Raw genomic sequence first — 123,911 nt, 5'->3', positions numbered from 1 at the left:
TCTGTCCCTGCTGTGTCCCCCCAGCTCCCCCCCGGGCCGTGAAGGGGGCAGGTGGGGTCACAGCACCTCTGGGGTCCGCCACAGGGCTGGCCCCCTCCCCACCCCACTGCCCCCCGCGGGACGGGGTGTCCTGGGCTGGGCACCGCCCCCGCCCCACGGAGCAGGGGCAGCTCCCGCCGCGGGGACTCGGCCCGCACACGTGTGGCGGGGGGACACACGCGAGGTCCCGGGGCGGGCAGCCGTGGGGCCCCGCCGTGGCAGCCCCCCGAGCGTGCCCCACGGCCCCGGGGCCGACGCAGGCCCGCCGCTCCGCCACGCTCACCCCCGGCACCGCCCCGGACGCCCCGGTCACCCGCACGGCGCCCACACCGAGCCCGGCCCCGCAGGCCACGGGCGCAGGGCCCTCGGTGCCCCCTCTCCCGGATCCTCCCGGGCCGGTCAGAACCCCCTTCCCGCCGCCGCTCCGTGTCCATCCGGGCCCCTCCGCGCCCCCCCGGCTCCTCCCGCCGCATCCCCGCGCCGCTCACCCGCCTCCCGCCCGGCCCGGCGGGGAGGGGACCGGGCTCTCCCCGCCCCGGCGCTCCCGGTGCTCCCGCTGCTCCCGGTGCCCCCGACGCCGCGCCCCCCCCTCACCCCCCCGCCACTGCGGGCGGAGCGGCCGGGCCGGGCCGGGCCGGGCCCCGCCCCCGGGCGCGGCGGCTGGCGGGGGCGCGGGAGGCGGCCTCGGTGGAGCGGCCCCGGGTCACCCGCGGGTCCGCCCAGGAGGGGCCGTCCCGGCACGGAGCCCTTCCCCGGTGCCGCCCCTACGCCCCCCGCGGGTTCCCCCCCTCGGCATCTCCAGGTGTGACACCTCACCTGGTGTCCCCAAGATGTGGCTCCTGCTGGCGCCAGCCTCGGGCCACCCTTGGATCATCCTTTTGGTCGCTCTTGGGCGGGTTTTCAGTGATGCTTGGGTCACCTCTTAGGCCATTCCTGCGCACCCCAGGACTACCCTTGAGCTACCCATGGGCCACTCCAGCCGTGCCATCCCAGAGTCATTCCCACGCCACCCTGCTGTGTTGTGCTGTGTCCCCCTGCCTGTCCCTGGGCCCCCACCCCCTGCCTTCGCCCCACCCAGGACACTCCTGTGCCTCCTGTCACCCTCCCCTTGGTCGCATTCTCTGCTCTGTCCCTCTGTCCATCCACCAGTGCTTGCAGCCACCTTGTCTGTCCCCAACTGTCCCCGCTGCTGCAGCCACTCATCTGCTCTGCCAGCTGCCCTTCTGTCTGTTCATCACCCGTCCATCTGTCCATCACCCATCCATCTGTCTGTCACCCATCCATCTGTCCATCATCTGTCACCTGTCCATCTGTCCCCCTCCAATCACAACTCTATCCATCCCATCCATCTGTCCCACAACCATCCAGTTGCCCGTTACCTGCCATTCCCTCCAGCTGTCCACCTGTCTGTCCTCTCTATCCTCCACCCATCCCTCCATTCGTCCACCCCATCTCCAGATGTTCTCCGTGCATCTGTCTGTCCATCTGTCCTTCTCCCCTTATGTCCACCAATCCATCCTCCGCCGTCCATCCCCTCCCTACCCATCCTGTCCCCAGCTCCCCGGGCGGGTGGGCACCAGCACCCACAGGCCCCCCCTCCCCCCAGGGTGGGCTCCCCCTCCCCTGGCCAGATCAGCGGTGTCCGGCCGGGGGTTCCGCGACCCGGCTGGGAGCACGGGCGGGGGGAGCGGATGGCGGCCCCTGAGTCAGCCCCGCGCCGCCCACGCCCCCTCCCACGGGTGCCGCCGCACCAGCTTGTGGCATTTCGCTCGCCGGAGACGGCGCCGCAAACACGCGCCGGTGCCAGCCGGTGCCGGTGCCGCCGCAGCCCGCGCGGCCACGCGTCCCCCCCCCACGCGCGGCACCGGCGTGGGGCCCGCGCGGGGCCGGTACGTCCCGCACCGCCGTCACCCGCACCGCCCCGGGCCGGGCAGAGGCGCGGCGGCACCACGGACAGCGCCGGGCCGGCACCACGAACAGCGCCGCGGTCCCGCGTGGGTGTGCGGACCGCGGCCCCCCGCGCCCTCCCGTCGGCTCGCTGGCTGCGGGACTCCCGGTCCCGCCGCACCCACCCCGGGGGAAGCCCCCCCCCGCCGTCCGTGGGGGCACCGAAGCCCGGCGCCGGTGCTGGGATATCGTAGGACAGAGGGAGGGACGGACGGACAGACGGGCGGACGGACGGACGGACGGACAGAGACCACCCTCCGTGTCCCGCGCTCACAGCTCCCCACGCGAGCCCCCCCGTCCTTTCCCCCCGGGGGGACCCCATCACATCCCCGTGTCCCCACTGGGCGTCCCTCTCGTGAATTCCCGCAGGGCGTGTCCCCCGTGGGCGCCCGCAGCACATCCCCCGCTGTCCCCGCTGTCCCCGTCGGGAGTCCCCGCGCCCACCCCTGTCCCGCCTGTGGCGGGCCGGCCCGGGAAGGGTTAAGCGGCGGGGCCGGCGCGGGGGGCGGAGCGGCCGCCCCGGGATAAGGCGCGGCGCGGGGAGGGCTCAGCCCCACGGAGCCGCGGGCAGCGCCGCGCCGAGCCCACCCGTGCCCGAGCCCGAGCCCACCCGTGCCATGCCCCGGGGCGGCGGCGGCTGCTGCTCCCGGCGGCGCGGCGGGGGCGAAGGGGGCGAGCAGCCCCCCCGGCACCGGCCATGACCCCGCGGGTGGGCAGCGCCTGAGCGGCCGCCCCGCCATGCGGCCCCCCACGGCTCGGGACCTGCCCCCAGGTAGGCGCGGGGTCGGGCGGGGTCCCACGGGTGTCGGGTGAACCCTGGGGTGCCACCCGGAGACCTCGGTCCCGGCTCGGGGTGCCCCGCGGCGCCCGGGGTGCGGCTGCCCCGGGGTGCGTGGGGAGCCCCGGGTGCGCGGGGACCCCGGGGCCGCCCCGGAAGGCGCAGCCCGGCGTGGGGGCGCAGTCTCGGGGCACCCCAGGTTGAGTCCCCCGCGGCCCCCGGCTGCCTGGCGCGGGGGTGCCCCCCGACCCACGAGGTGCCTGCTGCCAGCCCAGCCCGAAGTGCGGCTGTCTCATGACCCACGGGGCATCCGGTGCCACCCCGGGGACCCCCAGCCCAGCGTGGGGGTGCCCCACGACACGTGGGTACTCGGTGCCATCCCGGGCCCCCCAGGGCGGCGTGAGGGTGCCCCACGAACCCCGGCACACCCTGCGCAGCACCGGCGTGCATAGCCCGGCTTCTGGGTGCTCCACGATCCACGGGGTACCCGGTGCCGCCCCAAGACCCCCAGCCCGGAGTGTGGGTACCCCGCGATCCCCAGCGGGGTGTGCCCCACCACCCAGGGGGTACGCGGGGCCACCCCCGGACCCCCAGCCCGGCGTGGAGACGCCCCACAGTTCACAATGCGGGCACCGCCTGGGAACCGGGAGTGTCCGGGTCACCCCGCGGGTGGGTGCCGCGGGTCTGTGGGGTACCCGCAAGTACCGGCATGGGGGGGTTTGGCACCCGGTGGGGGGGAAGCTGAGAACCGGTGACTTCAGCTCCCAACTGAGTCAGCCCGCGGCGTGGGGGAGTGACAGATGGGACGCGGGTGGGGGGCGCACGCCGGCACGGGGCGCCGGGGGAGGGGGGCGGCGCTGAGCAGATGCGCCGGACGCCTCCGTGGGTGGCTGGGGGGTGGGTACCCCCCCAACTCGTGGAGCACCGGCAGAGGGGAAAGGGAGGGAAGGGGGCGGTGGGACCCCTCGGTGCATCTCCGGTGTGACCTCCGGTGCACCGGAGGGTCCCGCCGCCCCCCTCCTTCCTCTCCCCTCCCCCGGTAGCGGCGACTGGGCGCATCCACGCATCCCCGGGCGTGGATCCAGGCCGCCGGGCTGAATTATGGATGAAGCTCTCGGGTTGCAGCCTGAGGGGGGGATGGACACGGGTGGGGGGGGGGGGGAGGGAAGGGGGGGATGCTGAACACCCGGAGCGGCGGCGCGTGTCGTCAGCCCGCGCCCACGCGTGCCCCGCCCCACACGTGGCCGCGGCACGCGCGCACGTGGCACCGCCCCGTTTGGGGAGGGGGCACGGACCCCCCCCCCCCCCAGACTAGGGTGAGGGGGGTCCCAGGGGTCTTTGACCCTCTGGGGGGTTCTGGTGGACCGTGGAGTGGGCACGGTCCCATAGGAGCGTGGCCACGGCAGGGGGGGTCAGGGAGTTTTGGGGGTCCCTGGGGAGCATGGCCCCAGTAGCAGGAACAGCTCCAGGAGGTCAGAGATGGACAGCCACTTTTTGGGGTGCCCAGCCTCGGCGCTGTGCAGCAGCATACGCCTGGGGGGGGTCTCTGGGGTGCACAGTCCTATGGGCTGATGTGAGTCTGGGGGCTACAAGGGACACTTAGTGCTGTTGGGTGGTCATGACCTTGGAATTCTCTTAGGGGACTGTGGTCCTAGGGATCTCCTAGGGGTCCATGGCCATGTGGGTGGACATGGCCTCGGGGGGTCCCTGGGGAGGCATGGCCCTCAGGGGACTTCTGGGGGCCATGGCCCTGTGGGTGGGCACAGTCCCCCACCTGGGGGTTGTGATGACCTTGGCGTTTCTCCTGGGCAACCATGGCCCTGTGGAGCTGGTGTGGCTTTGGAGGGTTTCTAGGAGAGCCCAGCCCTATGGGGTTGTCATGACCTTGGTGTTCTCCTGGGGAGCCATGGCCCTAAGGGTGGGTACAGTCCTGGGGGCCTCCTTGGGGTGCCCAACCCTATGGAATGATCAGGACCTTGGGACTCTCCCAAAGAACCATGTCTCGATGGGGTGGGCACGGCCCTGAAGTCTCCAAGAGGCCTTCCTGGAGTGCCAGGGCCGGGCGGGTGGGCACGGCCCCGGGAGGCTGTGTGGGCTGCGCTTGCCGGGGGGCTGCGGGGGGCGGGCGGCGGCGGCGCGGGGGTCGGGGAGGCGGCGGTGCCCCGCGCTGACGCCCCGCTGTGCCCTCAGGCGGGCGCCCGGCGGCCCTGCTGCTGCTGGCGGCGCTGGTGTGGGTGCCCGGCGGGGCTCCCGCCTGCCCCGCGCTCTGCACCTGCTACGTCTCGCCGCCCACCGTCAGCTGCCAGGCCAACAACTTCTCCTCGGTGCCCGCGGGGCTCCCGCCCGGCGCCCGCCGCCTCTTCCTGCAGAACAACGTCATCGGGGCGCTGCGGGCGGGCACCTTCGGGCCCAGCACCGTCACCCTCTGGCTCTACTCCAACAACATCTCCTCCATCCAGCCGGGCACCTTCCGCCACCTGCCCGCCCTGGAGGAGCTCGACCTGGGTGACAACCCGCACCTCCGCGTCCTGGCCCCCGACACCTTCCACGGCCTCCACCGCCTCCAGGCCCTGCACCTGTACCGGTGCCGGCTGGCCAGCCTGCCCAGCGGCATCTTCCGCGGCCTCCGCAGCCTCCAGTACCTCTACCTGCAGGAGAACGGGCTGCTCTACCTCCAGGTGGGTGAGCTGGGCTGGTGGGCGATGTCTCCAGGGCACAAAGGTGGCACCGGGCAGGGTGATGGGTGACAACCCATGGAGACAGGATGTGGGGCAAGATGATGCTGGCGGGGACAGGAGATGCTGAGGGAGCAGAGTGATGGTGATGGGGCAGGACCATGGGTGACACCAGCGCGTCAGGGACGTGAGACAAGGTCTCGCATGACGCTCATGAAGCAGAGACACGGGAGAGGGTGCTGGGTGATGCTGGCAGGACTAGGACCCACGGCAGGGCTCTGTGGGGCCCACCCCGCTGGCTCTCCAGGCGATGCCCACCAGGCAGGGCCACGGAACAGCACCGCGGACCCCCACCCCACGCCCACCCCTCTCCCATTCCCCGCAGGACGACCTCTTTGCCGACCTGGCCAACCTGAGCCACCTCTTCCTGCACGGCAACCGGCTGCGGGCGCTGTCGGAGGGCGTCTTCCGGGGGCTGTCGAGCCTGGACCGCCTGCTGCTGCACGCCAACCGGCTGGCAGCCATCCACCGCCGCGCCTTCGGGGGGCTGGCGCGCCTCACCATCCTCTACCTGTTCAACAACAGCCTGGTGGCCCTGCCCGGGGACCCGCTGGCAGCCCTGCCCTCGCTTCAGTTCCTGCGCCTCAACGCCAACCCCTGGGCCTGCGACTGCCGTGCGCGCCCGCTGTGGGCCTGGTTCCGCCGCACGCGCGTCTCCAGCTCCCCGGTGCCCTGCGCCAGCCCTCCGCACCGCCGCGGCACCGACCTGCGCCACCTCCGCCCCCGCGACTTCGACGCCTGCCCCGACGACGACGAGGAGGAGGAGGTGGAAGACGGCAACGGCGGCGGCGGCGGCGGCAATGGGGTGATGGGCACCCCGGGGCGGGCGCTGGGTCGCCCCGGCACCCTGCCGGCCGCACCGCCCTCCGCCTTCTACCGCGACGGGCTGCCCCCCCACGACCTGCGGGGACCCCAGCCCCGGCCGCCGCCCCCGTCCCGTGACTCCCGCGGGCCCCCCGAGGACGCCAGCTGCCCCCACGACCCCTGTGCCCCCATGGCCGCTGCCGCGCCCCACCGGCCCCCCGTCCTCCTGCCCCTCCTGGCTCTGATCCTGCCCCGACTCTGAGCCCCCCTCGGCGCCCCAGGGGGGGTCCCGGCTCCTCGGGGTGCCCGTGCACCCCTTCTCCCCAGGGGTGGCCTCAAGAACTGTGGGGAACAGCCGGCGGGTGGGGGCCGGAGGATGCAGAAGGGGGTCCCCTCCCATCCTGAGCGGGAAGAACCCCCAACAGGAACCAAAAGGTGGGAAATTATTTATTAAAAATGGTCTTATTTTGGGAGAGCGGGGCCTGGCTGCTGTGGGTGGGCCACTGCCGTTCCAGGTCACCGCCTGCCGCTCCTGAAATATTGATGGGGAGCGGCGGGTGGCCGGGCAGCGAGGCGTGCAGGGCGCTGTGGGGGGGGACGGATGGACACCCCCCGACACGCGCCACACACCCGGTGCCACCGCGGGGCCGGTGACACGCAGGCTCCTGTGACGCCGACACCCCGCACCCCTCGGAGGGTGCTGGCGGGTGTCACGGGAGCCGCAGGGTGCGGAGCCACCCCCGCGCCGTCACCCGCGCCTTGCACAGCCTGACCCACTTCCCGCAGGCGCTAGCACACAGATGGAGCACACGCTGCCGGGCTGTGGGCGCAGGGACACGGCCCGCCCCCTACCTTCGCTCCCTCTGGGTGTGTGTCACCCCCGGGCTGCCCCTCGGCAGGTGTCCCTCACACAGCGTGGGGTGTCGCTCAGCGGGTGTAACTCCCTGGGTGTCCGTGTCCCCCGGGTCCCTTGTCCCCCCCAGCTGTCCCCGGGGGTGTGTGGGGGCGTCCGTCTGTGTGTGTGCAGACTGTCCCCACGTGGGTGTCCCCATGCCCCCTCCCCTGTGGTCTCTGGCTGTCCCCACGTGGTCTTTGCCCAGGCAGAGGTGTCCCTGGGTTGTCCCCACATGGTCCCATCTGTGTATCCTCAGCCGGGGCTGGGCATCCTGGGGGTGTCCCTGTGAGGGTGTTCCTGTGCCCTGCCCCTCCGGGGCTGTGTCCCTGTGCAGAGACCCCCCAGCTGTCCCCTCTGGTGACCCCCAGCACAGACAGACAGGGAGGGGCTGAGCCCTGTCCCACCCCACGGGGGATTACAAGGGGCTCAGCCCAGCTCTGCCTAATCCGGGGGATTACATGGGCTGGGCCCAGCGGGGGGGGGTGAGGGGCACCCCTGGGTGCCCCCCACAAGGACACCGCACGTGGCAGCTGGGGACAGCAAGGGGGGCTCCCAGCAGCAACCACGGGCACCACGTACCCCAACACACGGCCACAGGGTGGGTTTGGGGGGCGAGGGGAGCACAGCAGACGCCCCGGGTTTATTGGGGTGTGGGTGGGGGCTCAGGCGGTGCCGGTGCCTTGCTGCATTCGCTTGAGCAGCTCCTCGTCCTGCAGCGACAGCTCCGTCAGCTTCTTGCCCATCCGCTCGTGCACCTCCAGGTACTTGGCCACGCAGCGGTCCAGGCACACGCATTCCCCTTTGGACAGCTCCGACTCCTTGTAGTACGGGGGGACGCACTTGCGGTGGCACGCCTGGGTCATCCTGCACGGACCGCAGCGCGCCTGAGCCCCGCGCCACCCGGGACACGGCCCCGCACCCCGGCACACCCTGTACCCCGCCATCTCCACCCCCGGCACACCGACCCTGCACCCCAGTATCTCCTGTACCCCGCCATCACCACCCCCGGGTCCCAGCCCCGCACCTCAGCACGCCCCGTACCCCCCCGTCATCGCCATCCCCGGCACCCCCAGCCTTTGCACGCCAACACCTCCTGTACCCCAGCATCACCGACCGGGACCCCGGCCTCTGCACCCCAACAAGCCCAGTATCCCCCGACATCGCCACCCGGGCATCCCTAGGACCCCTCACCGTCCCCCCACCCTCAGGCACCTCCGGTTCCCCCACTCCCGTTTCCCGGGTGTCTCCTAGGACCCCCCGCACTCCCCTACAACCCTAGCACCCCAGCTTCTGACAGCCTCTAGTGTCCCCCAAGCCACGGACACCCCCCGGTACCCCAGCATCCCCAATGCCCTCTCCCGGCGGGCCGCACCGATTGTACATGTCGGCCATCATCTCAACCTCCAGTTCGGCCGCCAGCTGCTGAGCCCGCAGCGGATCCATGGCGGCCAGCACCGGCCCCGCTCGGCCCCGGTCCCGATCACGGTCCCTCCGGGCCCGACCCCGCTCGGATCCGCCCCGTCGGACCCTCACGGTCCCTCTAGGTTCGGGACCCGGCGGCGGCTCCTTGCAGGAACCACGTGGGCGCCGCTCTTCCGCCTACCCGCGCAGCGGCCCCGCCCCACTACCGGCGCAGACCAATCCCGTGCGCGTAAAGGCGGGACCAGAGGGGCATTTCTGTCGCTGATTGGTCGCAAAGAAGGGGCGTGGCGGCGGCGGCCCTGCGGCGGGAGGGGAGCGGCCGAGCGCGCGCTCTGCCCGGCCTTTGCCCCGCAGGGGGCGTGGTCATTGCGGTGGGGGCGTGGCCACCGCCGAGACCCGGGCATGGCCGGGGGGCTTCGGGTCCCTCCCTGTCGGCTCCCCCTCCGTGCCCCCTGTTCCTCGAATCCCTGGGTCCGCCTGTGTCCCGCCGCCCTGCCCGGGCTATCCCCGTGTGACCTCTGTCCCCACGCGTCTGTGTCCCCCATTCCCTCCCGGGAATCTGTTCCCCCCGTGCACCCCGCGTTCCTCACGTCCCCTGTGCGCCCGCGTCGCCTCCGTGTCCCCCGACCACCCCCGCGTGTCTGTGTTCCCCTGTGACCCCCAAGTCTCCCTGTCCCTGCCCAGGCTGCCCGTGTCCCCTGTGCCCCTCGGGTCGCACGGCACGGGTTCGGTCCGGCCCCCATGGGCTGCTTTGGGGTGTCGCCGCTGTCCGGGCGGGACTGTCGGGGTGTGCCCCCTCCCCAGCCATGCCCGGGTGTCCGGCCCGGCCCCACGCGTGCCCCGCGGGTGGGCGGTGAGTGAAGGCGGCACCTGCCCCCGCCGGGTAAAAATAGCACCGGGCGGGGGGGCTGGAGCGCAGCAGGGGCGGCGGAGCGGGAGCAGCCGGAGGGTACGGGGAGAGGGGCTCCGGGGGCTCCGGGGGGAACGGGGCTACGCGGGGCGGGGGGGCTACGGGGAGCGGTCGGGAGGGTGCGGGCTGGGGGGCACCGGGAGGAGAAGCGGGGGGCAGCAAGGGGGACTGGGAAGGGGTTATAGGGGACCGGCAGTGGGAACTGGAGAAGACACGTGGGGCCGGGAGAGGGACATGGCGGTGCCGGAATGGGATATGGGTGGTCGGGAGGGGACGTGGGGGGAGCAGGAAGGGGCACAGGGGTGCTGACATAAGGGCATGGGGGGGAGGGAAAGTGGGGCAGGACGGCAATGGGAGGGTTGGTTTCGGGCTTGGGGGCTGCAGGAAAACACGAAGGGAACGGGCTGTGCTGTTGTGGTGTCGGGATGGGGGCGTGGGGGAGCCGGGATGGGGCAACTGGGGTGCCCAACGTGAGAATGCCAGGCCTGGAGGAGGGCATGGGGACAGGGGCAGGCACGGGGTTAGCCGGGCTGGGGAGTTTTGGGGGGCATGGGCAAGCTCACGGCGTCATCGGGGGGTACCCCAATGACAGCCCTGTGCCCTTGCAGCAGTGACCGCAGCAACATGGAGGCCCCGGGAGCCACTGAAACCCCCACCTCGGACACCCCCACTTCGGAAACCCCCACCTCGGAAACCCCTACTCCTGGCAGCCCTACCTCGGACACCCCCACTTCGGAAACCCCTACTGCGAGCACCCCGACCCCCGGCACCCCCGCCTCGGACACCCCGACCCCCGGCACCCCCACCCCCGGCACCCCCACCCCGGACGCCCCCTCTGACCCCGCCGCGGGGTCGGGGGCGGGCAGCGGGGAGACGACGACTCCCCAGGACGGGGAGGAAGCTCGGGAAGCGGGGGGCGATGGGGGGGACACGGGGGGCGATGCGGGAGACACGAAGGGTGAAGGGAAGAACACGGCGGGTGAAGGGGAGGATACGGGGGGCTCAGGGGAGTGCGCGGGGGGAGACACTGCCGGAGACGGCGAGGCAGAAGCACCCAGGGGTGCCGGGGGCGATGCCAGGGAGGCCGGGGATGATGGTGGCGATGCGGAGGCAGGGACAGCCGGGGGCACCGGAGGGGGTACCGAGGAGGGTACCGGGGGAGAAGCGGCGCCGGCAGCAGCGGGCGGCACCCAGCGCCGACAGGTGAGGAAGGGGTTGGGGTTGGAAGGGAGGTGGCGGCACAGCCAAGGCAGGACGCGATGGGGAGGGCAGCTGCGGTACGGATGGGGCCAGGGGTGTCTTTACTGGAGCAGGGTGAGAGTGCCAGGGCCAGGACGACAGTGCCAGGGACATTGTGTGAGTGACACTGCCCGTGCTGGCAGTGCCACCCTGCCTGTTGCTTACAGGAACCCGCTTGGCTTCAGGACGAGGACGACGAGCTGTGGCCTGAGTTCCCTCCCTGCTCGTCTCCAGAGGGGGCCACGAGCCCCACGTCCCCCACATCTCCCACATCCCCCACATCTCCCACATCCCCTATGTCCCCCACATCACCCACGTCCCCTATGTCCCCCACGTCCCCGCCATCCCCCACAGGTAAGAGCCATTTGGGCGATGGCACCCAAGTGTCCTGGGGTCACTGGTGCCCCACAGTGTCCATCCTCCCCATGGGAAAGGACCTTGAGCCCCAGGGGTGCCTAGAGGGGGTGCGGGTGCCCTCTTGCACCCCTCTGACCCCTCCTCTCTCCTTGCAGCTGGCACCACTGAGGACGCAGGGGGCAGCAAGAGGTGTGTCCCCACGGGTGGCATCGCGGCACCCACTGCTGGCATGGCACCCCACAGCCCCCTGCTCATGGCTGTCCCACCCGTGTGTGCTTGCAGGGCTGCTCCAGCGGGGTCGGCACGGGACAAGGCAGCCCCGGGTTCGGCAGGACAGAGGCTGAGGCTGGAGGGGGCCGGGGGACGGCCACGAGTGGGGTCCCGGGCACAGGGGCGCTCCGCCATCCTGGAGAAATTTGGAGGGTGAGGGGGGCCTGGCCCCATGGGGGGCATGGGGGTGGGGGGCAGGAGGGGCATTGAGGGAATGGGGGACACGGGGGGACTGGGGGGCTATAGGACAACCAGGGATAGTGGGATGGGTGGGTCATGGAGCAGTGGTGGTGTTGGAAGGCCATGAGGCATTGGGAGGTACAGAGGGAATTGTGGAGCATGGCAGGGGCATGGGACAGTGGGGGTATTGGGGGCCACAGGGCAATGGGGTTATAGGGGAACTGGGGGATCTGTGAGGCAATGATGGAATAGGGGGGCATGGGACAATGAGGGAGGGTATGAGACAGAGGGGGTACTGGGGGGCATGGGGCAATGAGGGGTACAGGGAGGAATGGGGGGTCCACAGGGCAATGTGGGGGGGCTGTGTGACCGTGGGGCAGTGGGGCATTGGGGGCCCAGAGCCACAGGACAGTGGGGTCACGGAGGGGCTGGGGATCCCTATGAGGGACGGTGGGGTGTGGGGATCCCACAGCCCAGGTCCCCCCAGGGCTGCCAAGGGCCCAGCCCCACACCTGCGGCGCTCGGGGGGTGCCGCCACGGTCAAGACGATGCTGCTGGAGTGGTGCCGCGCCCGCACCCGTGGGTACGCGGTGAGTGCAGGTTTGGGGGGCGGCAGGAGCGTCCGGTGGGGGGTCTGGGGGTGGCCTGACCCCTGTGTCTGCACAGCACGTGGACGTGCAGAACTTCTCGGGGAGCTGGGGCAGCGGCCTGGCCTTCTGCGCCCTCCTGCACAGCTTCTTCCCCGATGCCTTCGACTTTGCCGCCCTGGAGCCCAACGCCCGCCGGGAGAACTTCGCCCTGGCCTTCGCCACTGCCGAGTGCGTGAGCGCAGCCCCGGCCCCTCGGTCCCCCCGGCCACCCCAGGCCCCGGTGACCGCTGTGTCCCTTCCCATAGGGAGCGGGCGGGCTGTGCGCCGCTGCTGGAGGTGGAGGACATGGTGCGGCTGCCGGTGCCTGATGCCAAGTGCGTGTACACGTACGTGCAGGAGCTGTACCGCTGCCTGGTGGCCAAGGGGCTCGTGAAGACCAAGAAGCGCTGAGAGGGTCCCCCACAGCCCCCCACCTGTGCCATCCCCCTCTTTGTCCCCTGCTCTGTCCCCCAGCAGTAAAGGCCATGGTGCCAGGCGGTGGTGACCTCGTCTCTGGAGGGAGGAACGCTGGCACCAAGCGAGTGTTTGGGCATTGTCACCAGGTTGGGGCCACAACCCTGGCTCTGCCACCAGGAGGTGACATCCCCCAGGGTTGGCACGTGGGGGGCAGCAACTCTTGGAGCCCCCCACCCTCCCAGTGAGGCACCCCGGAGCCAAAGCAGGTGATGGAGAGAATTTATTGCCTTATGTGTGGGGGTCGGGGCGCGGCTCGGCGTGGAGCCGGGTGTGCTCCTCTGCCCGGCGCCGGAACTCCTCGGGGCGCTCCTGCAGCTCCCGGGCCACGTCCGGCCGCATCAGCCGCTGGGGGTCTGGGCTGTCCAGCTGCAGCAGCAGGTCCTGGAGCACTGCGGGAGCAGGGGGATCAGAGGGGCACCCCCAGCACCGTGGCCCTGTCCCCGCGGTACCCACCTTGGACGGCGCGGGTGGTGGGCTCCCAGTGCGCGTGGGTGGTGAGGGGCTGGCAGAGGCGGCCCTCCAGGTCCACGCTGGGGTGGTAGATAGGGGTATGGAGGGTGGCACAGGGGGGCTCCAGCGGGTGGTGGGGGGAGAAGGTCAGCTCGAAGCGGAAGGCGCCCGTGTTGTATGGGGGGTTGTTCTGCCGGGATATGGGGGGCACCTCAGCCCCCTCTGCCACAGCGTCCATGGGGGAGGGGGCCCTGCCCAACCCTGATACACAGTGCCCCCCGTAGAGACTCCCCCGTGGCAGCCCGAGGCCCTCAGGAGGGGAACCTCCACCCAGTGTGCCCAGCCCAGGGCCCGCAGTGTCCTCGGAGGGACCCTCCCCAATTCTGTCCTGAGAGGGACCCTCACTCAATAAGACAGCCCCAGTCCCAAGGGTCACCCCCAGTCGCTCCCATGGCGCCAGGGGCACATCCTTCCTACAAACCCGCATGTCCCCCATGCGCAGGGGAGCCCCCCAGCCCCCGCTCCCCAGGGCTCCCCGCATCCCCCCGTGCCCCCACGTCCCCCCCGTGCCCTCTCCCCACGCACGGGCAGCAGGAGCCCCCCCCAGCGCCGCACGTTCCCGTCCAGCGGCCGCACGTCGCGGGCCCCCTCCCAGCGCCGCGCCTCCTCCAGCTCCTGCGGGGAAGGGGTGGGGCAGTGTGGGCGGGGCCGTTCGGGACCCGCCCTTTAGGGCGGAGGTGTGTCCCGAGCGACCCCTCCATAGGTTAATCCTCCAACTGGGACACGCCCCTGGGCGGGGTCACCTGCATGCCGCGCCTTAATGGGCAGGGTTTAATGACGGGGCACACCTTTATGGACGGGGCCGACATCCTCGGCACACCCCTGGGAGGGGCCGCCCCGCCGGGGAAATGAAACCGAAACGTGCAGGGGAATTTGTTATCCCCGCACCGGAGACCCTCCACCCGGTACTGCTTCCCTCGCACCCTGGCACCGGGACCCCCCTCACCGGGCACTGACACCCCCCAGCACTGCCTCTCCCCAGGACCGGGACCCCCTCACCGAGCACTGACATCCCCCAGCACCGCTTCTCCCGCACCCCGGCAGCGGAACTGACGCCCCCAGCACTGCCTCTCCCTGGTACCGGGACCCCCTCACCGGGCACTCACATGTCCCAGCACCGCCGCTACCGGTATCCCCGCACTGGTACTAACACTCCCCAGAACCCCCTTTGGCACCCCGGTACCGGGAGCCCCGCACCGCGAGCTCGCCTCCCCCCGGCCCCCGCTCCGGTGCGAGCACCAGGACCCCCGCGCCGGTACCGCAGCGGTGCCGGAGTCCTCGCCCTATCCCGGTGCCCCCGGTGCCCACCTTGGCGATCCGCCCGGCCATGGTGATCAGCGCCCGGTGCCGCGGGGATGGGCTCCGTGGGGTCACGCCTCCGGGCGGGCGGGACGAGGTTCTCCGGCCGCGCCCCCGGCGGGGATGGGTGCGGGCAGATGGGCCTGGGGCGGCCGGCGACCCCCGTCAGCCCGGGGGTCCCGGGGCGGTGGGTGACAGAAAGCCAGAACCCCGCGCAGACGGTGCCTGACGGGAGCAAACCTGACGCGGGGTCGCTTCCAGGCTGCCTCCGCACCCCCCTGCCCGTCCCCCACGGCTGCCCCCGCATCGCTGGCCGTGTCCCGGCTGATTTACGGGAACCTCCTTAATTTTTAACCAGGCACCGTCGGACCCGGCCAGATCCCCCGGCGCCCGCTGGACACGCAGGGACAGACCCGCTGGGCACCCAGGTGGGCCCGCGGTGCTGCCTCCTCCCACCCCTCACAGCCGGTCCCCCGGGGGGAACGGAGCGAGGGCACCCCGGGGTGGGGCTGCACGGGGTGGGGGTACGGGGGGTGCAGGGGTGGGGGTGCTGGGTGTCTTTCCTGCCCTTGACCTGTGCCCTCCCACCAGCATGCCCACCAAGACACTCTGGCTGCTTCTGGCGTGGCTAGTGGCCACAGCCACGGTCACTGTCACCCCGGTAAGTGTGGCCTAGGGACACGGGCTCCCTGTGCCGACACCCCTTTATACCCTCGCACCCGAGTCTCCACCCGGGTGCCCCATGCCCCGCTCATGCAAGTCCCTGTGCCCAGGTGCTCACTCTGGAAGCCTCTCCCAGCTGGATGACATCGCTCAGAGAGCCCCCGACACCACCTGTGCCCCCTGTCCGTACCCCCGCTCCCTCGCAGGACGTGGGGGGCCCCGTCCTGCCCTTGCCCACCCCCAGCGCCCACCCCGAGGGGCTGTCTGGCTGGGGTGTCACAGGTGCCCCCAGCCCCACAACGCCGGAGGGAACACCGGAGGAGCTGGACGCCGCAGCCAACGGGACCACGGCAGCGCCCACCGCTGGCACCAGCGCCCCGCCGTGCCCTGGGGATGAGGAGCCGACCGACACCTGCGGGGAGCCCACGGTGGAGCAGCGGGCTGCCGTGGCCGAGGCTCTGGTCACCTTTGCCCTCCGCTTCTACCAGCACATGGCAGAGGCTGCCCAGCCCGACGCCAACCTGCTCTTCTCCCCCATCAACGTCGCCGTGGGGCTCTCGCACCTGCTGCTGGGTGAGGGGCTGCCCGCGGGCACCGGCACCGCCGTGTCACCGCCGTCCCCGCCGGGGCACCTCGCTGAGCTTCCCCTGTGCCTGCAGGCGCCCGCGGAGAGACCCAGGAGCGACTGGCCGCCCTCCTGGCATACCCACAGGGGCTGGACTGCGTGCACGGCGCCCTGCAGCAGCTGGCCAGCGCGCCGGGCCTCTTCTCGGCCGCCCAGATCTTCTACCAGCCAGGTGAGGCGGGCACCGGTGGGGCGCGGCTGCCGGCCGAGCACCCGGCCTGACACCGGGACCGCGCCGCCCCGCAGATCTGCACCTCCGCCCGCGCTTCCTCAACGACTCCCTGCGCTTCTACGGCGCCCGCCCGTACGCCCTGAGCGGCAACGAGAGCCTGGACCTGCAGCGCATCAACGCCTGGGTGCGGGAGGCCAGCAAGGGGCTGCTGCCCTCGCTGCTCTCCGCGCTGCCCCCCGAGCCCAGCCTGCTGCTGCTCAGCGCCGTCCACCTGCGCGGTACGGCCCCGCCACCGGGCATCCACCGGGCATCCACCGGGCATGGGGTGTGGGGCTGAGGCCGCCCCGTGTGCCCTCCCCCGGTGCCCCCCGCCCCCCAGCCGCGGTGCCTGTCCCCACAGCCGCCTGGCGCACGCCGCTGGACCGTAAGAAGACGGTGCTGCTGCCGTTCCTGCGGCCCGGGCACCCCCCGCGCAAGGTGCCCACCATGACCAGCGCCAAGTACCCGGTGGCCTCCTTCAGTGACTCCCGCCTGCAGGTCCAGGTAGCCCTTGGCCGGGACCGGCCGCCAGGTGCTGGGGGTGTGGGGGGTTACCGCTGGGGGGATAATGGAGCGATGTCACCCCAGTGGCACTAAGGAGGAACGCCAGGCTGTGACATAACTCCTGCGGCACTCGGGGAGGATGACAGGCTGATCTCACTCCCCTGGCACTGAAAGGGGCACAGGCTGTGACCTCGCTCCCCTGGGACTTCGAGGGATGCCAGGCGGGCACCTCCCTGGCGGCGCTGTGGGGGTGCCGGTCCATGGGGTCCCCGCAGTGGTCCTTAGGTGGAGGTCTGCCCCACAGGTGGGGCGGCTGGAGCTGAATGGGGGGCTGAGCCTCGTGGTGCTGATGCCACGGGGGCCCCTGGAGCCTCTGGAGACCCTGGAGCGGGCGCTGGACCCCACCACCTTCCTGGCGCTGCTACGGCGGGCGGCCCGCACGCCGCCCCGGGCCACCGCGCTGTCCCTGCCCCGCCTGCGCCTCGACCTCGCCCTGGACGTGGTGGCTCTGGTCCACGACATGGGTAAGGACACCTCTGATGACGCCACAGGGGCTGGGTGGGCTGTGGGGTCACGTCAGTCCCTGTGCGGTGGCATTACTCCCTGCAGGACGTCACGGGCCCCTCCCCTGGGGTCACTTTCCCCAGGGTCCCCAAAGACAACGATGTCCTTGGTATCCCCTTACCTTTGGTTTCCCCTGAGTCCCCCCACACTCACGTGTCCCTGGTGTCCCCTATGTCCCCAGTGCCCCAGATGTGCCCTGCTCCCCCCAGCACCCCTAATGTCCGCTTACATCCCAGTGTTCCCAAATTACCCCTGCTGCCTCTCATGTCCCCAAGCGGCGCAAATGTCCCCTATCTCCCCGGTGTTCCCCGTGTCGCTGAGTGTCCCCTGGCGCCCCCTAGTGTCCTCGTTGTGTCCCGGTGTCTCCTCTATCCCCTGTCCCTTGCGTACCTGCGTCTCCATGTCCCTATCCCTCTGGTTTTCTCTGCATCCCTCGTGTCCCCGGGTCCCCTCGGTGTCCCCTCCGTCCCTGGTGTCCCCTGTGTCCCCGCTGCCCCGGTGTCCCCGTGTGCCGCGGCAGTGGCGCTGAGGCCGGGTGCCGCAGACTTCGGGCTGTTCCTGGACGCGGAGCTGTGCGGGCTGGCGCGGGGCCCGGCCGCGGTGGACACGGCGCAGCACCGGGCGGTGCTGGCACTGGACGAGGCCGGCGTGGAGGCGGCGGCGGCCATGGCCACCTCGGTGGCGCGCTCGGCCTTGGTGCTGGAGGCCCTGCGCCCCTTCCTCTTCGTCCTCTGGCACAACACCGGCGAGTTCCCCGTCTTCATGGGCCGTCTCAGCGATCCCCAGCCCTGACTCTGTCCCTCCTGTCCCTGTCCTCCCTCCTCCCATCCCTCCATCCTTCCCTCCCGCCTCCTCCTCTCCCTCCTCCCTCCATCCTTTCCTCCTCCTCTCTCTGCTTCCCTCCTTCCTTCTCTCCTTTACCGCTCCCTCCCTCCCTCCTCCTCTCTGCATCCCTTGTCCCTCCTTCCTCTCCTCTCCTCCCTCCCTGTTTCCTCCCTCTCTCCCTCCCATCTCCCTCCTTTTCCCTCCCATCTCCTCACCCTTCACACGCCCCAGCTCCCCAGGGCACCAGGGGGTGCCTGCTCCCCCCGTGCCTCAGTTTCCCCGCCAGCTCGGGGTCCCAATAAACGCATCAACCACCTCCCGCCTCCTGCATGTGAGGAGGGGAAGGCACAGGCTGGGGCCACCAGGGACCCGCACTCTGCACCAGGGTCAGCCAGGGGTGGTGGCAGCACAGGTGACAACCAGCACCTTCCTAAAAAAAAAAAAGCCTTTATTGCCCTAGAAAAGCCCCCCAACCCCCGCGGCTGGAGCCACCCAGGGGGTACCGGGGGGCACAGGGAAGCTGCCAAGGAGGGGGTCATCCAGCGCGCCCTCCACGTGCCCCCCAGTCCCAGCCGCGCCCCCGCGTCAGTCCCAGCCGTTCTCCTTCACCATGTGCGACATCTCGATGATGAACTTCCCCTCCTTGTACTTCTGGCTGCTCTCGAATGCCTGCTCCTGGGGGGGGACACAGTGTCAGCCCCCCCATGCAGCGCTGCCTTCCCCAGAGCTTGGGGGTGTCCGCAGCAAAGGTTTGGTGTGCCCAAGGGCAGGGATTGGGGTGCCAAGACATGCCCAGGGCAGGAGTTGGGGTGCCCAGGCAAGGGTTGGAGTGCCGGGGGATGCCCATGGATGGGGCTGGAATGCCCAGAGGGGTTGGGGCCCCCGGGCAGTGCCCGCAGCAGGTGGAGGGCACTCACGTATTTCCAGCCCAGGGTGGTCTTGCAGCTCTGGCAGAAGATGTCGGCCACCGAGTGCAGCCCCGTCAGCAGCAGCCGCTGCTCAGCCGGGCCGCACCCCACGTTCACCCTGCACCGAGAGTGGGGTGTCCCACAGGCTCGGCACGCCCAGCCCGGGGACCCCCGGGGCTCCCCCTCCCGACTGCCATCCCCGGTGCCCCCCAGTACTCACACGGAGTTGAACAGGTAGGCACGGCCGTGGCTGCCCTGGAAGGACTGTGGGGACACGGCGAGTGTCACTGGTGGGTCCCCCACGTCCCCCGGCACCCCTCCCTCCATGCCCTACTCCCATCCCACTGCACTGCCACCGTGCAGCACACCGCCCTGGGGACACCGCAGGGGGACACCTGCCAGCTCGGGGACACTGAGGGGGTGACGGTCACCTCCATGGGAGCGCCATACGGGTCACCTGCCACCCCCAGGACACCACGTCGCGGGGGAGGATGCTTCCTGCCTTGAGGCGATGCTGGCCACCGTGGGAACGTCCTCATCGCGGGACACCACAGCGGGAGCACTCACCCCCCTGGGGACACCACAGGGGGACACTTGGCGCGCCAGGGGCACCATGGGGAGAAACTCAACACTCTGGGGACACGGCGGAGGAACACACCCGTTGTCCCAGCCCGCCCTTGGGACAGAGCAAAGGAGACTCCCACTGTCCCAGCACGCGTGGGCCAGTCCCCACCCAGCCCGGGGGTGGCGGTGGCACCTTGGAGATGAGCTCCTCGTGGCGGGCCAGGTGCGCCCGGCAGTGGACGCAGCTGTAGGTGCGGTGGGAGCGCGGCAGGTAACTGCGGAAGGTGCGCGGGGGCAGGCGGGCGGCCGGGGGCAGGCGGCGGCGGGCCGGGGGCGGCATGGCCGGGGGCAGCGCCCCGGGGGGCACCGCGCAGCCCCCGCACAGCCGCTCGCAGGGGAAGCAGCGCAGCAGCGCGCCCAGAGCCGTCGTCCCGCCCGGCCGGGCTCGGGGGGCTCCGCCGGGGCCCCCCGGCAGAAGGAGGCCGAAAAGGGGGGCGGCCTGCGAAGGGGGAAGGGGAGCGGTGAGGGAAGACCCCCCTCCTCAGTGTCCCAAGTGTGGGCGCTCCACGTCCTGAGCCGGCTGAGACCGGGCGGTTCATCGCAGGAGTGACGGGCAGCGGGGACACCGGGAGAGCCGGAGGGACGGGAAGGGGGGGCCGAGAGACTGGGGGAGGCGGGGGGCGTCCCAAGCTGCGTCTGGGGTCACTTCCCGAAGCGTCTGGGAGTCCCCGGGGAGTGGGGGTCCCCGGGGAGATGATGGGGGGTCCTGAGGGGGAAAACTGCGGGTACCAAGCGGGCGGGAATAGGGAACCGGAGGAAGGATGACGGCAGTCCCGAGGGGGAGATGATGGGGGTCGTCACGGGGGGTTGATGAGGGTTCCAAGGTGCCACGGTGGGGTCCCAAGGGGGGTCCCAAGGGGGTCCCGGAAGGGATGACGGGGGTCCCCGGGAGGAGAGAGAGTGCTGGGGGGGATATTTGCGGTCGCAGTGAAGGAGGACAGGGGTATCGCCTGGGGGGGGGGGCAATGTCAAGAGCGCTGGGGGACACGACGCGGCTCCGTGGGGCTTTGGGGATCTCTGGGGGAAACGATGAGGGGGTACCGGGTTCCGTGTGTTCCCGGGGCCGCTCACCGCCCGCCGCTGCCGCCGCTGCCGCTGTCGCCGCTGTCCCCGGAGCGGGCGCGGGGGGGGCCCTGCGTGCCCGGGAGCCGCATCACGGCACCGTGACTCATCCCGCGGCCGTGACGTCACCGCCCGCCACCGCCGCCGTGACGTCACCGCCCGGCCCCCCGACGTCAGCCCGGCCGCCGGGGATGCGCTGCGGCCGCCGGGGCACCTCCGGTCCCTCATGTCCCCCCACGTCCCCCGTGGCCACTCCGGGCCCCGTGTCCCCGGTGAGCCCCCCGTGTCCCGCCATGTCCCCCCATGTCCCTCCATGTCCCCGTGTTCTGCCTTGTCCTCAGTGTCCCTCCGTGTGTCCCTGTCCCCCATTCCCCTCATGTCCCCCATGTCACCCCTGTGAGATGTAAACCAGGCGCGGGGGGCGGCGCGGGACTGCGTGTAGATGTCGTGCGAGCGTCATGCAAACGAGCCCGGGACTCATCCCGAGGGATCGGGGCGGGGGGAGAGGGGGAGCCCCACTGTAATGAAAGGAAAGCAGGAGGCGGGGCCGCGGGCGACATGCAAATTAGATGCAAACGAGCCGCAGGGACACGACAGGACACGCCCCCACGTGACGCAATTCCAACGTGACCAAGCCACTTCGCTCCGTCTCGCCGCTCTGACGTCACTTCCGTCGCGGCCGCGGCGGGCGGGGGGCACCGGGTCGGGGACCCCCGCGTCACCGCGATGGCGGACGATGGCGGCGAGGAGAAGAAGCAGGTGGCCAAGTTCGAGCTGGAGCGGGAGACGGAGCTGCGGTTCGAGGTGGAGGCGGCGCAGACGGTGCAGCTGGAGCTGCTGACCGGCATGGCCGAGGTGTTCGGCACCGAGCTCACCCGCAACAAGAAGTTCACGTTCGACGCGGGCGCCAAAGTGGCCGTGTTCACGTGGCACGGCTGCACCGTGCAGCTCAGCGGCCGCACCGAGGTGGCCTACGTGTCGCGGGACACGCCGATGCTGCTGTACCTGAACACGCACACGGCGCTGGAGCAGATGCGGCGCCAGGCCGAGCGGGAGGACGAACGCGGGCCCCGCGTCATGGTGGTGGGGCCCACCGACGTGGGCAAGACCACCGTGTGCCGCCTGCTGCTCAACTACGCCGTGCGCCTGGGCCGCCGGCCCACCTTCGTGGAGCTGGACGTGGGGCAGGGCTCGGTGTCCATCCCCGGCACCATGGGCGCGCTGTACATCGAGCGCCCGGCCGACGTGGAGGAGGGCTTCTCCCTGCAGGCCCCCCTTGTCTACCACTTCGGCTCCACCACGCCAGGCACCAACATCAAGCTCTACAACAAGGTGAGCGCGGGGAGCTCGCCCCGGCTTGGATCTGTGGCCCCGGAGTTCCCCAGGCTTCCCTCCCCACCGCGCGCCGCGGGGTCTCTGAATCCCCGGGGGGCTCCCGCTGCTGCCGTTTGGGGCCAGCACAACGCGTTTTAAAAACAACTGCAGCCTCGTGCACAGCCAGTCACCCCTTGCCAGCTATCGGATCAGGGCGGGAAGGGAGTGCAGGGGAGGACACGAGGCTGATTAAGGGAACTGGGAGAGGTGGGGCAGTTCAGGAAAGTTTGTGCACTGACCTCAGAGCAGCCTTTTCCATCCTGAGGGGCTACAGGGGAGCAGGAGAGGGATTCTTGTCAGGATCCGGAGTGATAGGATGGGGTGCAATGGGTTCACAGTTAGAGGAGAAATTTAGGCTGAATTTTGGGAAGAAACTCTTTTACTGTGAGGACAGTGAGGCCCTTCAGGGTTGCCTAGAGAGGCTGTGGATGCCCCATCCCTGGAAGTACCCAAGGCCAGGCTGGATGGGGGTTGGAGGAACCTGGGCTGGTGGAAGGAGTCCCTGGCAGAGGGAACTGGATGGGGTTTAAGGTCTGTTCCAACCCAGACCATTCCACAGTTCCACGATTTTGCCCAGAACCGAGGCCTTGAGGGTTCTGAAGGGGCTGGGGACGGCGTGTAGGGACACGGGTGCCCCTGTGTGACCCCTCCTCCCGCAGATCACCTCGTGCCTGGCCGACGTCTTCAACCAGCGCTGCGAGGTGAACCGGCGGGCATCGGTGAGCGGCTGCGTCATCAACACCTGCGGCTGGGTCAAGAGCTCGGGCTACCAGGCCCTGGTGCACGCCGCCTCCGCCTTCGAGGTGGACGTGGTGGTGGTGCTGGACCAGGAGCGCCTCTACAACGAGCTCAAGCGGGACCTGCCCCACTTTGTGCGCACCGTGCTGCTGCCCAAGTCCGGCGGCGTGGTGGAGCGCTCCAAGGACTTCCGCCGGGAATGCCGGGACGAGCGCATCCGTGAGTATTTCTACGGCTTCCGCGGCTGCTTCTACCCCCACGCCTTCGACGTCAAGTTCTCCGACGTCAAGATCTACAAGGTGGGCGCGCCCACCATCCCGGACTCGTGCCTGCCACTGGGCATGTCCCAGGAGGACAACCAGCTGAAGCTGGTGCCGGTGACACCGGGGCGGGACATGGTGCACCACCTGCTGAGCGTCAGCACCGCCGACAGCCCCGACGACAACATCTCCGAGACCAGCGTGGCCGGCTTCATCGTGGTCACCGGCGTGGACCTGGAGCGCCAGGTCTTCACCGTGCTGTCCCCGGCGCCGCGCCCCCTCCCTAAGAACTTCCTGCTCATCATGGACATTCGCTTCATGGACCTCAAGTAGGGGAAGGGCGGGATGTGCCCCCCGCCTCCTCCTCTTCCTCTCCCTCCCCGTGCCCCCTCCTCGTTCCCCCAGCGCGGTGTGACGCTGGCGCAGCACCCGTCCTTTGGTTTTATACTTTTTGTACAGTTTGATATTAAATCTGGAAGCCTTTGCCGCTGGTGAGCGTCTGCTGAGGGTGGGGGGTCCCCGAGAGGAGCGGGGGTTGCCGGCCCCGGGCTCCCCCCGCGCCCGGCGTGTGCGGCGCCCGTTCCCGGCCGCCCTCCATTCGCCCCCCTCCGGCCCCCGCTGTGGTACGTCCCGCGCACGCGCCGAACCTCCGCCTGTGGCCCCGCCCTCCGCGGCGCGAGGGCGCCCGCCCGCCCCGCGGCCCCGCGCATGCGCGCCGCCGCTCCCGGGGCGGACCCGCGGGAGGCGGCCAATGGAGGCGCGCGGGGGGGCGCGGTGCGCACGCGCGCGCGTGACGTCCCGCCCGCAGCCGCCGCCGCCGCCGCCGTCCGAGCCCGGAGCCGCCGCCGCGCGCGGCCTCCTGCCGGTGAGTCACGTGGGCCGCGCCGCCCCGCCGGGACCCCGCCGGGACCCCGCCGCTCCGGCACCGCCGCCGCCTCCCCGGCCCGCCCGTCCCTCGCGCCCCTCGCCGGGGCCCGGCCGCGACCGCCCCCGCCCCGCCGCTGCCCCCGCCTCTCCCCCCCGCGCGCGGCTCGGGCCGTGCCCCGGTGTCCCCCCTGCCGCGCCGCGAACCCTCCTGCCCGGCGCCCCGGCGGGCGCCGACCCCTGCCCGGCGCGCCCCTCTGGCCGCGGCCCCGCTCCGCCGTTCCGCACGGCCGCCTGCCTGCCCGACGGTCGCGGTGCTTCCTCCTGCCCCGGCTTCCGTGCCCGCGGCGCCGCCGGCATCGGGACTTTCTCCCGCAGAGGCCGGGGGCTGCGGGAGCGGCGGTGCGGGGCTGGCGGGGAGCGGTGCCCCGCGGGCTGGGGCCGCCGCTGCGCACGGGCGCGGGGTGAGCGCGGCGGAGCGGGGAAAGCGCCCGGGGCCCGGGAGCGGCCGTGGCCGCCGCACGGAGCGCCGGGGGGGACCCGTGCGCTGTCCCGCAGCCGGCCTGTCCCCGGTGCCCCGGGAGCGCCGGCACCGCGCTGTTCCGTGGCACCGGGGTCCGGCCTGGCGTCTCCTCAGAATTCCCGGATTCCCAAAGAGCTGAGCTGTGCGGGTCCCCAGCCCCGGCGTTCCACCCCCGTCACCGTGCCGATTCGGGAGGGGATCGGGTGCCCTTGTGCTCCCCGTGCCTCGGGGAAGTGGTTCCCCCGGATCTGCCGGCTCCCGCCCCGGCGCAGAGCTGGATTCGGGCATTAGGGAAGCAGGATTCTCTGCGCTAGCGGCTGCTCGGGCTTTTTGGGGCGCGTAAAGTACGAGCAGAGCCCTACCTCGATCAAAGCCAGAGTTATCTTGGAGCGTCTTTCTGAGCTTAATCCAGTTACCACCGTCCCTCCGTCGGGCCCAGGTGCTGCTTTAGCAGGCGTTTATTCCCGAGGCCGGGAGCCCCATCTGGGACTGGAGAGGGTGGTGATAGTGTGGGTCCAAGGGGAGACCTTGAACTCCCCTGTGAGGGGCCGGTCTGGGGACATTCCCACCTGTCGCTGTGCCCGGTGTCCCCTAACACAGTGACAAGAGGCTGGCGCTGTCCTCGCTGGCTGTGGGGCCCGTTGGGACTTGGCCTCAATGGATGAGGCATTGTTCCTCCTGCTTTGCCCATAAAATGGGGCTAATCCCATGTGAACCAGCGGGATGGGCTGGGGAAGGAGGATGGGAGTGGTGTAAGACCCGGGCAGGAGATAAGCACAGAGTGATTCCAGCCTTCCGGCTGCCTGCAGTGGGATATTTCTCCACGCTCTGTGTTGATCCTTCTGTACATCCACGTGGGAGAAAGGCAGGTGTGTGGGATGTACCTGGAGCCGAGGGGTGGCCAAACACACCTTGCTGTGCATCCTCCTTTGGAATTAAGAGCGGGGAAGTGTCCCCAGACTGCCCTGTTGGGGCAGGTGCTCCTGTTTGGTCACAGGGCAGTGACCAGTGGGGATCTCACGCTGGCATTGCTCTGGCCACAGCGCCGCCAGGTTTGGGAAAATTTGCACTTTCTCTGATGGATTTTGGAGCGTGAAGTGTTTGCTGGTTGTGCAAGGAGAGGGTGAGCAGAGGGAGCTGCAGAGGGAGGAGGGAATTCCTTGTTCCATGGATGCCCCTCTCTCACAGTGCCAGGCAGCGAGCTCTGGAATGGCTCTATGGAACTCCGGGATGCAGGTGATCAAAACAAAGTGGGAACAGGTAAAGCACATCCCGTCTCCGTGCAGCCCGGGATCTGCCCTGCCTGGGAGTTGCCTCACATGGAAGGAATTGTTTGTGTGTTTGCCCTGCGCCATGGGAACTCGGCTGGATCGGGGCAGGTCGGGAGCTGCGGGTCCCGCCGAGTGACGCAGGTTTGGGAGCCGGTAACCGGGAGGGAACTCTGTCCTGCCTGTGCCGTGGATCCCGGGGGTGGCAGGAGCCGCGTGGTTGATGCCGAGGTGCGTTTCCTCCTTCCTGGGCAGGAGCAGAGTGAGGAGCTGAAGTGAAGGAGGAGGGAATGTCGGGAAATGGAGACACATGTGCCCATCCCAGTAGAGGTGGCTTGTCCCTTCTTGGCTCCAGAAGGGACAAGCCATGGAGCACCTGTGGAAGGGCTGGAGAGGGGCTGAAGCCGGTGAGCAGAGTGGAGTGGGAAGCAGGGAAGGAGGAGCACAGGGCTGGGGAGGGAGTAAAAGGAGGAAATCAGTGAGGCTTTACAGGGCCTTGACCTGGGAAAAGGAGACACAGGCTCAAAGAAATGGAAGGTGGCAGCAGTCGTGCTTGCACATATCCCGAGGGAGGGAATTTGGAATTAAAAGATATCCCCAGAAATGGAGATGAAGGAAACAGGAGCAGCTCCCCTGTATGAGTAGAGGGAAACCCTGGAGAGTGGAGATTACTGCTCCAGAGGTGGCTGAGCTGAGCAGAACTGGGAAAGTGCTCCGAAAAGGAGGTGCTGGGATGGGAAAACCAGGTGGAATTTCTGAGGGAGCGGGAAGGGGGAGTGAGCAGTGACACAGGCGCTGGAGGAGGAAGGAGCAGGGCAGGTCTGGAGGAGCAGCGGGAGAGGAGGAGTTGCTGGGCTGGAATTGGCAGAGGGAAAGGAACGGGAGGCAAGAGCAGAGCCCACGTAGGCCACAGGTAAGCACGACGAGTTGGGGACTCTTTGGAGCAGGGAAGTCTGTGAGTGGCCTTTGTGGATAGGGACAAAGTGGCCAGAGAGACAGAGGATTTGGGCAAAGGTGGAGGGAAAGGAGAGGTCGATTGACCAGAGGTAGGCAGGTTGTAGGGTTGGGAAAGGGGTTGGCTGGGAAAGAATATGTGTGTTTGGGAGAATTGGGGCCTAAATTAGTGTAATCTGTGGGAATTTGGGGTGGATTTTCCTTGTGTTTTTCCTGGACCCCTTAAGGATGGCAGAGCCGAGATCCCGGCACACTGTGCTGCACTTTGACAGCTTCTGCCCGGGTCTCTGCAGCAGGGCTGGGGAATCCTGCGGGATCTCAGCACGCCAGAGGCATTCCCGGGAGCAGTGCGGTGGCTCTGGGAGCCGGGATGGGCTCGGCAGCCTCCTGTTTGATGACTTGTGGAGTTATTCTGGGCACAGGCGGCTGGAGCGGGGATGCATTTGCATCACTTCTCGCTGGGATGTCACTAATGACAGCACTGGGGCTCTCCCCCGCTCATGGGCCTGTCCCATGGGTACCTGATTCCACGGGGAGCTGGCTCCGGCACGCACAGCTCCGCAGGGATCACCCTGTGCAAGGGCTGGAGCGCCTGGATCTCTGGCTGGAAGGGCTGTGGGCAGAGCAGGGCCACGAGATGCGTGCCCATGGCGCCCTGCGAGGGCAGGGTGGGGATCTCCGGAGGAGGAATTATCAGGGAACAGCTCCTTCTGCCTGGCAGCGTCTGTTTGAACCCGAGGTGTGGCCGTGCCTCCATGGCGCAGCGTTCAAAGGGCTGGGTGCTCTGGGAGCAGATTGCTCCTGCTAAAGCAATCAGCCGTGATGTCAGGCCTGGACTTCCGATAGCCCATCCCTGGAATTGCCGTTGGGCTCGGCTCTGTGGGGTGTTGGGCTCTTCCCCAACAGGCAGAGCGGGGCTGGGAAACTGCTGCTCTCCAGGGAACTCTGTCCCTGCTACGGAAAACAGCTTTCCCTGGGGTTACTCTTCAATTTGCTCCGCTCAGGAGCTGCTGCCAGGTGAAACCTGCACGTTCCCAGCCGGGCAGAGCGTTGGCCCCACGTTTCCTCTCGCTCCCAAAGGCAGGGGAGCCTTGGAGTGGGAAGTTCGGTCCTGCAGAGGCCAGAGCGGCGGGAGCGGTTCCCGGGTGAGTCAGGCGGGGTGGCTGACGCCGTCAGCCGGGGCTGAGCCCACTCGGTGGTAACACGTCCTTGTCATTAGACCTGCCTTTAATTGGGTGCCCAACCTTCACCCGCGTTTAGTCAGCGCTAGAGAGCTCCCTGCCCACCCCGAAGGAGAAATTGGGGAGGCAGAGAAAGCTGAAGGGAGAAAGGAGTGAGCTGGAAAGGGAGAAAGGAGTGAGCTGCAAAGCTTCACTTGGACCTGCAGCGCCATGGAGGCAGCAAAGGGAGGGTCGGTGACAGACGGTGACAAGGTGAGGAGTGGTGGCTGTAGCCGCAGGAACTGGTGGGACATGATGAATGATGGGCTTGTGGCTGCTTGGGGCAGGTCAGGGCTGTGGGTAGGGACACCTTCCACTATCCCAGGTTGCTCCAAGCCCCATCCAGCCTGGCCTTGGACACTTCCAGGGATGTGGAAGCTCCTCTGGACAACCTGTGCCAGGGCCTCACCACCCTTACAGGGAAAAATTTCATCCCAGTATCCCGTCCAACCCTGAGCTCTGTCATGTCAAGTCCACTCATCCTTGTCCTGGCGCTGCAGTTCCTGATGAATCCAGGGCTGCAAAGGCCACCTCCGATCATGGGACTGGTGTTTTCCATAGGCCTCTCCTGTCTCCTACCCTCCAGGGAAGGGGGTGAGATTCCTGGATGTTTTTTCCTCCTGTGGTCTCCACCCTTAAGTCCTGGAGCCTCTGCTCAGCCCCGGCCCCTCAGGCAGCCAGCACTCCCTGGTGCTGGGATTTGAGCCGGAGCTGCAGGAAGGAGTTCAAGGTGTCCCTCCAGTCCTTCCAGGGCTCGGGGTGGGTTTCTCAGTGGTAGAAGGGGCGGCTTGGAGTTCCTGCAGCAGCCAATGCCCCTGGGCTGGGACAGGAGACGCCGTGGCCAGGCTGCTGTGGCTAATGACAGCCGTCTCCATCCCTTCTCCCGCCATGCTAATTTCTGTTGTTGTTTTTTTCCAGGTGAGCTGTGGCACACCAGACCTCGAGTTTTAATGGTTTTATGTAGTTTTTCTTGAAAAAGGCGGATGGATGGATGAATGAAGAAAGATTTTAATGAAGGAAGAGGGAGGAAACAATGGAGCTGCTTGGAACAAACTGAGGTTTCCCCTGACACCACCTGGGCCATGGGTGAGACAGAGCTGCTCAGCACCACTTCCACCCTTTGGTGTCTGCTGGGGTTGTAAAGGCTCTCCCTGAACACCCCTTTCCCGTTCAGCTGCTGGGAAATGGTTGCTGCAGAGAAGATTTAATGAAATTCCTGTCGCTCCCCAACCGCCAAGTGGATACTGAGCCCATGGAAGGGCCTGGGGGGTCAGGAGAAAGGAGCAAGTAGGAAAACCCACAATCCGCCAGACCTTCCCCTCCGCCCCCCTCGAAAGAAAGGATTTACAGCTCAACCTTGCACCAGCTGTTCCTCGGCTTTAACAGACAAGAGAGAAATAAATAAAATTAAACGGCCACCGCCAGCCAGCCCCAGATCCCGGTGAAATCAGGGAGAGTGTTTCCGTGACCCCTCCAGCGAGAGGAGGAGGAGGAGGAGGCACGGCAGCTCCGTGAGGAAGCTGGGATTGCTTGGAGACCACCCCCTCCTCCCGTGCAGCACCGGGGGCCGTGGCACAGCAGAGGCGGATTAAAAAGGAGCAGTGGCTTCCCTGAGGCTCCCAGAGTGGCTTTTTTGCAAGGAGTTTGCTGATCCTGTGCTCTTCTCGTGGTGCTGGCCGGGTGGGAAGCGCCCTGCCTGAGCTTGGGGAATTCCTTCCCTCCAGAGCCTGCCTTTAGGAGCCCTGCTCCCTGTGGGCTGCTGCCTGGACTGAGGCTTGGAAGGGCTCTCAGCATTCCTGCTCCAACGGTTGTCCTAAACCCAAATCCCCTTCTCTGTTGTGAGTTTTTAATGTTTTTAACCCTCCTTCCCTACGCCTGTGAGCTCTCACGGGGCAGAGTTTAGAGTGGGCTCCTCTCCTGGGCCTCCTGCTCCAGACCCTTCTCCGGACTCTCCGCCCCGGTCGGAACTTGCCCCAGGAGCAGGCGCGGGGGCAGGGTAGGGGTCAGGCCCTGTCCCCCTCCCCTTCTCATCCTGCTCTGAGTCCCCTGGGGCCTGGGCTATGCTGCGGGGCGGACCCCCCACCACAGCTCCAACATGCCAGCAGCCTCTGGAAAGAGATTCAAACCCAGCAAGTACGTCCCGGTCTCCGCCGCTGCCATCTTCCTAGTGGGAGCCACCACCCTCTTCTTCGCCTTCACGTGAGTCCCAGCTGCTCGGCCTGAGCGGGGTGGGCCGGCCAGGACGGGGGAGAGGAGCTGGGATTTCCTCCCAGAGGGAAGGGGGATATTGTGCTCCGGGTGCCGCAGCCACAGCGGGAGCCATTTCACTCCATGAGTTTTCCCAGGGGAAGCTGCGTGCTGGCGGTCCTGGGGAGGCACTGCTCAGCTCCAGGTCAGCTGGGTTGGGAACCGGTTTGCGACCTGTGGGTGGAAAACGCACGGATCACTTTCTCCTTTGGAGCCGGGCGAGGTGGATTGGTGGGCTGGGGCAAGGACACCGTGTTATTTTTAGTTTTGTAATCGATTCGTGAGCCACAAAGGAAAGTTCAGCGAGGAGAACTCTGACCCCTGTGCGGATCACTCACGGCGTTCTGTCCCCTGCCCTGGGGCAACAAGGGTTCCATGTCCCTGGAGAGGGCCCCAGGGAAATGGCCGGCAGGTCACTGGGGGACCCACTGGGCTGGGAGATGGTGCTGGGTGCTGGAGAGGCGTGGTGACATCCCTGGGCTGCTGCTCTTCCCTGCGTGGAGACACGTGCCTCAGTGACGTGCCCAGGGGGGTGACAGGCGGGGGAGCAGAACCTCGAGGTGCTGAGGGAGCCCGGCACACAGTGGCTCAGCCGGGCTGGCACCGTGGCTACCAAATCCTGCAGGGCATCCCCGGGGTCTCAGCGGGGCTGTGTCTGGGGTCCTGGCAGGGTGTAGGAAGATCGTGCACCCTCTGCTTCGGGGAGCCTCTCCCGCTCCTTGGAGTTCTCCTGCTGGGGCCACAGGAATCGGCTGAAGCTGCGGGAGGCCAAAGGGACAGGTGCCGTGGCTGCTACCACTCCCTGGGAAGGGGCGTTGGTGGTGGGAAGGTCACCGTGGCTTTGGCAGCCGCTGGGCAGGGACAGGGGAACTTGACGACCGGCGAGGGGAGCAGGGTTGCTTCGCCCTGTCCAGTCCCGGTGCAGCTGTCAGTGTCACTCGGCAGCGTGTGGCCGTCCCCCGCTGGGACACCGAGCCATCCCCAGGCTCGGGGCTTGGCTGCTCCAGGCTGCCAAGATGCCTGTGGAAGTCGCCGACTGTCGCTCCTGTGCCAGGGGCACGAAGGAGACGCAGAGGGAGCAGGCGGTGCCCTCCAGGCTGGCTGTGCCACCCCGTGTGTGACCTCAGGGGACAGGCTGGCTCTGTTTCGGCACGGTGGCTGCCGGACAGCTGGACCCCAAGCCCATCCCAGCCACGGGTGCGGGCAGTGTCGGGAGCAGCCGCTTATCAGCGGGCGGTGAGAGGCAGTGCCGGAGCCGGCGCCGTGGAGCAGGTTTGGCCGGGGCAGGAACACCTGGGCAGGTCGCTGTAATTGCAGGTCAGCGATGTTGTTTATCCTACTTCAGAACATCCCATTAAACCCCGGGCACAGCGCTGGCACGGGGCTTGGCCGGGAGGGAGCTGCGCTGCTCCCGGCGGGATGGGTTATGGGTCCCTTGGGACAGCGTCCGCCCGCTGCTGGAGCAGGTTGGAAGGGACGTGGGGTTTGAGGTTTGCCTCCTGCATGATCCTGGGGGCCGCCGTGCCCCTTCCCCACCTGGCTGCTGGCCCCCTTCCCACTGTCGGCATCCAACCTTTGGGATGTCAGCTCGTCCTTTGGGAAGAGCAATGGAAGCTGCGAGGGCGGGCTCTGGGAGGCCTCCCCCGAGCAGGGGGCAGCCAAGGGTTGGCACGGCTCTTAAGGCTCCAGTTGTGTTGCTTCCAGCCTATCCACTGGACGCTTTTTGGTCCATCCAGGATTTGTATCTCTGGGCCAAGAACTCTCTTTAATTGATTAATTTAATTAGGAGCTGCTGCTGAGCCCGTGGCTGTGGAAATGAGGCCGCTTGCACTGGAGGGAGGGCCAGCAGGAGAGGGGATGTTCCTGCCTCCCCCTGGGATCAGTGGGGGTCCCAGGCTTGCTGGTGCTGATTTAGGATGGAGATTCCCCTTTGGGGTCCATTTGTCCGTTCTGCGTCTCCCGACTGGCTGGTCCCAGCTCCTGGTGGAGTTTGCTCTCAGGTTCCCTGTCCCCTCCCTGGGGCTGGCAGTGCCACTGGGACACAGTGTCATGCCTGCTCCCAGTCAGATCCAAACTTGTGTGAGGGTCAGAGCGAGCACGGGATTGTGTTTGTGCCAAGGCCTTTGGAGAGCTGGAAAGCCCGTGGGTCAGAGCCCCGGGAAAGAGGCAGGGAGGGAAGGCTGTGCCTGGGAGAGTGCGGGAGATGAGGGGCTGGGGAGGGGATACCAGCAGGGAAGGACAGGCTTCTCCGGGCACGACTGGTAGCAAAAAGCCCGTCTTGCGTCCCGGCGTGACTCATGGTGCCCGAGGTTCCCCAGGGCCTCTCATGTGCTGCCAGGGACAAGTGCCGACAGCTCCTCTGGCCGTGAGCGTGTTGCATCCCGATCCCGGGGGAAAACCCGATGGGTGCTGCGGGACCTGCGTGGCCAGCTGTGGTGGTGAGGAGCCTCCCTCCTGCTCCTGCTCCTCCTGCCCTGGGTGCCCCGGGGTCGAGGCAGGGCCCGCAGCCCTGCACTCACCGTTCAGGAGAGCAAAAGGCAGGAACACATCACTCTCCTGATAAGGAGGTTCCCTGGGGGATGGGCAGCACCTTTGCTCCCTGCGGAGGAGCCTGATCCCTCCCGCAGGGAGGGGATGGTCCCAGGAGGTGACTCCCTGGCTTTGGGGTCGCCAGCACGGTGCCCACTGGGTGGTCTGGCTGCGTGGGGATTCCCACCTCCCTCCCTCCCTCCCTCCCACTGCACAGGGGTCCCTGGGTGTGAGGCAGCCAGGAAGGCTCCCTGGAGTTCCCTAGGGAGGCTGTTGTGCTTGCCCTGGCCCGTGAATCCCATCCAGGGGGGTCTTGTCAGTGTGGCTGAGCCCCGGGGACCTCCTGGGCACTGTCCTGCCCCGGGAGCTCTGTGTCCCTCCAGGAAGGACTGGCTGCCAGGACAGCCCAGAGGTGTTCCCTTCTCCCGGTCCTTCCCTCTCTGCCTGCCCCAGAGCTTTCTGAGGCAGCTGGATCCTTCCCTGCCTCCCTGGGCTCTGTCTCTCAGCATCCAGGCTGTGTGCTTGGCTCAGCCCGCCTGTTGGCTGTTCCCTGTGTGGGATGGCTGCCCGGGCACGGGTCTTCCTGGCTCCCCTCCATCTCTTTCAAACAAAGGTTTGGGCTGGGATTTCCTTTCCTGGAAAGAGGAGCTCCTTCTGCAGGGTTTCTGGAAGGGCATTTCCTACTTTTAGGGCTCCTCTGAGCCCCCTGGCCTTCTCTGTCCAGCAAAAAGCAAAGCCAGGGAGGCTTCTCTCAAGTGGAGCAGGAGTTCAGCTCAGGGACATGGGCTCCTTGGTTCTGGTGTGTCCTCACTCTCTACAACCCCCTGACAGGTGAGGTTGGCCTCTTCTCCCAAGGAGCAAGTGATGGGACAAGAGGCAGCGGCCTCAGGTGGTGCTAGGAGAGGTTTAGTTTGGATGTTAGGGAAAATTTCCTCATGGAAACGGTTGTTCAGCCCAGGGCAGTGGTGGAGTCACCAAAAAACATGTGGCTGTGGCACTTGGGGACATGGTTGAGTGGTGGCCCTGACGGTGCTGGGGAAGCAGTTGGAATCAGTGATCCTGGAGGGCTTCTCCAACCTAACAATTCTGTGATTCCATGACTCTGTGATTCTTCCCTTGCTCGGGCTGTGACCAGGTGCTGTCACGTAGGTCCTGTCCCTCCAGCACTGCCCTCCGAGGGTTTTGGGGCACAGATTGGAGAGGACAACTCCTCTCCAGCCCGTCCCAGCTGCAGAGAATCCGCCTGGCTGGCTTCCAGTGGAGGCGGCAGGGCCGGCATGGCCGGTGCCGCTGGAGGAGCCGCTCCCCAGCCCGGGGCAGAGCTCCTCGGGGGGCTGGGCCGGGAGATGCCATCCCGGGAGATGCCGGCCTGATAGGGAGCAGGGAGGCAGCGCCCAGGGGTGCCCAGCAGGGTGGCTCCTGAGGAACGATGGGGGGAAGAGGCTTTGGGGAAGGTGGTTTGTAGGAGAAGCCTGGTGTGGTGTGTGAGGCCTGGAGGGGCCAGAGAGGAGGATGAGGAGGAAGAAGAAGAGGAGCGTGCTGGGTGGCTTGGCCATGCTGTGCTCCTTGCCATGGATGTCCTGCAACCAAAAGTCTGCCCTCCTGCTCTCATCCCTGCGCCTGCACGGGGACAGCCTCAGCCTTGGCCCGTGAGAGCAGGTCCCACTGATGATTCCCACCGTCCCTGGGGCACGGAGCGGTGCCCGCTGCTGGGAGTGCCCTGCCTGCCTCACCCTCTGTGCTGCCAGGTGTGTGCTGGAAGGGTGTGCCCGCTTCTCCTGCCCGCGGCCGTCCCCCCGGGCACAGCTGCTGCTCCTCACCCGGGGGTGCCCCCCTGCCCTCCTCAGGGCCCTGAACTGGGACACAGCCCTGCACCAAGGGCTCGTTCCCAGCTGGAGCCTTGCCATGGCTCCCAGGACTGCCTCACCCAGCGATGGGACCCGTCCCCGTGGGTGGTGGTGGAGGAGGGGACAGGGCCAGCGCCTGCCCCTTCACCCCAGCCTGTGGGGATTACGGCGCTGGCACCATATGTCACCCTGCCCGCCCAGCCCCGCGCTGCTCCGGCCACCTAAATCCATCGGCACTTAGCCCGGTGGGGGGAAGAGAGGGACAGATGCTGCCCTAGATCTGCGGGATTAAATCCCAGCAGCAAAGCAGATTAGGGAATTACGCTGGCGCCTGCAAGGGGGAAGCCCGCTGTCCCGAGCCCTCCCGCTGGGGCAGGAGGGAGCAGGGTGATTCCCTCACTGTGCTCCCATGGGCCTCTTGGAGGAGCTGGGTGCTGGCCAGGGTCCCCATGTCCTGCTGGAGCTGTTTCTGGGATGTGAGCAGCACGAGTGGCTCCGGAAGCGCCGGAGCTGGTGCTGGTTTCATGTCCCCTCACAGGGTCCTCCCTGCCCCCGAGCAGCTCTTGGGGCAGAGGGAGGACAACATCCAGGTGCCCTCTGGCAGGTCCCCTGGGTGCCCCCCGTGTCATTTCCCAGCATCACTGCTCTGTGGGACCCTCCAGTGGGGTCCTCCCAAAGGGGAATTCTGCTCCCTGATGGATGCCTGGAGCACATCCTACTGTGGCCCCCAGGTGCTCCCCAGGCCAGGGTCAGGATGTGCTGTAGAAGTGGCTCCAGTTTGGGTGGGGGATGCCCTGCTGGGAGCCCCCAGGACAGTGGGAGGTGGCGGGAGTGACACAAGTGAGGGTCCGAGGGTCTCACGGCTGCCGTGCCCGCAGGTGCCCGGGGCTCAGTCTCTACGTGTCCCCAGTCATCCCCGCCTACAATGCCGTCGTCTTCCTCTTCGTGCTGGCCAACTTCAGCATGGCCACCTTCATGGACCCGGGCATATTCCCACGAGGTGAGTCTGGCTCCGGCCGGGAAGAGCGGCCTCCTTGCAACCCTTCCTTGGAGGTAAAGGGCATTTCTGGGTTCCAAAAGGCTGGTGAGGAGCCTTCCTCGCCCTGCCCGGTGGGATCAGGCAGTGACAAGCGCTCCAGGGATGGCAGCTCTGGGTTCAGCACCCCGTGTTGGGTCCCTGGGGCTCAGGCAGTGTCAGGATTCCGGGAGATTTCTGGGAGAGCAGCCCCCGGCCTGTGTTTGGGGTCCCTGGCTGTCCCTGTGCCAGGTGACAGGAAGGCGATGCCGGGAGCCTTCGGCTTGGGCGGGCAGGGGCTGGCTGGGCCCTGACGCCACGCCGGGGTGTCCCTGTCAGCTGAGGAGGACGAGGACAAGGAGGACGATTTCCGGGCCCCGCTGTACAAGACGGTGGAGATCAAGGGCATCCAGGTGCGCATGAAGTGGTGCGCGACCTGCCGCTTCTACCGCCCGCCCCGCTGCTCCCACTGCAGCGTCTGCGACAACTGCGTGGAGGTGAGGAGCTGCCGGGGCCTCCACCAGCCCCCCCGCCCGGGGCAGGGAGCCCCCCGAGCACCCCCTCACCGTGCCCCCTCCCCGGCAGGAGTTCGACCACCACTGCCCCTGGGTCAACAACTGCATCGGGCGGCGCAACTACCGCTACTTCTTCCTCTTCCTGCTGTCGCTCACCACGCACATCATGGGCGTCTTCGGCTTCGGGCTGCTCTACGTCCTGTACCAGGTGGAGGAGCTCTCCGGCGTCCGCATGGCCGTCACGTATCCTCCTGGGCGGTGGGAGTCGTGGGCACGGGGTGGTGGGGTCTGGGGGCGGCGTGCTGCTGAGCGGGGCTGTGGCTGCTCCTTAGCTGGCTGTGGCAGGATGGTGGTGATGTGCGTGGCTGGGCTCTTCTTCATTCCCGTCGCTGGCCTGACGGGCTTCCACGTGGTGCTCGTGGCCAGAGGCCGCACTACCAACGAGCAGGTATGTCTGGGGGTCTGTGGGGGGTCTGCCAGCCTGGCCAGGCCACCTACGGATACATTTTGGGATTTCCCAGGAGAGCGTGGGTGTGGATTATAGCTGGAGGAGGCCCCTGAGCTGGGGAGGTAGAGCACGGGGTGACTGAGGGGCAGCTGCATTGGTGGGGGTGCAGTCAGAGGACAGAGCTAGGTGGGCACTTCGGGGGTCCAGGAGGTGAAATTGAGGCAACAACCCTGCCCCCTCATGAGTAGCTGAAACGGGGACTAGGAAAAGGAGCAGGATCTCAGAGTATCTCCATCCTGGGTGCTTGTCCTGAGGGAGCTGGCATGGCTGGCTGTGACACTCCTTTGTCCCGCAGGTGACAGGCAAGTTCCGCGGGGGGGTCAACCCCTTCACCAATGGTTGCTGTAAGAATGTCAGCCGGGTCCTGTGCAGCTCCCCGGCCCCCAGGTGAGCCTGGCCTCTGCATCCCTGGAAAAGCTGCTCCATCCTGGGCTCCAGGCCGTGACGTCCCTCCCACCCCTCCCCAGGTACCTCGGTCGCCCGAAGGCCGAGCAGACAGTGCTGGTGAGACCCCCATTCCTGCGGCCCGAGGTGTCGGACGGTCAGATCACCGTCAAGATCATGGACAATGGTATCCAGACAGAGCTGAAAAGGACGAAGGTGAGGAAGGTGGGGACCAGCGCTGTCTGCGCTGGGGCCCTCCACGGAGCCCAGGGGTGCAAGCCTGCATCCGTGAGTAGAGAACCGAGTGAGCCTGGTCACGTTCCCTGTCCCCCTCCGTGTCGTCTTGTTCTATGTCCCTGTGGGATGGGAACTGGCCCCCTCCCATGTGGCAGTGACCACATGAGGCTTTGTCCCCTCCATTGCCCTTACTGGTCCCATCCTTCCCCAAGCAGCACCCTCTGGAGGTTCCCCCTCCTTGGCACTTCCAGCACCCACCTGGGGCACGCGCTGCCCCCCGTTCTGTCGGATGGCCCGGGAGACAGCGGGAGCCCCCAGCACCGCTGTCCGTGCCCTGCCAGCCCGGGGGGGCTGAGGCTGAGGCCCCTCCTGACCCCGCCTGCGCTTTGTCTCTGCAGTCCAAGGGGAGCCTGGAGGTGACGGAGAGCCAGTCTGCTGACGCCGAGCCGCCACCCCCACCTAAGCCCGACCTCAGCCGCTACACGGGCCTGAGGACACACTTAACCCTGGCCACCACTGAGGGTAAGGAGGGCACCAGGGCCCTGGCAGCCGCTGGGAGGGGAGCCCAGGGCTGCACCAGGCAGGCCAGGAGCCAGGGCCGTAGGGCAGACCTGGAGCACATCAGCATTCCTGGGCCAGTGTATGTGGCCCCTTGGACTTGGAGAAGCCTGCGGGATGCTCACAGTCGGCTCTGCTCTGCCGGAGGCCAAGCCAGCATGGCGCTGTCCGGAGCCCCCGGGAGCTGTGCCCTGCAGCCGCCGCGCTGCCAGGACGGAGGAGGCGAAGTGGTGGCGGGCACAGAGCGTCTGTGGCCGGCTCCGCGTGGGCCTGGCCTGAGGTGGGATGTGATGGGCAGAGCCTGTGGCAGCTGCTTTCTGCAGCAGCTGGAGACCCCGCAGCTCTCCCGGCCCTGCCTGGGCGCTGCTGCCCGGCCCTGCTGCCCGCTGAGGGCTGTGGTGTGTGTGTGTGTGTCCCACTGAGCGCCCTGACACCCCCGTGCCGTGCACCCCCAGGTGTCACCCAGCCGGGGCTGCCACAGGGGCAGGGAAGTGCCAGCCCCACACGTGTGGCTGTGGGGACAAACCCTTCCTCCCGGTCTGTCTCTCCCACCCCGGTGCACCTCCCCATCCCTCCCCGCTGGTCCATCCGCCCCAGGCTCCAAGTCGGTTCTCGGGCAGGGAGGGCGGGGCTCGGCACATTCCTTGCTTGCAGCCGCCCTGAGCGTGCCCCTCTCTCCTGGTGCAGACAGCAGCTTGCTAGGCAAGGACAGCCCCCCGACTCCCACCATGTACAAGTACCGGCCCGGTTACAGCAGCAGCAGCAGCTCGGCGGCCCTGCCCCATTCCACCAGCGCCAAGGTGAGCCCGGAGCAGGGGACCAGCCCCGAGGGGACGCCGCCCTATTCCTGCTGTGGGAGGGGTTTAGGGTGTGCATTGGGGAGCTCTGCAGGGGCTCCGTGGTCATTCTGTGGGTAACTGCTGCCCCTCTGTCCCTCAGCTGAGCCGAGTGAACAGCCTGAAGGAGCCCAACTCCATCTGTGACAGCGGCCACAAGCCCAGCTACCGCTCGGAGCCGAGCCTGGAACCCGAGAGCTTCCGCTCGCCCACCTTTGGCAAGAGCTTCCACTTCGACCCTCTCTCCAGCGGCTCCCGCTCCTCCAGCCTCAAGTCGGCGCAGGGCACGGGCTTCGAGACGGGCCACCTGCAGTCCATCCGCTCGGAGGGCACCACCTCCACCTCCTACAAGAGCCTGGTGAACCAGACGCGCAACGGCAGCCTCTCGTACGACAGCCTGCTCACGCCCTCCGACAGCCCCGACTTCGAGTCGGTGCAGGCGGGCCCGGAGCCCGAGCCGCCGGTGGGCTACACCTCGCCCTTCCTGTCGGCCCGCATCGCCCAGCAGCGAGAGACCGACCTGCACGGCCGCTTCGCCAGCGCCGCCTCCCCCAAGCACGCGGCGCCGCGCGATCCCTCGCCCGTGCGCTATGACAATCTCTCCCGCCACATCGTGGCCTCCATCCAGGAGCGGGAGAAGCTGCTGCAGCAGCCGCCGGGCCCGGGCCGGGAGGAGGACGCGGGGCTGGCGGACTCGGGCATCCAGTCGACGCCGGGCTCCAGCAACGCCCCCCGCACCAGCTCCTCCTCGGACGATTCGAAGCGCTCGCCCCTGGGCAAGAACCCGCTCACCCGCCCGGCCCTGCCCCGCTTCGGCAAGCCCGAGCCCCCCCCGGCGCTGCGGGTGCGCTCGCTGGGCTCCCCCGACCAGCCCGCCGCCCCCCACCTGGGCAAATCCGTGTCTTACAGCAGCCAAAAAACAGCCTCTCAGGCCGGCGGCCCCGAGACTGAGGAGGTGGCCTTGCAGCCCTTACTGGCACCAAAGTGAGTCCTGTGATGGCACAGAGGCGTCTGTGGGGGGACCCCTGCCCAGCGTTCCTCCAAGCCCCTGGAGCGGCAGAACACCCCTCCCTGGGGAGAGATGCTAGGAAGAGGAAATCTTCCTGCTCCTCCCAGAACAGGACCGGTGTCCCCTCCCCCCCACACCTCCTCGGTCACCCCACGGGCCCCTCAAAATGTGGAGCGGGTGCTGGTGGTCCCTGGGGAGGACGGTGGCGATGCTGGGTGCCAGTGACTCGTCCCCTCTCCTGAGCCCATGTCTGTGCTTCCTTCCCGCAGGGACGAGGTGCAGATGAGAACAGCCTACAGCAAGTCCAACGGGCAGCCCAAGAGCCTGGGCTCGGCCCCGCCGGGCCCGGGGCCGGTGCCCCTCAGCAGCCCCACCCGCGGAGGTGTCAAGAAGGTCTCGGGCGTGGGGGGCACAACCTACGAGATCTCGGTATGAGGGGCAGAGCTGCCGCCCCCTCCCCTCCTCCCCGGCGGCCCGCAGAGCCCCGCCGCAGCCAGACGCTTGTGGACTCCCGGGAGAGCCGGGCGGGGCCCCCCCTCTGCTCCCCCCTCTGCCCCGCAGGCCACGGGGGCTGGCACACACCCGCGGGGGGCTCGGGGAGGGCTCGGGGCAGGGGGGGCCGCAGCCCCGGCACCGCCTCGGCTGCGCCAGCCACTTGTGGGCCTTGTGCAATCACCCGCTCGCCTGGCGTGGTAGGAACGGATTGTTTTTAAACCAGAATACTTTTTTTTATTATTATTATTATTATTGTTACGGATTCTATTTTTTTTCTCTTTCCGAGTTACCAGGTGTGTGTATATATAAATATCTATATATATAAATATAAATATTAAAAAAAAAAAAGAAGCAGAAATTATATATCTTACCCAGAGAGAGGAAGAAACTACCCTGCTCAGGGCCTGGGCCACCCCCCCTCACCTTGTCCCTGTCCCCAGAGGAGGGACGTAGGGCCGCCTCCTGCACCCATGGAAGGAGCAGTGGTAGGTGCTGGGTGTCACTGTTCCCTCCCTGAAGGGGGCCATGTACCCATCCTCAGACACTCCCCTCCCGGATCTGTGGTGTCTGCAGCCTCCAGCCCCCTTGGGGGGGCCCGGGGAGTAGGCAGGGTGGGGGCAGCACCCCCAGACCCCCAGCCCGAGCTGGCGCAGAGGCCCCAGCATCCCCCACCCGCAGTTTTGCTCTTTGTTCTCTTTCCCCAGGGGCTGTTGTCGGGGGGAGGGTGGGGGGGCTTGTTGGTTTTGTTGCCTTTTTTAAATTTCTGTTAACGATTCCGAGGAGGTTTCTCGCTGTCGCAGGGGTGTTTTTATTTCCGCTCGCTCGGGGAAGAGGCAGGTGCATCCCCGGAAAGCAATATTTTCTCATCACATGCCAAAAAAGCGCAGCCAAGGAGCCATGTGCTCCCCGTCCCCAAAGCCCTGCCGGCACTACCGGACTCTTTCTCTACAGCAATAGCTCCTGTGGCCCCGCACAGCCACGCCAGGGTTTTTTATTATTATCAGCCATTTTAAAAACGAGGAATAAAAGGATATTTAATGAGCCACCCCGGGGCCGTGCGTGTGCTTTGTTTGGCGTCCAGGGATGGAGCAGCCCCTCCAGGGCTCCTGATCCCTCAGGGTCTCGGCTTTCCCCCCGATCCCGAGGGAGAGAGAGAAGGGGTCTGGTAAGAGCTGAGCCTGGCCCAGTTTTGGGGAGGCACCGCCTTGAGACAATCTCTGCTCCCACAGAAGGTAAGGATTTGCCGGGCATGGGAAATGCGGCTCCAGGGAAGGTGTCGTAGGTGCTGGTGAGGTTTGGGATCCAAAGGAGGGCACCCCACGCGCTCCAGGGACACCTTGGTTTGGGCTCCTCCCTTACAGCCGAGGGTCGCAGCAGCCGTGGCCACCAGCCCCTCCTCAGAGCCGACTTTAAAAGGTGACTAAAAAAGAAGCTTTGATGCTCCTGGTTCTTCAGGTCCAAAAGCCCGAGGTCAGCACCCACAGAGTCCGTGCCCCTGGTCCTGGGGGGCTGCAGGGGTGTCCTCTTAGCCAGGGGGACAGGCCAGCCCCAGTGTCCCTGGGGTCAGCCAGGGCTGTTCCCACGGGCCGGGGGATCCCCAGGGCGTCACCGGCGTGGCCTCACCGTAAGCTGCTGCTGGCCTGGGAGCTGCCCACCCCCGGGTGCTCCGGGCTGTGCCGGTTCTGCAGAAGAAGGACAGACAGAACCTGTGAGAGCTGCTGGGCAGCAGCCTCTTGGGGATGGTCACCCACAGGGCCCCTCAGGGGTCCACGGGCTGGGCACTGGACCCCAGCCTTGCCACTCACCTTCTTTTTCTTCTTCTCTTTCTTCTTCCTCTTCCGCTCTGGATCCTCCTCTTTTTTCTTCTTTTTCTTCTTGTGGTCGGAGTCCGAGGGGGTTTCTGGAGAAGCAGAAGCGCCGGATGAGCCAATGCTCTGCCGGCCCTGAAGGGGAGGAGGGGGGCGGCTGCAGCAGCCCTTACCTGGGGGGACGGGGTCCTGCGTGCGGCTCTGTTTGTGCTTGTGCTTGTTCTTCTTCTTAGGCGGCTGGATGTGCATCAGCCGGCACTGCTCGGGCAGCTGCGGAGAAAAGGGGCTGGTCAGGCCGCGCCGGGCCCCTCCCACCCCCCCGGCTCCAGGCCCCGGGGCTCACCGGGCCGGCGTGCAGGCGGAAGCCGGTCAGCATGGCACCCGTGAGCGGCGTGAAGGAGCTGCCGCAGATGGGCGGCTTCTCGATGAGCGAGCGCAGGCTGCTGCTGTCGTGGGAGCCGGGCAGGTCGATCATGCCGGGCAGGTCGGGGAGGAAGTTACTGAGCTTCTCCTTGACCTTCTTCCCGCAGAACTTGTTGTAGGCGTGCTCCAGGTTATAGTGTGTGATCAGGTTGGTGCTGCCCGTCAGCTCTGTAGTGCCTGTGCGGCCGCGGGACGAGATGGGCAAGGGGAAACGCCCCTGCAACACCCCAGGTCCCTCTCCTCAGCCGCTCCTAGACTCCGGGACCCCCTGCACCCGGAGCATCGGGATCTCCAGGCCCTCTCCCCAGCCGTGCCCAGGCCCCGGGACCCCCCGCACCCCCCCAGCGCCGGGATCCCCGGCCCCGGGGACCACCCGCCGCCCACTTCCCCACCGGACCGCGCGTTGCGTGACACCGCCCCCGCAGCCTCATTGGCTCACGGAGCCGTCAGTTCCCCCCGCGGCCGCGTTTCGCCGCGCTGATTGGCCGAACCCGGCACCCCCCCGCCCAGCGGCCCGCCCCGCGGCCCGCCCGCACCTGGCAGCTCCCGCAGCAGGTAGAAAGGGCCGGCGGCGGCCTTGCGGGCCGCGTCCTCGCCCGGCGGCGGCGCGGCGGCCGAAGCGGCGGGCGGCGGTGCGGCTCCGGCGCCCGGCGCCTTGGCGGGCCCGAATCCGAGCGCGGCGGCGGCGGCGGGCGGCGGCTCGGCCGCGCCGAACAGCGCCGAGAAGTTCTCCATATTCCCGGCGTGCCCCGCGCGGGGCCGCCCCGCCCCGCCATTGGCCGAACACCGCCCCTGCCCCGCCCCTGCCCCCCGTTGCTAACGGCGACTCATCCCAGCCTACTGATTGGCCGCTTGTCTCCCTCCTCTCATTGGCCCGCGGGCGCAGGGGAGCGCCCGCCTCGCAGCTCGCCATTGGCCGGCGCGGGGAGGCCCCGCCTCTACGGCAGCGAGCGGGGCGGAGGGAAGATGGCGGTGGTGGCGCCGCTGCTGGCGCTGCTGTGGGGGCTGCCCGGGCTCTGCCGATGGCTCGCCCGGCCCTACTACCCGCTGTCCGCGCTGCTCGCCGCCGCCTTCCTGCTCGTGCGCAAGGTGCCGCCGCTCTGCCGTGGGCTGCCCTCGCAGCGGGAGGATGGCAACCCGTGTGACTTTGACTGGGTGAGGCGTCGCGGCCTGTCGCCGCACCCCCGGCCTGTCCGCGGGCCTGTCCCCGTATCCCTGGCCTCTTTCCCAGGCCTGTCCCCGCACCCCCGGACCTGGCCTGGCTCCCCTCCTGCTCACCCAGCACCCCGGCCCGGCTGAGGGAGGAGATGCCCGGTAGCCCCTGGCGTTGCTCTGCGGTGTCCCCCCTACAGCCGAGAGCCCCACCCAGGCACTGGTCAGGCCCATCGCCGCGGGGCAGCCCCTCTCCTCGCTGTTCTCCCCCGGGAGGGATGGGGGCTCTGGGCTCTGGCAGGGCTTTGGGGCCAGTAAGGCCTGGCATGGCCACAGGCCCCTATGCCGGCCAGGCCAGGCGTGGCTCCAAGGTGTCCTGGGCACTTCCAGCTCATGCTGTCCCTTCTCTGTGCCAGAGGGAGGTGGAGATCCTCATGTTCCTCAGTGCCATTGTCATGATGAAGAACCGACGCTCCAGTGAGTCAGGGGGACGTGGGGGGCTGGAGCTTCTTATGGGACCTCCTCCAAGGAGCTGAGTGGGGTGGCATCTGGAGGACCAGATCCAGCCCTCCCTGAAGTTGCCCCCAGCCTTCTGGGGGAATCTGGCCCCATCCCTTATTCCTGTCTCTGCATGGCAGTCACCGTGGAGCAGCACATCGGGAATATCTTCATGTTCAGCAAAGTGGCCAACGCCATCCTGTTCTTCCGCCTCGACATCCGCATGGGGCTGCTCTACCTCACGCTCTGCATAGGTGAGCCTGGATGTCTTCCTGCCCTAGATGCGCCTTGTCCTGCTTCCCCCTCCCTGTTCTAGCGTGGAGGAGCTCTGTCCCAGGCCCAGCCTGGCCCTCCTGGCACTGGGGGGCTCAGGGTGCTGTCATTGCAGTGTTCCTGATGACCTGCAAGCCACCCCTTTACATGGGCCCTGAATACATCAAGTACTTCAGTGACAAGACCATCGATGTGAGTATCTCCCCAGCCCTAGGGGTTTTGGGGGGCTCTGCCCACTCCCTCCTAATCCCATGCCCCTGTGGCAGGAGGAGCTGGAGAGGGACAAGCGGGTGACGTGGATTGTTGAGTTCTTTGCCAACTGGTCCAGTGAGTGCCAGTCTTTTGCTCCCATCTTCGCCGACCTCTCTCTCAAGTGAGTGGCACCCACTGGGATCTTGGTGGGTAACGGGGCCTGTGGTCCCCTGTGTCCCTCACTGCCATGTGTCCCCATCCTGCCCAGGTACAACTGCTCAGGACTCCAGTTTGGGAAGGTGGATGTTGGCCGGTACACAGATGTCAGCACCAGGTGTGGAGAACACAGCCTGAGCAAGCAGGGCCCACTCTGGGGCTGTCCCTGTGACCCCCCAGCCTCCTCGGGCTGCCCGAGGGTCACTGTTGGCTTGTCCTGACACAGGTACAAGGTCAGCACCTCGCCTCTCACCAAGCAGCTGCCCACCCTCATCCTCTTCCAGGGCGGGACAGAGATCATGCGGCGACCGCAGATCGACAAGAAGGGCCGGGCTGTGTCCTGGACCTTCTCCGAGGTGGGTGGGACCCTCCAGCCCTCAGTTCCCCCACCCACCCTGTGCCTGGGAAGAAGGGGGGAGCCCGTGGTCCCAGTGGTGCTGATGCTACCTCTTGGCCACAGGAGAATGTGATCCGGGAGTTCAACCTCAACGAGCTCTACCAGAAGGCCAAGAAGCAGTCGAAGCCGCGGGAGGAGGGGCCTGAGGAGCCCCCAGCCGCGCCAGCGGCTGCGCCTCAGGAGGAGACCAAGAAGGACAAGTAGAAGCTGCCCTGCACTGTCGCCCACCACTATGTCACCATCACCCTGGTGGCACCGGCCCCGCGGGCCCGCCCGGCCCTGCCCGGAGCCGCTCTCCGTAGGGACTTGTCCCGGCTGAGCCCCGGGAAAGCAGCGGTGCCCCCCGGCCCCGTGCGGGCAGGGCGGTAGGAGGGGCCGCGCCTCGGTTAACGCTCGCTCTCATCCATCGCTGACAATAAACGGTCCGTGCCGTGCCCGTGTCCCGTCTCCGTGTCCCGTGTCCGCGTCCCCGGTCCCGGACCGCGTATGGAGGCGGGGCTTGCTGGCGGGGGCGGGGCCGCTGCTTAACCCCCCGCGCTCTGATTGGCTGGGGCGGCGCGGGCGGAACCGGAGCCCGCAGGGAGGCTCCCGGTCCCGTCTCGGCTCCGCCCCTTCCGGCTCCGCCCCCTGGCGGTGCGCGCTCAGGGCACGTGGCCAGCGGCAGGTAAGAGGCGGCGCGGCCGCTCCCGACCCGCGTCTGTCCGTCCCCTCCCTTCCCCGGGGCCTCGCTTCCCTGCTCTCCCCAGCCACACACCTTGGCGGCATCCCTGGGGAGCCGCTTCCCGCCCTCCACAGCAGGATCCCAGCGGGGACCGTCATTTTCCCCAGTGGCGCATCACCGGGGACTGGCCCTTCCTGGCCCAGCAGTGTCCCCATAGGGACCCACCTTTCATTCCCCTGACAGCGGGGTACCCGAGATCCCTTCTCACCCCAGAGCGGCATTCCGGGAGCCCCTTTCTTGCTCCGACGTAGGCCGCACCGCCTCGGCGCTCCCAGGATGGCTCCCCGGGGGAGGAAGCGCGGAGCCCAGCAGCCGGCGGCGGCCGAGGCACCGGAGACAGCGGTAGCCCCGCAGAAGCGCGCCCGGGCCCAGGCTCAAGACCAGGGCAGCCCCGGGGGCATCGGCCCCCGTGTCGTCATCGAGCACTGGTGAGCAGCCGAGGTGTCGGGGGTGGCGTGAGATCTTTGGGTGCCCCCCGGGTCGCTGACCGCCGTGTCCCCGCAGCAAGAGCTGACGCGTGTTCGGGCGCAACGCGGCGGCGGTGAGCGAGGCCCTGCGCGGGGCCATGGCCCACCTCCCCGTGGACATCAACCCCCGGCCGCCGCGCAGGAACAGCTTCGAGGTGTCCCTGGTGAAGGAGGACGGCAGTAGTAAGTGCTGGGCTGGGGGGCGGCGGGGGCTCCCCGGCACGCCTGATCCTATAATCCCCCTTATCTCTGCAGCCGTGGAGCTGTGGAGCGGTATCGGGAAGGGGCCCCCCCGCAAGCTGAAGTTCCCCCAGCCGGAGACTGTAGTGGAAGCCCTGAAGAGCAGCTTGGCATAGAAGTGTTGGCCAGGTGAGTGGGGATGGGACTAGGATGGGACAGGGATGGGACCAACAGGGAGCAACTTCTCTCTCTCTACAGCCGAGCCAGGACCAGCGCAGGCGGCACGAGCGTCCATGAAGAGGCGAGACCAAGTGGGGGGCACCTGCCAGCCCCAGTCCCGTCCCTGATGCTGCAGCTCTGCCACTGCCAGACCCCTGGCTCCCTCCACACCCCATTGTTCCCCCTATCTCCAATAAAGTTTAGTACTCCACAGCACAGCTCCAGCCCTTTATTCGAAGGACACACAGCCCAAGGGGTACAGGCAGTGATGGGGGGAGAGGTAGAGCCAGCCCCCCCCTAGGTGAGGACATCTATCTCCTCTTCTGACTCAGATGAGGAACAGGGCCAGAGGCAGACTGTGCCAGGGGGCAGGAACAGCTCCCCTGTTCCCACATCCACCTCTTCCTCCTCGCCGTCACTTCCAGGGGTCTCTGGGGGTACTGCCTGCTGCCAGCCCTGCTGGGACACGGGGGACTCCCCACGCTGCTGCATCCCGTTTGCGCTGGCAGGCTGCCGGGATGGGGAGCACTCGCTCACCTGCTGCCGTGCATCCGCATCCTGGGGGGGCTGTGCTTCTGTCACCCCCACATCACCCAGCAGCACTGCCTGAGGCACGGGGCAGGGCTGCGCCTCCCGCACCACCTCCCAGCGCCCCCAGCTCTCCACCTTCCGCAGCCTCATCCGCCCGATGGGGCTGGGGTGTGTGTGCCCCAGAGAGTGTGGCTGCCTCTGGGGGGACACCGCAGAGCTGGCACAGGTGCCAGGGGTCAGAGCTGTGTCAGGTGCCGCCATGGTGGAGGCTTCCTGAGTGGACCGCAGGCAGGAGCGGTCGAGCTGCCGCTGGGGTCCCAGTCTCACCAGGCGTCCTCCCCAGAGCTGCAGCGACTCGAGCTCGGTGACACGGAGGCGGCGGGCGGCCGCCAGCACCTCGTGCACCTCCTCCTGCGTCACCTCCAGCTCGGCAGTGTAGAAGAAGCGCACCAGCTTGCGCAGCACCCCAATCTTCAGCCCCGTCAGCTCCAGCGCCACCCTGCAACCCTGGGGGGGCAGCTCCCGGCCCAGCTGCTCCATGAAGAAGGGGCTGCAGACGGAGAGAACGCTGCAGTGGGCCACCACTGCCTCGCCTGCAAAGCAACAGTGGCTGTCACTGCCCTGCAGCCCTTCCTGCTCACCCCAGTCCTTCCTAGGGGGTTGCAGAGACCCTGCCCGCAGCTCCCCAGGTGTGCTGGCCCCTCCCTCGGCAATGCTGCCTGCTCACCTTCAGCCCACAGGACCACATCACAGAAGACGTCGGCTCGCTGCTGCTGCTGGTGGAGGTGCTGGAAGGCCGTGCGCAGCAGGCGGGTGCTGCGGTACAGCAGCTGCGGGGTGGCTGCGGGAGAACCCATGGCCGTCCTGCAGGGACAGACAGCGACGTGCTGGGGACTCGGGGACCGCGCCTGCCTGCCCTCCTCGGCCTGTCCCACACGGTTTGGGGCTGGGATGTGGTGGGGCCGATGTCTGCAGAGCCCCGTGTGCCCGTGCCCCGCCGGGGAGCCCGCGCTGTCCCCGCATTGTCCCGGTGTCCGCCTGACCCCGCACCGACCCCGCCGCGCCGGCCTCAGCGCGTCCGCCAGGGGGCGCCCCAGCGGGAGCTGTGAGGCGGCCGCAGCCTGAGGCGCCCCCCGGCCCCCGCCGCCCGGCCCGGGCTCGCCGCGTACCTGCCGAGAGGGGCGCGGGCCGCCGCCGGAGCGCCCCGGGGGTGCGTCCCGAACCCGCGGAGCGGACGCGGGCAGCGGTGACCGAGATCGGGGCCCTGGCCGCCCTCGCCTCGCGGCCGCGGCCTTCACGTGGCGCGGCGGCCTGGCCCCGCCCATTGCCCCGTCCCCGCCAATCGCAGCCCGGCAGGGAACGGCGGCGCGGCGGGAACGGCCCGGCCCCGCCGGCATGGCGGGAAGAGCGCTGCGGGCGGCGCCGGGCGGCGCCGGGACCGGTGCTCGGCGCAGACCCGCCTGCTGGGCCCGACGCCTTCCCGCAGCCCTCCCCCGGCCGCGGTGCCCCTGCTCCGTCCAGGCGCTGGAGGCGCGGCTCGTGTTTCCTCGTGTGATGGCGGCTGCGCTGAGGGCAGCCCTGGTGCGGCCACCGCCTGTGGTGAGGTGCCCCTCATCCCTCCCTCATCCTCATCGGGCCACGGACACGACAGCCAGGCCGTGGTCGCTGCGGTGGTGGCACTGAGGAACGCGAGGTCGGTAATGGGGAAGGTGCTGCCTGGAGCTCCTGCAGTGTGGAGCAGCTCTGGGTTCCAGAGCTCAGAGCCCCACGACGCACCTTGGTTTGGATTTTCAGACTCCACTGTGCCCTTGCATGTGAGAAACAGCGATTTCGTGTCCCAGGCTTCTGAAGGGGAGGATTGATGGTACTTTGGAAGCCATCCTGCAAGCAAGTGATGCTGCCCACTTAGTTTGAAAGTATTTTGTCACTTTATAAAGCACCCATTGTACAAACATCTGCGTCAGTCACTCCACATACGCGAACAAAGATTATAATCCATCCCCATCGCCTGGAGACAGTGGCTGTTCCTACAAACAACCCAAGTGGGTGGAAATTTCAGGAGCTGCAGAAGGACAGGAGCCTGAATGTCGCCATAGAGTTTAACTCTACGAAGTCTTCAAATGTGGTCTTGCAGAGGGATTTTCATCTGGTTGGACATGTGAGAGTGGTTTGTCTTCTCTGTTTTTTTCTGTGTGCAAAATGGACACAAACCAAGGAAGAAAGTGGCTGGTGCTGGGCCTTTGAGGTCACTGGCAGTCTGTCACTGCCCCCGGGTGGCTTGGAGCCCAGCCTGGAATACTGAGGGATGCAGCAAAACAAGTAATTTCATATCAAAGTGCTATCATATGCTCATAAAAATAGAAGGAAAATAGAGATGTTTCCTCCCCCACCCCTTGCAGTCCTTTGGAATTACAATGATCAGAGCTGTCGCCTGGAAAGCCTGACCTCACTGGGAGCGCATGGATCCAGATGCCGTGGAGTGCCCTGTGACGGTGAGTGGGACCACAGTGGAACAGGGGGCAGCCACATTCCAGCGAGCAGCACTGGGATGCCAGGGTTTTAATGTTTCAGCACTAATCCCTGTCAGGCAAAGCCCCCACTCCACTGTACCCCCACAGCTGCGGTTCTGCTCCTCCCCCCACCCCCCAGTGGCCTTGTCTGCCCTTAAAATTCACTGATACTCGAACTGGCACCCCAGCAACCACTTCCAGGTACACAAAGGAGGCCTTTTATGAGTGTCATTTTTACTAGTATCCAAAGCCAAATAACGTAGAGTTGAAAAATCACCAGCAGCCTTTTGTCCCATTGACCCCTCTCTCTCAATCCCATTTATGCTGCCAGATTTTCCTGGAGAGAAAAAAAAAAAAAAAAAGCATGGGATTGCAGTTTTCACTGCGAAATGTATCAGACCACGAATCTTTCTGTCCACCTTCAGGTGCTCAGAGGCTGCAGACCTGCAGCACAGCCGGTGTCCTTGGCCCTTGGCGCGTGGCTGGGCACAGCCCTGGGTGACTCAGAGGGTTGGGAATGTCCGGTGGGGCTTATCTCCTGGTGGGATTCACTGCAGAGGGGAAGGCAAGGCCCAAACTGTGCTGGCTGTTCAGGCTCTCTGCGCTATTGATAGGAAGAGAGGCCTCCTCGCAGGACAAATCTCGTCTTGCCAGTGTCTCCCAAGCCCTCAAATCAGCAGTTTCTGAACCAGTTTCTATAAGAGAAAGGAAATTCCTGTCTCAAGTCTTATAGTGAGGATCATTTTCAGCTATGTCCCCTTTGCCTGTGTTGCAGGGCAGGACCTGCCTCTGAGTCTCTGCTCTCCAGAGGGAACCTGGACCCTGCGCAGTGACAAAAGGGATGGATGAAGGCAAGATCTGAGGCTGGGAAAGGAGAGAGGAAGGAGAGACTGTAAGTGGCAACAGATCCTTGTGGAGCTGGGAGGGAAGGAGATTTCTGTGCATGCTTCAGTCACCTGCACATTTGGGCAAAAGATGTACCAGGAATTCGGCAGCCCGAGGGCACGATAGGATGCAGCCAGGCATGGGAGCATGGGAGAGCCCAAGCACAGTGGGAGGCTAGTGGGAAGCAGGGACAACACCAAGCACGTGGAGCTGCACTGGGAAGGTGTCAGGGTGGGCTCTGGGCTTGCTTTGTGGCCTGGTGTCTTCCAGTCGGAGCTGGAAAGCTCTGTCAGGCCCCGCTTCCCTCCTCCCCTTCCCCTTCAGCACTGGCGTCCCACGGATGAGTCGTAGGGACAACAACCTGTCGGGATTCCCATAGGAAAGGGGCTGCGGAAGGGCCTTGTTATCCTGACCTGGAACAATGCAGGCCATCCCCCTGAGCTGCCTGTGTGGACACGGAGACGGCAGCCTCCCCTTCCTCCTGCCCTGGGCCGCCCAGAGCGCGAGCCTGCCTTGTAAACAAATTGTCTTGCTCTGTTCCGGTGGCAGCTGCACTTCTGGGCGTCTCATCTGGGAAAGGCATCAGCTGTAGGATGAAAGGGGACGTGCAAGATGTTATTACAAGCAATTACTGTAAAAGAGGGGAAACTTTCCCATGCTAGTAGCACATCTCTCCTCTTCCCAGGACGCGGTGGGACAGACTCCTCTGCCCCAGGTGTTACAGTCAAACGAGAGCGTGATCTGCTGCAGAGTGAGCCGGAGCTGGAGGATCGGGGTCCAGCCTGCCTTCCAACGTAAGCACGCGCTGCCGGGTGTTCCAGCTGCCGGGGCAGGGCTGGGGCAGGGCCAGTGCCTGGATAAACCCTGTGCAGCTCCATCCTGGGCACAGGAGACACTTGCCCGGCCTCAGAGCCGTGTTTGCAAGAGCGCCTTTAGTCTTTGAAGAGGGCAGAGGGAGGGTGTGACTGTGCCGGGACCACGCATGAACCTCCAAGACCCTGCTGCCTCAACTGCCTAGGCAGAGGCCTCAAGGATGTGTCAGTGGTGCTGTGATGGAGGAGCAAAGTGTTTCTGATGCCTCTTCCCTAAGGGAGATCTGTCCCTTGGGAGGCGTCAACCCAAAAACTCTTCCTCCGAGAAGAAATTTTGAGAGCACCTCTTCTCCCTCCTTGTCCCTGAGACTCAGGGGATGCATCCACCTTCCTCCTTGTGTGGGCCAAGAGGAAGGGAGGGCAGATGGGGATTATTTCTAATCTGGGAGCAGTTCTCACTCGAGGCACAAGGCTGAGAGGGGACCCAGCTTGCTCGTTTTGGGTGACAACGAGGATGAAGGGATGCAGAGAGAAGGTTCCCCTTTCCTGCTGCGGAATGGAGAGACCCTCTCCCCCCTGGGAGGGGAGAGACCAGCTCTCCCTCTGCTGCCAGCTGGTTGGATGGCAATTTACAAACCAGACATCAGGGAGGGTTTGGGGGTCCCACGCCCTGATCACATCACTCCCTTGATGTGCCCTTTGTATGCATCAAATCCCATTTCGCCCCATTCCACCTTTCTGTATCACCTTTAGCAACCCCCTGCTGGCTCGGGATCAGCTCCCTCACACCTCCATCCACAGGCTGTTATCACATCCTTCCTGCCTCCCGGTGTATATTTACCCCAGGAATCACCTGTCCCACCCAAAACCATCCTCAGCTCCTTTCCTCTATCATTACCTCACCAAGAGTTTGGCAGTGAGGAGCAGGCAGGGTTCTTCTCCTCGGCGCCTGACTTAGGGACGAGGCAGAAAATTGCCACCTTCGGGGGACCTGGACTTCTCCCAGGTGAGCAGCCGGGAGCACGCGATGGGGGCTGGCCCGGCGTTACTCCCTTGCCTCCCAGGGAGGGGAAATCCCTCCGTCACTGAGGATGAGCTGTGGTTGGGGTCCCGCCAGCACCTGCTCCCCAGAGCCAGGTGACCTCCCTGGGACGTACTGCAGCCCATCCTGCCATGGAATCTTGCCTCTGGGCAAGTTCCACCCTGGACAGGGTAACCTGTTTTCCCGCCGCTCCGGAGGGACGGGCCGGAGGAGGCTCTCCTCCGGGGGTGTCCCAGAGAGCCCCTTGCCGCACCAAGCGGGGCAGACCCGGACCTTGAGGAGGAGGCGGTCTGCTCCCGGGCGGCATGGCCCCGAGGTGGAGCCCATCTGAGGGCAGACCCCGGTTTGGAGAACACGGACCACTGGGGCAGATCCCACCGGGATGGAGCACGCGGGGGACGCACGGTCCCTGGCACAGCCCCCGCCGGGACGCCCGCCTCGGCGCCGCCCCGGTCCCGCCCGTCCTTGTCGCGGCTGCTGACGCCGGGGGCGGCCCCGCGCCCGCCCCGCCCCGCCCGCCGGACCAACTTCCATTTTAGGTGCGGGAGCGGCGCGGGCGCACGGCGGGACTGCACCGACCCCGCGCTCCGCGCACACCGCCCCGCGCCGCCCGGCGGGACCCGGCCTGACCCGCGCCGCCGCCGCACCGGGCGCCCGCCTCTCTTCTCGCCTCGCCGCCGCGGCGGGACCCGCGGAGCGGAGCGGGCCGGGCGGCCGTGCCGCCGCCGCCGCCGCGGGGCGGGACCGCTCCCCCTCGCCCGTCCGCCGAGGAGCCCGGCCACGGTGAGTTCCGATCGCGGCGTCCGTGCCGCCGCGCAGGGGGCGGAGGGGCGGCAGCGGAGCCGGTGCGGGCCGGCGCCTGCCGGGCGCCGCACGCCCCCGCGGCGGCGGCGGGGCGGGCCGGGCCGGTCGTCGCCCGGCGGGGCCGGTTCGGGGCTTGGCCGCGCTCTCGTGCCGGGGCCGGTCGGTACCGGGCCCCGGGAGCCCCGTCCTGCCCGGGAGCCCGTGCCAGGCGCGACCGCGCCCCGCGGGACCGGTGGGGCGGCGGGGCCCGGCCCTGGCGGGGGCGCTGGCGGCGCCCGGGAGCCCGCGGGGAGCGACACAAAGGCGGCTGGGCTGGGCGGCCGCCCCGCTCCCCGCCCGGGGCCGCCGCCGCTCGCCCTGCCCGGAACAAAGGCGGCCCGTGTGCCAGCTTCCCGCGGCCGGCACCGGCGGGCCCCCTCGGGCGGGGATCGGGGCTGGGTCCCTCGGCGGGGTCTCGGCCGAGGCACGGCCCGCCTCTCCGGCTCTGCGTCCGGCCCCCGGTTCGGCTCTGCCGGTCTGCGCGGGGGCTCGGCGCCCGGTGTGTCGTTCGCCCGCGCCTTTGTTCTGGCGGGGAAGGGGCCGGTGTGCCCGGGGGGGTCAAGTGTGCGGGTGGGGCTGCGGCTCCTCCTAATGGAATCGCTCTGAGCTTCAAAACAGCCCGACGGGCCCGTCCGCCCCGGCTCACAAGCGACACCGAAACGCCTCCTGAGGAGGCAGGACGGTGCCGGAGCCGGCCCTGGGGGTCTGCTCAGCCGCCGGGTCCTTCTGAGTCTCCTTTGGCCACACTGTCATTTAGCGACAGCCCGGCTGCCTCTCCCCTACCCGGCGCTCGTCGTGCCTTCTCCGGTGACCTTCCCCGGCATCGCTTTCCCCTGCACCGTGGGCATTCCTGTGCCTCCTCGGAGCGTTGCAGAGAGGAGACTTAGCTCGGTGTGAGAAAGTTTTGGGCTCTGAGGGCTGCTGGCATCTGCGAGGCACCCGCGGGCTGGCAGAAAGGAGGTGGGGCACCTCCGTTATGGCCCTGGGCTTTGGGCGAGGGAGCCTGGACAACAAAGCTTCCTCTGATTGTTGGAGAGAGGGGTGGACCTCCTGGAGTGCCTCCCTCTCTCTCCACGGGCTTGGTGCCCTTGCCCTTACAGGGACACAGTGACGATGGGGCTCGCGGGGCGTTATCTGGGGGGCCTGGGTTGTCCTGTGACCGGCTGGAGCTGGAGGCTCCTCTCCCAGGGTTGTGGCACCCAGGCTTCTGCTCAGCTCCCGGTGAGCCAGACAGGAGCATCTGGGCGCATGGAGCCTTGTGATGGTATTGAGCTGCAGCTGCCTGTGGTTTCACTGGTGCCCTCCCTGCCTTGCACAGATGCTTTTGGACTTGGCCGTCCGGGTCTTTGGTTTGGAGAACTGAGCTTGTCCTCAGCTTTGCAGGCGTGCTGGGATCCCATAAGCCGCGCTCACAGCTTGTGTTTGAAGTTGCCAACTCTGTGCTCTCTCTCCTGGACGTGGCAAGGTGGGGTCAGCAGATGGCTGGTGACTCCCAGGCTCCTGCCTCTGCTGGGGCTCCTGCCAATGAAGCAGGGCAGTGTCCACCAGGTTGGTGGGAAGAGCCTAGGCAGGACAATTGTTAGTCATCTTCCCCAGGGTTACCTTGTCTGCTCCATCCTGCTCCCAGGGCTTTCTTGAGGCAGGTTCTTTACCTGCTGGTGTCTGGTCGTGCTCTGTCAACAGCAAAAAGGCACTTTTTAAGGATCTGCTCTTCCACTTGGCTGAGTTTGGCCGGACTCTTGAGTGTGCCGACTGTCCTTTGCCATGTGCAGCGTAGCTGGAATCTCGCGCAGAACCTTCCTGGAAGCGGTGGGAGGATGAAAGCGCTCGCTCAGTGGAGCGTGCTGGGCTTGCCTGGGCTGCCGCAGAGGGGTGAGCCTCCTCCCTTCCGACGCAGAGGTCAGCGCCTGATCGTTGTGGTTGAGGAGCCCTTGAGGCCATCCCTTCCCTAAAGATGGGCTGGGAGTCAGATGAATGGTCCAGCCCAGACCGCGGAGCCGGCGTCTCTGCCTGGATTGCCTCTCATCTCTTCCCTCCTCCAGCCTCTGGCACGGAGATAAGACCTTGGCCCATTGTATCTGCAGTGGAGGTGGCTTTAGGACATCCAGAAAATAATAGTGTGGCTTGGATCGTGCCTGGAAGGCTGTTGGCTTCTTAAAAATAGTTCACCAGTGTCTGTGGCCTTAGGGGGAGAGTGCTGGGTAAAGCTCTTGGTTTCTCTTCCCAACAACCCCTCATAACTGTCTCTCATTTACTGCTGGCAAGGACGGAGCCCTTTCCCAAGACTGTGGTGATGCTGTCTCCAGGGAAGTGCAGAGCTTTCCTGGCTCTGAACACCCATGAATCTGCAGCACCGTGGCTGTGTCCCATCCCTGCCTCGCTGACAGAGAGAAGCGGAACCCGGAGCTGGTTTGGGTCAATAGAAGACAACAGCTGTTGCCTGGAAGTGATGACAAAACCCGAACCTGGGCAATTCAGGCACTCCTTGTGTGACACAGGGCTTGGCCAGCGGAGGAGGTTGTCCTCTGGCACGGAGTTCAGGAATGTGCCTCAGTGCTAGGCTGTCGGAAAGGGGTTGGATTTACGGGCTCTCGACCAAAGTCCTCGAGTTCTCCGAGGTGGCCACAGCTTTCTCTTTGCTTTACATCATCTGAGGAGGAAATGGTTTCTTAGAGCCAGCTCTTGTGCTGGAAACCCCCAGCAGCAGGCTGATGAGTCTGTCCAGCTCCTGCCTGTCTTGTGCTTTTTGCTAATCCGCCTTCCTTCCCTCCAGGAAGGCTGCTGGTGTTGGTTTGGCAGAGGAGTGCCTGTCCCTGTGCCCTGTCTGGTGACTTCTGTATGTGGGGCCCGGCCTCTGGATTAGTGTGCTCTGCTGTGTTCCCGTGTGCCCTCCGCCCATTTGGGGGCTTTGGGGTGGCAGTGGTTGCCAGTGCGTGTGATCCCTCTGTTTCCCTTTGCCTGTGGAGGAAGCAACTTTTCCCTGCGAGGAATACTGCTTCCTTGCGGTGGCCTGTGCAAGGAGGGGTGAGGTGAGGTGGCTCCGCTGGGCGTGGGGGCAAACCAGTGACTAAGGAGCACAAGCTGCCAGGCGTGGTGCCAGGATGGGCCAACCCTTAACCAGGGTGCCTGTCACCTTTGCTTTCGTCTGGTCTTCCCAGCCTGCGGCAGCTGCCGGTCCGAGGTTGGCAGTGGAACATCTGCTGTGTACAGACCTTGGACTGAGGTGGGAACGACTGGTGGGTGCCCAGGAACTCGTGCCGGTGTCCCTAACCTCGTGCCGCAGGTCCGTGGTGACTTTGCACTGCGGCACTCTTAACCCGTGCAAGAATGCTTGTGCCAGTGCGGGCCTGAGGACCTCAGCCAGGCTTACCCCATGCTTGATTTTAGCAGGCCTGTGCCCAGATACTTGCTGGTGGGATGGGGAATTTCTGCTGTGGTAGCGGTCTTGGTGGGGTGCTTTTCCAGGTGTGCCTGGCTTTCCGGCACAAGCAGAGTCCAGGAAAACTGGGATAGGGGCCAAGCCTTTGGAGGAGCTCTTCTATAGCCTGGCCAGGGTGGCGGTGCTCTGGAAGCATCTGCAGCTCCAGGGCTTGTGTGAGATGCCCCTGGGTGGGCTGGGGTTGGTGGCAGCGGTGTGCCGGGCTGGCGTGTGAGGGCGGGAGCTGTTCCCGTACCTCTGTCCTGGTCCTGACAGCTCCTGTTCCTCTGGGCGTTGGCCCTGGTCACAGCAAACGCTGCTCAAAGTTCACTGGCCCTCCTGGGCACACCTGAGCTGTACCTGCCACTGCTGGCTCCCCGAGGGCTGGGCTGTGGGCACCAGGCATGGCGAGAAAGCAGCCGGAGCGGGCGATGGGAGGGCAGCTCTCTCTTCTCCCCTCGTCTCAGCTTTTGCAACTGTGAAAGCACCTCCTGCCTAGGAGAGTGCTTACCTGGGGGAGGGAGCAAGGTGGCCCCACGTGTGTGAGCTGGATGGCCTTGGACTGGATGAATATGGGGAACTGGTTCCCGCCCTGTCCAGAAGGAGGAAGGCGTCTCACTGTCCCCAGACGATCCGTTTTCCTCTCTCCCCCGTCTGGTGTGGCGCTGGGGCTGGTCTGTTCCGAGAAGAGCCGCGGCTCTCTCAGCTGCTTCCCGGTGCTCCCAGCCCCGGTGCTGGCCCAGTCGGAAAGGGGAGGCGGCGGTGCTGGGCTGCGTGTGGGTATCTGCCGTGGGTGGGAGGGAGTGTGCGCGGAACTGCAAAGACGAGTTTTTCCGACCTGGAAGGGTGGGTCACCGGGGCTGTTTGCATGCTGCTGGCAGGCCCCTTGCCCAGTGGAGTAACACATTCCTGCGAGCGTGTTGCGGCATGCAGGGCCGCTGCTTGCCATGCTTGGCTTGGCTTCGGGCAGGCCGGCTCGCTCCAGGGGGAGAGATGTTGTCCCCCTCCTGCTCTCCGGGGTCTGAGAGGGAGGAGGTGGAGAGTCCAGGGTGTCTCTGGGAGAAATCCTCTCTGTTGTGGGGAGCCTGCCTCCTCCAGGTTGGCTTTGTGCCATTCTTGCTCTTCTCTTTTTTGCCTGTTTTTAGCTCCAGAGCACACTGGTGTGGCGGAGCCACCTGCTCTCCCCTCATCTCTGCCCGGGGTCTGTCTCCAGCAGCTGGCTGCGGTGGAAGACCACTCACTTCCCTTCTCTATTCTCCTTCTGGGAGCAAGAGGAGCTGCCCTGTGAGGGGCAGGTGGATCGGCCTGCAGAGCAAAGCTGTGGCAGCAGTGAGAGCGCTGAGAGCACGCCTGCTTGGCTTCCCAGGGGTGCCCTGTCCTGCCTTCAGGAGCCTTGGCAGCCCCACAGTGTCAGGGAGCTCTGAGGAAGTTGTGCCGACAAGGAGATGAGGTGTGTGAGGGAGGCTGGAGAGCTGGCTTAGGGGGCAGACATTGTGCTGGGGTTATGGTGTGGGGGCTGCCGTAGCTCTGCAGGTAACCAGCCCACCTCTGGAGCATGCCGGGCACAGTCAGAGCCTCCTGGGGTTGGAAGACAACATCTTCCAGCCTCTCCTCATAGGATGCTCCCAGCCCTGGACAGGAATGTGATAGCACTGTGGGTGAGGAGCCCTCAGATGTGTTCCCTGGAGGCAGACTGCTTCCGGACAAGCTGGACGGCCAGGCTTCTGGTCTCCTGGGTGGGTCATGCTGACCTCCTGGCGGGCACAGCCAGCCGAAGCTGGGCTGGTGGTGGTGCCCATGCCTGGCATTCCCAGCCTGGTTCCAGATAGTCTGCATGCAGGCCAGGGGCAGTGGGGAGTGGCCCTTGGCAGGACGTCGTGTTTAGAAACTTGCAGGAAAGGGAAGCCACGATGTCATCTCCCGTCTGACCAGGAAGCGCAGGTTTCCTTCCCTTCGGCTCACACAGGAGCCTGGGAAGGTGCTTCTCAGTGAGAGCGTTGGGGGTGCAAACAGTTTGGGCAGGGGGCTGCGGTCGGATGGAGTCCTGCTGGCCCGCTGTCCTGTTTGTCCCTTGCTGCTCTGTGCGAGCGCTGGCTCCTGCCAGCCCGTGTGTGCATCCTGTGGGCCCTTGGAGCGCTCTGGGGGGCTTGCTGTCACCCTGCTGCAGCACCCCCTTTCCCCACCTCCAGCCGTGATTCACTGCCCGGCTCCTGCCTGATGCTTCTCCAGTGGCTTTCCTTCACCCATTCATTACAGTTCTTGGCAGGGCCCTCGGAGCCATCTCCGGCAGAGGCACGCGTGCAATTAGAGAGCCGGGCACCTGATGAGGTCATGCCGAGCAGCGGGGCCGGGGCTCTCAGCCCAGCCCCGTGTGGTTTGTGCCCTGACTCAGCCCGTGGCCGCCCTACCTGCTCAGGGAGTCCGGGCTGGCTGGAGCGAGGGGGGGCAGGGGGTCCCACTCCTCCTGGGCCGCTCCCTCAGGCCGGCTTGGCTTAATCTCGGCAATTCCCTCCTGGCCACTCCCTCGCCAAATGCTACTTCACCTGTTTGCTCAGTGTAGGGAGGGGAGGGTGTCTCCTCGGGAGGAGAGAAGGGTTCCCTGTCGGCCTCGGGGGTGCCTGGGTACCCTCTGGATGGGGAGACCCCACGTGGGGGTGCTGGGGGGCCCTGTCTCCAGCCCTTCTCCCCACTCCGGGTCGTGGTTCCTTGGTGATTTGCTCCTGCTGGAAAGGCAGATAGTGCTGGCTGCCCCCAGTGGTGCGTGTCCTGTGCTGCTGCCTGTGAGATTCCCCTGTGCTTCCAGACCCTGCTCCTTTGTCCGCTGGTTGGAGCAGGGCCTGGAAGCCAGGACGGGTTCCTGGGGCTGCAGGTGTAGGGCAGGAAATGATCTCAAGTGGCTTCCTTGGGAAGAGGGCTGTGGGAAGGGCTCTATGCCCGGGAAGGGTCCCAGATCCATGTGTTCAGGTGCTGGGCTGGCACAGGTAGCTGCAGGTGCTTGTGCCCATGGCCTGATGAAGGGAGGCTGCACCTAATCCTGCTGGGAATGCTGGCCACCAGACTGTGGCCTCTGTGCTTGGGCACAGTCAGCAGCACTTTGGAGCTCTGGAGTAGCTCGTGTGCCCCTGGGATGGGGAGCCGGAGAGAGCTGTTTTCCCCATCTGCCGTGCCCTCGGCATGGGCACGCAGCCTCGGGTCTCACTGAGAGGACTTTGCTCCCTGGACTCTGCCAGTGTGGCCCTTATCTCTGGTGTGTTTGTTTTCCCTGCGGGAGAGAGGCAGCCGAATGGGAAAATTCAGCCCTGCAGAGGGTGGGGGGACGGGTGAAGGGCAGGGACATTGGCGTGGCCGGAGCCTGGGGGGGCCACGTTGACCTTCAGCCCAGCGCCAGCGTCCACTGAGCCTAGTGGCCGTGGGGACAGCTCATGCCCCCCTTCGAGGTGGCCACTGTTCCTCGGGTGGAGCGGGGGGCTGCTGCCTCCCCCTGCCCGGTAGCCGCTGGGGTGAAGCAGGAGCCGGAGCGTGGCCTGCCCCAGGAATGCTCTGGCCCCATTCCCAGAATCCGGCGCTGGGTGTTTGTTTGCTGCTGCGCCCCCGAGGTCTGGTGCTACTGTGACAGGAAGCGGGGACGCCGGGGGGAGGGAGGCCGGCCGCCGGCTGGGGATGTGCCTGTGAAATCCCTTTGTCCCTGCCGAGCGCTCAGCTGCGAATTCCCACAGCGAGGAGAGAGCTGCCTTTGTGCTGCTGCAGGGCTCCCGACATGCGAATCTCCTGGGCCTGCGGGTGTGAGCCGAGGGGTGGCAGGGACCCTGCTTGTTACTGTCCCCAAGGTGGGGACCCTCGCGGCAGTGCCCCGTGGCAGCAGGGCTGCTGAGGTGTCGGGAGGCAGCAGGATGCTGCTGGCAGGAAGGCTCTGGCCCTGTGGCCATGCCGCTTGGGGGCTGTGGGTGGACAGAGTCTCTGCCTGGAGCCCAGCGGCTTGGCTGCCCTCCTGCGGCCCTCTCCTCCCTGGAAATTCCCAGGGAAGCTCATCTCCCTTCCTCTCGCCATGGTGCTCCATCCAGCCGGGGCAGCGGGTCGCCAGCTCCCCGGCTCTCCCGGAGGGAAGGAGCTCCTGGCGTGCTGTGTCCTGGCTGTGCTCGGAGAGGAGCGTGGCCTCCGGCGTGCCTGGGAGGACAGCTGCCCTGCCGCAGGATTGCTGGCATTCCAGCAGAACAATCCCGGCTCTCCGCAGCCGACCGCGCATTGCTCCGTGCTCAGCTGCCTCGCTCTTCGCCCTGCTGGGGTGGCACCAGCCCGGTGACCTCGCGCAGCCAGGGACAGATCCCTTCCCCAGGGGATTGCCCGTGTTTCACAACGTCCGCTGTGTCCAGACCCGTCCTGCAGGCCCGATGGGTATCTCCGTTCTCAGCCCCCTGTCCTGGCTGAGGGAACCACGCTCCGGCTTCCTCCTGCTTCCTCCCCTCCAGCCCCACCCTGCCCTTATCGCTGCCTCCTCATCCTGCTCCCTGGCTGCCGGCCCGCTGCCTTATAAGGTGCGATCTTCGCCGGGCTTGCACCTCCAGGTGACTCCCCTCTCCCAAGGGAGGCTTTCCCAACCCATCCCGGCTACGTGGCCATCATCCCCGGCACCGGGGGCGGCAGGTGAGGTAGGTCAGGTGGCGATCCCAGTTGGACCAGTTGGGTGTGAAGGGCGGAGGAGGAACGGCTCCCTGCCTGTCCCTGCCCGCGGTGCCGCTCCTGGGTGTTCACCCGCCGGGCTCCTGCCCTGACCGGCACCCGGGGCTCGGCTCCCCCTGGGGAAGGTGGGGCTGGGCCGGGGCAGGCGGGCGCCCGAGGCGGTGTCCAACCTGCTGCCGGCACAGCCCTTTGCTGGCCACCTGCCAGCCTGCCCAAAGTCCGCTGCGCTCTGTGACCTGCCAGCTGGAAGAGCCCTCCTGGGAGTCAGGGAGGCAGCTGGAGCCCAGGGCAGAAGGTGGGGAAACCTGTCCCCTGATGTAGGATCTGGCAAGGCCAGGGTAGGCTGGGGGAGTGGGAGCGAGGGGCCTCACACAGCCTGGCAGCAAAGATGTGTCAGCCTGGGCCGGGGGTCCCTCAAGGGTGGGCTGCTCTGAGGTGATGGCTGTGGGCACCTTCCTGCCTCTGGGACTGGGAGAGAAACAGCCACAGCCAAAACTCTCCTTCACCTGCGCAGGGATATGGGATCTGCTGCTCACCATCAGCTGTCCTGCTTCCCCCCATGGCCTGAGGGCTGTGGGCACTCTGGGCTGGACACAGGAGCAGGTGAACCTGGGCCCGTGGTCTCCCCTCCCATGCCCTGCTGCCTTAGCCAGGCTGAGGTCTAAGGGTTGATGTGTGAGCCTGGGCCCTGTGCTTGGCATGGGGAAAGATGCCAAGGATGCCGGCTCATTTATTTTTTAGGTAATTGAGACTGACCAGAAACCTGTGGTGAATTAGCAGGGCTGTGGGCCTGTGCAGAGCAAGTGCACTGCAAGCACTCGGACAATTGCAGGCTTGAATTATTGATGGAGTTTCTGTTTTTTCCTAAGTGCATCATGATAGGCAGCTGGAACCAGGAGAATTTGTTGCTTCCTCTCTCCCTCTCTCTCTGTCTCTCGGATGGGGTCTGGTGCTGAGAGCTTTCAGAGAGCGGGCAGGCAGCTGGCTCTCCTCGAGCCCCTGGGCTGAGAGAAAAAGGCCAGTTATTGGAGTGGAGTTGGGGGCTGCATTGCAGAATTCCTCAGGAGGCGCATCCTTCTTTGTCAGCCTGGCAGGTGGGTCTGGCCCAGGAGCCCCGCAGGGGATCAGCCAGCCTGGATGAGGGGCTGTGTCTGTCCTGGCTCTGATGGAGCTGGAGAAGGGTTTTCCTGGTGCTTCGTGGTGTAGGGGGCTGTCAAGAGTGTCTGGCCATGGTGACAAACCTTGCCATGTGCTGGACAGGTGTCTGGAGGTCACAAGCCAGCAGTGAAGCTGTGTGAAGGGCTGGGACATGGCAGAGAGAGCTGATGCAGTTCTGTTCCCCCTCCCTGGTGACAGCAGCACGATGGCAGTGAGCACCTGGTGTGTCCCTTAGCAGGGTGCTGAGCCAGGGGTGATGTGGCAGAGGACATTCTGACTTTGTAGGTGCTCGGGTTGAACTTTGCCCAAAGTGTTCTGTGCTGAGGCAGCAGCCTTATCCCCAGCGATCCCAAGACCTTTGGGTGACAGCTCTCCAGGGATTCGGAGCATGGAGCAGGGCTGGAGCAAGTTGTTGGAAGAATCCACGCAGAGGACTGTGCTGCAGTGGTGCTGCCTGTCAAGCCTCCAGCCTGAGTCTTATCTGCCGGATCTTGTCCGTTTTCCCTGGCCTGTGGAGTACAATTCCCCATCTGCTGGCTTGGTCTGGGCCCCGGGGTTAATCTTTCCGTGGCAGACTCCAGGAAAACACTCCTTGTCAGGAACCTTCAAGGCCTGGACTCCATCCTCTGGCAGAGGAGGGTGCAGGTGAACTCTAGGTGGGTATGTCTGTGGTTTGGCCCTGGAAATTCATTTTTCCAGGCAAAGGATTTTTTTTCTGTGGGAAGGCAGTTCTGCTGGAGAAGCTGGGGTGAGAGGTTTCGGAAGAACCCGCCATGTCACACTTGGCTGCAGCAGAAGAGCTGTGGAGGCTTTGGGGTGCCTGTCCAGCTGTGTCCAAGCCTTTTTCCAGGTGGGAAGATCGTAGTGGGGAAGCTCCATGCACACAGGTGGGCTGGCAGCTGCCTCCTGGCCAGCAAGTGGGCTCTGCTCCCAAGGCTCCGTGGCATCTCTCCAGTGGACCTGCTTTGGCTTTGGGACCCGTGGGCACCGCACAGGGTGGGGTTGGTGCCAGGAAGTTGGGAGATAAGGCCAGGGGGATTTGGGTGTGAAACTTCTCGGGTCACTGCGTTGTTCCCTGGGGTCCCCTCGTACTCATTGCTGGGGGGGCAGAGAGGATTCTGCCCCTGGGGTGAAGCTGCTCAGGGCGTGCTTTGTCCTTAGGCTTTTCGGTTTGCCCCGAACTGAGCCAGCTGAAATATTTTTGGCTTGCTGGGGTTTTTAAGTGACGGGTGTGTCAGCAAGTGCCTCTCTCATGATGAAAAGGCTTTCATGAGCCATCCTTAGAGCCGGTCAGGGTCTGGCTCTGGAAGAATGCTCTGTAGTTGGATCTTCAGAGGCTGGGGGGGGGAAGCGGGGGGGAATGGGCGCAGAGCGATCCCTGGAATTTCACCCTTGCGGGTTCCTGTGTGCTTGGCTTTGCACTGTCACGAGTAGCTCACTGGCTGGAGGGAGCAGGATGCACAGCTGAGGCTCTCCCCTTCCTGCCCTCCCTGTCTCATTCCAGAGATGGCCACTGAGTGCCCCGGACAGCATCGGGATGTGGCAGGGGGTCCTATCCCTGAATGTGGGGCAGGTTCCTCACAGCTCGGGGGTGTAGGGCTGAGTTTGGGGTTTGTGTGCCAAACCCAGGGAATGGCCGTGCTCCAGCTGGGATGGTGCTGGCTGTGTCTGCAGGGACAGCTCTTGCTGACCTCCCTGGACCTGGCACTGCCTCTCTGTAATTATGTCTTTAATCCCAGATCAATGAAGACAATGGCTGGAATGAGGGTGGAGGGGGCTGGTCTGTCCTGGTGGTGGAGGAAAACAGGGAGAGACCCTGTTCTGCTGGCACTTCTTGCACATCATGGAGCCGTGTCCAGTGCTCAGGGCAGGAGTGAACTGGGTGGGCAGTGCAGCCCTCCAACACTCAGCCTCTGCTTAACGTGGCCTGATCCTGCTGGGAGACCCTCCTCGAACATCCACTGGAGCCGGAGGGTGCGGGACCTGTCCTGTTCCTTCCCCTGCTGTTGTGTTTACTCCCAGTGGAAGGGACGGGAAGGAAACAGCCTCACAGCTGCTCTGGCCCCTTATCTGGGGCCCTAACAGCCCTGCAAGTTTCATTGTTAGCATCCGTGTTTCCCAGCCCCATTCCCAGGGAAGGAGCAGAGGTGGGGATTTGGGGCTGGGGTGTCCCTGTGGGCCCTGCCTGGCAGCCATGTGGGACCAAAGGGATCTTCTGGGGGCTCCTGTCTCTGCTGTCCGTGCTTCCCACAGAGCCGGACCCTGCTAGTCTACACTTGCTGCAGGTATGGTCCTCTTCATGAGACCAGACCAGCCGAGTCTCTCCTTGAATTCAGGGAGCTGCCTCTGCCCTCCTGCGCCCTAGAAATCTGCCTCTTCTGCGCTGGGACAGTTGAGGGCCAGCCAGGGATCTGCTTGGACAAGGCCCTGTTGTGGAGGATCGCCTCTCCACAGAGGGCTGTTCCCCTCTCTTAAAGGATTTGCTGAAATACCATTCTGGAAACAAATCCCAACAAGCCAGGGGGGCTGCTGGCTGGGATTTTGGATGCTGCATTGCATAGGGTGCCTGGAGTGATAGGACTGCTCTGGGTCCTGCTGGACAACACTGGGATGTGGCAAGGACCTGCTCCCCTTCCATCAGGGAGCCCTGGAAAGGCTGAGGATCTTGTGTCCCTGCTTAAAGGGGGTGGTAGCCCACCAGAGATAGGGAGTGTTACTCAGGGATGAGAGTCGGGAGGTGTCAGCACTGTTCTGGGAGGCACCAGGCCTCTCCTTTGGAGAGCCCTGCAAATCTGCAGGGCCAGGTGAGCAGCAAGGGTCAGAGCCATGCCTGCATTTCCATACAAGGCTCGGGGAGCCGATCTGCTGGAAAAGCCTCAGGGAGTACCTGTTGCAAGGTGGGAGGGTTGGAAAGCTGCGTGCATGAGCCAGGAGTCATGTCTGGGAGCCTCCAAAAGCTTGCTTGGGCTCCAGAGGATGGTGGGCTGCGTTCTTCCTGGGGTGCATGGCTGAGCCGGGTGTGCCACGGCTCCTTCTCCTGCCGGGCACCACCTGGGCACGACTAGAGCAACTGGATTTTTTTATTGATGAAGGCAGATGAGAGTGGCAGTGACCAGATGGTGGAACGTGCTGTGGGTGCCCTCCAAAGCACCTGGAAAGCATCCACCCTGCGTGGCTGGGCTCTGTTGCGGCGATGCCACCGTGGCTGACGCGCCTATACCCGAGGGAGGCTTTGGGGAGCAGAGCCACAGGAGGAGTGAGGAGAGGTTTAACAGATCAGAAGACTTTACCGAGCTGCTGTGCAGCAGCCTGTGCTGCAGGTGGGGTCTTGGAGGGGCTGCGGGAGGTGGTGGGAACAGGGATGCCGCCTGCGTGAGCTCTCAGCCCCGGGTCGTCCTTATCGGCCCTCGGGGGCGGCGGCGCCGGGGAGCGGAGTGGGCAGAGCCGGCGTTGGGAGACCGTGGGAAAGCAGCCTCTGTGCTGCCTGCCCGGCCCGAGCGAGTCCCCACATGCCTGCCATGACTGCACAGCTTTGGGAAAACCTCTCGGGCTTGCAGGGACTCGGCGGGGCCGCGAGGGAGGGGTGGAGGGCTGAGCCCTGGCCGCTCCTCTCCGCCTCTGCTGTTTCTCCCGTCGGTGGGAACGGTGCGGGGTGCTGGAGTCTCCCTGGAGCTGGGGGGCTGTTGTGGGAGCAGCGCCGCGTTTGCCACCCCACCGGCCCTTCCAGACCCATCCCTCAGAGGGGAGGGGGTGGGAGAGAGGCGCCCGTTTCCCGGCTCCGTGCCTGCCCCACCTCCTGTTTAGGGGTTCTTGTGTGATTTTTGACCTGCTCCCGCTGTCCCTGCAGCTCTCTTCCCTCCTGCTTCCTCACTGTGGTGGCTGGGCTGTTTCTCCCATGACTCTCTGCGTCTAGACCTGGCTGTCCCGTGCCTTTGCCAATCAAACCTGAGCTTCCTCCTCTGACAGGTCTGTATGGAAGAACATTGCCTTTCTGTACCAAAATGTTGATTGTGGCTCACTTGCTGTTCCCCTTTGGGTGGGGGTGTTGGAGGGGTCCAGGCTGAAGCCCATCCCCAGGTCTGTGGGCTGAGCATCCCTGGAAGGAGAGCCCTGGTGAATACCTGGAGGGTGGTGAGTTTTGGCAGCGGTCAAGGGGACTCATGGGATCCCCTTTGGGGGGATCCCATCGCATTCCATCCCCTTTCCTGTCTAGGAAGGAGGTGTGGGGCCGGGGCTGTCTCCCCATCTCTAACTGCACCAGGGAGGAGGGAGCAGATAAGTGGCATGGCCCTCTCCCTCCACCCTTCCCTGGAGAAAGCAGTAGGATGTGGGTCACTTCTCATTCTTCAGGAGTGTCCCCTGCCCCACCCCAGGGACATGCCCTCCCCTCCGCACTGCCTGCCCACAACTTTTCCTTGCCCAGGAGGTTTTCCCTCAGCCCACAGCAGCTCGTCTGAACCTGGCTCAGCCCCAGCTGTTTGCCGGGCTGGGGGGAACTTCTGTCCCCACAGTTTTCCAAGCTTTAATGCTGGGACAGTTTGCATCTGAGTCCTGCTGCCGGACCCTCTTGCCAGCTCTCTGGTGATGGGTGGGAGCGGGTGTTAATGCCATAAGATTCCCCCCCCCCCCGTTCTGAAAAATCTGTCTTAATGAAATCAGTCTCTTCTGACCGCTCTTCTCTCCTCCTTTCCTCCCCCAAAATCATGTGCAGTGAAACGAGGGGCTCCTGCCCTTCTGGGTCATTTTTCCCACCCTCACCTTGACACCAAGCCGCCTCTGCCTGTGCCTCCCCGTGCCCCCCGCCCTGCCCACCCTGGGCACCCGTCACCCATGGACGACTCGGAAGTGGAGTCGACCGCCAGCATCCTTGCCTCTGTCAAGGAGCAGGAGGCACAGTTCGAGAAGCTGACCCGGGCCTTGGAGGAGGAACGGCGCCATGTCTCAGCCCAGCTGGAGCGAGTCCGGGTCTCCCCACAGGACGCCGGCCCGGGCTTGGCCAACGGCACGCTCACCCGGCGGCACCAGGTAAAACACCCCCTCGGCAGAGGGGCGTGCACGGGCTCCTGGAGCCCCCGGAGCTGCCTCCCCTCTGCCCTCCTTGGATACAGGAGCTGGAGGAGGGCCCAGCTGTTCCTGTGGCACTGGTGTACTGGAGTTGGTCTGGGGGTGTGCAAACCTCCCTTGGCAGACGGAAGCTTTGGGAGAGAAGCCAGCCTGGAGGGTCTTGCTGCCAGGTTGGCTCTGCTCTGGTTTTGGGAAGGTTAGAGGTTGGTTCTGCTTGGTTCCAGGGCATCTCTGCTCCCCATCCCACTCAGCTGCTTGGAGGGCAGCTGAAATGCTGAGGCTGTGTGTGTCTCCCTCTGTGTGACAAAAGGCAAATGCCTGGGGTCTGTCTGTCCCCACGTGGCCAAACCAGGGCTGGGAGAGATCTTCTCTACAGGGCTGTAAATGTGGTTTCACTTCCCTTGGCTTGAGGCGTCTCCTCACTTTCCCAGGCTCAGTCTTGGAGAGGGGTGCTCGGAGGGGCTGGTGTGTGGTGGTGTGCAGGAGCCAGGTGCCTTTCTGGCTGTGGAAGGTGGTGGTGCCAGGAGGGACCTGTGAGGCAGGGCAGGGTGGACAGGGGAAGAGTGCGAGTGTCAAACAGCAGCGCTGCGATCGGTCACCGCGCGGTTCTCTCAGGCCCGGGGGGGCCTCGGGGGTCACTGGCGGCTCCTGCGTCAGGAGAGGTGGAAGGTGTCCAGGGCCCTGCTGGGGCCAGGGAAGGGTCACGGCCATTCCATCAGGAGCATGCAGGAGAGCTGGGATGTCGGGGTCTCTCCTGCGACTCTTGCTCAGGCTGACCTGGAGGAGATTTGCTGCACGTGGCACAGACCCCTGAGGAGTGTGTTCCTCTGCTGGGGGTTCCCGTGGGGTGTGTGGTGGGTGTCTCTGTCAGATGCAGGAGCTGGGCTGCTCAGGGCCCTGCAGGGGAGTGAGGACGGGTGCGTGGGAGAGCAGTGTAGTGACAGGCCTGCTGCCCTGCTGTGTTTCAGAACGGACGTTTCCTGGGCGATGCTGACCTGGAAAGGCAGAAGTATTCGGATCTGAAGCTCAACGGGCCACAGGTAGGGGGAGCTCAGCCCTCTGGCTGTGGGCAGCCTCCTTCCTGGGGGAGGGTGTAGGACAGTGCCCCTGTGTCCCCATTCCAAATGGGACAGGGGGATTTGGCCTCCTCATGTGGCCACCCTGATTTAAAGGTGCCTTCTTCCAAAAGATATCAGGGCTCCCCGTGAAGAAAGCTCTCTTGTCCAGCTTACAGAAGGCACAGATTGGTGACAGGGCCTGACTGCCTGCTGCTTTCTCCCCTCAGGACCACAGCCACCTCTTGTACAGCACAATCCCCAGGATGCAGGACCCGGGCCAGATCGTGGAGGAGACGTACACCATGGAGGAGGACCCGGAAGGGGCCATGTCTGTCGTGTCTGTGGAGACATCAGATGATGGGACAACTCGGCGCACAGAGACCACGGTACGGGCCTGGGGACACCATGGAGGGACGGGGCGTGCTGGGGGACCTTGGTGGCTGGGTGCTCTGAAACGGTGTGAAATGTTCCTGAGGTAAAGTGCTGGGCTGGAATCTGGAGGGTTTTCTGATGTGAGCGTGCCCTGCGCGCGTGTCACCCAGGTGAAGAAAGTGGTGAAGACTGTGACCACGCGGACGGTGCAGCAGGTGCCAGTGGGGCCTGACGGGCTGCCTTTGGAAACGTCCCCCGTCACCAGCAACTACGTGCAGACCATGGACAGGAACTTCCGCAAGAACGGCAACGGGGGCCCCGGCAGCTACCTGGGCCAGGCGGGCACGGCCACCCTCCCTCGCAACTACCACTATCCCGACGGCTACGGCCGCCCCTACGAGGACGGGTACCCGGGCAGCGACCACAGCTACGGCAGCCTGTCCCGCGTCACCCGCATCGACGAGCGCTACCGCCCCTCCGTGGACTCCTACCGGGCCCCCAGCCGCCAGGACATCTACGGCCCGCAGCCCCAGGTGCGCGTTGGGGGCAGCAGCATGGACCTCAACCATTTCCACCCCGAGCCCTATGGCCTGGAGGATGACCAGCGCAGTGTGGGCTTCGAAGATGTGGACTACGGGCTCATGTCTGACTACGGCACGGCCAGGAGGGCGGGGACCCCGTCTGATGCTCGGCGGCGGCTCAGGTACGTGGCAGGAGGCTCTGGGGTCCCTTGAGCTTTACTGTCCTTGGAGGGAGGAGGACCGTGGATGCAACACTGTGAGCTGAGTCACACGCAGCTGGCGCAGGAGAAAACTTGCATCCGCTTCTAATTGTCCGCTTAATTGGTGGTTAAATCTGGGTGCTAATTGAGCCAGTCATCCTGCAGCCAGGAGATCCAGTGGGCAGCTGGATGTAGCTCCAGGCCCTTACCTCTGTGCCACCAGGGCTGTGTGTGCCCCAGCGTGGCACATGCCTCTGGGAGCGGTGCCTGTGTGGGTTGTGTGTCGCGGGCAGCTGCAGTCCCATGATTGTGCTCTCCCTGAGCCCAAGAGCAGCCCCGGGAAGGGGAGCTTAGCCCAGGCGGGGGTGAGCAGGCTCGGCCCCACAGTGCCCCGGGATCGTTGCTGCACAGCCCGACCCTGCCGCCGGGCAGGGAGGGAGAAGCTGCTCAACCTGTTTGGCAGCAGCAGCAGCAGCTTCTCCCCTTTGTGTGTCTGTGGTGACTCCTCCAGCCTGCTGGGCTGTGCTGCCCTTGGAGGCCAGAGCAGGCTCCTGGTGGTCCTTCCTGCCCTGCCAGGAATTCAGGAGGTCACCTGCCTGAGGCCGTGACTCCTGCCCTTGGTCTCTTGTGCCAGCTGTCCGTGCACAAGTGCTGCCTCCTGCTCTGCTCCAGCAGGGCATTGGCCAGGTGCTGGGGGATGGCTTTGGGGGTGGTGAGGTACCAATGGAGTGAGGGGCTGAGCCGGAGTCCTGGAGATGGGGAAGGGACTGTCAGTACCTCCTGAGCGCTCCGCAGTGGGCCCAGACAGACAGGTAAGGCTCAGCACAGGCAGCCTAAGCTTCTGGGACATAAAGGCAACAGGGAGAGACCCGGGGGAAAGGAGGCTCTTGCCAGCCCCTGTGGAGATCTGCCCGATCCAGGTGCATGCTGTAAATCCATTATAGCTCTTGGCTTCCGGAGGACCTGAGGGAGCAGCTTTGTCTGTCCTTGTGGCCGGTGCCAGCACAAGTGCTTCTGGGCTGTGGTGAACCAGTCGGGGCAGTTGCTCACCCAGCTGGATTTGCTCGGCCTCCCCGCTTTGTGCAGCTTGTGCCGGCTGGAGGAGGGCAGGCAGGGCTGCTCCAGGCTTCTCCCTCCTTGGGCGACGCAGGACAAGCCAGCGTTGGCAGTTTTGAGCCATGACCATCACGTCTCCCTCAGGGAGCATCTCGGGCAGAAGGGGTTACGCAGGTGTGTCCAACCCCTGGCTGCTTGTCCAGAGAGAGACTGTGGCTTGTCTGCATTCCCTGGGCTGTGTCCTGGGTGGCCTTTGAGACTGTGAGCCCTCTCTGCTGCGCAGGAAGGTGTCTGTGCTCCTGCTCCTCCGTGTCCTGGAGGAAGGGGGGGTTACAGGTGTCAAGTGCAGGAGCTGCAGCCAGGTGGGAGACTGGGTGGGGGGTGTGGGTCACTTAGAGGGAGAAGGTCAGCCCTGTTGGAGTTGCAGGAGTGGCTCAGGGTGTGAAAGATGGCTTGGTGGGCCCCTGCGCCAGCTCTCCCTCTCCCCGGGCAGAGCGATAAAGATCACAGCAATCTGTGGAATCCAGGCGCTGTTGAACTTGGCTTGTCCCCCACCTTCTCAGTTACCGTCCGCACTGGCTGCCCAGCTCACAGGAATGGGAACAGGGAGAGCAGCGTCTCCCGCCTCAGAGGTGTTTGTCTTGAGCAGGAGCCTGGCTGTTAACGACTTCCTTTGGGGAGGCAGCTCGCCAGGCACGCCGAGTCAAAGGAGCACCGCGAGCTGCGGGACGCCATGCGTGCTGGCTGCCGTTGGCTGCACAGAGCTCTGGCCTCTGCTCCGGGGCTCTTGTCAGAGCTTCCCTCTGCAGGGAAAGAGGGAAGGGGGTCCTTCCCGTTCCCTGCCAGCCCCATCTCGCCTGGAGGGCATCCGGCACCGCGGGAGGTGGGATCCTCCACAGTTGCAGGGTGGGATGGGAGCGCGGATCTTGGCACAGGAGTGGGATGAGCTGCCAGCCATGTTGGCTAGTGTCAGTGGCTGCGTCGCTCTCCAGCCTCGTGCTGCTGCTCCTCAGCACCTCGGAGGAGGCAGGCATGGGGCACGTCCCCACTGGAACCTGCTGGAAGCCGGCCTGGCAGTGCCTGTGGGTTGTGTGACTGTGGGAAAGGCTCTAAAGCTGGTGGCTTGGGCAAGTGCTGTACCAGAGGCTGTGGGAAGGGAAGTGGTGGCAGCAGCAGGACCTGCCGCCCATCCTTGTCAGGATACTCTGGGACAGGCGCTGTCTGTGCCTGATCCAGGAGCTCCGGAGGTGGCTGAGCAGCCCCTGGGGCAGGTGTGAGCTGGAGGTGGAGGTAGAAGCCTCTCCTTGGGTCTTGTTTGAATGTCCTTAGTGTCCTGGCACAGCAGGGGTGATGGAGCTGTTCCCTCCCATCCCTTTTTCTGTTGGAAATTGCTGGATTCCTCTGCTTGGGTGGGGGAAGGATTATAGTGCCAGTGACTGCAAAAATTGGAGAATCTGGCATTTAAGAGGTGTGTGTTCTGGGGGTGTGAAATGTCACTTTGGCATGCGGGGCAATAGTTACACTTTAAACTTCTGTGTGCTCGTTTGGGCTCGCTGCCAGTGCTGCCAGTCCGTGGATGAGCTGTTCCTGGCCAGGGCAGGGGTCTGGGACCATGGCTCTTCCCCAGGCCTGCCCCGGGAGCCGTGAGGTTGATCCTTCGAGCCTGTGTGTCTCTTGGTGCCCAGCTCGGCCTGTCCCCAGGGCAGCAGCGCACCTTGCCTGTGGGGCTGGCTCTTGCCTCTGCAGGGGTCAGAGACCAAGATCCAGCTTCATTCCTTCTGGTGGGCTGGAAGGGGCACTGCCTCTCCCAGAGCCAGGACTGTGCTCAGACGCCCTCTGCCCTCTCTCCTAGGAGTTACGAAGACATGCTGGTGGATGAAGTGGCCCCCGACCGGTACTACTGGGCCCCGCTGGCCCAGCACGAGCGGGGCAGCCTGGCCAGCCTGGACAGCCTGCGGAAAGGCGGCCCGGCCCCGGGGAACTGGCGCCAGCCGGAGCTGCCGGAGGTCATAGCCATGCTGAGCTTCCGGCTGGACGCCGTCAAGTCCAACGCAGCCGCCTACCTGCAGCACCTGTGCTACCGCAACGACAAGGTGAAGACGGAGGTGCGCCGGCTGAAGGGCATCCCCGTGCTGGTGGGGCTGCTGGATCACCCCAAGAAGGAGGTGCACTACGGCGCCTGCGGAGCCCTCAAGAACATCTCCTTCGGCAAGGACCAGGATAACAAGATCGCCATCAAGAACTGCGACGGGGTGCCCGCGCTGGTGCGCCTGCTGCGCAAGGCCCACGACATGGACCTCACCGAGGTCATCACAGGTAGCGGCTCCAGGGGAGGGCGGGACAGGCTGGCCCCTGGGGTGTGGGGTCTGTGCTCGGGGTCCAGGTGCTCACCTTCCGCTTGTGGCATTGCAGGGACGCTGTGGAACCTGTCCTCGCACGACTCCATCAAGATGGCCATCGTGGATCACGCACTGCATGCCCTGACCGATGAGGTGGTCATTCCCCGCTCCGGCTGGGAGCGGGAGCCCAACGAGGATTCCAAACCCCGCCATATAGAGTGGGAGTCGGTGCTCACCAACACCGCTGGCTGCCTTAGGTATGGATCTGGCAGAGCGCTGGCTTGGGTTTGGGCTGTTGCTGGCACCTCCAGAGGACTGTGGGAGCAGCTGCTCTCTCAAAACAGCTGCTCAAGCGGCAGACCTTGAGTTTGGAGGCATTTACCCTCAGTGAGGGGAGCTACAGGAGCTGTTTTCTCTCTTGGGCTCTGCGGGGTGTGGGCTGCCCCTCGCCTGCCCTCAGCTGTCTCTCCCACGATGGTTCTCTCCTGCCTGCCAGGAATGTGAGCTCGGAGCGGAGCGAGGCCCGTCGGAAGCTGCGGGAATGTGACGGGCTGGTGGACGCCCTGATCTACATTGTGCAGTCCGAGATCGGCCAGAAGGACTCGGACAGCAAGGTACCACGGCGGGACTGGTATTGGGAAGGGGAGGGCTTGCGTGGGGTGCACCTGGCACCTCTGGGCCAGGAGGTGTCTGGCACTCAGCCTGCAGTTTGGAGTAGGAATGTTGGTCCCCCAAGAGGGGTTGGGGGTTGTGGGTTGTGTCACTCGTCCCCACAACGCTCTCCCCTGGGTCAGGGCTTCTGGATCAGCCTGGATGAGGTCTTGGCTTGAATTTTCCTTGAGCTTTAAGCTGAAGGCTGGGCCGGGCCCTCACTCGCAGACCTGGAGCGCTGCTCCCAGTCTCTCAGTCAGACACTCTGGTTCTCTCCCCAGCTGGTGGAGAACTGCGTGTGCCTGCTGAGGAACCTGTCCTACCAAGTCCACCGTGAGATCCCCCACGCCGAGCGCTACCAGGAGACACCCCTTGTCCCCACCAACAACACCGGGCCCCACAATGCCAGCTGCTTCGGGGCCAAGAAAGGCAAAGGTTTGTGTGCCAGCAGCAGGGAAGGGAGGGAGGGGAACAGAGACAGGTCTTGAGGGTGGTCTGGGGTCTTTGTGCTGCTACTCGGGCATCTCGTGCGAAGCCTGAAGGGCAGCTTTCTCTGGAGGCGCGGTGATCCCTGCTTCCCTGCTCTGGGAGCTGTTGCTTGGCTTGCCCAAAGCATTTTGATACAAGCTGTGGTGGGTGTCTGTGGTGGCGGGATGGTGACGGGTACACGTCCACTAATTCCACGCCTTCCCTTTTCCCCTGTGTTGCCCCTTCCCCTTCCCTTTGCTTTCTTGCCAAATGATTTGCCCCATGATGCTGTCGGCACTTCCCTCCTCCCGCCTCCCCTCTCTCCTGTCCTTCTCTCCGCCTCACCAATAGACGAGTGGTTCTCCAGAGGTGAGTGCGCTTCTTGTACTTTTTCCGTGGTTTAATTGGGTGCTTTTCTCCAGTTCTCTTTGCCCCCCTCCCCAGCTGGGCACATTCTGCCTGCTGTGTGGCTAATGCCCCCAGTGTCCCCTCCTGTGACACACTGGTTGCTTGGCTTCAGCTCGCCTCTGGGCTTGTTCCTGCAAGTGGCGAAGAGCTGTTGGGCCAAGGTGGGTGGGGAGAGGAGGAGTCTCACACCTCTCCACTTGTCCTTCGAAGGTAAAAAGCTCCCAGAAGACCCTGGTGCCGACACGGTGGATTTTCCCAAAAGAACAACTCCAGCCAAAGGTATGCGCCTTGAGTGATTGTGCGGGGCTTGGGCGTCAGGGCGGCTTTTGCCACAGCAGCCTGTGAGAGGAGCTGTTTCCCATTGAAGTGAGCCTCTCCAACGGGCAGAAGCTGGGTTTGGGGCAGGAATGCCCAAGGGCCTGTTAAAGCATGAGCTCCGCCAGTAGTGGTGAGGATCTTGTGCATGGATGAGGTCAGTGCTGCTTCACAGGCAAATACTGCCCCAGGGGCTGAGGGACAGCACAGTGACACAGCCCTCTGTGGTGATCTCAGTCTTGCCAGCACAGTTGCCCTCTTGCCTGCTCTTCACTTCTGGGCATGAAGAACAGGCATGATTTAAAGCTAAGATCTCTGCCGAAAAGTGCTCCCCAGCCATGAGAATGAGGAAGGGTCATTCCCAGAAGCTTCCAGGGACAAGTGTCTCGCTGCACGTGATTCACAGTCCCTGACCAAACAGTGGCTGGGGTTTCTGGTACCCTGGGGGGGCAGCCTGTGCCAAGGATCCCACCCCCTGAATGCCTGAGTCGAAGCTTCCAGCTTCGTCTGCCCAGCAGTGCCCCTTTGGATCAGGCAGAGCCCTCGGATAAACCCTTCCTGTCCTCCTTGGCAGGCTACGAGCTCCTCTTCCAGCCAGAAGTGGTGCGGATATACATCTCCCTCCTGAAGGAGAGCAAGACTCCAGCCATCCTGGAGGCTTCGGCAGGAGCCATCCAGAACCTGTGCGCTGGCAGCTGGACGGTGAGTGCCCACGGCGCTGGCGGTGCGACGGGGAGCAGAGGGCCCCACCCGTGGGGGCCGGCAGCAGCGTCCCCAGCCCCGGGTGACGCGGTGGCCCTGTGCCTCCCCGCAGTACGGCCGGTGCATCCGCTCAGCCCTGCGCCAGGAGAAGGGGCTCTCCGCCATCGCTGACCTCCTGACCCACGACAGCGAGCGCGTGGTGAAGGCGGCATCCGGGGCCCTGCGCAACCTGGCCGTGGACCTGCGCAACAAGGAGCTGATCGGTGAGGACAGTCACGCTCCCTGTGTCCATGCAGGCTAGGCAGGAGCTTCCTGCTTCTCCTCTTGGCTGCTGGGGAAGCGCGTGGGCACGGCGACAGCCCAGCCTCTGTCTGCTGCCCTCACCTAGAGTAGGGAGTGCTGAGCTCCGCAGAGAGGGACAGCAAAACGGGTCAGCTGTCAGCGGTTTTCCCGTCGGTCCTGTTCCCTGTTTGCTGAGCCCCAGCTCTTTATCCTTCCCAGGCAAACATGCCATCCCCAACCTAGTGAAGAACCTGCCTGGAGGCCAGCAGACGCCTGCCAAAAACCTCTCTGAGGACACGGTGGTGTCCATCCTCAACACTATCAATGAAGTGATCGTGGACAACCTCGAGGCGGCCAAAAAGCTCCGGGAAACACAGGGGATCGAGAAGCTTGTGCTGATCAACAAATCTGGGTAGGCTCTGCTCAAAGGAAGATGCCGAGGGGTGGAGGGGGGCCTTCACTCTCTCTGGGTTTCCAAGCATTGCTTCCTTCGCCTCTTTCTAGGAACCGCTCAGAGAGAGAAGTCCGGGCAGCTGCCCTCGTCTTGCAGACAGTCTGGGGCTATAAGGAGCTGCGGAAGCCCCTGGAGAAAGAAGGCTGGAAGAAGTCAGATTTCCAGGTGTGGGGATGCCCTGTGGTGGCCAGGGCGGTAGGTGGGATCCTGCAGCAGGGTGAAGGGTGTTGCTGGAGCTTGGCAACGCTGGCCTGCGGCTCTTCACCTTGCTGGTGGCACTGGGCACCCACAGAACTGTCCCTGTGCTGTTTCTCAGCCGGTGGCTGGCAGGAAGTCTCTGCTAGGAACGCTCAGCATGTGTCCCACATGAGCATGAGGCAGGAATTTTGTTCCTCTAAGTGCTGCTGTGGCAGTGTTGAAGAACCGGGCTCTCCCACGCTCAAGTTTCCCTCCCAAAAGCAGGAGGGTTCCTGGGTGTGTGCTGGTGCTGGAGGGGTGGGATGTGCTGGTGAGGAAGGAACCTCTGGGCCCAGGGTTTGAGTGGTCACTGTTGCTGTAGGTGAACCTGAGCAATGCCTCTCGGACCCAAGGGGGGAACTCCTTTGATGACAGCACCTTGCCTCTTATCGACAGGAACCAAAAAACAGGTATGTACTTGCCTTCAGCACCTGTGCCCACCACCATCCCTCTGCCTTGTGGCAGGGAACTCGGGGAAACTGGCGTTTGTCCCCTCCCTGCTCTTCAGCTTTGGCTTCCCTGCCAGCCTCAGCTGCACACACAGGGCCGTTGGTATGGGCCTTGGGTGACTCTCCTGGCCATCAGAACCATCCGTCTGGGCCTTAGATGGGGCTGGCACTGTAGGTCCTGGGGTGTCCTTGGGTCACAGAGCTGCAGCGCAGCTGAGCCTGGGCTCCCCCAGCTGGGGCAGGGAGCAGTTTCTCTGTGGCTCCTGGCTGCAGGAACTGTCCCTGATGTGCTCTCCCATCCTTGTAGACAAGAAATCCTCCCGGGAGGAGATCCAGATGAGCAACATGGGACCAGGTAGGAGAGGGACTCCCCCTTGGTGTGTGGGGAGCAGGGCAGAGTTCACATCTCCTGCGGGGGGAGTGTGCAGCCCCCCAGGAGATGACATGACTGGCTGACTGTCCCCTCTCCTGCTGCAGACTATTCCACACTCAACGAGAGGGACCACAGCAGGACGCTGGACAGATCCGGTGACCTCGGAGAGATGGAGCCGGTGAAGGCAGCGCCGTTGATGGTGAGCAGCTCTCTTTAACTCGGGGAGAGTGGGATGGGTGCAGGAAATGCCACATCACTGTCCTGCCTGGTGGAGGAGAGGAGAGCTGGGCTCCACAACTAACACCCCCCCATGCCCTGGCCCCTACTAACAGCATGTGTCTGCAGCAGGAGGAGGGGCAGGAGCAGCAGGAGGAGGGGCAGGAGTCGCAGCCTGAGGTAGAGGAGGCGGAGGAAGATGCTGCTGTGCCCTCCCCCGTGTCGGTATGTCCCACGGTGTCGTCCTGCCCAATCTGACTGTGGTGACAGATCCTGCTGTGCTCTTAGGGGTGCTTGGCCAGCCAAATCCTGCTCCAATCACTGCTGCTGCAATCACTGGTGCTGTGATCCTGCCTCCGCCCTCACTCCCGCTCCAGCCTTTAACACCTGTCCCCCCCTCTCTCTCTCTCCACAGCAGAAGATCTAGCTGGCCTCCCTGCCTCTGCTCCGTTTGGGTTGATAATATATATATAAATATATAACTCTTCATGGTGGAATGGACCGACTTTTACCTTGTCTTATTGTTGGAATTTCGCTGGACTCTCTGTGCCAACCATCCAGCCAAACGCCTGGGCCGGGTCCCCAGGGCAGCCCGGGCCACTCGGTCTCCTCCGGGCCGCTGCACCTCCCTGTTCTGGGACACCACCACTGAGAACTCCTCCTCCCGTCCGCCAAGACCTCCTTCCTCCTGAGAGTAAAACCTTCCTGCCTGACTCTGCCGGATCAGCCGGCGTGGATGCTGCACACGAGGACTCGGATCTCTGCCTTGACTAGGAGCTGCCTTCTCTCCCACGCCTCCCCCCTGCTCCGAGATGTCTTGCAGGGACAGGGACTGGGACCTCACTCGCCGCCGCCTTGTTTTTGGTTTGGTTTTGTTGCCTATAGGATATATTTTTTCGTGCAGGATCACTCTTCAACCAGGGCCGTGGGGACAACAGGAGCATCCCTCCTCCCTGTGAGGGCTACAGGACCAGAGCCCAGGAGCTGGAGGCACGGGGGCCAGGGGAAGAAAAACCAGCAATGGCATCTCTTGCTTTGCTCTAGATGAGGCTTTGGGGGCGTGGGAAGGGGGATCCAGCTCTGGATCCTGCAGAGAGGGGTCTGGATGGGGCCCTGGCTCCCACCCGCTGCCTGTGTGAGGAGGATCCTTCTGTGAGGAAGGGGGTCAGTGCTGGGGCGTGGGCCAGGGTCCCCACGGAGGGAGGAGATGCGGCAGGGTTTTGGGGAGAGCGGGCGGCTCGGGGCGCACTGTGCCGGGCACCTGGAGCCGGGATCCCGCGGCGCTGCCCCGCTGACTTTCTCTTGACACGTGCCTTTCTTTTGCCACTGTGAAATAGCTCTTTGAATCGTACTGTCCGGCTGCTTCCCTGGGAAAGGGGAGTTTCCTGGGCTTCCAGCAGGGCTGAGCTCTTCCCTTCCCCGCTGGGAGCCTTACTGTCTGCAGTGGGGCTGGGAGCCTGTTTTGGAGGGAACCCAACCCCCGTGCCCTCGCTGAGAGGGTACAGGGTGCTCATCTGCGTCCTGGCCTGGGCTGCCATGGGAGTTGGGATGTGCTCCTCCTCCTCTTGGCTGTGGTGCTGGGGCACATCCATGTGCTGTGATCTTTCGGGGGCCTCTGGGGCTCCCTGTGCAACTGGAAGCTTCTGCAGGAGGCTGCAAACTGGAGCAGGAGCCCTCCCAGCCCGGGGCTCTCCCCAGGGCGGGCTCTCAGGGCACGGGGAGGTGGCAGGGGCAGAGTTGGTGCCTTGCTCCTGCCCCAATTCCCCCCCAGCTCTGGCTGGGCCTGCCCCACTTCCAGCCCCACCTCAGCTTGGTTAGGTTTTGTTCTGGGGTCTAACTCTTCTCTTTTCCTTTAAATATGTAAAACACTAATTCCTTTTTTAATTTTTAATTCCAAATGAACCAAAAAAAACAGCGTCCCCCTTCTCTCCTCCTTGGCCCTGGTGGGGAGGGGGGGCCAAGGAGGTGGGGAGGGGGAAGCGCCAAGCCGTTCCTCCTCTGATTCCTGTGCACACTCTTGTAACGCTTTTAAAACAAAATGATTTTTTTATATAAATAAAGTTTTTAAAGTGTGATGTGTGCCTGCCCTTTCGGTGTTTTTGGCTTTGCTGCTGGGTGGGCCCAGGTGCCTTTTCCAGGAGTGGTGCTGGTCTCTATGGCTCCCAGAGGTGTCACACCACATGGTGTGACAAACCATGTGTAATTTCCCAGCCCTGCCACTTTGCCTTGTACCCTTGTCCCCAAAGCCACCAGTAAGCAGAGAAAAGGCAGGACCGGGTATTTTATTGCTTCAGGTCCAAGGGGCAATGCCAGGGATGTCATGCAGGGAGGGGGGTACAAGGAATGATGCCTGCCTTGGCAGCAACAAGGCTGGGGACAGTTGGCTGAGCGGGACCAGTGGCAGGGATGTTGATGGGTGGGGTACGAGGTGCGTTTGAGTCCGCAGGGACAATGCCAGGCGTGTTGATGGTGGGCACGATGCTGGGCACATCCAGGCAGGGAGGCTGGGTGCCCGGGGCTTAGACAAAGAGCTTGTCGTAGCAGGGCTGGCAGTACATCTTGTCGCCGCGCTCGCGGACGGTGCCCTTGTGCAGCCGGCCCAGGCAGTAGGTGCAGATGAAGTGCTCGGGGTGGTACCTGCGCCCCGCGGCCGTGATGCAGCGCCCGGTGACGGGGCGGCCGCAGCCGTGGCAGATGGTGCCCTGCCGCTGGTGGAAGTGCAGCTCGCAGTAGGGCCGCCCCTCCAGCTCGAAGAAGGACCCGCCGGTGAAACCACACAGGCACTCCTGGGGGAAGGAGAGGGGAAGGCTGGCGTGGCCCTGGGAACACCCTCCTATGACGTGCGTCCCCGCCATCCCACTCACCGTGCACACGAAGCACTCGGTGTGCCAGACACCGTCCAGAGCTGACAGGTAGTTGTCCAGGACAGGGCGCTCACAGCCCTGGCATTTGGGGGCAAACATGGCCAGGAAGTCCTGGTGGCAGTATGGCTTCCCATTGCGCTCCAGGAACCCTGTGGGGAGGGGATTGGGATGGGCACCCACCTGGGGCTGGCTCATGCTGGGGACATGGTGGCACTCAGGAGAGGAGGCAAGGGAGAGACCACGGGGAGCTGTCAGATAAGTGCAAGAGCAGGGAATGGCTGGGGTGGGGGCAGGACCCCCGCACCTGTTCCTTGGGACATACCCTCATCTCCGAACACCTTCCCGCAGTGGGCACAGAAGAAATGCTCGGGGTGCCAGGTCTGCTCCAGGGCCGTGAGGACTTTCTGCAGGAAAAGTCGAGGTGAGGGGGCTGGCGGTGGCGGGGGCTGGCCGGGGGGTCACGCACTCACCTCGCGGATGGGGCCGGCGCAGTAGGCACAGCGCGGGGAGAAGGCCTGGTGATAATCCTCCTCGCAGAACGCCCGCCCGCCCTGCTCGAAGAAGGGCTCCTTGTCCAGCTCCTTCCCGCAGCGGGCGCAGGTGAAGTGCTCGGGGTGCCAGGTTTTGCCCAGGGCTGTGAGCACCTGCGAGGAGGAGGAGGCCCAGGGGCTGTGGGGGCAGCTCCGGGGGCTGCCCAGGGGGGCCGGGGTGGCAGCGGGGGGCTCACCTTGCCAGCGATGGGCTTGCGGCAGGCGGCGCAGACGCCGGCGGGCGCGGCTGTGATGCCCAGCTCCTGCAGGTCCCGGGTGAGGCTGTCCAGCATGTTGTCCAGCAAGGACTCCGTGGGCACGCCGGCTCCTTTCCCTGCAGCTGCCAGCTGCTGGGAAGGAGGATGGTGAGGTGTGGGTGAGGGCCAAGCACCCCAGCCTGCTGCCCCAGGGCCAAGGCTCACCTTGCTCTGCGTGTGGCCCAGGTCGGCCAGGAGCTCATCCAGCTGCCAGGTGGCTTCCGTGGGTGGGGGTGAGGGGAGCAGCGGCTTTGGGACCGGCACAGGGGTGCTGGACATGGCAGAGAGGGGAGGTGCTGTGGTGTCCACCCCAAGGCAGGGACCAATACCCCTCCACCCCTGCCAACACAGCCCTTTCCCACAGGCCACCGCAGGGAATGCGGCAGGTGTGCAGGATACAATCTGTCCCAGGTGACCCTGGATGGCAGATCCCGGCAAGGAATGGACAGCCTTACACGGCTTTGCCCTCCCGTGGCCTTTTTTACCTGTACACTGAATCCAAACCTTCCCCTGGAGGCTGAGCTCGAGGTGGCAGCGGCACCTGGAAGGACAAGCCCTTGTGGCAGAGCCCTCAGGATGCTCCCCTGGCAGCTTCCCCTGCCCAGCTCCACCACTCCATCCTGAGCTGAGGGGTCTCTGTGCCCAGGCATTACCTTCAGGGTACCATGCTGGGCATCCTGGCAGGAGCTTGGTCCCTGCAGTGCACGGTCCTTGGAGGCCGGGCAGGAGCTCTGCTCCAGTTCTGCCAGCAAAGCATCTGCACGGAGACACCCCGGTCAGGCCCCAGAGTCGCTAGCTGCCCACCCTGCCATCTTGTACCACTCCCAAAATCTCTGGAGCAAAAGGAGTGTCACAGCACGTCCTGCTGGCCAGCTGCCAGCGCCCCGAGGGGCCCTGAGCACGCTCCCTGAGGCCCCCATCCCGCTGCAGGATGTGCCCACCTTCCCAAAGAGTGAGGCAAAGGGTCCTGCCCCCACACACCACCCCTGGCCAGCAAAGAAACCTCTGCCAGTCCTCAACTTGACCCCAGCACAAGCCCTGGCAGGGAAAAGCTCGCTCTGGGCCCATCCTGTGTGTCCAGAGCATCACTTCCCCCAAGGTGGGCTGAACACTTTTCCTTTCTGCTTTCGCCTCTCTGCCTTGGCTGTCCCTCACATTGGGAAACAGGGAATGCCCCCAGCAGTGTGGCTGCTTCCTTTACCCCGGCTCCCCCACCCCAGGCCGGGGATGGCTCCCAGCTCCACTGGGCCAGGGTTGTGTCGCTGCCGCAGCCCATTTCCTGCTCTCAAGCTTGCTCCATTTTTGGCCTAGCGCTTGCTCAACCAAGAGCCCCATCAGTCCCTTGGGACGGGGGAAGCACAGGAGGGAGCAGGGCTCCACAGCTGCCCCTCAGCAGCATCCCCTCCCGGTCCTGAGGTACAGGAAGAAAAAGGCTCCCTTGAGATCCTGAAAATGTGACCCTCAAGCCAGGCCGGGCTCTAGGATCAGCTCCAGCGAGGCCCAACTTACCCAAATCCTCCATCCTGCCTTGGCGTGGGGGTCCCAGGGCAGGGGCAGCACCCTGAGGGGCTGTGATGGCAGTCCAGGCTGCGCCGGCTCTGTTCCGGTCTTGCCTCCACCCCCGTGCCGGGGTTTGTCACCCAGGGTTTCCTCTGTGGGCTGCGTGCCTCACACCACGTGTGCCAGGAGCAGCTGGGGCACAGGGAGCCACAAACAGCCCAGGCTGGGGCTGCACGGGGGAGAAAACCGGCCAGTGGGCTGGCCAAGGAGCTCCAGGAGCCAAGACGTGGATGTCCTGCTGAGCCAGGCCCTTTCCAGAAGCCACTGGCCACGTGGGACGTGGGATGGCATCCCTGTGCTGGGTGGAAATGGATTTGTGGCAGCATGATGGAGCAGCGCCGTCACATTGCAGCAGAACCGTGCCTTTGGGGGACGCTTCTTGAGCTTTGTCATCGATTTCCAGGTACCAGCGAATCCTTTTTTTGGCAGAGAAAATCTCCTGGCACTGCTGGGAGCAGGAAGTGAATGTGGAAACAGCTCCAGAGGACAAGGGGAGTGCTAATGCCAGAGGTGGGTGCATGTGGCTTGGCGTGTCCTTTAGGGTCCTGTCTGGGTGTTTGGAGGAGGCAGCATCTGGTAGGTGACCAATAACATCTCCGTCATCTTGGCCACCAGCCCTGCCAAAGCGTCACCATGTCCTGGCTTGGCTCCTGTCTAGTCCAGCCAGAAAAACCTTGGGGGCAAAGCTTGAGAGCCACAGACTCCACCCTTTCTGTGGGGAGACACCAGCACCCACAAGGGTCAGGCTGGCACTGCCTTGGCCCTCATGGATGGGGCGGGCTGGAGCTGAGCCCCTCCAGCTGCCACCCCAGGGGTCACTTCATTCCTGACAGCGTTTTGTCGCCTGCTCACAGCAGGGACATCCAGCCCAGCCCTGCCTCAGGAAAAGGCCCCGTGGCCACCACCCCGCTGTGTCTGGGGATGCTGAGAGCCACCCAAAGCCGAGAGGAGGTGTCACTCCTCGGGGCTGCCTGGCGCTGGGATGGCTCGCTGTGTCAGGCGCTTCCCTTTCTGCCCGCAGCAGAACCTTCCTGCCCCCGGAAGGTTTCGGGCTATTTTTGGCTCTCTCAGCGATTTAGTGTTGTGTGAGCCCGAGCGCACACGAGCGTCGGGAGCTGGAAACTTCTTAAAAACTTGTCCTTACAGAACCCAGAGGCCACAGGCTGAGCTGTGCCCTGCCCTGAGCCCTGCTCCCCTGTTCTAACGAGAATTCAGTGACCCCAGCCTTGCCTGCAGAGGGGAAAGCAGTCACGACAATGACAGGGATAGATTGCCACGGGGCTGACATAAGGCAGGGGCAGGAGGAGTCCCTGTGCAAGGATCCCGAGGTTTTCTTTAACTTTCATGCGAGGACATTCTCCTCCTGCCCAGCGTCTGGGTCAGGGGAACGCGGCTCTCCACAGTGAGGGGGTTTATTGGCGCGCTCTCAGGAGCTGTTGGAGACACTTTTGTTTTTTAGGAACATCCCGGAGCGCAGGAGTTGGAATGCAGAAGCAGAAGGAAGCACCAGGCGCTCGGAGCCCTCTCACTGGTGGGAACCAGTTCGGCAAACAGGATTTTCCAGCTGAACGCTGTGAGCTCTTTGAACCCCTGTGATTTTTGCTGTCTCCCGAGGGAGGATGAGGGGCACCTTGTTCTGGGGAAGAGTTACCCTTTGTTCTCCTGTCCCTAAACGGTGGGTAAGACCAGCCAAACCCTCCTCGCCGGAGCAAGCACATCGCAGTCCTCCTCCCCAATCCACGCCCTCAATCCCGGCCTGGTGGCACATCCCGCTGCGGCCAAGGCAAGGAAATACTGCGGCAGGATCAGTCCAAGTCCAGGAGCCTGGACACCGAGGCGGCGGCGACAGCAGGGACGGGAGGACAGTGGCGACCGTGACAAAACCCCCCTCCGGGTGGCGCCTTCAGCGTCTGTGGGGGCGAAGTTTCGGGGTTTGGTGTGGGTTGAATGCGTTAAGTGCAGTTCCCGTGGGAGAATCGGACGCTGCAGAGGTTGTTCTAGGGAAGGACTCGGGTCCCGAAGCCTACGGGCGCGGATCCCCCCGCACAGCCGCTCCCGGGGCTCCCGCCCAGGGGCGGGGACACAGCCGGGAACGGGGAACCGGCGTGGCCTCAGCTCCGGTGGAACTACAACTCCCGGCAGGCACCGCGCATGCGCGGCCGCGGGGCGGAAGCGGGCGGGGCTAGGGCTGTGTGCCCCGCCCCCCTTGCGCCGGCCACCATTTTGTCACCGACTTTCACCCGCCGCCCGACGGGGCGTTTTTTTTTTTCTTAAAGGAGAAGCGGTAGCCAAAAGCGGCCCGACCGCCAGGCGCCGCCGGTACCGCGGGCGGCGCCGCAGCCCCGCGGCACGGAGCGGCCGCGTGGGGCGGGGCGGCGAACGGCTTCCCCTGCCAGGCCTCGCCCGAGGGGCAAAGGGGCCCGGGGGCAGGCGGAGGGGCGCAGGCAGCGGCGGCGGTAGGGAGCCCGGCGGTGCCGGGGGCCGGGCGGCGGCCGCGCGGCGGACGGGCGGTCCGGGCGGCGGGGCCTGCGGGGCGGCGGCCGCGGGGGCCGCGCTCGAGTGGGCGCCGAGCGGGGCCGGCCGGGGGGGGAGCGGGAGCGCGAGCGCAGCGGCCGCGGGGGCGCCTGCGCGAGAGGCGGCGCGAGTCCGGGGCGCGCGCGGGAGCGGCGCGCTGACTGGTCGCTCGGCGGTGAGGGGGCGGGCCCCGCCCCGGCCGGGCCGCCCATTGGCCAGGCGGCGCGCGAGCGGCGGGGAAAGGCGTGAGCTCGGCGGGCGGGGGGACTCGGGCCAGGGGGGCAGGGCCGTCACCCGCGTCCCGCCGCGGATTGGTGGTCGCGGGCAGGGGGCGGGGCGCAGGGGCCGCGCGTGAAGGCGGGCGGCGGGCGCCGATTGGCCGCGGGCGGCGGGGGCGGGCGTGCCCGGCCGAGGGTGGAGCGCGGCCGTCCCGGCCCCGCCGCCGCCGCCGCCGCCCCGATGCCGGCGGGCACCGAGCAGCCGGGGGCCGCCGCCGCCGAGCCGCCGCCCGCCCCGGGACCGCCGTCCGCCGCAGACAGGCCGCCAGCTTCGGGCCGCCGCCGTCCGCCGCCGCCCGTCGCCGATCAGGGGGAGGAGTCCGGCGGCAGCCGGGTGCTGAGGGGCGGCCGGGAGCGCGGCCGCGCCGCTTCGGCCGCGGGGGGAGCCGCCGCCGCCGCCGCGTCCCGCCGCCGTAAGGCCGAGTATCCCCGACGCCGGCGGAGCAGCCCCGGGGCGCGGCCCGCCGCCGAGCAGCCCGCCGCCGAGACGCCGCCCGCGGCCAGGAAGGCCCCCCGGGCCGGGTGAGTCCCTGCAGCGCCGGGCTCCGCCCGCGCCTTCCGGGGATCGCGGCCGCGGCCGCGGGGCTGCGGGCGGCCTCTGGCCGACCCGCGCCGACGGGCCCGGGCTCTGGGGCCGCCTCCGGCCGCGGGGTGCCCCGCGCCGCCGCCCCTTTGTTCCGGCCGGGCTGGGCCGGCCCCGCCGGTCCCTTCCCAGGAAGGGCAGTGTCCCGGGAGTCGCCGGCTGCGCAGCGCCCTCGGGCAGCGGCCGCTGTCCCGGTGCCCCGCGGCGCCAGCGCGGTCTGGCCCCGGCTGCCAAAAGTTGGGTGAGGGAGGCGGTGGGGTCTCCACTCCCGGGAGGAGGTGCTGCGTTCGCTGCACCTTCGGTCCTGAACAGGACACCGGAGCCTTTGGAAGTGCAGCTGCTCTGCCCTGTTCTAAGCGCAACATCGACCCGGATCGGTCATAACTATCCTGGGCATGGCTGGGCCTTTGCTGCTGGATATTCTATAGTTCCCCTCAGCGTCCTGTGGCTGAAACAGTCCGCCTTGGCTCGTGGGGTTTGAAAACGATCCAATAGAGAGGCACCGGGACTTTGAGGAACAGAGGCTCATCTCCACCTCCTTCAGTTCCTGGTTGCTGCCCCCATCCCATCGCGTCTGGCTCTTACACTTGCTTTTGTCTTTTTTTCAGGTGCGCAGATAAAGTCGCTGGTAAAGGTAAGAGCTGAATTACTTACTCCTGGTGTTGTGTTCCATTCGCGAAGTCTGGGCTGTCCCACGGGTTAGCACAATCTTCCTTTTGGATCTGTCTTCCTTTTAGAGAATGTTTTAGTGCTGGGTGATGTGCAGGTTCTTTCTGAATCTCCCTCAAGACTGTGGAACTGTGATAAGCTGCTGTTGCTGCTGCTGTTGGCTTGTGCCCAAGCTGCAAAATCTTACTGTCGCAAAAAGCACTCGGGCTTTCCATGGCTGGTGGAGCGTGAGGCTGGGCTGCTCCATGGTTTGACTGCTCTTGTTGCACAGCAGTCCCAAGTAGTTGGCAAATCCCGGGTTCACTTGTGTTCTCCGCTCAGAAATCCTTGAGAGACCGGGGAAAGTTGTGTGGAAATCAGGGTGTTCAGATATTCACACTTGTTCTTTTCTAGCTTTAGCGGATTATGGATTTTTTAGGCTGATGTCTTCAGGGGTGAAAGAGAAAATTATTCAGAACTGGGGGCATGAGTAGGGCCTCAACACAAAAGCCTCAGCTGTGGGGATCTGCAACCTGGAGCAGAACTTTTGTTTTCCAGTGCATGCTGAACTTTGTGCACCTATTTAACAATTTTTTTTGTTAAAAAAACCAAAAACAACCCTAAAAAGGAAAAAAAAAGTTAGAGGGCTTTGCTCCTTAGCCGGTGATGACTTCTGAAACAGGTCCAAGTAAAGGGCTTTGTGTAGTGTTGTTTTTGATCTGGCACCAGAGAATTGTGGCAGAATGGAGCACTGAGGAAAGGAGGTCACACACCTGTGCAGATGAATTCCCCTTTCTGCTGGAGCTGTCCGGGTTTGTTTGCCAGCAGTTGTGTCTCCGAGGCTGCTGTTACTCTCGTGTTTTGGTAACTCTTTAGCTTTCCTCCTGCAAGTCTTTATTCCGTTTGGGTGTGGAAGTCCATCACAGTTCCAGTTGGCAAGGTGTGTTTTTATAGACTGAAGCAGAATTAACTGCTGTGTGTTGAGCCCAGATCTTGCTTGTGTGTGTTTTCCCCTCACTGTGTGAAGGGTGGGCAGTGTAAAGTCAGAGCTTCAGCCTCTTACGTCAATGCACAGTTGCTGAAATGTCTAAAAAAGTTTAGCTTCATATGTGTATGGAGTTAAGACTTTAATGGTCATGCTTGGTTTTTTGGTTTTAGGAGAAATATTTATTGGTAGTGGTAGAAACTGGGCAGAATATTCTCATTGTTTACACCAGGAAGTGAAAGTTGTCAGACTGAAATTCCCAGGTTTGGGGAGTCTCTACACTCAAACCATTTTAGCCTTTAACTTGGGCTCTGAGAGTTTCAGCTGTGCTTGAAGGTGAGGGTGGGAAAAGTATTTGTTAAACTTCTGGGGCTCTTTTTTTCCCTGATTAGATTTGCAGCTAAAACGATGGCAGGAATAGTTGCGTGGAAATTGGCACTGGGAAGTGCTGACTTCTGGGCCAGAGGAAATCTGTGCCGTGGGGGGTGGAGGTTGTTTGTTTCTGGTTCGTGTTTTAGTCTACAGAAGCACAGAAGTGAGGAAGCTGCGCTCCTGTGTCTTGGCTGCACGCTGGATGGAGCCCTCGTGCACCTTGTGCTGGTTGGAGAGGAGCTGGAAACAGGCTGAGGACTGTCTTCCTTGGGCAGTTTGTGCAGGAGCAGGAGAGGGACTTCATCCTCCTCCTGCTGGGCTTCTGCAGAAGTTTTTGAAGGAGCCAGACCAGCATAAGCAAGCAGCAGCTTTCCTTTCACGACAGGGTTTTTGTCAGCCTGGACTTCCCTGTGAGTCTGGAAGGCACAATGCCGTTTGTCCTTGCACCCTGGATGGAGCTGGAATAAGGTGCTGAGTGATTCTGGTGAAGGCTTGGAATTCTGTGCTAGTGTTCCCTGACGAGGAATTGATTTATTTTTTTTTTTGCACTGCAGTATTAGCCTCTACTGTCAGCCTCTAAATCCAGTTTGGAATATTCCCAGGGACAGCCATGGTCCAGAGCCATGGGATCAGGCTTCTCCAACATCCCCTTGGGAGTTTAGAGGGAGATGAGAGCCGAAGGTGTGTGTGTGTTGTGCCGCAGCCCCTGGTGTGACTGTCACCACAGTGGCGTGCAGGGGGCCAGCTGCAGTGTCCGCCTGTGTTCCCTGGCTATTCCCTGTCGCCTGCTTAGTCATGCAGTCGCAGGATTTCCCAGCGTGTGCCTGCAGGAATATTGGATGCATAAGTAGAACATTTAATCTCAGCTTACAAATGAATTTGTGTAGCTAGAGTCGCTGTGTAGTAGAATTCACGTCTGGCTTCCTACAGCACTCTGTATCCTTGTGGGAATAATTTTCATTTTAGTCAGGAGAGTCACCTCCCTGGAAGCCCGTTCTCAAATCCAGGGGTTTTGCTAAGAAAACAGTCAGGTTTGGCAGATTTAAAAAGAGATGGAGAACTTGGAGGCTCAGGTAGTACCAAATGGGTTTATACAGAGAGGACTCACGTAATACCTAAGAGTTTTATTCTTAATGCTTCATGCTCCTTTTGGGAGCGACTGCTTTCCCTTAAGGCTTTGTCAGTGTTTGGAGAGAGAAATGTCATTATTTAAAACCAAACCCTATAAAATGCACTGAATTTAAGTAGCTTAGACTGCCCAAACGCTCCAAGGATTTTCCTGTGTCCCATCCGTAGAGTTCCACAGTGCTGTGGTGGGGAAGAGCCTTTTGGATGGAGCTTTGCACTTGGATATTTTTCCCGAGTTTAATTTTTGCCCATGCCATTATAAAACCAGGTGTTTGGTGCCTTATCCGTTGTGTGGTTACTGCCTTAAATTTCAGCGGCGTGCATATGTTGTGGTGCATTTATTTTTATAACAGCTTTTTAACTTGGCAATTAATAGTTTATTTTCCTTTCACTTAATTGCACATGTGCATTTTCTGAAATTGTCTGCGGGGTCAGTAGAAGCTTTCAGATGCCTTATAAATCAAAGTTCAGCCTTGTTGAAAAGCCGAGCAGTGCCCACAGTCTTGTCTTTTGGTTGTCTGAACAAGTCCACAACTTCACCTCGAGTGTCCTTCCAGGTTTCTTTTTCTTGTCCCTTCTCCCAGGGACTGGCGTTCAGTCAAAAATTTCAAGCTATTTTTTTTTTATGAAGGAAAAAGAGACAAAAATTTATTCCAAATCCAGGACTGCCCATGTTCTGGGCAAGGCCTTGGTGATTGCTGATTCCAGCTGTTCCTGCAGCTGAACAGTTGACAGAAGTTTCCTGGTGCAGCCCTGACCCTTGGATAGGGACTAGGGACCATGTTGGGAGGCTCTAGAATTAGAAGGCTTTTCAGATCATGGGTCTGTGTCAGTGTGAGTTCTGTGGCAAAGTAAATACTTGATACATTTCCTAAGGATGGGGTTTGGGAGGTCCCTGTGTATTCTCAGCACGTAAAAATGCCCTGAATCTGTTAGACAGCCGTGCTGAAGCAGTGGAAGTAGGAAGGAGAAATCCTGGGAGAAGGCTTATCAAACACCTTCACTTCAGAGGAAGGAGGCAGAGCTGCTGAGTGAGGAGTGCGCTCTGTCCAGGTGTGTTCTGAGGCAGGCCTGCTTCAGCTCTCTGAGGCTGATTTTTAAAATGATGAATAATCAGCTGAACGCCCAATCTCCCACGGGAATACAGCTCTGCCAGAGCAGCAGTGTGTGCTATCCCTGGCAGCACGGTAGTGCCTGAGGGGGGAATTCCTGGAGGATGGTTTCAGGTGGTTTTGGGTTTGATTTGGCATTCAAAAACCTGAGATGTTCACCATGAGGACTGAGAACATGCAGCAGTCACCTTGAGATCTGCTAAAGAGAGCCAGGAAGGTGCAGTTCATGCTCTGATGGTGAAGTTTATACATGCAAGGCAGCAGCTCGGTGGTTTACAACACAGTGTGATGCTTCACACCCGGGATTCCAGTCAGGCTTTTCCAGCCAAATGTTGCTTATTCTGACCCTGTTAATCAAGGATCAGACAGTGATTAATGCAAAGCAAGCTACATGCTAGGAGAAAAAGGATCATTTGATTCAGAAGGCTTGATGCCAAACTGGAGATTGCAGGCTGGGAGGAATCAGAGAAGTTGTGGATTCCTCATCCCTGGAAGTATCCAAGGCCAGGTTGGACAGGGCTTGGAGCAGCCTGAACTAGTGGAAGGTGTTGCTGCCCATGGCAGGGGTTGGAATGAGACGAGATTTATGGTCCCTTCCAACCCAAACCATTCTGTGATCATCTGTAACATTTCAAAAGACGTTGAGTTCGTGAAGGCCCAGCGTCACAGCAAGCACCAAAAAGTGAGATCAAACAAACTGTACTTGGGAATTTTAGTTTTTAAGGGATTAACTCGCTTACGAGACATTTCAGCCAGTTCTGTTACCTTGCCAAAGCATGTTTGGAGATCAGCCGTGAGCCAAAAGGAAACCACCTGTACAAGCTGCAAGTGAGTGTGGAGACCTCAGGCTAACAGCATTTGTGATGCTTTTTGCTCTAGCACAGCACCAGAAACATCCGGCTCAGATCCCTCAGGGATATCGCCAGGTGTACAATTCCAATGAAGTCTATGTTCCGGGGATTCTCTAAACATGACTTCTCACACGGCCCAACTTTGAAGCTGGCCTTTCATAAAGCACTTGCTGAGCTTTTGAGTGTCTCTTTTGTTGTGCTTCGAGCCAGCAGATTGTCTTAGAAGCCTTTATCCGAGGGAAATAGAAGCTGTTTTTAAATATCAGTGTCTTTCCTTAGAGGGAATGTGAGGAGAGTTCTAAGGGAAGGTTTGCTGAGGTGAGGGCCTTGGGAGCATCCTGGCTCAGCAGGTGGGGCTGAGCAGGTTCCCACAGCAGGCAGGGGCTGCTGCGATTTAATGACGGGATTTAGGCACTTTGTACTATGATGAAAGAGGCTGCAACGGCTGTTTCAGCTCCCAAAGAAGAGAAGGAAGAGGAGGAAGTGTCCAGCGTGCTCAGCCATGGCTCTCCCGTGGGCACGGCCCGGCCCAGCCGGAGCTGGCGCAGCAGCCGGACGGCGGCGGCCGCCGCTCGCCAGCGCGACTCCGAGAATTCCCGCGCCTCCCGATCTAAGGCGAGCTCCCTGCAGCTCATCTGCAAGTCGGAGCCCAATGCCGACCAGCTGGAGTACGGTACGTGGCACGGGAGGCCTGGGGACGGTCAGGGAGCCGGCTGTGGGTGTCACTCCGGGCGTGCGGCTGCTGCTGGCGTGGTGCTGCTTGTCACGGGTGCCTTCTGCCACCAGCACTCCCCGCTCTGAATGTCGACGGAGGTTCCGTGAGACAGATGAGCTCGCTGCAGCGAACGCTCTTTGAAACCTAATGGTGACTTTTCCTTTCAGTGGTCACAGAAGAGCATCAGTCTCCAGATGGAGTCAGGTAGGACACGTTATTTTGTGGTGTTTCTTCCTGTTCCGTGTCTCAAGGTGGGCCCGAGTTGCTGGAAAACAAACGCTTGTGCGAAATGTTCCGTGGGGCCGACGGCAGCTCCGTCTCCTTTGGCCCCTCGCCTTTGCAGTTCCAGTGTGCACAGATCTCGGAGATACTGTGGAGAAATGGATAGTAAGATTCAATCTGGGCATTCCACCTGGTAGCTTTGTTGCTGTGGGTGGGTGGATTCAGGAGAGGACACAGCACTGCCTGGCCTGTTTTGGTTGTCACTGTGCTCCTTGGTCAAGTGCAAGCTGTTACCTTTTCCCAGCCATGCTGGATGGGGAAGTGCTGTGTAACAGTGTCCTTCCCATGCTGGGGGATGGTGCATAGATATTCTTGCAGTAGCGGCCAAGCTATTGCTGCCAAAGTCCTCTCTTCTTTTCTCCCTGCAGCGATGATGATGATGAGATGCTCATCAGCGAGGAAGAAGTTCCCTTCAAAGATGATCCCAGAGATGAGACCTACAAGCCCCACCTAGAGAAGTATATTGGATTATGTACTTACTGGGGGTTTAGACCAAAAAAAAATAGGGGCATGTTACCTGAATTAGCTCAATATGCCCCAAAGCACCTGTGCTGGTTGATCTGGTGGAATGGTTCTAAACATTGCCTGCATTGGCCAGAACTGTTCTTCTCTCAGGGACTTTAGAGCCTTGTTGGCTGCTGAGTGCTTCTCTGAGCCTGGTTCTTTCTTCTGCCTGAAAGTGGGACTTGAAGGATAGACCTGAACTTGGGTCCAGTTTTTGTTTAAATCTTTGTTAAAAGCAGGCAGTGGGAAGAGTATTGGATTAATGTGTTGTGTTTGTGTCTTTGTAGGGAAGCACCAAAGCAAAGGAGAAAAGCTAGCAAGGGGAAGGAGGAAAAAGAAAGGCAGAAAGATATTAAAGTGGAAGTGAAAGAAGAGAATGAGTTTCAGGAGGATGAAGAACCACCAAGGAAGTGAGTAAACTGCAGTTGCACATGCCAGCGTGTGCTGTGTGTTTTGCATTCTTGCTGGTGTACAACAGTGCTTGATTGTTGTTGGTTCCCCATCCCCCTCGTCCTCCTCCTCCTCTGGGCCTGAGAGCTGATGGGGCAGCACTGTTTATCCTGTGCCCTCACATCTTGCCTGTGTTCAGCCACAAAAGAATCAGAGTTTAGCTTAAGTGGAGGGGTTTTTCATCATCCTGTGGTTAGCCAGCCTCCCTGGGTGTGACCACACAGTGGGAAATACTTCAGGGTGTCCTTACAATCGGTTCGTTGTGATGCCTCAAGTGGATTCTGAAAGCAGCATTCCTGCTGCGTGCTGGAGGCATCTGGTCACTGGAATACCTTGTGTGTGTAGTAACTGTCATTTTTGTACAGCTGGGACTTTACCAGACCTCAGGAAAATCAGCTGGTTTCCCCTCGCTTTTGAGAAATAAAACAAACTTTTGCCACCCAGTCGGTTGCCAGTGGCCCGACACCTTTGAGTGTGCTGTCACTGGAACTCATGGCTGAAGCATTACTCCTGGCAACAGAGGGACATCGGTTTATGTGAATGTGTCAAAGCCATTCTTTGGGATAATGTGAGGGGAAAAGAAGAAAAAGGAGCTGGTTTTGTACCTCGGCTCCTTTCTGAGTGGTTGGAACAGCCCGGGCTCCCTCTGCTGACCTGCTGCACGCTGGTAGTGTAATTTCTCTTGCTGTTCCTGAGCTGCTGCTGATTCACAGTGGAGAGGAGGGAGGAGGCTGATATTTTGAGAACATTTTTGTCTGTTGGAGACTGCTTTCTGAGGCTTGAGGTTTTGTTGTTTGAATCAGAACGCTGCTTTTTGTGCGTAATAAAACCTGTGGCTCTTCTGAGGGCTTGGCTTGAATGCTGAGTGTGTGTTCCTGGCTTGCCATCAATACAGATGTCTCAGCAGAGTCTAGAAAATACTTCCATCAATCTGCTCCAAGTGTCTCTGCAGCAATGGGATCAGGCAGGCAGAGCTGGGCAGAGCTGTGGCTTGGGAGGCTGCAGTTTACGTGTGAGCACAGGTCTGCTCAGACAGAGCCTAGATTTTTGTCTTGACAGGTACAGAAGCTGCTGTGGCTAATTCAGAGGCCTGTAAGATAGCTGCTGGATCATTAATTCCATTCTTTCTGATCAGGCAGGTGGATGTGTTCCCATGGTGTGGAATGTTCCCCAGCAGAGCAGAGGAAATAGGGTGCGCTGTCGGTTCTAGACCGTGTTGGTGAAATGACACGTTTATGAAAAATGCATCAGGAAATGGGGAGGTATTGAGAGAGCAAACCGTGTGAAGCATTTATTTCTCTGGAATTCTCCGTCCTCTGAATCTGTCTCCAGCTTGCACTCAGCTTTGTTTCTAGACCATGCTGTTAATGAGGCAATACAGCATACACTTCAAAGTCTCTGCCCACTGCTAATGTAAAGAAGCTTCTCTCAGTTCTGTTTTTGTATCCCTGTTACAGGAGGGGAAGGAGGAGAAAGGATGACAAGAGCCCAAGGCTGCCCAAGAGAAGGTAAGTGATCCTCTCAATGCAGTTTTGTTCTGCAGACTTGATTCCCTTGTGTCCTACACGCAGACAAGGATTGTCCCAAAGGCATCTCTCTACCTTAAAGGAAATAAAACACAAAAATAGCAGCGTGCCCTGTCTACCCACTCTTCCCTCCCCTATAGGTGTGACTTTGATTTCTTCCACTTGAACCAGCCCCCTGCCCACTTCTCAGTTGATCCCTCCCGTGGCATTGCCCAGCAGTAAGATTCTGGGTGCCCTGAGGTTTTCCCAGCTCTAAGGAGAGGTCTCAAGTAGAGCAGGAGAAGAGGTGGCTCTTGGACAGCAACTCTGTCACAGCCCAGGCAGGGGTTTTGGAGCAATAGTGCTTTGCTGTGCTTGCACTTGTTATTTGTGGCATGACACACATCAGCTCCTCACAGACACAGAATTGTGTGATTCTAAATAGAATATATAGAGAATCTTTATCTATAGAATCACCTGATCATAGGAGCAGCCAAGCACTCTGCCCCTCTCCTTGCTGATTTCCCAGGAAGAAGCCTCCAATCCAGTATGTCCGCTGTGAGATGGAAGGCTGCGGCACGGTCCTGGCTCACCCGCGGTACCTGCAGGTTGGTGGAGGTGTTTCACTTCCTCTGTGGCACGTGGGAGGGCAGGGAAGGGGTGCTTGGAACAGGCAGCTAAGCCTCCACTGGCCCTCACACCCCTTCCTGACGCAGTCCTTTTGGAAGACTTCACTGTGGCCAGTTGCTCTGTGTGTGAGTGTCTGTCAGGTTGCTGGATGTCCACGTGTGTTTTGTTTTCCAGCGGAGATAGAAACTTGAGTGAATGTCAGCTGTTCACTCAGCCATGAACAGTCTGCAAATTTCCACTTTTCTTTCCAGCATCACATAAAATATCAGCACTTACTGAAGAAAAAATACGTGTGTCCTCATCCCTCCTGTGGTCGGCTCTTCCGGCTCCAGAAGCAGCTTCTGCGGCATGCCAAACACCACACAGGTACGGAGGAGTGGGAAATAGATACAGACTCCACTTTGGGTCAGTGAACAGACAGGGGGAAAACGAAAAAGCCTCTGGGACTTCTGGGGAGAGTGAAGCCAAGTCAGGTGGCATAGATTCGCAGCAGCAGCAGGGTATTACTGTCTTCTGGATTACCGTCTTTTAAATAAATGGAAGAAATAGACTATAGAGGTTTTAATTCTCCTTCTGGCAAGCTTCACTCAGGGGCTCTGTAGAGGGATAAACCTCTGCAGGTGAAGGCTGATATATCCCAGTTTGCCAGTCTTTCAGTATTGGTCGGAGTGGATGATTAACTCTTGGGAGTCTTAACCGTGCCTCGCCTCTCCAGATCAGCGGCTGTGGTGTGTTGTGGCACACCTCCTCCTCCTCCCAGAACTTGTAGTTCTGCTCCCTCTTGGGTAGCTTTACCTGCACTGCCTGAGAGTTGGGAAAGGGAGCAGGTCTGTGGGAGAGCAATGCTGCAACTGCTGTTGTCTTTCAGATCAAAGGGATTACATCTGCGAGTACTGCGCCCGGGCCTTCAAGAGCTCCCACAACTTGGCAGTGCACCGGATGATCCACACGGGCGAGAAGCCTTTGCAGTGAGTACCTCTGCCTGTGCCTCGCCCTCCTGCTCTGAGGGACCCCCAAAACACCCATTTCAGAGCAGCTCTGAAGTCGGGGCTGGAGCCTGTTCCTGGTGTCCCGGCTCTCTTTGAACGCACGCTTGTGTCACCTGCTCCTCGGGGCAGTGTCTTGGTGCAGATGGGGGGTACACAGGACCTCAGTAAATAAAATCAGAGCTGGAACTGCAGCGACACTAGTGATCCCCTGCTGTTTTCCTGGGTTGTCACCTCGCTACTACTGTCCCTGTCAGCATGTGTGGATGTCCCTTTGTTGTGACCTCCTCGTTGTCCCCTCCCAGGTGTGAGATCTGCGGATTCACCTGTCGGCAGAAGGCTTCCCTCAACTGGCACATGAAGAAGCACGATGCAGACTCCTTCTACCAGTTCTCCTGCAATATTTGTGGCAAGAAATTCGAGAAGAAGGACAGCGTCGTTGCCCACAAAGCCAAGAGTCACCCCGAAGTGCTCATTGCTGAAGCGCTGGCTGCCAACGCGGGTGCCCTGATCACCAGCACCGACATCCTGGGCACCAATCCCGAGGCCATTGTGCCGCCCACAGATGGCCAGGGCCTCCCGCTGCTCCCCGACCCCCTGGGCAGTGCTCCCCCAGCAGATTGCCTGCTGCTGAGCCCAGAGGGGATGCCAAAGCCCTACTGTGGCGGGGCAGAGCGCGTGAGCCTGGTGGCTGACGGCAAGCTCTTCGTGGGCAGCGGCAGCAGCGCGAACCCAGAGGGGCTGGTCATGAACACAGAGATGCTGGGAGCCAGCACGGAGGTGCTCATTGAAGATTCAGACTCCACCGGACCCTAGTGGCAGGGGAGCACCTGGGTGCTGGGACAGTTGGGACTCTGTATTTAAAAGGAAAAGGAAAAAAAAAAACAACAGGAGGAGGCACTTACTGAAAGAGAGGAAAGTTAAACAAAACTTACAATACTAGTAAATAACTGAAGGGTCTGCTCCCCTCCAGCGCGGATCACAGCACATCCTCTTTCTCCCAACCACTTCTCTCTCTCCCACGGCCCCTTTGTGGAAAGGGGCACGTGCTGCCATTGGCCAGAGCAAGTTGGATTGAGTGGCGGATTTCTCCAAGGGAGGGGGCACTGCTGAAACCCTTCGCTCTAGCCCAAAGCAGTTGCCTTTCTGGCTCCTTGGCGTAGCCCCACCGGCAAACTAAAAAGCGTTGGACGTGCTCTGGAGAAGTTCCTTAGGACTCCCTCTGCCCCTGGTCCCGACTTCTATGCACCACTGCACTCTGGTCCTTGCAGTCTCCTCCTTCCTTGCCGGGGCTGGGAGTTTGGCACCTTAGCCCCTCGGCAGGGTGAGCTGTGAAGCAGCAGTGCACAGTCCCGCTCCCACCGCGCTCCCCTGCTCCAGCCCTGGCAGGAAGTGGAGGGAGGGAACGCCCTGGCTCATAGATCATGTTTGCTTGGAGAGGCCCGGGGGCTACAGGAGCCCTGCGTGGGAGAGGCAAGGAGGAGCATCCCAGTTTTGACGACAGTAATTTGCACTTTGAACATGCTTCGTTTTTGTGTTGTGGTAACAAGATTCCTTATTTATTGTTTAAAAAAGGGTCGGTATTTTTTAGTTCTGTTCTTAGGGGGCGGGGGTGGAAGGGGTTCAGGCTGTTTCCCAGTAGGCTCCAGTGCAGGGAGCTCCAGTGCCATCGTGCCAGCAGCTGGGAGAGCCGAGGTGAAGGCAGCGCTCTGGAGTCAGATGTGTCTCGCAGCTTTTCCAGAGTAGAGGGAGAGCCCCTGGAGAAGAGCCTGTGCGCAGTGGGAGTCTCTGCGGCAGCGTGTTAGCAGGAGGATGAGGTGAGTGATGGGCTGTCTCTCCCTCCCTCCCAGCTCTGGGTGAGCTCCTCGCATTAAATGCCTGTTTTGCCTCCAGCCTTTTGGGGAAGGACGTTGTTAGCCAGGAACTTGTTCTTGTGACTCGGGACAGCCGTGAGCTACTTGCTGCTGGGGGATGTGGTGCTCCTCATCCGACTCTGCCTCTCCTTTCCAGGTCTAGACAAAGACACAGTTAGCAGGGACTGGATGTGGTTTTCTCAGGCTTGTTTATCCAAGGCAATAGATTGATGTGGGACTAAGGGGCTGTCAGCTTTTCTCCCTGCCCTCGTTTCGGGGGTGGGGATTGTGTAGCCGTGTTCTGAAAGCTTCTCTTTTCTGCACAGACACCCCAGCTTTCCCTGAAACGTGGCAGGTCAGGTGTTGCCTGCTGGTGTAGTTAGGGCAGCTTTGAGCCCTTGGAAAAGTTTACATAGGATAAGAAGTGTCTGCTATGGAGACTTGGATTTTTTTTTTTGCTCTTCTCTGAAACTTTGTGTGGAGATTCAGTGGCCTTGAATTCGTAGCAGTTTTGCAAGAGGTGAAGAATAACCCGGTTTTTTGTTTGTTTGCTTGTTTTTTGGTTGGGTTTCTGGGGTTGGGAGCAGAGCTGAAGTGTCTTGTCTGAGCACAGGATCAGCTGAATTGGTCTGTAGCACACAGCAGCTTGTTGAAGCGGGTACCTGGGGTCTAGAAGACCACAATAAAATGTGGAATTTAATTGGATTAACAGGAAACTGACTCTGAACACCCGCTCTGTCCCCTGTGATGCCTGGAAATCCAGCTGTGGCCCAAACACTCTGGCTTTTCTCAGGCTGTTTGTCCTGGTTTTCCCCCTCCCTCCCTCCCTCCCTTCCTCCCTACCCCCTTACACTGATACCTTTGTCAGAGCAAGTCGAAGCACTTCCTGGTGTTGGGGCGGATGGAGGCCGAGCAGTTGGGTGTCCCGTGCCCTGGGTGTGGGCATCCCACGTCCTCAGGCTGTGAGGCTGTGGCAGCAGCCTGGCTCACGTGAGGGCCCAGCACACCTGGTGGCAGGTCTGTGGTGGAATGGTGTTAAACTAAACCAGTTCCTTCGGTTGAGATGATCCAGTGTCTTGCTTGGGTTGCTTTAGGGTGGTTTCCAGCAGGAAACTTTCTGGGTGGCAGCTGGTCCCCTCCCCTTGCAGGCTAGAGAGGGGCAGCGCACTGAGGCCAGCAGTTCAGCCCAGCTCTGATGGTTTCACCCCCGGCAGTGTGGGGCTTCTCTCTGGGGACACTTGGTGGCCCCCGGGGCAGGTTGGCTGTGTCGTTCCGGCACGGTGCTGCTGGAGCTGTGTCTCTGCCGGCCCCTGTGCCTGTGGGAGGTGCGGGGTGGGCAGAGCCTTGCACAGAACACTAAAGGAGAGCTCAGGGGTTTGTTGGTCGAGGGATGGCACTAAAACGCCTTTGGGCCAAGGGCTTGCTCACCTCTGGTGACCCAGCACTTGGCACCGGGCTGGGAGAGGCTTTGTTGTCCCATGTCCGCCCCAGTGGAGCAGGGTTTGCCCCTGGCTGCACTTCTGGGATGCAAAATCAAACATTTCCTTTGCTTCCCAGCCTGGATGCCTCTGCTCCCTGCCGCTCCCTGCCTTGTCCTTCCATGACACCTCTTGTAGCTCTCCCTTTTCTTTTTCTGGCCGTGGCCAGGTGCCTGTCTGTCCTCTAACCACAGCCTGCTCGTCCCTGATGCAGGAGAGATGTGTAGCTCCCTTCCCACGCCCCTCTGAAGTCCTAAAACTGACACAGCCCTCCTGCAGCTCCTCCTCCCCTCGATGTCTCTCCTTCACTCGCATGCAGTTTGCTTCAATAAATTATTGTAGTAGTTTGCAATAAACTTTTTTGTATTTTTTTCCCCTGTATTTATTTTTTTTTTCTCCTCCCGGGGCGGGGGGGGGATTGGAGGGGGCACGAGGCCCTTTGGCACAGGCAGTGCTGTGGGGGCCCTGGGCCACCAGGCTGGGGCTGGGGGCTGCTGTGGCTGGGGGCTCCCCAAGCTCAGCAGCTTCTGCAGTAGCCATGGGATGACAAGGAAGCTGCTGGGCACATGGGGACCCCCCAGCCCTGGGACCCCCAGCCACGCACACTGTGGTATTCATGGGAAGCTGCTTTTCAACTCCTGGGGTTTTTTTCCACTCTTGATCTGGGTAATGCATAACCAAAATAAACATACTGAGGAAAAACCAACCCAACCCGAAGGGCTGTTTTTGTCTTGGTGCGTACAGCTCACCTGTGGGGTGGCCGGTGCTGTCCTGGGATGGCTGAGATATCTTTCCCTCTCTGCAGCCCCTCTTTTAGGACAGGACCCTTGGGAGAGGGGGGCTAGAAGCCTCTGGCCGCAGATCCTTCTGCCAGGGTTTGGCTTGCAGTTTGGCTTGGGGCTGCTGCGGGATCTCCAGCCTGAGGGCTGCCCTCAAGCATTGCTCGGCCCTGCTCAGGCTCCAGCCGGCTGCCCGGGCTGAGGTGTTGAGCAATGTCCGGGCTTTGCTCACCTCTTCCCGGCAGTGGTTTCCCGCGCTCTGGAATGAGCCGAGGGATTAGCGTGCTGCTAATCTCACTATGTGGCTGGGAGGGAGGAGTGGGTCAGCCGGGGCTGGGAGCCTGTTGCTGCCCGGCCAGACAGTTCTGGGCAAGGCTCTTGGAGTAGCGATGCGTGGGGGAATTAGGGAAATAATCTGTCGCTGTTGATCCCAGAGGCGGGAATTTGCAGCGTGGTGCCAGGCCCCAGGCACGGAAGAGGGGGAGAACCAGGCCAGCAGACGTGTGAGCGGAGCTCCCGGCTGGAATGCACCAGCTCAGCAAAGGATTGTCCTCGCCGGGCCGGGCGGGTGCTGCGCCCGGAGCCTGGTGGCCGTGACAGCTGCCCGGAGCATGGCGGCCGCAGACAGCCCCTCCGCCGCCCTCCGGCGCGACCTCTGCAGCCGCGGCATCCGCCTGGCCGGCAAGATGCGTGCGGATGTCGTTGACCTCCTGGACGCCTACGTGAGTTTGCCCCGCTCCTTCTGGCTGCCGCGGGGCTGGGAGCACCGCTGGGATCTGGGCAGCTGTGCTGGGGTGCCAGGACTCCGCTCCGTGGCAGGAATGGGGCGCGGAGTCCCGCTGGATCTGGGCCCGCTTGACACCTGGGCAAGACTTGCGCTGCCCCGACACCTGCGGGGCTCGGGGCTGGGGATCCCCCCGCGTTTGTCCTGCCTCCGCTGATCCCCGGCGGGTCTCACCCTGCAGGTGGAGCAGCAAGGCTTGGACGCCTCGGCCAGCGTGGCGGCAGTGGAGGGGGTGCCGCTGGCGGCGGTGGAGCGCTGGGACGAGCAGACGGGCACCCAGCGGCTGCTGGAGAACCTGGCGGCCTACCGCGCCTTCCGCGCCCTGCTGGCCCAGATGCTGGAGGAGCAGCGGGAGCAGATGGGCGAGGCCGACGAGGGCCTGGGCCGGGCGCTGGCGGCTGTCCTGCTCCAGGTCTCGGCCTTTGCCTACCACCTCGAGGAGCTGCTGCGGCTGGAGAGCCGCGGGATCCCCGGCGAGGAGGAGGACGGGCCGCCGCCCCCGCCGCGCCTCAGCCTCTTCGAGCAGAAGCTGCGGGGCCTGGGCGTGCTGCGGGAGCTGGCCCAGTGGGCCGTGAGGTCCGTGCGGGACCTGCGGCAGCTCGCCAAGCCCAGCCCGGCCACCGGCGCGGCCCCCGGCCTGGCCGAGAGCCCCTGAAGGCGAGCACGGGGTGGGGGGTCTTGGGTGCCGCCGGGGCTCTTTGCCCACCCTCTCAGAGGGCAGCTGGCTGACGGCCAAGGAGGGGACGGGGAGGGGAGGGACCACGTCATTAATCCCCATGCTTTTAGTGCTGCTCCCCGTGGGGAAACTGAGGCACGGGCTGCAGCCTACCCTGGAGGGAGCGGGGGTCCTCGGGGGTCCTTGGGCTCTTCTGCTGGGCAGTTGAATTATCCCCCAGGAAGCAGCTTTGCCGCTCGCCCCAGGGCCTAGAGGCCCTGACCGGCGGCACTGCCCTTGTCTTTGGAGTTTGGACGCTGCCTGTGGCAGGCAGATGCTGCCCTGGGGCTCTTGTGCATGCAGGGCAGGAGCAAAGGGACAGAAAAGCATCACCTGGTGAAAGGAGTCTTGGGACCTGCCCGCCAGCTGCAAGGCACAAGGCTTGGCCCCCTGCACGTGGACTCTCCTTCTGCCCAGCTGGGTTGGCTGCTCGTTGAATTTCTGCTCTAACTGCTTGGGGGCTTTCTGGGGAGGGGGGGGAGCAATCAGGAGGGGGATTCTTAACTACTTAGACCTGATAATGGAGAGGATCTTTTAACTGAAAGGGGATCTTTTAGCTGTGGTTCAGAAGCCCCTCTGCAAGGAGGTCAGTGCCTGCAGGGCTTGTTTTAGGACTGGGAATGCCATGGGAGAATCTAACAGCCCCAACAACCTCGTTCACCCCCGTGGAGTGCTGGGATGTTTCACAGCTTCCTGGGCCACGGTTCTCCTGTCGACTGGATGTGATGGCTGCTGGCTGCCGAGTGAATAAAAGGGCTGGGAGATCTACCAGGGTGATGTACTTCTTGGGGCAGGTGGGGCAGTCACCTCACCAGAGACCCTGGGCTGCCCAGTTCCCTCTCCAGGGAAGGGTCCATCCCAGTGGGGCGAGAGGTTTGGGGGGATGCGACCCACTTGGAGGTCATGGGGAAGACAAAGGAGCTGGGGATGAAGGAGATGGTGGGAGGATGAGAAGGAGCTGGTGGGTCACTGGGGTTGTGCCCTGTCCTGGTGTGGCCCTGCCTCGTTCGCTGGCCTGTGAGAGGACCGGGGCCACAGAGCAGGGAGGAGGGTGGGGATGTGCCTGGCCGGCTCTGCACAAAGCAGCTTTGTGGTGGCAGGTTGGGACAGCACCGGGCACTGTGCCTGCCCCAGCACCAGCAGCGTCCGCACAGGCACAGGGGCTCTGGGAGCACAAAGAGCAGTCCGGGGATGAGCCCCCAGTGCCGTCCTGCCCACCCCACCGACCACACGGGGCCACAGGGTCGGGGCGAGGGTGGTTTGATGGGGTCTGCTTTTTTATGGGTGATGCCTGAGAGGAAGAACGTGCACCTTCTTCACTGCCGCTTGCTGCCTGCCCTCAGCTTTGCAGCTCAGACTGGATTATTTCAATCTTTACGCTTCCCTGCGCTCGGGAATAACAATTTATTGGCCATTATTTTTTTTCAGGATCAGTCAAAGCAAGTCCCTTTTCTGACAAGTATTTTTCTTGCCCGCTGCTGTGTGCTTGAAGCCACCTTGCTCTTCTCCCCTTGCACCCTCCAGCTCAGCAGTGGCTGGGTGCTGACATCCTCCTCACCTTCCTGGGGGTGGGCAGGGACATCTGGACTGTGTCCTTGGACCTCACCACCCGGACCAGGTGGGAACAGACCTCTCTTCTCCGGCAGCACAGGCCGGGTACGAGGTGACCTTCAGATCTCAGGGAGCCGGCCAGGGCTGCAATCCGATCCTCCCGCATCGGCTGCTGGCAGAGAGCTGAGCTCGGTGCTACACTTGCACTCCAGGGTGAAAGCGGCAATGGAGACCCAAGGTGGAAGATGGTGCTGCCCCAGGGGTTTCCCTGGGCTTTTGCAACCTTCCTTATTCCTTCCCTGTTACCTTGTCAGCTGCGTGCACCTAGATTTGTGGAGCAACCACCGTGCTTGGGAATGGCCACCCTAACCAGAAACAATGGGGAAAAGCAGTCCATTAATCCAAACCTCCACGCTTTGGCTGAGCGAGAGGCTCCAGCTCCCGGCCTTTCCCTGCCAGCCAGCCCCCACCAGGCCGTGCAGAGGCGGTGACGTCTGAGCTGGCTGGGATTTAATGCTATTTTTCAGCTGCAGCCCTGAGGGAATCACCAGTGAAGTGATTTGGCGAGGACAGGGACGCCCGACAGCTGAGCTCCCGCGGTGCCAGGAGGCCCTTGGATTTGATTTGCCGCGGATTGGAGTGAAGTTGATCCGGGTGGCTGAAGGCAAATGAGGCTGTTCATTTTGGAATCAGAAATTAGGAGTTTGAGGGGAGGACGGTTGTACCCGTGTGGCTAATGCTGCTGAGGACCCCTGCAATGGCCTCCTGCAAACTGAGAACCCACCGAACCCATCCAGCTTTGTGCTTTGGGAAAGAGAGAAGGCATTTGCAGCGCTGCTGGGAGCAGGAACGTGGGGGAGAGGGAGGGCTGCACTCCCAGACTGCAGCAGGGATGGAGCCACCAAAAGCAACGCATGGACGTGTGTTTAATTTCAAAATAATAAATGTTTTTAGGGCTTAATGTGTGGCTGGGCACACTTTGTGGGGTTGGAAAGGTTTCAAGGTGACTGAGGCTGCTCCCTGACCTCAGGCCTTGGAGCTGGGTGAGAATGGATTTGCTCCTTGCCCACAGCACACCAGAGGCCAGTGGGATTCAGCTGTGCTGATCCCACCGCTTCACTCACAGTCCCACGCCAGCGTTGCAGTGCTGGCTTCTGACTTCTTGATCCTGAGCTGGAGCTGGGGTGGGTGGATGTTCACCAACACTTTCCTTTTTTAATAGCAGGAAAGCCTTTTCCTCCTCTCTGAGTCAGTAGAAAGGATTTCCCTGGGTTTCCCCAGCCTCGGCTGCACTTGTCTGCCTCAAAGGAGCAGGTGGAAACCCAGAGGAGTGGCTCTCTGTGGCTGTGCTGCTTTCCTGGGAAGGGCCAGGAGACCTCCCTTCTGGCAGGGAAATGTGCCTCAAGCGTAGCCCCGCATCTCTCCAAGGGTGAGCTGGAGGTTCACCTCATCCTCTCTCACCACAGCGCCAGCCAGCTGGCATCACCGCAATTAGTCCCCACCTGTTCCCTTGCCCTTTTTCTTCCCTTTGTTTTTTTCCTCTCTTTTGGATCTTCTCTAATGGTTTCTCACCACAAGCGCCACTGGCAGGAACTCAGCAGGATGGGCAGTGCCTGGGAAACAGGTTTGTCAGGATGGGAAGCTTCACCACCTGCCTGGGGATGAGTTGCCTCCAAGCTGAGGTGGACCGTGGACTGGGGGACTTTCTGTGCTGCCAAACCTGGGACACAGGGGCAATTTGTACGGTTCTCCCAAACCAGGAAAGTCCGGGTGTTTAATATACAAGGAAATCAGCGTTAGGTGTGTCTGAGCACAGGAGCACAAAAGGAGGTGAGACCAGTCTGTCACCAATATCCTGCCATTCAGGGCTGCGCTGGGAAGCTGCTTATGGGACTCGGTGGAAGAACAAGCTCAGGAATGTTTTTCTGGCCTGCAGGGAAGGGCCAGCAGTGGCTGGTCCAGTCCTAGGCTTGCCTTAGCACAAGGGGTGCCCACGTCCCAGCAGGGGCGGCCAGGCAGGCAGCTGGGAGAGCTGGGGTGCGGGAGCAGGGCTTACAGCCCACGCGGCCCTCAGACACGAGGCGCTTTTGGGCTTTGAAACCATTTTCGCGTGTCACGGGCCACAGGCTCACGGTGCTGCTTCCTGCAGAAGCTCTTGGACCACATTTTTCTGTCGCAGCACATGGAGCGGTACCCCTGTGACCCACCAGCAGCCTGAGTCCCATCGGTGGCACTGGGAGGGTCCCCACAGGGATGGCTGCACACCAGAGGCTTCCCAGGGCCGCACACCTGGTTAGAGCTACAGGGGGGGGTCTTGGGGCTGCAGGGTGGCGGCACAGGGAGAACGGGGACAGCGGGGACCCGGCGTGCAGGACACGGACACGGGGACGCCGGGAGGTGCCCGGCCGCAGCATGGGGGTACAGGGACAGCCGCGGGACGCGTCCCCCCCCCCCCCCCCCGCGGGTCGCTCGGTGCCACCGGGGCGGGGCAGGGCGCGGTGACGTGGCGCGGTGCCGCCCCCGGCCCGGGGCTCTCGGTGCGGGCGGGGCCGGGCGGAGCGGGCCGGGAGCGGTGCCGCGGGTGCGCGCAGGGGCGAGGGGCGGCCCGGCCGTGCGCGGCTCCGGCCCCGGGCGGGGGCGGGCAGAGCCCTGCGCCGCGCCGAGCATGCGAGAGCCGCCGGGGCGGGCGGCAGCGGCGCAGCCAGCCGGGGCCGCGGCCGGGGCGGCGGAGCCATGCTGCTGGCCTCGGCCGTGGTGGTGTGGGAATGGCTGAACGAGCACGGGCGCTGGCGGCCCTACAGCCCGGCCGTCAGCCACCACATCGAGGCGGTGGCCCGCGCCGGGCCGCGGGCGGGCGGCAGCGTGGTGCTGGGCCAGGCCGACAGCCGCCTGGCGCCCTACATCATCGACCTGCAGTCCATGCACCAGTTCCGCCAGGACACCGGTGAGTCGGCCCCGCGGCCCGCGGCCCGGCCGCGCTCGGCGCTCCCGCCCGCGGCGGCACGGCCGGACAGACGGGCGGGCGGGCGGGCGGGGGGCTCCCGGTGTCCCCGGTGCGGGGCTGCACCGAGCGGCGCTGCCGGGCCCCGCCGTGCCCGATCCCGCACCTCCCGCTCCCGCACCGCCCGGCCGCGGTGCCAGCTCGCCCGGTGTCCTCCCAGCTGATCCGCAGGTCCTCGCCCTGCCCTCGCTGCCCGGTCCTGCCCGCGCATCCCCGGTCCCCCCCCCTCCCTGGGGTCGTGCTGCCCGCCCTCCTCGCTGCTGCAGCGCCCCGGGCCCTGTTGCAGCCACCCCGTGGCCTTTCCTTCTCCCTTCAGGAGAGCCCGTCTCCTGCACACCCTTCCCAGGGCCGTGCCCGGCTCCCTCTGTGCTGGCTCTGAGCCGCCATCGACCTAGAGCTGAATGGCACTTGGGTGACAGATCCTGCCCCGGGGGATGGCAGCCCCCGGGACAGGGACGCAAGCAGGTGGAGAGATGCTCAGGGAGGGCACGGGCAGGTGGGTGGGTCCCCGGCGTGGTGGGGTTGTCTGGGATGTGGGGCACAGGCACCCACGGCAGGGCATTAGCATGGGGGGTGTTGACCCCCCAGCACTCCCGTGATGGCCAGTGTGCTTTGTCCCTGGGGTGCAGCAGAGTGCCAGACACCCTCCTTTGTCCCTCTTCCCCCAGCAGCCCTGGGGGCTGGCGGCGACCCTCCCCTGCCCGTGGGTGTGGGGACAAGGGACCTCTGCGAGCAGGGTGGCTGGGGGCCAGCTTCTGAGGGCTATTGTTGCCCAGGGTGGAGGACTGAAAGGGAGATTGTTCTGTCTCTCCCTGGGTTGCTGGGGATGTTGGTATTTTGGGTCATTAAACAGCTCTGATTTGGGGGGGTCGCGACCCTGGCAGGCCCTGAATAGCTATTGTTCCCTTTCTTCCCCTGTTGAATGGGAGGCCGGCTGGCGGCGCGGGGCTGGGGGAACACACAGCATTCCCACACTGCTGCCTGGGGACCGCCAGATGCCGCATGCCGCCGCCGGATTAGGATAAATCACTGCCCCGCTCCCCTCGGCTTTCCTGCCTGCCCCGGGTGCCCCTCGGCAGGACAGGGCGGGTGGCTCGGCTTGGCTGGGGTGTAGCTGCACCCCATGCCCCTTTAGCAGGGTGCTGATAAACACCTTTTTCCTTCTTCTCCCACTCGCGTCCCCGTGGGACCTGCGGTGGCGGCTGCTCTCCGCAGAGAGGTGGGGGTGAGAAGGGACTGAAATTCTTGGAAGCTTTGCAGGACACGTGGTGAAAAGCCGAAGCAGCAGACTTGTTGTTGCTTCTCTTTGAGTGCTTTCTTGTTCCTTGTGCTGGGCTGAGCCGTGGGGATCTGCAGGAGGACCTGGAGGTGGTGGCGCTTGTCCCACCTGTTACCAGACACCTCTGGGCGTTAGTGACACGCTCAGGATGGGACCCCGGGAGGCAGCACAGCTGTGCACAGCCTGCCTTGCCCTGCTGTGAGACATCCCAAAGAGGAAGGCTTTCTCCCCAGTGCAGGAGTTTCCAAAATTTGTGTCCGTGCTTCGAATGCGTCCTAGTTGACTGGGAGTGGTGGGAAAGGAAACGCCTAGCCAAAATAAGGATGCAGGGCACAAAGCCTCGGTGCTTTGTGCTCTCATTCCATTTCTGACACTTGCTAACGGGGCAGTGGGATCTGGGCACAGGGCCCCGCTCAAACTCCTTAGCTTGGGCTCTCAGGGATTTTCCCTGTGCCACAGTTGGGGTTTTCATCGCGGGCCGGTTTGGCAGCTGCAGATGGTGGGGCTGGTGCGAGCCCCGCTCCCCTGTGTGTGTGAGGGCCTGTGGGGCCACACAGCACACACTGTGTGTCACTGCTGGGGGCTCGTGGCTGCCCCTCAGATCTTTCATTCACCTATTCCAGCCCCGAGCTGGGAGGCAGACAGGCACTGCAGGACTCGGGTGCCCTAAAGCCCAGTTTCATCGGGTTCCCACGGGAGGTCCCTGGGAGCAGGCTGGAGCAGTCGAGCTTGTGGTTCTCTGTTTCCTCATCAGGGCTGAGTGGCTCCGTGCCGGGCCTGTGGGCCAGGGCGAGTGAACCCTGCCCTTCCCTTCAGCCCAGTCGCAGCGGGGATGCACCCCCAGGCTGTGGGGCTCCCTGCCCTCTGGGGAAACCGAGGCACGCCAGTCCCCTGGCAGGGCGGGGACAGCGGCAGAGCCGGAAAGCCGTGCTGTCCCCGCGAGGAATGGCGCCGACGGGGCAGGTTGGGGTGGTTTTGCTGCCTGCCCACGGGTGGGTGCTGGCGCCAGGGTCTGACGGCATCTGTCACCCTCCCTCAGGCACCATCCGGCCTGTCCGGCGCAGCTACTACGACCCGTCCTCGGCGCCGGGCAAGGGAGTCGTCTGGGAGTGGGAGAATGACAGCGGGACGTGGACGCCCTACGACATGGACGTGGGCATCACCATCCAGCACGCCTACGAGAAGCAGCACCCCTGGGTGGACCTGAGCGCCATCGGCTTCTGCTACGTCATCGATTTCGCCACCATGGGCCAGATCAACCGGCAGACCCAGCGCAAGCGCCGCGTCCGCCGCCGCCTTGACATGGTCTACCCGCTGGTGTCGGGCACCCTGCCCAAGTCGCAGTCGTGGCCGGCCAGCCCCGGGGCGGCGGCCGCCCCGCCGCTCCCCGCCTGCACCTGTCCCCAGTGCCTCCTGGTCATGAGCGTCAAAGCCAGCGCCGGCCCCGGCACCGCCACCCTGCAGCCCCGCAAAGCCGCCCCCGCGCCGCCGGCCGCCCCCAGGGCCCCGCTGCCCGCGGCGGGGCCGAAGGCGCCGGACGGCGTGGCCGTGGTGCGCGGCGCGCTGAAGCCGCTGGCGGCGCAGGGGGGCCGGCGGCAGGCGGCCAGCACGCCCGCCCTGAGCTCGGCCGGCGCCTCCGGCAGCCCCCCGGGTGTGGGCAGCGGCAAAGGCTCCCGGGCCGGCCTCGGCACCCTGAACCGCAGCCACCTGCAGCGCCTGGCCATCGCCCAGTCCCGCGTGCTCATCGCCTCCGGGTGAGTCCCGCGGGGTGCCTGGGCAGGGAAAGGCACAGCGCGGACTTTTGCCCCTCCCCGGGGCGCAGAGGGGCTGCAGCCGCCACTGCAGGGGGTCTGTCGCCCCTGAGTGTGGTGGGAGACGCCTCGGTGGCCCCCGGCCTCCCGTGGAGGGTAGTGGGTTCCGCTGGGCCCCTTGCCTTCCCCGCAGGTGCCCGGGGACTGGAGCGGGGACGGGGCGGCTCCTGCATCTCAATGAAGAGGCTGAGACTGCTCTTTCTCTTGGAGTCAGGGGTTGGGTGGGGGACTGCGAACGGCCCAAAGAAAAGCCATTCAGGCCCCATGAGAAGGGGTCCCTCCAGACCCCCACCCTCCGAAGACATTATTTTGTGATGGGGTGGACATTTAATGGGCCTGTTTCTCCCCTTTGTCTGGCTCTGCTGTCAGCCTTCTGTCGCAGCCTGGCCCCTTTCCTCTCCCTCTCCATCCTCCCCCTTCCCTCCGCTCCTGACCTGCCGGGAAACTTTCCCATGGAAGAGAGCCCCAAGGGGAGGGGGAAAAGAGCTGTGGCAGTGACGTGGCCGTAGGAGAAAAGAGGAAAAGAAACAACAGGCTGGCCCGGGGAGCCTTGACAAAAAGGGGCCGTGAATGGAGATGCAGTCAGGGTTTCTAAAGCGCCAGAGAAAAGGCGGTGGTGGGGCAGGGAGGGGCACGTTGCCCCATCGGGGGATTCTCTGTTTCCAGCCAGGGCCTGTGCAGTTGCTCAGGCAACTGTTGTGTGGCCCCTGGGCCCTGTGGGGACGTGGGTGCCTCCTGCCCGTCCTGACGTGGTCTCTGCCGGCTCCCCTCAGGGTCCCCACCGTCCCTGTGAAGAACCTCACTGGCTCCAGCCCCGTCAACCCAGCACTGGCAGGTGAGGATGGGGCCGCAGCGGGTGCTGGTCACCCCGGGGTGGGGGGACAGACAGCCCCGGTGGGGCAGGTTTTGGGGAGCATCTGTGTTTCAGGGTGTTGCTGGTTTTCCTCAGTGCCGTTTGTTACCTCCCTGTGGCAGGGATCACGGGGATCCTCATGAGCGCGGCCGGGCTGCCCGTGTGCCTGACCCGGCCCCCCAAGCTGGTGCTGCACCCCCCGCCCGTCAGCAAGAGCGAGATCCAGTCCATCCCCGGCATCTCCCACTCCTGCCGCAAGACCACCAAGAAACAGGCCAAGAAGGGTAAGAGAGACTGTCCCTCCTGCCCTTCCTGGTTCCCCTGTGCCTCCCATCCCTTCTGCTGCCCCTGGCACCGGGTATCTCCCGTCCTTTGACTCTCGCTCTCCCGCAGGTAAAACCCCGGAGGAGGTGCTGAAGAAATACCTGCAGAAGGTGCGGCATCCGCCGGATGAGGTGCGAGCGGCAGGGCTGTGCCGGGAGGGATGAGCGGCTGGGGACACAGGCAGTGCCACGTGCAGGGATATCCCGGCGCCCTTTGTGGCTCTGCCCTGTCCCCAAGGAGGGGCTGTGTGCTGCATGCGCAGCCCCTGCAGGGTGACAGCCCAGCCCACGGCTGGGTGCTGGTCCCTGGGGGAGAGCAGGGCGGCCCAGCAGCACCCATCCCTCTGATCCCTGTCCTCCCCTCCGGCACAGGACTGCACCATCTGCATGGAGCGGCTCTCGGCCCCCTCTGGCTACAAGGGGCCCCAGCCGGCCGTCAAGCCTGACCTCGTGGGGAAGCTGGTCAAGTGCAGCCACGTCTTCCACCTCCACTGCCTGGTGGCCATGTACAACAACGGCAACAAGGTGAGAGGCTGCGGCCCTGGGAGCCCCGGCTCAGCCGCCTCTGCTGAGCTCTCGGGCTCTCCATGGGACAGAGCTCCAGCCTGGCTGCCCTGGAGGACTCTGAGCTGCCACCCTGGCTCGGAGTTTAATTTTCGTCAGCAGCAAGCACTTGGGGACTGCTAAATCAGATCTCGGGGTTGTGTGGATGTGTTTTCCTCCCACTATGCCCGGTTTTCTGTGCTTGTTTTCTTTGCCAGGGTGGACTTTGATCCCTGCATGTTTGAGCAGAGCTGCCTGGAATTTGGTGCCAGGCAGTGCTTCTCCAGCCACGGGAGGGTTTTTGCAAATACCCCTCGTGCTTGACGTTCCCTGGAAAATGCATTGTTTGGAGATTTTCAATGTTTATTGTATTTCCTTCTTTGAAAAAAAACAACAAAGCAAACCAAGCCACCAATTCAGAGCTAGGGAAAGCAATGAGGACTGGAAAACTCATGGGGAAAAGAAATGCAGACCTCAGGTTTTTGGTTGAAGTTGGGTAGTAACTTCTTCCAGCCCTAATCCCAGGTTCCTGAGAGTTTTTAAAATGATGTTTTTCCTGATTAAACCAGCGTTTGGTGCTGCTCAGGGACTCAGTGCCTGGCGTGGCTCTGTGCTGGAGATGCTGGTTTCACTGTGTCCCCCTTTTTCCACTCTCAGGATGGGAGTCTGCAGTGTCCCACCTGCAAAACCATCTATGGGGTGAAGACGGGGACGCAGCCTCCCGGGAAGATGGAATATCACATCATCCCCCACGCGCTGCCCGGCCACGCCGACTGCAAAACCATCCGCATCATCTACAACATCCCCCCGGGGGTGCAGGTGGGTCTGGGGGGGCCACCTGGGGGGGCTGGCAGCCCTTGTCGCTGCTCTATCACCCCCAGGTCCCACTGCAGCTCGTGCCTTGACTCGGGAGCTGCTTGTCCACAAGGATGTTGTGGGAAGTCTGGGGTGTGTCTGCACGAAAGTGCTGTCCCCGTCTGCTTGGTGGCAGGGGGATGGTGGCCATCAGTGCCCACCAAGGCTGGGGGCTTTGCCCTGTGCCCGGAGCATCCTTTTGAGCTCCAGAAGGGTTTTCTTCTCCCGCTTCCCACATCGCAGGGACCAGAGCATCCAAACCCTGGGAAGAGCTTCACGGCCCGTGGCTTCCCCCGGCACTGCTACCTGCCAGACAGCGAGAAGGGCAGGAAGGTGAGCTGGCCGAGGCATGCCGGGGTGGGAAAAGCAAACATGGCTTAAGCGAGGGAATGTGGGTGGAGGATGTCCCCGCAGCCCACGCAGCAGGCTCTGCAGGAGCCCTGTGAGCTTGCCGTGCAGGCTTGGCAGCCTGGTCCCTCTGTTTTGGCTGGGGCAGGAGGCTGTGCTGGGACGCTCCAGGAGGGTTTGCCTGTGGGCTGCCCGCGTCGCCCTGCTTGCTTCGCTGCCTGCCCCATTCCTGGCCTCCTCCGCAGGTACTGAAGTTGCTGCTGGTGGCCTGGGACCGGCGCCTGATCTTCGCCATCGGAACCTCCAGCACCACGGGCGAGTCGGACACGGTGATCTGGAACGAGATCCACCACAAGACAGAGTTCGGCTCCAACCTCACTGGCCACGGCTACCCCGACATCAACTACCTGGACAATGTCCTGGCTGAGCTGGCAGCCCAGGGCATCACGGAGGAGAGCCTGGCTCAGGAGAAGGACTGAGACCGTGGCGAGGAGGCAAGGAAAGGGTTGCCTGTGCCGGCGCCCACCAGGATAAAGCTGCTGGAGATACCTGCCTGGGGGTTTTTCAGGGCACACCTGGAGCCCCCTGCTCCCAGCGGCAGCCGCGCAGTGCCCCAGGCTGGCTGGGAATGTGGGAGAAGGTCCTTTTGGCCATCCCCTTCACTCCTGCAGGGCAGGAACGTCCCCACACACGGCTGTGGGACTTCAAGGCTGGCTTGGCCACCCCTCTGGATGGTGTCCTGTCCTCGCTGCCACTGTGCTGAGGGCTTGGGGAGTGCCAGGCTCCCCTCTCTCCTCATCTGTGCCAGTCCCAGCCTGACCCAACATCCCTGCCACCCACCTGGGGCTGGGACCTGGCTTGGGGTGGGAGCTGGGGCCACGGGAGTCCCCCTTGCTCTGCCTCGTCCCTCTGACGTTTGTTTGTTTGTTTGTTCTGTCCGGTACCTCCCCACTGATCTCCTGTGTCTGTGGAGGTTGGGGGGCTGCCTCGGCTCCCCCCAGCCCTGCGCCCCCTGCTCCCCTTGGCTGTGTCTGAGCTGTGCCCTGCAGGGTCCCCTTGTCCGGGCTGCCCCTGCCTCTGCATGCCAGGGAGGGGCTGGTGGGTGGTAGGGAGTGTGTGTGGGGGGAACAGTGGCATCCCACACCCCCCCGCCCCCAAGCAGTGGGTTCCTTGAACTGTTCGTATGGGGCCGTCCCCACGTTGGAATTTCTATATACCTCGTGTTTTGGGGTTTTGTCGTATATATGTACATATAGGGGGGGCATCTGGGGGGGCAGCCTGGGAGGACGTGGTGCTGCAGCCGGGCTGGGGCTGGGCACAGTGGTGCTTGGGGTTGGGACAGGGGCCGTGCGGCCCCCCCCACCCCAACGGGGCTCTGCCCCACAGGAGGGCTGTCACTTGCGGGTCCCCGTGGGGCCAGGTGGAGGTGGGGTGAGAAGTGTCCCCCCTCCTGCCCCTGGAGAGGCCTTGGCGGGGTCCGGAGGGGGAAGGTGGCTGGTGAGGGGTTGGCTTGGGATGGGCCAGGAGGGCGGTGTGGGTAGGAGAGTGCGGGTGATGGGGGTGGGGGAAGTGTGTTGCGAGGCTCTGGGGGTCCCTGTCAGCCCCCCTGGGGTGACTGGGCCTGGCAGTGCCCTGGGCTGGAAGGCGTCCCTGCCCAGGGCGGGGGTTAGCAAAGAGAGAGTCTGTGGGCTCCCTTCCATCCCAAAGCAGGGATTCTTGGGGCCTCTTGGAACCACCTGCGCCAGGTGCTGGGGAGTCCCTGGCCCTCTGTGCTGGTGGGAGGGGGGGCCCATCCTGCTGTGCATCGTTCTGTTGTCCTTGCTGTTTCTCCTCTCCATGGCCTGGAGGGTTCGTTACCCCCGCGGCCACCCCGTGGAGGGGCTGGGGGTCAATAAAGCGGATGGCAGGGGACTCTGGCGGTCCCTGCATGGCCTGGCCTCTCCGTTGTCTTCTGTCAGTCATCTGTGTGGCCAGGCGAGCCAGGGGCACTGTTGGCAGGCCCAGGCACCCCGAGTCCCCCTGATGTCCCTTGGCACCGATGTGCGCGCCCAGCCGCCCTCGGCGTGGGTTGTTATCTTCTACCTCAAGGGAGAAACCCTCTTTTCCCCAGGCACACGCCCCTGTTTGGGTGGCTCTCAGCGGTGTGAACGCCCTGGGTTTTCCCCGGTGCAGACAAAGCTTGTCTGGAGCTATGCAAAACCCTCTGGGCGAGAAGGGGGAGGATCCCCCACCCACCGCGGTGCCAGCCCGATGGCTCTTACTGTGAGTAAGTCTTTCCACAACGTGACTTTTTTTTTTTTTTTTCCTTTTTTTTTAATGCTCTGTTGACTACACGATGAGTTGCTGGCTGAAATAAAACTGCTCCGTGCCTCTCTGCATGCGTGTGTATATCTATCCCGATAGATATACATGGAGACGGGGGTTGCAGCTTGCAGCATGCAGGATTTGGGAGATAACCCTCCACGGGGCTCCTCCCCTCCCTCCTTTTCCCGTGGGTTTGGGGATTTGGGGCATTCAGGCCGCTGTCCCCTCGGGCTCTTGCTGGTACCCCTCTCCCACGTTCACCACCGTGCTGTGCTCGGGGCTGGCGGGGCCCGGGCTGTCCCCTGCGCCCAGCTCCTGGTACCCCTTGGCCCTGTAGCGCCGGCGGCTGTACCAGGCTGTCCCCAGGCCGGCGGCCAGCCCCGCCAGCACGGCCACGGTGACTCCAGCCACCTCTCCCCCCGACAGCCCCCGGCCCCTGACCATTTCGGCCACCTGCTGGACCTCCTCCGGCCGTGCCAGCCGCCACACGTGGCTCTGGCCGTCCCTCACCCAGGTGCTGTCCCCGTCGCGCACCAGCAGGGTGTCCACGGCCGGCAGGTTGGCGGGGGACCGGGTGAAGGGGGGCAGGCGGGCGGGCGGCAGCGAGCCCCCAGTGAGGACCCCGGCCTGGACGCAGAACTGCACCTGGCAGCTGTCGCTGATGAGTGCCAGGTGCTGGCTGAAGCCCGGGGGACAGCCCTTGGCGTGGGGGTCTCCAGCCGTGCCCTGGTGCTGCCCAGCCAGGGGGTTCCCCGCCTGGCAGCTGAAGAAGCCCCCAAAGGGCGCCGAGTACCGGATCCCCGCCTCGTAATCCTGGCTCACGCACACTCTGAGCTCGCCGAAGAGCTTCAGTGGGAAGTACCCCGAGGGACAGGACTGGGCTCCGGTGATGGGGTTGGCGCTGTGGGTGCTGAACAGCCCCCCAAAGAGGTATCCCGAGTTCGGAGCCACCGGCCCGCTCGCGGCGCACCAGTAGGCACTGAACTGCACGCGGGAGAGCCAGAAGACGTCCTGGCACTTGCGGTGGCAGAAGATGCCCAGGGTGCACTTGTTGTGGCACTCCAGGTGGCTGTGACCCTCCTCCCGCTCCTGCACACCCAGCAGCACCGGGGTGTAGTTGGCGGGGCAGGAGAAGGCCCCGGTGAGGGGGTTCCTCTGCTCCAGCGCCCGGCACAGCGCGCCGGCGTCGGGACCGCCCAGGCCGACGCACTCCTGGAAGACTCCCCCGAAGGTGAAGTTGGTCATGGTGCCCTGGCAGGAGCCGTCGTCGGTGTTGGCGTGGAAGTTGAAGTTGGGCGAGGAGGCGTTGGTGCAGCCCGGCGCGGTGTTGAAGGTGTAGTAGCGGCGGATGGCAAGCTCCACCCGCCGGGCCACCCTCCGCACCGTGGGCGCCGGCAGCTCCGGCACCGCGCTCGGCTTGATGAAGTGGTAGAGGGGCAGCCCCGAGCGGTCCAGGGCCACCAGCTGGTTTGGAATGCTCTCCTGCCACGTCTTCAGGGTGATGCCTGGGTAAAAGGGGATCCCGCCGATGCTCTCCACCCTCGAGTTGGTGCGGTTCTCCAGGTACTGCTTGGTGAAGCCAGAGCTGACGTCCAGGGATTCCTTGGTTCCTACATTGACGATGCTGTGGAAGGCCACGCCGGCCGAGGCGGTGACAGTGCTCCGTGTGGCCCAGCTGTCCTTCAGGAAGGTAGCCTTGATCTGGTCCTCCTGCACCAGGGTGGCTCCCGCGTCCACGGAGGTGATGGCGTGGGTGCCGTAGTTGAGCACCAGCAGCTCGGCCAGGAAATCGGCCATGTGGGTCTGATTGTTCTCCAGGTGGCTGGCAATGGTCAGCAGCTGCTTCTTGAAGGCCCTGTCCAGGGCCGCCTCGGGGTTGATCTTGGCAGTGTAAACCAGGTTCCTGACTTGCACCCGGGTGGTGACAGCCTGGTTTCTCACGTGGTTGGTCTTGGCGCGGTGGAAGTCGTCGGAGAATTTGCCGTTGATGGAGGAGAAGAGGGACAGCTCCAGGTTGATGGAGGCAGAGGTGATGCTCTGGTAATCCTTCCAGGACTCGATGATCTCGGAGTTGATGTCCAGGTTGCTCTGCTTGCGGGGGATAGTGAAGATCTCGTCTGGAATGAGGTAAGATCCATCTTCTGTGGTCTTACACTGCAAGTAGCCCAGGTTGATGACACTGCCCATATCCAAATTCCTGAGGTTATCCCAGCCCCCCCCAGGCAGAACCTCCAAACGTGTGAGCTTCAAAGTCTTGCTGCACACCCGAAACCCTGAAGAGGACGAGAGTTCCTGGGACTGCTCAGCCCCTGTCACCCACGCCAGCAGTGCCCAGGTGAGCAGCACCCCCCAGAGCCCCCAGCCCATGGCTGAGCCGGTGCTGGCCCCTCACCCTTCCGAGCGGTGGGACAGGAGCTGCAAAACTGTCCCTGGCTGAGGGAATTGACCAAAGAGAAAAGAGAAGTGAGAGCTGAGGCATGTGAGAAATGACAGAGTGGAAACCGAGACCAGGGGGTGGGGAGCGGGAAGGTGTCTGTCCCTCCCTCTGCCCCACCATCTACATTCGGGCCCTCTGCAGCCTCCTCTGCCCCGCTGCTGTCCTTCCCCCGGGGCCTGCAGTGTCACCAGCCGGGGAAAGCACCTCCTGATAGGGAACGCTGAGCCACAGGTGCTGAGGAGACTGATCCAGCTCCGCCCAGCCGGTGCCTGGCTGGGCTTGAGTTTCAGCAGCACAGGGTAGGTGCTGCAAGTTTTGGGGAATAAACAGTTAAGGAAGTTTCTGCTGTGAAGACTGTGACCCTTTCCATATAGACAGATTCACTTCCCCTGGTTTTGCTCCTGAGTTCCTCTTTCCAGGACACTTCTGCCTGGGAGGAGGCTGAACTGACAGCTGTGATGGAAGCAGAGGGACCATAGGCGCCTGTGTTTTTCCAGGCAGGATAATGCCAGGAGTGGTGGGGGTGAAGAGATAACAGGAACACCACTGGGGATGTTCTTGCTGGCTCAAGCCCCTGGAGTAGCTGGAAAACCCTTGTGCAGGGATTCTCATCTGCACCAGGATGTGGGCACCTGACCTAAAACCTACCCACTGTGCCACGGAGGCAGTGGAATGTTACAGCTTTTCCCCCAACATTTTGAGGTGGTGCTTTGAATTAACCCATTCCTGCCTTGCTTCTGATGCTGAGGTTCCCATCCGTCCCATGGCATCTCTCCTGGGCGTGTGCAGCTGGCCAGAGGTCCCTCCTAACTGTGACAGCAAAAACCCCACAGCCAAGGGTTAACCAGGGACTTTGGGGATGGAGAATTTAACGGCATCAGCCGGCAGCTGTGCCAGTTCAACCGATGCAAAAGGAAATCTATCGGCGATGGATGGAGAGACGGGAACCCTGATTCGGTGATCAGAATTCGATTTGACCCAGGTTTTCCAAGAGCTGATGCACTATTTCAGTGAGGTTAATAATTTCTACTACAGTAATTAGGTTAAAAGGTCATACAAGCAACTTATGCATTTTACAGCATCTTTCTCGTAGGGGGTTGATTGAATCTCTCCTCTTCCCGTAAGCAGGTTTAATCCCATCTTCTCATAATCTCAAAGTTCCCTTTGTCCCTGCCGTGGCACCCTAGTCATCAGACTAGCTATGCTAATTAAGTCTGTCTTACTCTCTATCTTGTATATTCCCACAGAAATCCAAGACTTCTCCGGAGGATGTTTTTCCTGGATGTGTGTGAACAGAGACACCTTTTTACCATGGAGCAGGTGAGGTTTGGGGTCGTGTTGCCGTTTACTCTTTGAAATTTCAAGGCTTTATTTCAGCTCCCCTGGCCGGGCCAGATGTGCAGCAGCAGTGCAGGGGCCGGAGCTGGCGGGTGGCTCTGGGAGCGGAGATTCCATTGCGGCCCAGCTGTGTTTGGGAGCCTCCCGGGGATCTCCCCACGGCCTCGGGAAGGGATCAGACATCTCCTGGAACTGAAGAGTCCACTGCCTGGAGGGGAGCGAGAACCTGCTGGGGCCTGAGGGGGAAGATGAGACACCATCCCTGGGGACACTCCCTGTGCCTTGGGGCAGCTGCTGGCCTGTGGGACAGGAGATGGGGGGACTCCAACACTTTGGGGGGGGTGCCCTTCCTCAGTTTCCCCCTGTCCCCTTTTTTGAGGGTATGTCCACGTGCTTGAAGCACTGAGCTGCTGGCGAGGGCACTTGGACTCGTTTTGTGCCTTCTCCGGGGGTGAGGAGAGAGGGAAGTGGGTGAGTCTGGGAGGTGACGGTGTCATTGGGGCACCCCAATGTCTGTGCTGGGGGAGTGGGTGAGTGGAGAATGAGGGGAGAACAGTCGGGATCCCCCCCCCCCCCAAAAAAAAAAAAAAAAGGGGAAGAGGTTATAGCTTTAAAATGCCTGAAAAATCATTTATGAGTTAAATAGTAGAAACTGTAAGGATTCTTATTTATATTTATATTTATACCAAAGTTACTATTAATTTATTTCCAGATAAATATGCTGTGTTATAGACAGGATTTCAGGCTGTAAGGAGTTCTTAGTATGGGTCCATAGGGTTTGAAAATAAAAATACAATGTTTTATGCATATAAATGAAACAATCAAGGGCTTGAAAAGGCAAGACAAGCTGATCTGTATGAAGGAGCTAGGAACAGCTCTGTGTATGCGGAGTTCTTTCTCCCTCCTCCCGCTGGAACACTCGAAATCCGGGATCTGGGCTGGGATCGCAATTGGGGTTCGTTGGCACCCTAAAAACGCTGCGCATGCGCGGTGGCCGCTGCGCGCTCAGTGTTGCCGTCTTGTGGACACAGCCGGTACTGCAGCTCCGGGCGCTTCCGCCGGCACCGCCGGCACCGGCACCGGGACACGGAGCTGGACCGGGACCACGACTGGCAGCGCCGGGCTCGGAGGTGAGCAGGGAACGGGGAACGGGGACAGCCCCGAGCGGGCGGCGGGGACGGGCCGGGGACCGAGCGACCGGGGGAAACGGGGGGAGTCTGTGTCCCGGCGAATGGATCCGAGTTCCAGGGGAGGGATCGATGTGCCGCCGGAGGGAAAGCTGGTTAAAGGACAAGTGTTGTAAAGTCCCCTGGCTCCCTGACAGAGCAAACCTTCCAGTAATCCCAGTAGATCTCCCTGAGACACTCTGAGATCATAAGGTTTTCCAGGTAAGCAAAACAGGGACAGAGATGAGGGAATAGGCTTCCAGTTAATAATGGTTTGATGGGTGTAGGAATGGTTCTTGTATGTTTGATGCTCCCCTTCTAATTCCTGGAATAAATTTAAATGATTCCTTTAACAAATCATTTAAATTTGGGAATTTGAATTTGAGACGGTGCAAAATAAATGTGTGCAGGGATCATGGAATCCCAAAATGGTTTGAGTGGGAAGGGACCTTAAGGATCATTTCATTCCATCCCCTGCCATTCCATCCACTGTTCCAGGGTGCTCCAAGCCCCGTCCAGCCTGGCCTCAGACACTTCCAGGGATGGAGCAGCCACGATTTCTCTGGGTTTATGGGCACAGGAGGAAATTTCCAGCAGGAACGGAGACGTTTCCTTTGCTCTGTGCAGCCCCAGCAGGGCTTTGGGAGGCAGAGGATGTGGGAACAGGAGCTTTGCCCGCTGCCTCGGGGGAGTCTCTGATGTCCCAAACCCCAGCAGAGCAAACGTTTGTGGTTTAACATCCCGTTAAAAGGAGGTGCCAAGCCAGGAACAGGGATGGCTGTGGAGCAGGGATGGTACCAGGCAGAGGGGTGACCATGCAGAAGGTGCCACCAGCCCATCCCTGCCGCCCAGGTTTGGGATGAGCAGGCTGTGACTGTCCCTGTGTTTGCTCCGCAGGATGAGGAAGCCGAGCCTGCCGAGGAGGAAGATGAGGCGGTGTGGGAGGATGGAGACAGCAGCCACCAAAGGCTGGGGAGAGCACAGGTCCAGGTAGGAGACGTTGCCATCCAAGGAGAGGGGCTTGTCTGTCCCATTGGAATTTGGGGTGTGAGGCCAATGGAACAAAGGGTTTGATTCTGTTTTCTTACTCGGGTTCTCATGTGCCTTAAGAGAGATTTTGGAAAGGTCATTTTAGTGAGTCTGCACTGGGTTTGAAGGAATGTGACCCCTGGGGCAGAAATCCCTGCACAGCTTCTGTGTCCCCCCATGGCTCATCTGAGCTGGGCCTCCTTGTTTCCTCCTTCTCCGGGCTCTGGATGAAGTCCTTCCTTTCCCAAGGGAGGGGAAAGCCAGCAGGATATGAACCAGAGGTGGTGCTTTAGGAAAGCTCCTCCAGCCTGGGAAGGTGCTTTTGGCTCCAGACACATTCCCAGTCCCCAGGAGCTGCAGGACCTGTGCAGATCCCAGCAGGTGAGGCAGAGGTGCCTTTCCTTCCTTCCTTCCCTGCTGCACTTCGGCTTTTTGAGGGGTCTCTGGGGGTCTGAGGGAGAAGTTCTTTGTCATTCCAGGGCAGAACTAACCCTGGTCCCACGAAAAGCAGGAGGAATCATTTAATCCTTGTTTTTGGATACACATTTTGTGTTTTCTCTCTGTTGCTGACACCGTGTGGTGAAGCAGCAGCTCCCAACTTTTCAGTGCTGCTCCCAGTTTTGCTCACAGCTGGTAAACAAGAAACAGTAATTTGCTGCCCTGTGGTAATTGGATTAAGGACAAGGCCTCGCTCTTTGTTTCATATTCCAGAGAAAAACTGCCAAAGAATAAAGCGAGAGCTTCCCCCAGCAAAAACCTGCCCAGTCCCACGCTGGGTTTGCACACACACAAGGCTCAGTCCCTGCTGGAATCCCAGCCACAGCCCCCAGATCAATGTGCAGTTTAAGGTCTCACAGCCTGACCGGGACAATCTCTTGCCTCTGGACATGGAAAATCAGTTTTCCATTGTTACAGCACCAGCTCAAGGTAATTCTGAAGTGGTGGGATGGTTTTTAAGTTGTGCACGTGGAGGAAATTCACTGGAGCAGCCAACACTGCTCCACCTTCACGGACAGCCCTGTGGGTTTGGGGTCTTGATTTGTGGGTGTGGAATCTCCTCACAGAATCCTCTGAGGCTGAAACAAAGACAAGGAACCTTTTGAGATGGGAAGAGCCAGAGCAAATTGTTGTGGGAAAGGAAAATTAAAGATGGTAAGTGCTAAAAGCTCGGTTCTTCCCTTCTCCTGAGCTCTGTACTCGGGAGTGGGTCAGCTCTGGCAGTTTCCTGGGGACGCTGGAGAATGACCCCTGGTCTGCTGAAAAGGGGGGAATGGAAATCCCACTGGCAATTGCAGCCCCTGAGGGAAGGCAAAAAGTGCAGGACCTCAGTCTGTGAGAAATAAGGGAGGGACAGATGTATGGATCATCCTGTGCCTCAAGGGACCAGGAAAAGGACTGAAAAACTGAAGTGCTGTTCCACAGGGAGCCCCTGCACAAGCCCTGGGCGTGGGGCTCATCCCAGCTCCCCTTCCAGGGCAAGAGGAACACCCCAGAGTGTTGTCTGAGACATTCCTGACTGGAGCTGGGGCTGTCTGGGCACTTTCCCGTGTTCCCGTAGGATGTGGGCCAGGACAAGGGAATTGGCTCCAACAGGCCAATGTCACTGTGGGGTCTGGGGCAGGGACAACTCCCAGAGAGGACAGGGAAGGGGGACTTCGCCCACACTCCCGAAAAGCTGAGAAGGAAAAACACCTGCCTGCAGCTGGCTGCGGCTTCTGGAGCTCTGGGGTTTCTGGCACACTCAGGGACGTGGGATAATGCCAGAATCATTCAAACCTTGGGAATAATGGAGTTAATGGCACCTCTTGAGGCTGTTCGGGGCAGGCTCCTGCCCATCGCCGCTGGTTGCAGGTGGCTGTGGAAGTGATGGAGGCATTCAGGGAATGCTGATTGTTTTCCCCTCACTTTGGCAATCTGGCCAGTAAAAATACTAATTGAGCTCTTCCAGCAGGGAAACGTTTAAGCAAGAGGTGCTGGAAAGAACTGGAGTTTTGGATTCTAAGCCTCCAACTTAAAATCCCCTTTGGATTGTCACCGGTCCTGCTTCCAGGGACTGGTCACCTTGGCCAGGAGTGTCCAGTCCTGCTGGAAATGCACTGGACCATGATGTCATTTTCATTTCATGCTGGTAAAGACCCTCTGGGTGACCCCCAGTCTCTGGAAGGACTGGACTGGGCTCCCAGGGCACTGATTCCTGGTGTTCTGTTTTTGGGGATAACACAAGAGCCTTTCACTTGCTCAGAGGAGCAGCCAGTGCCTCCCTTAGTCCACAAATCCCCAGGATGGAACACAGAGAAAATCACAGGAATATGGAGATCCCCCACACTGGGAGTTTATGGTGCTCTGGATTACATTTGGGATTTATAATGTTAAAGGGGAGGGGGGGGATGTGGAGGGGTTTTTCTCTCCTGTTCGTTATTGTACTTACTGCTCTGGTTGCTCTCACTGTTATTCTGTATTGTCATTAATATTACATATTACATTTGACTTGGTTTCCATTATTAAACTGTTCTGATCTCACCCCTGGTGCTGGATTTTTGTCTCTGGTCCCACTGGGGGCCGAGGGAGCTGCTGCTGGTGCCCAGCCGGGGTCCGGCCATGGCCTGGGGCACTTCTGGGGGCTCCAAACCCGACGGACTGGGGCAATTTTGGGGCTCACAAACGGGGAGCCAGTGCTGCGTTTCGGGGGCTCAAAACTGGGCTCATTTGGCCAGAAAGTACAGACACAGACACTGAGTCCTGGTTTGGGGGGCTGGAAACCAGGGTGCCTCAGACAGCATTTGGGATCTCAGAGAGATCCAGTTCTGCATTTTAGAGGCTTGAAGCAGAGACCGTGTCCTGTGTTTGGGAGGTCTCGAAGCCGGGCTCGGTCAGCCTCTTCACCTAAAGAGTTTTAAGTGCTGTGTTTCGGGGGTTTGAATGAAAGCCCGAAGGGCCGTGCGTTGGTGCTCCGGGCGGGCTCTTTTGGCCAGGGCCAGTCTGTGGTCTCTGAGCTCCGATGGTGCCTCAGGCACGTGCCCAAAAGCCGCGCTCCCCCGGCCCCGCTGAGAGCTCCGCAGCAGCGGCTGAGCGCCGGCGTGCGGCGGGCGCCAGAGCCCCGGGGCGTGTTTGGGGCCGGCTCCCGGGAGGGTTCAGGGCTTCCCCCGGCGGGGGAGAGGCCGGCACCGCCCGCGACCCCCGGAGACACGGGCGGGGCCCGGTGCCGGCGGCAGCCCGGTGCGGCCCAGGTGAGACGGGGCGGGGCCGGGAGCGCCGCTCCCCGCCG

At 63.2% G+C, this 123,911-nt stretch overlaps 18 protein-coding genes across 35 annotated transcripts in view; 11 read left to right on the top strand and 7 right to left on the bottom strand.

The window, feature by feature from the left end:
* SLC43A3 (solute carrier family 43 member 3) overlaps nucleotides 1–570 on the bottom strand; it is a 6,340-nt gene extending 5,770 nt beyond the window's left edge. Inside the window, exon 1 of one of the 2 annotated variants that reach the window (XM_066186803.1) lies at nucleotides 528–570. The gene's annotated coding sequence lies outside the window, so the exon portion shown is untranslated. Of the gene's footprint in view, nucleotides 117–527 lie in introns of those variants that run through there. The other variant, XM_066186804.1, reaches the window with a different exon arrangement.
* Nucleotides 571–2,554: 1,984 nt separating this feature from the next.
* On the top strand, nucleotides 2,555–6,969 carry RTN4RL2 (reticulon 4 receptor like 2). The gene is made up of 3 exons (XM_066187131.1): nucleotides 2,555–2,758; nucleotides 4,955–5,442; nucleotides 5,825–6,969. The coding sequence occupies exons 1-3, from the start codon at nucleotides 2,725–2,727 to the stop codon at nucleotides 6,563–6,565; spliced, it is 1,263 nt and encodes a 420-aa protein (XP_066043228.1). The 5' UTR covers nucleotides 2,555–2,724; the 3' UTR covers nucleotides 6,566–6,969.
* Nucleotides 6,970–7,797: 828 nt separating this feature from the next.
* On the bottom strand, nucleotides 7,798–8,795 carry TIMM10 (translocase of inner mitochondrial membrane 10). Its single transcript, XM_066187133.1, has 2 exons — nucleotides 8,571–8,795; nucleotides 7,798–8,062 (listed from the first exon to the last, which is right to left on the bottom strand). The coding sequence occupies exons 1-2, from the start codon at nucleotides 8,639–8,641 to the stop codon at nucleotides 7,861–7,863; spliced, it is 273 nt and encodes a 90-aa protein (XP_066043230.1). The 5' UTR covers nucleotides 8,642–8,795; the 3' UTR covers nucleotides 7,798–7,860.
* Nucleotides 8,796–9,426: 631 nt separating this feature from the next.
* On the top strand, nucleotides 9,427–12,683 carry SMTNL1 (smoothelin like 1). The gene is made up of 8 exons (XM_066186753.1): nucleotides 9,427–9,473; nucleotides 10,139–10,733; nucleotides 10,937–11,123; nucleotides 11,282–11,315; nucleotides 11,409–11,549; nucleotides 12,064–12,166; nucleotides 12,243–12,394; nucleotides 12,472–12,683. Exons 1-8 carry the CDS (start codon nucleotides 9,427–9,429, stop codon nucleotides 12,614–12,616), a joined length of 1,404 nt encoding a protein of 467 aa, XP_066042850.1. The 3' UTR covers nucleotides 12,617–12,683.
* A 208-nt stretch (nucleotides 12,684–12,891) lies between these two features.
* Nucleotides 12,892–14,695, bottom strand: UBE2L6 (ubiquitin conjugating enzyme E2 L6). 3 transcript variants are annotated; one of them, XM_066187123.1, is made up of 4 exons: nucleotides 14,501–14,693; nucleotides 13,718–13,807; nucleotides 13,136–13,322; nucleotides 12,892–13,071 (listed from the first exon to the last, which is right to left on the bottom strand). In XM_066187123.1, exons 1-4 carry the CDS (start codon nucleotides 14,519–14,521, stop codon nucleotides 12,911–12,913), a joined length of 459 nt encoding a protein of 152 aa, XP_066043220.1. In that variant the 5' UTR covers nucleotides 14,522–14,693; the 3' UTR covers nucleotides 12,892–12,910. The 3 variants fall into 3 exon arrangements, with proteins under 3 accessions (XP_066043220.1, XP_066043221.1, XP_066043219.1); XM_066187124.1 differs by lacking the exon at nucleotides 13,718–13,807 and having other exon boundaries at nucleotides 14,501–14,695; XM_066187122.1 differs by lacking the exons at nucleotides 13,718–13,807; nucleotides 14,501–14,693 and having other exon boundaries at nucleotides 13,136–13,679.
* SERPING1 (serpin family G member 1) lies at nucleotides 14,086–18,199 on the top strand. 3 transcript variants are annotated; one of them, XM_066187115.1, is made up of 9 exons: nucleotides 14,086–14,097; nucleotides 14,850–14,919; nucleotides 15,083–15,152; nucleotides 15,265–15,727; nucleotides 15,814–15,951; nucleotides 16,026–16,229; nucleotides 16,352–16,494; nucleotides 16,799–17,018; nucleotides 17,603–18,199. In XM_066187115.1, the coding sequence occupies exons 3-9, from the start codon at nucleotides 15,084–15,086 to the stop codon at nucleotides 17,848–17,850; spliced, it is 1,485 nt and encodes a 494-aa protein (XP_066043212.1). In that variant the 5' UTR covers nucleotides 14,086–14,097; nucleotides 14,850–14,919; nucleotide 15,083; the 3' UTR covers nucleotides 17,851–18,199. The 3 variants fall into 3 exon arrangements, with proteins under 3 accessions (XP_066043212.1, XP_066043213.1, XP_066043211.1); XM_066187116.1 differs by lacking the exon at nucleotides 14,086–14,097 and adding an exon at nucleotides 14,247–14,269; XM_066187114.1 differs by lacking the exon at nucleotides 14,086–14,097 and adding an exon at nucleotides 14,288–14,335.
* A 111-nt stretch (nucleotides 18,200–18,310) lies between these two features.
* YPEL4 (yippee like 4) lies at nucleotides 18,311–20,664 on the bottom strand. 2 transcript variants are annotated; one of them, XM_066187129.1, is made up of 5 exons: nucleotides 20,457–20,664; nucleotides 19,549–19,854; nucleotides 19,012–19,055; nucleotides 18,801–18,909; nucleotides 18,311–18,558 (listed from the first exon to the last, which is right to left on the bottom strand). In XM_066187129.1, exons 2-5 carry the CDS (start codon nucleotides 19,693–19,695, stop codon nucleotides 18,469–18,471), a joined length of 390 nt encoding a protein of 129 aa, XP_066043226.1. In that variant the 5' UTR covers nucleotides 19,696–19,854; nucleotides 20,457–20,664; the 3' UTR covers nucleotides 18,311–18,468. The 2 variants fall into 2 exon arrangements, with proteins under 2 accessions (XP_066043226.1, XP_066043227.1); XM_066187130.1 differs by having other exon boundaries at nucleotides 20,487–20,664.
* A 318-nt stretch (nucleotides 20,665–20,982) lies between these two features.
* On the top strand, nucleotides 20,983–23,329 carry CLP1 (cleavage factor polyribonucleotide kinase subunit 1). Its single transcript, XM_066187117.1, has 2 exons — nucleotides 20,983–21,809; nucleotides 22,511–23,329. Exons 1-2 carry the CDS (start codon nucleotides 21,204–21,206, stop codon nucleotides 23,180–23,182), a joined length of 1,278 nt encoding a protein of 425 aa, XP_066043214.1. The 5' UTR covers nucleotides 20,983–21,203; the 3' UTR covers nucleotides 23,183–23,329.
* A 314-nt stretch (nucleotides 23,330–23,643) lies between these two features.
* Nucleotides 23,644–40,216, top strand: ZDHHC5 (zinc finger DHHC-type palmitoyltransferase 5). Its single transcript, XM_066187109.1, has 12 exons — nucleotides 23,644–23,714; nucleotides 28,597–29,877; nucleotides 35,180–35,301; nucleotides 35,656–35,813; nucleotides 35,902–36,074; nucleotides 36,177–36,279; nucleotides 36,635–36,726; nucleotides 36,807–36,939; nucleotides 37,359–37,482; nucleotides 38,206–38,318; nucleotides 38,458–39,338; nucleotides 39,633–40,216. Exons 2-12 carry the CDS (start codon nucleotides 29,774–29,776, stop codon nucleotides 39,796–39,798), a joined length of 2,169 nt encoding a protein of 722 aa, XP_066043206.1. The 5' UTR covers nucleotides 23,644–23,714; nucleotides 28,597–29,773; the 3' UTR covers nucleotides 39,799–40,216.
* Nucleotides 40,217–40,798: 582 nt separating this feature from the next.
* On the bottom strand, nucleotides 40,799–42,846 carry MED19 (mediator complex subunit 19). Its single transcript, XM_066187121.1, has 5 exons — nucleotides 42,626–42,846; nucleotides 42,010–42,266; nucleotides 41,840–41,936; nucleotides 41,664–41,758; nucleotides 40,799–41,540 (listed from the first exon to the last, which is right to left on the bottom strand). The coding sequence occupies exons 1-5, from the start codon at nucleotides 42,822–42,824 to the stop codon at nucleotides 41,478–41,480; spliced, it is 711 nt and encodes a 236-aa protein (XP_066043218.1). The 5' UTR covers nucleotides 42,825–42,846; the 3' UTR covers nucleotides 40,799–41,477.
* Nucleotides 42,847–43,021: 175 nt separating this feature from the next.
* TMX2 (thioredoxin related transmembrane protein 2) lies at nucleotides 43,022–45,257 on the top strand. The gene is made up of 8 exons (XM_066187120.1): nucleotides 43,022–43,244; nucleotides 43,658–43,718; nucleotides 43,880–43,993; nucleotides 44,128–44,204; nucleotides 44,279–44,385; nucleotides 44,473–44,538; nucleotides 44,647–44,776; nucleotides 44,881–45,257. The coding sequence occupies exons 1-8, from the start codon at nucleotides 43,056–43,058 to the stop codon at nucleotides 45,019–45,021; spliced, it is 885 nt and encodes a 294-aa protein (XP_066043217.1). The 5' UTR covers nucleotides 43,022–43,055; the 3' UTR covers nucleotides 45,022–45,257.
* Nucleotides 45,258–45,412: 155 nt separating this feature from the next.
* On the top strand, nucleotides 45,413–46,620 carry SELENOH (selenoprotein H). 3 transcript variants are annotated; one of them, XM_066187126.1, is made up of 5 exons: nucleotides 45,413–45,481; nucleotides 45,752–45,966; nucleotides 46,043–46,188; nucleotides 46,261–46,374; nucleotides 46,444–46,620. In XM_066187126.1, the coding sequence occupies exons 2-4, from the start codon at nucleotides 45,815–45,817 to the stop codon at nucleotides 46,359–46,361; spliced, it is 399 nt and encodes a 132-aa protein (XP_066043223.1). In that variant the 5' UTR covers nucleotides 45,413–45,481; nucleotides 45,752–45,814; the 3' UTR covers nucleotides 46,362–46,374; nucleotides 46,444–46,620. The 3 variants fall into 3 exon arrangements, with proteins under 3 accessions (XP_066043223.1, XP_066043225.1, XP_066043224.1); XM_066187128.1 differs by having other exon boundaries at nucleotides 45,420–45,481; nucleotides 45,722–45,966; XM_066187127.1 differs by having other exon boundaries at nucleotides 45,440–45,481; nucleotides 45,790–45,966.
* Nucleotides 46,621–52,722: 6,102 nt separating this feature from the next.
* Nucleotides 52,723–79,520, top strand: CTNND1 (catenin delta 1). Of its 9 annotated transcripts, none has more exons than XM_066187104.1 (21): nucleotides 52,884–52,967; nucleotides 66,128–66,246; nucleotides 66,992–67,305; nucleotides 68,313–68,384; nucleotides 68,630–68,788; nucleotides 68,945–69,477; nucleotides 72,404–72,867; nucleotides 72,964–73,147; nucleotides 73,387–73,504; nucleotides 73,823–73,976; nucleotides 74,361–74,378; nucleotides 74,628–74,696; nucleotides 75,307–75,434; nucleotides 75,547–75,697; nucleotides 75,936–76,128; nucleotides 76,221–76,335; nucleotides 76,730–76,817; nucleotides 77,164–77,211; nucleotides 77,334–77,428; nucleotides 77,575–77,670; nucleotides 77,864–79,520. In XM_066187104.1, exons 3-21 carry the CDS (start codon nucleotides 67,111–67,113, stop codon nucleotides 77,870–77,872), a joined length of 2,889 nt encoding a protein of 962 aa, XP_066043201.1. In that variant the 5' UTR covers nucleotides 52,884–52,967; nucleotides 66,128–66,246; nucleotides 66,992–67,110; the 3' UTR covers nucleotides 77,873–79,520. The 9 variants fall into 9 exon arrangements, with proteins under 9 accessions (XP_066043204.1, XP_066043201.1, XP_066043200.1 ...); XM_066187103.1 differs by having other exon boundaries at nucleotides 77,861–79,520; XM_066187106.1 differs by lacking the exon at nucleotides 77,575–77,670.
* A 198-nt stretch (nucleotides 79,521–79,718) lies between these two features.
* On the bottom strand, nucleotides 79,719–82,726 carry LPXN (leupaxin). Of its 2 annotated transcripts, none has more exons than XM_066187118.1 (9): nucleotides 82,606–82,726; nucleotides 81,750–81,853; nucleotides 81,582–81,637; nucleotides 81,262–81,367; nucleotides 81,037–81,189; nucleotides 80,780–80,953; nucleotides 80,632–80,713; nucleotides 80,310–80,458; nucleotides 79,719–80,231 (listed from the first exon to the last, which is right to left on the bottom strand). In XM_066187118.1, the coding sequence occupies exons 1-9, from the start codon at nucleotides 82,616–82,618 to the stop codon at nucleotides 79,965–79,967; spliced, it is 1,104 nt and encodes a 367-aa protein (XP_066043215.1). In that variant the 5' UTR covers nucleotides 82,619–82,726; the 3' UTR covers nucleotides 79,719–79,964. The 2 variants fall into 2 exon arrangements, with proteins under 2 accessions (XP_066043215.1, XP_066043216.1); XM_066187119.1 differs by having other exon boundaries at nucleotides 81,037–81,186.
* Nucleotides 82,727–85,614: 2,888 nt separating this feature from the next.
* Nucleotides 85,615–99,911, top strand: ZFP91 (ZFP91 zinc finger protein, atypical E3 ubiquitin ligase). Its single transcript, XM_066187113.1, has 11 exons — nucleotides 85,615–85,970; nucleotides 86,640–86,665; nucleotides 91,582–91,800; nucleotides 92,010–92,046; nucleotides 92,493–92,582; nucleotides 92,916–93,038; nucleotides 94,536–94,586; nucleotides 95,113–95,191; nucleotides 95,465–95,579; nucleotides 96,082–96,181; nucleotides 96,505–99,911. The coding sequence occupies exons 1-11, from the start codon at nucleotides 85,630–85,632 to the stop codon at nucleotides 97,013–97,015; spliced, it is 1,692 nt and encodes a 563-aa protein (XP_066043210.1). The 5' UTR covers nucleotides 85,615–85,629; the 3' UTR covers nucleotides 97,016–99,911.
* Nucleotides 99,912–100,721: 810 nt separating this feature from the next.
* CNTF (ciliary neurotrophic factor) lies at nucleotides 100,722–101,761 on the top strand. The gene is made up of 2 exons (XM_066187125.1): nucleotides 100,722–101,031; nucleotides 101,275–101,761. The coding sequence occupies exons 1-2, from the start codon at nucleotides 100,921–100,923 to the stop codon at nucleotides 101,746–101,748; spliced, it is 585 nt and encodes a 194-aa protein (XP_066043222.1). The 5' UTR covers nucleotides 100,722–100,920; the 3' UTR covers nucleotides 101,749–101,761.
* Nucleotides 101,762–105,940: 4,179 nt separating this feature from the next.
* On the top strand, nucleotides 105,941–114,748 carry DTX4 (deltex E3 ubiquitin ligase 4). The gene is made up of 9 exons (XM_066187112.1): nucleotides 105,941–106,303; nucleotides 108,679–109,393; nucleotides 110,224–110,285; nucleotides 110,426–110,587; nucleotides 110,697–110,758; nucleotides 110,999–111,151; nucleotides 111,827–111,988; nucleotides 112,268–112,357; nucleotides 112,618–114,748. The coding sequence occupies exons 1-9, from the start codon at nucleotides 106,093–106,095 to the stop codon at nucleotides 112,849–112,851; spliced, it is 1,851 nt and encodes a 616-aa protein (XP_066043209.1). The 5' UTR covers nucleotides 105,941–106,092; the 3' UTR covers nucleotides 112,852–114,748.
* Nucleotides 114,749–114,792: 44 nt separating this feature from the next.
* Nucleotides 114,793–117,115, bottom strand: MPEG1 (macrophage expressed 1). The gene has a single exon (XM_066187110.1). The coding sequence runs from the start codon at nucleotides 117,041–117,043 to the stop codon at nucleotides 114,887–114,889; it is 2,157 nt and encodes a 718-aa protein (XP_066043207.1). The 5' UTR covers nucleotides 117,044–117,115; the 3' UTR covers nucleotides 114,793–114,886.
* Between the last annotated feature and the right edge of the window lie 6,796 nt (nucleotides 117,116–123,911).

The sequence above is a fragment of the Chamaea fasciata genome, unplaced genomic scaffold (genome assembly GCF_029207755.1).
Source record: "Chamaea fasciata isolate MVZ Bird 193981 ecotype frontalis unplaced genomic scaffold, bChaFas1.0.hap1 SCAF_7, whole genome shotgun sequence".
NCBI classification, from domain to species: domain Eukaryota; kingdom Metazoa; phylum Chordata; class Aves; order Passeriformes; family Sylviidae; genus Chamaea; species Chamaea fasciata.
Note: the sequence above shows the minus strand (reverse complement) of the source record. Positions and strands in the feature narration are given on the sequence as shown.

What these genes read in the sequence shown, in the direction of transcription:
- RTN4RL2 (XM_066187131.1), top strand. Translation starts at nt 2,725, where the DNA reads ATGCGGCCCCCCACGGCTCGGGACCTGCCCCCAG. An exon ending in GGCTCGGGACCTGCCCCCAG is followed by an intron (nt 2,759 to 4,954) that starts GTAGGCGCGGGG and finishes CTGTGCCCTCAG; the next exon opens with GCGGGCGCCCGGCGGCCCTG. An exon ending in ACGGGCTGCTCTACCTCCAG is followed by an intron (nt 5,443 to 5,824) that starts GTGGGTGAGCTG and finishes CATTCCCCGCAG; the next exon opens with GACGACCTCTTTGCCGACCT.
- TIMM10 (XM_066187133.1), bottom strand. Translation starts at nt 8,641, where the DNA reads ATGGATCCGCTGCGGGCTCAGCAGCTGGCGGCCGAACTGGAGGTTGAG. An exon ending in ATGGCCGACATGTACAATCG is followed by an intron (nt 8,063 to 8,570) that starts GTGCGGCCCGCC and finishes CGGTCCGTGCAG; the next exon opens with GATGACCCAGGCGTGCCACC.
- SMTNL1 (XM_066186753.1), top strand. Translation starts at nt 9,427, where the DNA reads ATGCCCGGGTGTCCGGCCCGGCCCCACGCGTGCCCCGCGGGTGGGCG. An exon ending in CCCGCACCCGTGGGTACGCG is followed by an intron (nt 12,167 to 12,242) that starts GTGAGTGCAGGT and finishes GTGTCTGCACAG; the next exon opens with CACGTGGACGTGCAGAACTT. An exon ending in CTGGCCTTCGCCACTGCCGA is followed by an intron (nt 12,395 to 12,471) that starts GTGCGTGAGCGC and finishes CCCTTCCCATAG; the next exon opens with GGAGCGGGCGGGCTGTGCGC.
- UBE2L6 (XM_066187122.1), bottom strand. Translation starts at nt 13,673, where the DNA reads ATGCGGGGAGCCCTGGGGAGCGGGGGCTGGGGGGCTCCCCTGCGCATG. An exon ending in CACCACCCGCGCCGTCCAAG is followed by an intron (nt 13,072 to 13,135) that starts GTGGGTACCGCG and finishes CTGCTCCCGCAG; the next exon opens with TGCTCCAGGACCTGCTGCTG.
- SERPING1 (XM_066187114.1), top strand. Translation starts at nt 14,299, where the DNA reads ATGTCCCAGCACCGCCGCTACCGGTATCCCCGCACTG. An exon ending in GCTCTCGCACCTGCTGCTGG is followed by an intron (nt 15,728 to 15,813) that starts GTGAGGGGCTGC and finishes CTGTGCCTGCAG; the next exon opens with GCGCCCGCGGAGAGACCCAG. An exon ending in CCAGATCTTCTACCAGCCAG is followed by an intron (nt 15,952 to 16,025) that starts GTGAGGCGGGCA and finishes GCCGCCCCGCAG; the next exon opens with ATCTGCACCTCCGCCCGCGC.
- YPEL4 (XM_066187129.1), bottom strand. Translation starts at nt 19,695, where the DNA reads ATGCCGCCCCCGGCCCGCCGCCGCCTGCCCCCGGCCGCCCGCCTGCCC. An exon ending in ACGAGGAGCTCATCTCCAAG is followed by an intron (nt 19,056 to 19,548) that starts GTGCCACCGCCA and finishes GTGTCCCCACAG; the next exon opens with TCCTTCCAGGGCAGCCACGG. An exon ending in GCCTACCTGTTCAACTCCGT is followed by an intron (nt 18,910 to 19,011) that starts GTGAGTACTGGG and finishes CTCTCGGTGCAG; the next exon opens with GGTGAACGTGGGGTGCGGCC.
- CLP1 (XM_066187117.1), top strand. Translation starts at nt 21,204, where the DNA reads ATGGCGGACGATGGCGGCGAGGAGAAGAAGCAGGTGGCCAAGTTCGAG. An exon ending in ACATCAAGCTCTACAACAAG is followed by an intron (nt 21,810 to 22,510) that starts GTGAGCGCGGGG and finishes CTCCTCCCGCAG; the next exon opens with ATCACCTCGTGCCTGGCCGA.
- ZDHHC5 (XM_066187109.1), top strand. Translation starts at nt 29,774, where the DNA reads ATGCCAGCAGCCTCTGGAAAGAGATTCAAACCCAGCAAGTACGTCCCG. An exon ending in TCTGCGACAACTGCGTGGAG is followed by an intron (nt 35,814 to 35,901) that starts GTGAGGAGCTGC and finishes CCTCCCCGGCAG; the next exon opens with GAGTTCGACCACCACTGCCC. An exon ending in GCCGCACTACCAACGAGCAG is followed by an intron (nt 36,280 to 36,634) that starts GTATGTCTGGGG and finishes TTTGTCCCGCAG; the next exon opens with GTGACAGGCAAGTTCCGCGG.
- MED19 (XM_066187121.1), bottom strand. Translation starts at nt 42,824, where the DNA reads ATGGAGAACTTCTCGGCGCTGTTCGGCGCGGCCGAGCCGCCGCCCGCC. An exon ending in CCTGCTGCGGGAGCTGCCAG is followed by an intron (nt 42,267 to 42,625) that starts GTGCGGGCGGGC and finishes GCGGCCGCACAG; the next exon opens with GCACTACAGAGCTGACGGGC. An exon ending in GCAGGACCCCGTCCCCCCAG is followed by an intron (nt 41,759 to 41,839) that starts GTAAGGGCTGCT and finishes CTGCTTCTCCAG; the next exon opens with AAACCCCCTCGGACTCCGAC.
- TMX2 (XM_066187120.1), top strand. Translation starts at nt 43,056, where the DNA reads ATGGCGGTGGTGGCGCCGCTGCTGGCGCTGCTGTGGGGGCTGCCCGGG. An exon ending in CTACCTCACGCTCTGCATAG is followed by an intron (nt 43,994 to 44,127) that starts GTGAGCCTGGAT and finishes CTGTCATTGCAG; the next exon opens with TGTTCCTGATGACCTGCAAG. An exon ending in TCAGTGACAAGACCATCGAT is followed by an intron (nt 44,205 to 44,278) that starts GTGAGTATCTCC and finishes CCCCTGTGGCAG; the next exon opens with GAGGAGCTGGAGAGGGACAA.
- CTNND1 (XM_066187099.1), top strand. Translation starts at nt 67,111, where the DNA reads ATGGACGACTCGGAAGTGGAGTCGACCGCCAGCATCCTTGCCTCTGTC. An exon ending in GATGCTCGGCGGCGGCTCAG is followed by an intron (nt 69,478 to 72,403) that starts GTACGTGGCAGG and finishes CCTCTCTCCTAG; the next exon opens with GAGTTACGAAGACATGCTGG. An exon ending in CGACAGGAACCAAAAAACAG is followed by an intron (nt 76,818 to 77,163) that starts GTATGTACTTGC and finishes CCATCCTTGTAG; the next exon opens with ACAAGAAATCCTCCCGGGAG.
- LPXN (XM_066187118.1), bottom strand. An exon ending in GCAAGCCCATCGCTGGCAAG is followed by an intron (nt 80,954 to 81,036) that starts GTGAGCCCCCCG and finishes TCCTCCTCGCAG; the next exon opens with GTGCTCACAGCCCTGGGCAA. An exon ending in GCGCCGGCCCCATCCGCGAG is followed by an intron (nt 80,714 to 80,779) that starts GTGAGTGCGTGA and finishes CTTTTCCTGCAG; the next exon opens with AAAGTCCTCACGGCCCTGGA.
- ZFP91 (XM_066187113.1), top strand. Translation starts at nt 85,630, where the DNA reads ATGCCGGCGGGCACCGAGCAGCCGGGGGCCGCCGCCGCCGAGCCGCCG. An exon ending in AGATAAAGTCGCTGGTAAAG is followed by an intron (nt 86,666 to 91,581) that starts GTAAGAGCTGAA and finishes CGGCTGTTTCAG; the next exon opens with CTCCCAAAGAAGAGAAGGAA. An exon ending in CTCACCCGCGGTACCTGCAG is followed by an intron (nt 95,192 to 95,464) that starts GTTGGTGGAGGT and finishes TTTTCTTTCCAG; the next exon opens with CATCACATAAAATATCAGCA.
- CNTF (XM_066187125.1), top strand. Translation starts at nt 100,921, where the DNA reads ATGGCGGCCGCAGACAGCCCCTCCGCCGCCCTCCGGCGCGACCTCTGC. An exon ending in TTGACCTCCTGGACGCCTAC is followed by an intron (nt 101,032 to 101,274) that starts GTGAGTTTGCCC and finishes CTCACCCTGCAG; the next exon opens with GTGGAGCAGCAAGGCTTGGA.
- DTX4 (XM_066187112.1), top strand. Translation starts at nt 106,093, where the DNA reads ATGCTGCTGGCCTCGGCCGTGGTGGTGTGGGAATGGCTGAACGAGCAC. An exon ending in CGCGTGCTCATCGCCTCCGG is followed by an intron (nt 109,394 to 110,223) that starts GTGAGTCCCGCG and finishes GGCTCCCCTCAG; the next exon opens with GGTCCCCACCGTCCCTGTGA. An exon ending in ACAGCGAGAAGGGCAGGAAG is followed by an intron (nt 112,358 to 112,617) that starts GTGAGCTGGCCG and finishes CCTCCTCCGCAG; the next exon opens with GTACTGAAGTTGCTGCTGGT.
- MPEG1 (XM_066187110.1), bottom strand. Translation starts at nt 117,043, where the DNA reads ATGGGCTGGGGGCTCTGGGGGGTGCTGCTCACCTGGGCACTGCTGGCG.